Source organism: Balaenoptera acutorostrata, chromosome 20 (genome assembly GCF_949987535.1).
Source record: "Balaenoptera acutorostrata chromosome 20, mBalAcu1.1, whole genome shotgun sequence".
NCBI lineage: Eukaryota > Metazoa > Chordata > Mammalia > Artiodactyla > Balaenopteridae > Balaenoptera > Balaenoptera acutorostrata.
Window position 1 is genome coordinate 42,302,763 of NC_080083.1, and position 141,822 is coordinate 42,444,584.

Genomic DNA, 141,822 nt, shown 5'->3' on the forward strand with positions numbered 1-141,822 from the left:
CCTACAAAGTCCAGAACGTATCCAAAAGCACACAGCTAGTCAGTGATAGGGCCAAGACTGGTCTCAGTCCGGCTAGCTTCAAAAGCCACGCTCTTAACCACTGCATTCCTGGCTTCCAGCTCAGGCCTGGGCCCTGCACTTGTGGCTAAAGGGTCGCAAAGATACCCAGAGGCATTGGAGCAGGAAGTAAACACCATACAGGCAGCACCTGGCAACATTCACCTTTAATTCTGTAACAAGTTTCAGTGTTTGCCCTGGCCCCAGCCCACCATGGGTGCCACAGACGTGTGGGCAAGAGCGAGGATGGAACAACGCTAGGGGGCCTGCTCCCCCATGAGCCACATTCTCAGTGTTGGCCAGACACTGGCAAGCTGGGTAGGCTTCCTCTGTCCAGCAGGCCCAGCCCTGCCCTGCCCAGCTTAGCACAGAGCCCTCTAGGCCCAAGCTAGGGTGAGCTTCAAGGCCCCAATTCGCCGTCATCACTGGATCTCTTGTCAGCTCCAGGGGTCAGTTTGGCCCCACAGAGAACTCATTGTCAGTCATGGGCCTGATGGTGCCTCGGAGATGCGCTTCTGCAGGAGGGCCCAGGCTTTCTCCACCTTTGGACAGGCCAGAATGTTGGGAAGAAAAGAGGACAGGGTCATACAAGCATCCACTGGAGACTCCCTCCCCACAACCCAGCCTTTCCCTGGGCACCAACCTGGCGCTGGGTGACATGTGGCTCCCACAAGGTGCTCAGCACCACATGGCTCTGGTCCACAAGCTGCTGCCCACTCATCTGGCTCTGCAGCCGGCTTTGAGCCGCATCCTCACTCAGGCCATCCCTCTCCACAATGCGTCGTACAGCCTGGGCAGACAAGGCATTCATCAGCCCACTGGTTCAGAGCAGGATGCGGGCTACAATGGGGATAGAGTGGGGGGTGGGATCCAGATACCTCAGTCTCAGGGATGACAACGGTCCACACCTCATGGACCATGTTCTGCCAGCCTGCTTCAAGCAGCATGGCGGCATCAATCACGCACACATGCTTTCCTGTGGGGAGACCCCAGTCACTACCAGCAGCACCTTGCCACTTGCTACCAGTCAGAGAGTCAAGGAAACACAATCCCAGGGAAAGTGGATGGTCTGATTTAGGGTGGGGAAGCTCCCGGGGGAGATTCTGCTCAGCTGTTCCCTTGGGCTGCTCACTCACCCTCAGCCATAGCCTGCTCCATTTCCTCTCTGGCCAGCTTTGCGATAACTGGCCACATAATGTCCGTGAGTATCTTCAACTGCTTCTGAGAAAGGGAATGGAAGGGGTGGGCAGAGTTAACCCTCCCCCGGAGGAGATGGAGCCAGCCCGAGGGAGGAGGTAGTTAGGAACAGTTGAGTGGAAACTGGCATTCTGGGCCAGACCAGAGAGGTCCACTGGGTCCCAACCTCTGGGTCTAGTAGCAGCTGCAGAGCCCTTGGAGAGGTGTGTGTTTACCTTGTTCCCAAACACCCGGCTCCCTAGGACCTTCCTGTTGATAATGCCATCTTTATGGAGAATATCTGGATGACAGAGACAGAGGATTGGGCAAGGAGGCCAGGCCACCTCCTCACTTCAGGCCACCTCCAGCCCTCCCCAGTTATTACCTGTTCCGAAGGCTTCCACAACCGGCTGGTAGGCAGGACCGCCCGGGGCATAGGCCCGGTGGCCCAGGTGGTCACTGTCGATAACATATGCCCCCAGGCCCTTCAGCCGCTGAGCTACTGAGCTCTTCCCAGAGCCACTGATGCCCGTCAGCCCAATCACGTAGAAACCTGGGGGGAGCTCTGGCCTCTTCTACGGGTAGATAAGAGGGAACCTCACAGTTACTAGGGTCCCCAGACTCAGGTTTGAGGCTGAACCCTTCAGTCTCTCCTCTCCAGCATTCCCAGCCCACCCATGCCGGGGGAAGGGGTGGGAGGCGGGTGAGTTAGGCTTACGTGTGGAGGCCGGAGCAGGTTTCCCAGCATTTGTTGGCGGAAGCTGGAGGAGCTGACTTTGTCCTCTTCGTTTTCCTTGTGGTTTAGGTCCTTCAGCAGCTGGATCTGGTACAAGGTGAGCTCCTCCAGGTCCTGAGGCAAAGGAAGAGTGAGGAGAGAGAAGGAGGAGTGAGATGAGGACAGATCTATCGCCTTATCCTTCCCTGCCTACCCAGAGGTAAAGCTTGCCTCGGAGGGCAAGCTGGGAAGTTCCTCCTTGCCTCTTCCCGCCACCTTGAGCCCTCTCTTCCCTCCTCTGGGGTCATGTACTTCCAACAGCCCCCAGTGGCCTTCCCCATCCCCGTCCACTCCCTCTGCCAGTCTCCCTCAGGGGTTACATTCTCAAGGCGGAAGCGGTTGACGGCCATCCCCCCACGATAGGTCTCCTCGCTGACCACCAGGAACTCCAGAGAGGGGTCAGAGCCAGCGGGCCCATAGGGGTCCAGCAGGGGGATGATATCAAAAGTCAAGGAGGGCTTGATGTCCACCAGGAACTCACTCAGATGTTCCACGCGTTCTGCGTACGGTTGGAGCAGCTCAGGGAGCAACTTGCCTGGGGAAGGAGCCCAGAAGAACAGTGAGATCTTTTTACTGGGGAGGAAGAGTGTGGGCCAGTTTAGGGGAGAGTGTCCCTAAGCATCCTATCTCCAGAGGGGAGCTGGGAGCTATGAGGAGGCAGCAGGCAAGCACAATAGTGCTGCAAGGGCTGGCGCGTGTGCAGAGAACTAGCAGTGTCAGGAGGCATCAGAGTCAGATGGAGAATTCCAAGAGCCAGAGAATTCCGAGAGGCTCCTCTGACTGCCTATGGCACTGCTACCTACAACTTACTCATCCATTTATTCCCAGGGACTCAAACTTTAGGATTCATCACCCGGAGAATATGTTTAAAAGTTCAGGTTCCTTGGCTACATATTTGGGGGATCCTGATTGAATGGTGACTAGACCACACACCTAGAAAGCTGCATTTATTCATTTAACAAAATTCCCTCAGTGCTAACTGAGTGCCAGGCTCTGTGACATTTGGGAGGGGTGGGAAGTAACGGATGGCCCCACCCTTCCTCAGTCTTGGCCTGGGGGGAGGGTAAGACTGCCCTAACTCAGTCTCACTCACTCTTCAACAGGTCTTTGTCTGCTACTCCCACCACAAGCTGCTCCTGAGCCAGGAGGCATGCGACGCTGAGCAACACCTTGTGGGCATTGTGCAGGCGGTCAAAGGTGCCACCCACAGCACCGCGCTGGTGGCCACGCACTGGCTGCTTGGCAGACCTGCCCACGGGGGAGGCTGGGCTGATGGTGGAGGGTAAGGGGACGTCCAGGGACCCCACGGGCAGAACTCCAGGCCCATAATCGGGGTATAGCAGCACCGAAGACAGTTGCGGACAACAGCTGTAACAACTGGTAGCATAACGCTCTAGCTGTTGCTTGGCTGGGTTGTACTGGCTTCCATCCAGGGTCTGGAAGTCGGTCAGCACCACTTCCGGCGGGTGGGCCAGGTTCTGGACTGAGCTGGTCAGGGGAGGGAGAAAGCTCTTGGTTCGGATATTGGTCAGCAGAATTCTAACGTCCAGGTGCCTGTGGACGTCGGCGCCAGCGTAGAGGTGCGTGATGAAATCGATAACTTCAAACGTGGCCTGCACAGGGCTGGACTGGGGCTGAGCCGGGCCCCCCAGGCTCATGCCCGGTTGCAGGTGTACATAAAGCGTGTGATTCACCAACCGGGCCGCCGAGGTCAGGATGGGGGCCAGGCGAGGGGCCAGGGAGGTCAGCGGCGTTGTCAACACCAGGAGGCCCGACCGGAATACGGCCATGCTGCCCAGGCCTGCGGACAGTCAGGGAGACGAGGCGAGGGTGACTGAGTGGTATGTGTCTGAGGCCAAAGACTGTAGGGGGGACTCGGACCCCAGAGAGGGAGACCTGGAGCAGGGATGGCGTTCCCAGTGCGGATCGAGAGGAACCCGGGGGAGGGGACAGGACCTGGCAAACGGCGCCTCGGGCCTGTGCTCTAAATCTCGGTTTTATCATTTCTCAGAGGGAGCGGTGAATTCACTGAATTGCATCGAAATCCTGGGAGGGGAAAACTCGGCAGGAGCCCCTGAGTCATAAAGCTGGGGATCCAGAAATCCTGGGCGCTCTTGCTGAGCGGCACCAGGATCTTCAAAGAATCGGAGGAGGGTACTAAAGGGGGACGCTCAGGCTCGGGTCCTACTTACTGAGACCTCCTGGCCTTGGTTCCGCTTGCACCACCGCGAAGGCTTCCCCAGCCGCGACCAGTTAACATTAGTTCCGATGCTGCGACTCCGAGCTACGGAACCTGAGAAAGGCCAAACATCTCAACTTCGGTTCGGCTAGGGATTCTCGCGAGATTTCTCATGGTGTGGGGCGCCTGCATTGCTAAGGAGGAGAGCTCGGTGGCTTGGGAGATCCGCGGAAACTTATTTCCAAAACCGAGCGTCACGGGACCTGGGCCGAGTAGGGCAAGGCGGACTTGAAAGCCCGTTTCACGGGTGCCCTTCAGACTCTGAGAGAAGAGATTGGCTTCAGCCAGGTCCCTCAGGAGACAGCGGCAAAGGCGGAACTAACACCTGGCTTTCCTGCGTAAATCGCGGGGACGGAGGTGGGGGTCGTAGGGTAGCACTTAAATTAGGGCTCGGCGTCCCCAGAGCCCTCCTGGCGCCCTCCCAGTCTGAGGAGCCTCATGTGGGAGGTCACAGGACAATTCTGTCCAAGCCCCCATTTCATAGATGGAAAAATTGACGCCCTGTGTGTCCCAGGGACATCTGGGGAGGTAAGGACAGAGGCCATGTGTCGTGGCTCCCGTGCAGTGCTCTCCACATCACCCAGAACCAGTGATAGGACAGTTTTTTTTACGGAGAGAGAGGAGGAGGAGGAGAGCTCTGCGTGTGAGCTCAGTAGAGCTGCCAGAGAATGGTCCCTATGGACGGGAGAAAAGGGGGCGGCGGGGGTGGGGGGGAGAGGGGTGGGACTTAGTGCCGAGGGTTTAATGTGAAACTAACGAGTGCTGGAGAGGCTGTAATTGGTAGTCTCGGTGGGAGGACAAAGCCAGGTTGCCATCAGGAAACATTTCGGGTAAATTATCCAGGACGATCTCAAAAAGGAGGGAAACCAATGTCCAGGATTCCACTACAGTAATGTGCTGTAGTTTCTTTTCCCAAACTAAATAAATGCTCACTTTCATACTTAATTTTGTGGTTTTTGTATTCCTAAAGAGGTCTCCCAAAGCGTATAAGCCTCTGGCCCCACAGAACCTGCATTTGGTCCTGGAGTCACGGATGGAAGAGTTTTAGTGCCACAAAGGCCTTGAGACCAGGATTCTCGCAAAGACATCTTAAGTTGGGTTTTAAAGAGAGGACCAGTTGAAGAAGCAAACCGTGAAGACGGTCAGGAAATTCCCTGAAACATCTGGACACACAGTCTCGCATGCCTACGGAGACATTGTTGGAGGAGGTCATCTGGAGGACGTGACTGCCAGTTGACCCTTGAGCTGGACACAGGCAGTCAGAGGCTGCTCACCCCTTCCGTGTCCTTGGAATGTAGTCTGCCCACGATTCCCACAGTGGGAGCTGTTTCAAGGACACAGACTTGAGAGGGCAATGTGTTGTTGCTACCAACTGGGTGGTTTACGTGACTGAACCCAGTTAAGGCCTCTGTAGAAACTTGAAGATTCTGGTGGGCAGGTGCAGAGATCTACTCTTCTAGCACTGCCCAGGACAAGCCTCGTACGTAAGTTCCCTTGCTTATTAAACCTGCCACCTACCAATCTGGAGTGGCTATCTCTTTCTTCAGTCTCTCTTTGCCCTCCGTGTATGGGGCCAGTTTACAAATCAACATTGGCAAGGCTGCCAGGAGACCGAAGAAAGAAATGGGCCTTGGGAAAGAGGCACCTGCATGGGCGATCTTGGGAAACGCAGGCTGGTCTAATGTGCTTGTTTGAGGAACTGTGCAGGGCGAACCGCGGCGAAGACGGGAGATGAATGTCTGCAGGGTGGGCTGGCCACTGCTGTGGGCAGGTCGCTGGCCACTGATGCCCAACTAGAGGCTGAAACTCAAGTTGGAAACCTGGAAGAAGAGCTGAGGTTAGAGAAGGACGTGCAGTGTCCACTGTTCTGCTCACTTCGGGGCTGGCAGGCGGGGTGGGGCAGCGGGATGATAAATTGGAGACATTACTGTGCGGTTTACAAAGCTAGCAGCTCGAGAGCTGCCTCAAATTAAGGTCCAAACGCTTTTGACAAAGCCCGACTGGACGCTAAGCGGTGGAATCCCCAGGACAGTGAAGAGAGGGAAGGGGAGGGTGTTGTGGTGATTGACAGTAAAACACACGAAACACCCCACGCCACAGGACCCCTATGCAGAAGAAAACAAAAACCAGGCGATGACCAGCCCAGCCAGCGGGGCAGCCCCCATTCAGGAAACGTTCATGATGAGAGAATAAACGTCCACTGAGATTAGTGATACAGCTGCCAAATTCCAGCAAAAGGCCAGGGAAAGTATCCAAGCATGGTTAGTGTGGCTATGGGGTTGGGGGGCGTGGGGATGATTTCCCTGGCTGGGCAGGAGGCAGAGAAAATGAGCAACATCACCACACAGCCTGCCCTCCTGAAGCATCTGCATAGGACTTGGGGGCTCGAGGTCCTCACTTCCTTATAGATTGGATTATTCTAACCTGCAGGGAGACTTGTCCCAATATGGGGGGTCTCCCTGGGCATGTGGGACCCTGGAAATCTATAGAGGAGGTGCAACAACTCCTTAGGGAGTTGGGAATGAGACAGGCCATCTATGCTCCTATCTTTGAAGGGCCTGATCAGGCCACATTCACTGCAGGAATGAAAGCCAAGATACTCCAGTCCGCCCCCATCACCTGGTATGGGACACTAATATCCACGCTGAGCCCAGTTGCGGGACAAGACATTCGTGATGTTGGGCAATCCATTGCTTATCTAGAGGAAACCAACAAATCCCAGGAACAGTTACATACTGGCCTGCAGGAAAGACCCAAGACAGAGAGGGAGCTCGAAAAGCCAAAAGGCTATCCTGAAGGGCTGTAAAGGGTTTGCTAAAAGTAACCCGGAAACAAACGTGGTTTGACCTCATTGCTGCTGGGAACGCAACTGAAAAGATACATCGGCCATCCAGTGCTGTGTTGGTTGGCCTGTGGAAAGCCTTAAAACCTGCATAACATTTCAGAACTGCCCACTTGGCCCTACCATCCCTGATGCCCTGCCCGCTCCAGCAGAGGCCTCAGGGATTCTCCTGTTTGAGGTGGGTGCTTTCCACGTGCCCAGGTTATAGGATGCAGGGCAAGACTGCTTCCAGGTGAGGCCCACTGGAGGCAATCGGAGGCCTCCTGTGGAGCTCACTACTGGTTGACCTTCCAGAAATAAACAAAAGGTGACAGCTCTGGGGACTTCCCTGTGGTCCAGTGATTAAGACTCCACACTCCCAATGCAGGGGGCCCAGGTTCGATCCCTGGTCAGGGAGCTAGACCCTGCATACCACAACTAAGACCTGGTGCAGCCAAATAAATAAATAAATTTTTTTGTTTGTTTAAAAAGTACAGCTCTGGTGGATACTGGAGCCGGATGTACTCTAATTTCTTTTTTTTCTTCCTTCCTTTTTTTTTTTTGTCTGTGCCACACAGCTTGCTGGATCTTAGTTCCACACCCTCCCCTTCCCTCTCTTCACTTTCCTGGGGATTCCACCTCTTAGCGTCCAGTCGGGCTTTGTCAAAAGTGTTTGGACCTTAATTTGAAGCAGCTCTCGAGCTGCTAGCTTTGTAAACCGCACAGTAATGTCTCCAACTTATCATTGAACCCGGGCCACAGCAGTGAAAGCACCGAGTCCTAACCACCGGACCACCAGGGAATTTCCCCGGATGTACTGTAATACACGGTCACCCTCAGAAGTTTTCTGGCCCCCTCAGCGCCACTGAATTATAGAGCACAAATGGTTATAGTCAGGAAGGTCCTTTTCATACAGCAAATTGCGTGTTCCCCCTGCCCCTCCACACCCCGAGAATATGAGATTTTTTTAAAATTTTTATTTTGTTTTTTATACAGCAGGTTCTTTTTTTTTTTTTTTTTTTAGCAGGTTCTTATTAGTTATCCATTTTATACATATTAGTGTATATATGTCAATCCTAATCTCCCAATTCATCCCACCACCACCCTCCCCCCGCCACTTTCCCCCCTTGGTGTCCATATGTTTTTGCTCTACATCTGTGTCTCTAGTTCTGCCCTGCAGACCAGTTCATCTGCACCATTTTTCTAGGCAGAATATGAGAGTTTTATCACTCTAATACCAGAGAATATAGTGGGCATTGATATCCTACAAGGTCAAGCTCTGCAAACCTATGTCTGTGAATCTACCTCTGGGTTAGAGTAATCAAACCAGTGATGAGGGGAACACCACCTGGGAACGGTAAGCCTGCCACCCCCGGGGAAGAGTGGAAACTGTCAAACAATATAAATTGCCTGGGTGGGTGGGGCTTAAGGAAATAGAAGAAACTATTCCAGAACTGCACTGAGTGGGAATGGTACATTCTGCCCATAGTACATTCAACAGCCTGGTATGGCTGGTAAAAAAGCCAGATGGCTCATGGCGGATAACCGTGGACTATGGAGAGTTGAACAAGCCCCCATCCATGTGTCTGTGCCCAACAGTGCCACCGTCTTCGATACCTTGGCCGCCGTCCTAGGAACATACCATGCAGTACCTGACTTAGTGAATGCTTTTTTCAGTCTACACCTGGCCACTGAGTCACAACATCAGTTTGCCTTCATGTGGGAGGAGCAACAATGGACCTTTCAAGTGCTTCCTCAAGGCCACCTGCACAGCCCCACCACATGTCATGGGATGGTAGCCCAAGACCTGTCCCTATTCTCCTTCCCCACATCAGTAAAATGGGCTCATTACATTGATGAGATGATGTTAACATGTGAAGACTTGCCTCTGCTGCAGGACCTTCTGCAGACTTTGCTGGAACATTTGTGAGGACGAGGATGGGTGGTGAGCCCTCAGAAAATTCAAGGCCCAGGCACCCCCGTAAAGTTTTGGGGAGCTGTTTGGTGGGGTAAGACGCGCATTGTTCCAGAAGCTGTGATTGATAAGGTACAAGCCTATCCAACCCCTAAGAATATGAAAGAGGTGCAAGCGGGAGTTCCCTGGTGGCGCAGTGGTTAAGAGTCCGCCTGCCAATGCAGGGGACACGGGTTCGAGGCCTGGTCCGGGAAGATCCCACATGCCGCGGAGCAACTAAGCCCGTGTGCCACTACTACTGAGCCTGCGCTCTAGAGCCCGCGAGCCACAACTACTGAGCCTGCCTGCCACAACTACTGAAGCCTGCGCGCCTAGAGCTCATGCTCCACAACAAGAGAAGCCACCACAATGAGAAGCCTGCGCACTGCAACGAAGAGTAGCCCCCACTCTCCGCAACTAGAGAAAGCCCCCATGCAGCAACGAAGACCCAACGCAGCCAAAAATAAGTAAATAAATAAATAAATTTATATTTTAAAAAAAAGAAAGAGGTGCAAGCTTTTGCAGGGATTTTGGGGTTTGGGGGGACTTTTATTCCCCACACAGTGCCTCCATCCCTTATGCCGCCTGATGAAGAGAAGGCGCACGTGGAACTGGGGATCAGGGCAGCAAGCTGCCTTTGAGACGGAAAAAATACTAGTGAAGCAGATGGCAGCTCTGAGCGGGGGACAGAAACCCCAATGCACCCCTCATAGAGCAACAGCTCCTAGCAACGTACACAGAACACCCCACCAGCTATAGCCTCTCACGAAAGAACAGCATATCATGGTAAGAACGTCACTTCCTATCAAGGGCGGGGTTGAGACTACGTTCTATGGACCCACCTCTGCCATGGCTCAACCCCCACGTTGACTAAGTGGCCCATTTGCAACAGAGGGGCACCCTGCCTGCCAGCCCACTGTCTCTAGAAATTCAAGTGCTACTAGGCCCTGAAGAGTATGTAGATCCTCCAAATTCCCCTGCCTCTGTACCTGGGGTGGCCCCTGCAGCCTGTAGAGAGGCGGGGTGGGGTCAGGGATCCCCGCTGATGCCTGGTATACAGTTGGGTCTAGTCGGGGCAACCCACCCACATGGACTGCAGTTGCTATTCTGCCCAACACTGACACCATCTGGATGGAAACAGGAACGAACTGCAGCAGCCAATGGGCTGAACTCAGAACAGTTGGGCTGTTCTAGAGGGATTAACCCTATGGCTTGGACAAAGGAAAGCTGAGAGATGGATGATCCAGAAATCAGCCCTTGTACAAGATGTGTGAAAAGACATTTGAGTTCATCTGCAAGAGTCTGAGGCAGTCCTCACTGTCTTCCACATCCTGGCTCATAAGGCACTGACATCCCCTGGCAATCAGAAAGCTGATGCCCTAGCCAGGGTACAAGCCCTAGCAACTGACCCTTCAGTAGATACAGCAGATTGGGTGCATTGAAAAAGCAGCCACTGTAAAGCCTGGGTGGGATGGCATATTGCCAAGGATACCTGATTGCCCTTGAAATATGGTGACTTGGTTAATGCAGTAACATCATGACCTATGTGTTCTAAACAATGCCCGAAGCAACTGCCAAAGGAGTCTGGGGGTATGCATCGGAGTTCCCAACCAGTGAGGGATTGGCTGTTGAAACATGCTACACTTGGAATGGAACATGCACCATTAAAAGAGGGGAGAAGGTGGGAATTCCCTGGTGGTCCAGTGGTTAGGACTTTGAGCTTTCACTGCTGAGGGCATGGGTTCCATCCCTGGTTGAGGAATTAAGGTTCCGCAAGCCATGCGGCCAAAAAAAAAAAAAAAGAGGAGAGAAGGTGAAGGTCTGGCCTGGCATATCCCACCACGTGGCCCCCGCCCCCGCCCCCATCCTCACAACTGACAGTGTTGGCTCCCCAGCCAACATGTATGGTATGCACAACCAGGTCAAGTGCCTAAAGCTGCCACCTCCCTCTCCTCAAGGCCGGGTGGGCACGTTCTGTTTTCCACTGTTGCAGTCATTTGGCCGCTGTCTTGTTTCCCTCCATTGGCCTGGGGGATGTTACAGCACACACAGGTGCCCTTACTAACTAACTGCATCCAGCAAGCCTTAAATGATAACCAACAAAGCCCGTCCTTAGGTCTCTAATGAGAAAGCTGTCCTCCAAAACAGGATGCCTTCGGACATTATTACTGCCACGCAAGGAGGCACCTGTGCCATTATCCAGAGTGCTGTGTACCTGAAGAGTCCGCTAATGTATGTTCTTTACTAAGCCCCTCCTGCGGCACCCCTACTGCCTTCCTCTGCCTGCAGCCTCCTCACCTAGTCTCTATCTCCACCCCTCCTCCAGCACCCAACCTCAGAGGAAGTTAGAGGGAGATTGGCTCTGCAACCCTGCAGGCCCTTTAAGTGGCTGCTGCCACTCCAGCTCCTTCTGTTGGCTTCCGGAAGGAGGACGTGGACCGCAGGGCAGATCTGGAGCCTCAGCTTGACCCCCTGGTGAGAGGCAGCTTCTGGGCGAGTGGGGATCTCTCCTGCTGAGTGTTGTCTTAGGGCAGGGGGCAAGGAGGGGGGTGAGTGGGGCTGTCTCCTTTTGGCTCATTTAGCCTTGTTTCTTCCTTACACATCTGGCTTCCACATGGGAACACAATTACAATAGTAATACCACTAGTAGTAATAATAATAGTCAGGGCCTGCTATTAAGACTTCTATACCAGCACTTTTGGGCATTATCTCAATTAATTCTTATCACAATCCACGACATAGGTATTATACCCGTTTTGTAGGTAAGAAAACGGACTCGGAGAGGGTAGGACGTTGCCTAAGGTCCCATGACTCGTGGGAGCCAAGTCACAAGCCGACTCTCCCCGCACCCAAGTCCACCGAACTCCTACTGCTGCAGACACCCCTCGGGAATCCAGGGACCGCTCTCCCTGCCCTCAGGCGCACTTGAGGCGTGACCTTGGGCTAGCTCCTTTCCTTTCTGGACCTCGGTTTCCGTAGGTATAACCTAGGCTAACACCTTCTTTCCTGATTATCCACCCGCCGCGCTCGCCAGTGATCACACAAGTGCGGTGCAGTGAAAAGTCCCTTTTCATCCCCAAACCGCACACCCCGGGGCCGCAAAGGAGAGCGCGGGAGACAGCGGCGAACCAGGCCTTTATTTCGGGGCGGCAAGAGGAGCTCCGAGCTCAGGTGCCCCCAGTTCTCCGGCTCCGGCCTCCGCCCCGGCGCCGTCTGAGCCCTCGGCGGCCTGGTCGCCGAACACTGCTTGGTGCGCAGCAGCGACATAACTGCAGCCGCTGGGGTCGGAGAAGCGCAGCTGTATCAGGGGCAGGAAGCGCTCGGTGGTGAAGTAGCGCAGGGCCGGGCGCGGGGCGCGCAGCGCCTGGAGGAAGACCTGCAGCGGCGGGAGAGGCGCGCTGGCCGGGGCTGGGCTGGGGAACCGGAGCGCTGCCCCCGCTCCCGCAGTCCGGCCCGGCGCTCACCTCGGTCACGTCCTCCGGGTCCTGCCCCGCCTCAAAAAAGATCTGCTCGGAGTGGCTCAGGTAGCGGGAGAAGAGGTCGCGGGTCTCGGCGTCCGCGCGGTCCAGCACCCCGCCCAGGCCGCCCTCCAGCTTCTCGGGGAAGGCGGTGTGCACCGGGCCGCACTCGATGAGGCTCAAGCTGCCGGCGGGAGAGCGGCGAGTGGGCGGGGGCGAATGCGAGTCCGGGAGGGAGAGCCGGAGGGGGGCTGCGCCCGGCTGGCGGGCGCTTAGGGTAACCCGAGCGTTTGAAAGCGGTTTACTGCCGGAAAAGCGCCCCCACGTCCCATGGAGGGTGTGAGAGAGGCTCTGGCGTCATTATGCCACCCTGGCTGGGTCACTTACAGCTGTGTGACCTTGGGCCAGTCACCGAACCTCTCTGGGCCTGAGCTTCCCACTAACAATACCGACACCTCACCAGCTAGGTCGGCAGGTGGAGTGAGAGGGCGGGTGCCAAACGCCCAGTACTGTGCCTGGCACACAACAAACGGGAGCCGCACTAAGGAGGGGCCAGGCAGAACGCCTGAGAGCGGTTCCAAGAAAACAGGGTGCTGCGGTTCCCAAAGTCAGGGCTCAGAGGGTCCCGGGGGCGGGGCGGTGACTCACTGGACCCCGAAGGGCTGCAGCAGAATCGCCAGACTCTCGCACAAACCCTCGATTGCAAACTTGCTGGCGCAGTAAACGGCGTTGAAGGGAAGAGCTTGGAGGCGAGAGGAGGCTGCTGAGGCGCGTCGGGGAGGGGAGCCGCGGGGAGCGGGAGGGGCCCGGGGCAGTTTCACCAGGTCCCACCCCTTTTATTAGACCCCCGACTCTCCCGTTGAGCCCCGCCTCCTGCGCGCCTCTGGTTCTTCCCCGGCTTCCACTCACCCATCAAGCCTCCCATGCTCCCGGTCACCAATATGCGTCCCGAGCGTCGCCGCTTCATGTCCGGCAGGAAGGCCTGCAGCATCCGCACGGTCCCGGTCAGGTTCACGTCCAGCACGGAGCCCACGTTGCCCTCCTCGTGTGCCTCCAGCGGCCCCACCAGGCCCCGGCCTGCGTTACATACTGCGGGGAGAGAGACCGGACTCCGCCCGCCTCACGCACGGCCCTCCTCCCCGCCTGTCCCCTCGTGCTCCCTGGGCCTCGGGACGTCTTGGTTTGGACACAGGGTGAGGAAGGCTCCTGCACTAGTTTTGCAGGGAGACTCACCCAGCACGTCCACGCGGCCCTCGGTCACGCGTGCCCGGGCAGCGGCTATGGAATCTGCGTCCCTCACGTCCAGCTGCAACATCTCCAGGGAGCCGGGAGGGCACCCTCGGGACCGGGCGGCCTCCCAAAGTGGGCCCTGTGTCGTCAGGTCCCTCAGCGTGGCGTACACTGGAGGTTCAGGGAGAGGACAAGGCTCTGAATTTCGGGCTTACAATCCTACCTAGGCCCCCTTGGACCAGGAAGGAGCTGGTCTTTCCACCCCAGTCCCCTCATGTACCTTTGAAGCTCTGGGATGGGTCGGACGCCAGGCGCAGGGCCAGGTGTAGGCCAATGCCAGAGGAACAGCCAGTGATGAGCACCACGGTGCGGTCCATGGAGCTGTGCGTAGGGAGCAGCCCCGGGACTGCTGGGCGCTGGTCTCTGGGATGGATATCATCTGCTTCGCCCCGCCCCTGCCCGCCGGGGTCCCCACCCCTTGTTATGTCTGCAGCACAATCTCAAGGCTGAGACCTCCCGTGGGTCCCTGGCCTTCTCTCCCCAACCTACTCTAGGTCAAGGCAGAGATGAGGCCACTACTTAAAACACCCCTTCTTAAGTTGCTAGTCAGAGGGAGGGTGAAGCTTTGCAAACAGGAGGTGTGGGCTCCCATGTGGGCACTGAGCGCCCTGGGCAGATCTTTGCCTGGCAAGCCTCTGTCCCACAGGGACAATTATAGTTGCCAAAGTTTGTTGCTGAGGGTGTGAAAGTAAATGTTTTGGAAGGGGGTTCTCAGTTCAAAGGTCAGGGGTTAGTTTAAAACTGAGGGGGGCTTCCCTGGTGGCACAGTGGTTAAGAATCCGCCTGCCAATGCAGGGGACACGGGTTCGAGCCCTGGTCTGGGAAGATCCCACCTGCCGCGGAGCAACTAAGCCCGTGCGCCACAAGTACTGAGCCTGCGCTCTAGAGCCCATGTGCCACAACTACTGAAACCCGCACACCTAGAACCCATGCTCCGCAACAAGGGAAGCCACCGCAATGAGAAGCCCGCGCACCACAACGAGGAGTAGCCCCCACTTGCGGCGTGCCGCAAACAAATTAATTAATTAATTAAAAAAAAGAATACTGGATAATTGGAGCTGAGCACTCAGGAACTTGACTGCTGCCAGGCTCTTGGTTTTAACTCATGCTACATGAAAAGTAAGACAAGCTTTTGCTAACTGGACGTACATTTAGCGAATGCTAAATGTTTCCCCTGGGGAGGTGTCCTGTCTCTTCAGGGAAACATGGTCAGTATTCTGTGAAGTTACCCTGGCCTAAATGATTACTTGTTCTGACCAAGGTATTTATTAGGCTATTTCAAAGTCACAGCATCCGAAGAATGTCAAATAGTTCAGCTAGCCACAGAGTCTAAGATCCTGTATCTCCTGGCACTATGGAAACACCACACCACTGACCTAAGTGATTCACTTTTTTCAGTTTTTCAATATTTCATCAATATAAAACTACTGCCACATCCTTATACTTTCTTTTATGTCTTCTTCAACCTAGGAGAGACCTCAAATCTAAAAGTATTCTCTATTTCTCATCATTAGCAAATGTTTTAGCTTTCTAAATATTTGTATTTAACTCTTGTTTCTAGGGTTTTGTTTTTGCAGTTTAGAAACGTTTAGGAATATTAGGACTTTATGCCTTCTGCTTGATACAGCAGGGGTGAACTACTAGCCAGTCTAGCCTAAGAGAAAAGTGAAAAGATTCTTCACCAAGCACAGTGATTAACCCGATACAAGTCAGATTTAGAAGGAATGTTGTTTAAATTACTTCTTCTAGCCTGAATACATGAATTCTTTCAGATCAGGAAAGATTAGAAAAAGAAGCCTAAAAACTCTTAACAATGTGACTCTCAGTGGTAAATGAAAATGAGAAGCAGCAGCAGATTATAATTTGGTTTATGGGATGTGATGGATGTGCTATGATAGGAAACCTGAAATGATGGTTGAATTGGTAAAAAAACAACTGCATAAAATTTGCTGTAAGATATACAGAGACTTATTTTCTGTACTATTCTTTTTTAAAAACTTTTTATTTTATATTGGAGCATAGCCGATTAACAATGTTGTGATAGTTTCAGATGCATAGCAAAGCTACTCAGCCATATCTAGGCATGTATCCATTCTCCCTCAAACTCCCCTCCCATCCAGGCTGACACATAACATCGAGCAGAGTTCCCTGTGCTATATGGTAGGTCCTTGTTGGTTATCCATTTTAAATATAGCAGTGTTGTACTAAAGTATTCTTATAAGAAAAATAAGTATTTGTAAAAATGGTTTCCTGTGTCGAGTATTTGCGCAATCAGAGCTGAATTGTAGATATTCTTGTAATATCTAGTTATTTTGAAAGATTTATATAATGAATTCTGGATATATGACCAATAAAACTGATGAAATGAAACAAACAAACAAAACACCCGAGGAAGCTGAGGTAAGGGAGCAGGGAGACCTGACCTCACCAGTGTCCATGCTATAGCCCTGAGTCCTCCCCGGCATCATGGCATTGACATTCTGACACACAGGTCGAGGTGATTCGTCAGTTTATTAAGTTGTATTAAAACAGTACTTTGATCCCACATTTGGGATGGTGGAGGAAGGCGGCTCGGCTCCCTCCAAACCTTCCATGCTTGATTCCATCAGCATGAATTCCTTCACCCAGGCCTGGGGAACTCCTGTGATGCTTGCCTAGCCCCAGGCCCTGGGAACCTGCCCAGGCCTGGAGTTTGGGGAAAACGTGACCCAAGCGTGGTTAATCTGTCACAAGGCACCAGCCACCCACCGGGGGTAATATTTGAGGAACAGCTTCTTGGCCAGGTCCACTGTGTCTCCTTGGGGCTGGCTAGGATACCTCCTTGTGCTGAGGACGAAGGTCTGTTCCAGCTGGAAGGCGTTCTTGTCAAACTGGTGCTGTTGGAAGGGGATGCCTCGGACCAGGCTCTCAACCAGTGTCTCCATGAAGAGCCGCCAGCGGGGGGCGTAGTAGTCGGCCACCAGTCCCGCCAGCTGCTTGTTGGCATAGTCTAGGATGTTGCCCTCTGGCCCCCACAGGGTCAGCTGGCAGCGGCTGTTCTGCTCATAGAAGCGGGCCTCAGTCTCACTGACGGCAGCCACCCGGGCCCGCTCCAGCCAGCTGCCCAGCAGGAAGTGGCTGTCACTAGCCAGCACCTTGTCCAGCGCGGGCAGGAGCTCATAGGCCAGGACGCCTCCTGCCCTCATCAGTGGAACCAGCTCCTTGTTCAGATAGGCGGTCCTCGCCTCTTCGTAGTACAAGCTAACCAGCTCCTGGACTGCCTGGCGAGTGACATCCACCAGGTCGTGGCAGAAGGCCGGGCTGGTGGCCAGGGTGGGCGTGGCTGCCAGCAGCAGCCGCCACGCCTCCAGTACATCCGATCGGTTGTACCAGACAGCGGTAGCCATCTGTAGGGATGGCCGCCTGACCAGCGGGCTGCGATTGTGTCCACTGCAGCCCTCGCCAGAGCAGTTGTAGACACTCCTGAGAAGCAGCCTCCACGCTGCCTCTGCGGCCCCATGGGAGACCCCGTACCGCCGGGCTGCAAAGCCCGTCACCCAGGCCCCCAAATCTGCCACTGGGTCCTTCCGCCAGCCCAGCTCAGCCATGAGGGCGTAGACCACCTCGTTCTGGCCGATGCCCTCAGGGGCCATGCCCGTGCCTACCATGGTGGAGTTGGGGAAGAGGCGGGCGGCTGTGGGGCCTCGGTTCACAGACTCCAGGGCCCCAAACAAGCCGTGGTTGCCCCCGAAGTTATGCAGCATGCACCAGATAAAGGGCTGGCCCTGGAAGGAGGCTGTGCGGACGTACACGGGCTGGCTCTCAGCAAACAGGTCCAGAACCAGGAGGCGGCCACGGGGCACGGCCCCCAGCACGGCCCCGACCTGGGCGGGCCCCCAGAACTCGGGCTGGTGCTGGAAGAGCCAGCCTTGGAGCAGCCATATGGCGTCAGGGTCCACTGTGGTGGGACAGTGGGGACAGAAAAGAGGGTGGTAAGAGGAGAGGGGGCAGGAGAGCATTCACGCCATTGTACAGATGAGGAAACAGAGGTCCAGAGAAGTTAAATGACTCTATCACAGGACACTCCTTCCCCTGAAACCCACACCCCCCCCCCCGCCCCCCGCGGCCAGAAGGGCATTCCACAACACAAGTCCTTCCCATCTCCTCCTCCTCCCACTGGGAGTGCCAGGGTAGTGCTATAAAGCTTTACAGAGCATCAGAATTACCCAGAGGGCTGGGCCCCAGCCCCAGTCCTTCTGATTCAGGAGGTAGGGGAGGTGCTGGGATTTGCACATCCAGGGCTCCAGGGTGATTCTGAAGCTGCTGGTCCCGGGTCACACCTGGAGCATTGCTGCTCAAAGCCTGAGCCTATGCTCCTTCCTGGCTGACACAGAGGCCTCCCAAGCCATTCCTGACCTGGCCCCTCTCTGCCCTTCTCCTGTAAGTGGCGGGAAGGAGAGCTGGGTTCACATTTGTGCACCTAGAAGGGCACCTACCAGCTTGGGGCACATCCCCTAACCTCTGGCCTGTGTTACCTACTTCGGCATGGAGGTCGAGACCAAATTAAATATTTTCAATAGCTAGCACTTAATGACACTTTACTCTGGGCCAGGCATTATTCTACTTATAAGGTAGCCCATTTTGCAGATGCAGTAGCTGAGGCACTGGGAGGCACTGGGAGGGAGGTGAGTCGTCGCAAGTCTCACAGGCAGGCAGTGGCAGTGCCTGCGTTGGAGCAGGGTATCCGGCTCCAGAGCTCACCTCTCAACCACCGTGTGATTAAATGAGATGATGTGTGTGTGTAGAAGTGCTTGGTAAACTGTAAAGTGCTGTGTGTCACTGTGAGGTGTTATTATTCCCAGTCCCTCCTCCCACCCCCCACTGACCTCTGCCACCCCCATCTCCCTGAGGGTCTGGGGGGGCTCCCCTTTCCGACCTCCCCTGGCACCGAACCTGCAATCATGGCCTGGTAGACAGTGGCGGTGGCTGCAGCCAGGTAGGAGGGCTCCGAGGACGGTGGCTGCATCTCGTTGAAAGTATCGGCCCCATAGATGTGATCCGTGCCAAACTCTTTGGTCAGCTCCCGCAGGAAGAGGCTCCCCACGATGGGGAATAGGGGGTCTTCCGGAGCCAGGAGGAAGGAGCAGGAGTAGGAGCAGTTGAAATGTCCCCAACTGCCCATCTGGGTGATATTGATCTGAGGGAACACCCTAGTTGGGGGGGGGGGGATGTGTGTGTGACAGTTCAGACATTTACTGGAGGCTGACACAGTAGTCATCTCCAGCCTCACTAACTTCTGCAGTTCCTGGGTCGTTCATGCCTCTGTGCCTTTGCACATACTGTGCCCTGTGCCTGGAGCCCTTTCCTCCTCCCTCCCTGCTTATGCATCTGGCTTCTCCTCGACATCCTTTAAGTTTCACCTGTCTGGAAAGCTTTTGCTGTCTCTCCCCCTCCCACTGGCTGAAACAAATGACATCACCTCTGCTCTGAGCCCTTGCTGCACCCTCCCTTCCCCAAGCAGAAGTGACCTTGACAGAGAATTGGGCCCACATATATTCCTGCCCTTATCACTGTATTGTATCCCCCGGCAACGTATCTCCCGCTGGGGGCGGGGCCTCTGTGCACCTTTGTGGCTGCATCCCCAGGCCCCAGCACAGGGCCTGGTTGGGCAGCCCCGGAGAGCCTGACAAACGTTGGCTGAATGTACGAATGAGGTTCCTGCTGTCCAGTTGGGGAGGCCAAGGAGTGGCCAGTGAGGCCGGCCACGTGTGCTGAGCGCTGACAGTGGCAGGAACCAGGTGCTCATGTGCATGAGGGAGGTGGTAACTGATGCTGGGGGCCCCCCCGCAAGGCTTCCTGAAGGAGAGGAGGTCTCAGCTGGACCTTGAAGAATTTTGCCAGCCGCAGGAGAGGATGGGTGGGTAGCACAGAGGAACAGAGGGGCAGGAAGGACAGAGGAGACCAGTGCACCCCTACCATCACTAAGAGCTGCCATTTGCTAAGACTCCATGCCAAGCCATATATACATTTTACAAGTGAGGAAACTAAGGCACAGAGCAGTTACGTAATCTGTCCAAGGTCACATAGCTAGTCAGTAACAGAGCCAGGAATCAAGCCCAGGCCTACATCCAGAGCTTAAGTTTTTCTTTAAATCGTGTCTTGCAGGGGAACATAAATTCTCTAAGCTGAATGGAGGGTGAGGGGGGCATCACCTTGTGAGAGCCTTGGGGACATGCCCGGCGAACGCTGGCAACACGGGGATCATGCCAAACGAGCGCATCCGGTCAAGGATCCGATGCTGCGAGGAACGGGAGGGGCGGCGGTGAGCACGGCCCCCCTAGGCGGGAGGCCTTCACTCTCTCAGAGCACATGGAGTCCCCACCGTTCAGTTAAGAGCCCCGGGGTGGGCCAAACACCACCCCCGACCCCAGGCCTGTGACTGTCCAGCACCAATTCTGCTCCTTCCCTTCCCCATCCTTTTACCTGCAGGTAAAGCTGCTTGAGGTGCCAGGAGGGGGGCAGGGGGCCACTCCAGGTGTGCAGGTTGCCCATGCGCCCCCAGGCCAGGAAGGCAGGACCAGTGAAGTACTCATCGATCTCTGTCTGGGTCAGGCCCAAGGCCAGATACACCTGAGGAGGAGGCCAAGCCCCACACATGTAAATCGTTTATCTCTATTCATTGATCCATTCACTCAACAAACACACATTCATCTCTTCTCTGGGCTGCACCCTAGAGTTACTAAGACAAAATCCGATCCCTGCCTGCGAGGAGCCCAAAGTCCGGGAGAAACAGATCCGTGACCAGGTGAGTTTGCGAATATGTCACCCTTGTTGCATGGGTGAGGTGAGGCACAAAGGGGTTCTCCCCAAAATGTGGAAGGGGCCTTAGAAGGCTTCATGGAGCAAGGAGGGCTAGAATGATGGGTGAGGGCCGCTCTGCAGGGAGCTTAAGCAGCCCCAGGTGCAGCCAGAGCGCTCAGGTATGGAAGCTCGAGGCCGGCAAAAGCCTGAAGGCAATGGGGAGCTCTTGAGTGTGTTAGTAGTGGAAGGTCTCCACCAGATTTGCAATTCAGAAAAGACACTCTGGTGGAACTTGGAGAGTCAGGAGTCTTGTTTTGAAAGGAAAATATTGCTTAGAGAGGTCTTTAAGCTCTCATGGCCGGGAGGCCATTAAGGCAGTGTAACTTTGCGTGTCTCAGACTGGATGGAATCTGACCTTTTGATCTGATCAAGTTATACAAAGAGCCTACTAGAAATTCAAGATACTTATTGGACTCTTACCCTAAAATAACTCTCAATTCCTTATGAACAAATATTTTCCAGCTAACGTCAGAGTCAGTCACAATTCTCACGAGGCAGTTAATCTCATGGCTTTAAAAGAAAAATTAGCCCCTCTTTTACTTCCTCAGAACACTCTTTCAGGATTACCCGAGCCCGTGTTTCCCAAATTGCAATTAGTAAAGACCCCAGATAAACTCTTCTTATTTGCAGCCTCCTGCATTATTTTTTGGTTGATGCTGTTCAGAGGCTCTGGCAGACTGGGGTCCAGGCAGAGGGGATGAGAGCCTGAACTGGGGCCACGGATAAGGATGGAGAGAACAAGGCAGATCAAAAGCTGCTGAGACAGAATCCACAGAAGCAGCTGACTGACCCACGTGGGGGTGGGGAGAGAGGGGAGGCCGGCTTCTTAGAGTGTTTACAGTAGGGTGCTGGGGTCCAGCCCTGGGTAAGTGCTCCTGTGTGTTTGTCTCAACCATGGAAGCTGGGAGGCTGGAGCCATCACTCCTGCTACCAACGCTTCTGGAGCCCTAGTCTCTGTGTGCCAGGTACTGCGTTGATGTGGGGGAGGCGGGATGCCTGGGGTATGGTGGGCACGCACCCGCTGCCAGATGGCCTCCTGGCCGCTCCAGGCCAGCGCCAGGTTGATGCCGTTCAGCGCCATCCAGTCAATCTCCTGCTCCCAACGGGCCCAGTCCCACCACACGAAGGAGTAGCTTTGTGTGCACACGTTCTGGTAATAGCGGTACCTGCAGGCAGGGGCGTGAGCTGGGGCGTGGCCCTGGGGGCAAAGAGGATGTCCCTCACCCCTGAGGGTCCACAGCCTGGGGAAGAACTTGGAGGGCAGCCCGGTCCTGGAACAGCTCTCCACACCACCCAGATCTAACCCAGAAAGGAGTGGCTCCAGACGTGGCCTCTACTGCTTCACTCCAGGATCCACTCCAGGTGGAGCTTGAGCTTCTGAGGTGCCCACCCACCTGCGCCCAGCACTCAGCTCCCTAGCCTCCCAGATATTTGGAAGAACATATTCCGTTTTCATTCCTACTCTGTGTACAGTGTTTAAGTGCCATGTGGCAAAGTTGGCCCCTGTCCTGAAGGGGGGTATTCCTCTCCCCACAGTCTAATTGGGGAGGCAGCTGTGTGAATGCATCACCTCGGTGCAGTGGGGCAAACGCTAGAACAGAGGCCTGTGACAGGGCTGGGGGTCATTCCTCAGTAAGCATCTTCGAAGAGAGGGGTGGGGTAGGAAAGGAATGGCATTTACCGATCACCGATTATGCACCACAAATTCTACACCCCGCACCGTGCAAATCCTCACCATCAAAGCGGCACCACTGCACGGTAGATGACATTATTTCCATTTTTCAGATGAGCCAGCCGAGGCTCAGAGAGGCTAAGTGACTTGCTCAAAGATACAAGGCTTTTAGAATCAGACCTGGGGTCTGAAGCCAGGTCGTGCGACCCTAAGGCCAGCGCTTGCTGGCAGCCCGGCGCTGGGGGTGGGGAGGTGCGGGGACTTCAGCTTGGGCTGGCGCCCGGGGGAGTGGAGGCGGCGGGGAGCTGCACGGGAACCGAGGGGCGCGGTCCGGCCGCGGTACCTGTTGGGCGTGGCCTCGGTCAGTTCCTCCGGCACCGCGGGCAGCGGCTGCGGCAAGCGCAGCTGAGAGCCCGACCAGGCCACGTGGCAGCCGCAGAAGTCGCGCAGGTAGCGGTGCAGCCCCGCGGCGGCGGCCACGCCCGTGGAGCCGAGCACCCGCACCCGCGCCCCGACGCCGCCGCCGCTCAGGCGGTAGGTGTCCAGGCCGGACTCGGCCGCCAGGGCGCGCTCCACCGACACAGAGAAGGCGGCCGCCGGCCCGGGTCCCAGAAGCCGGGCCAGCAGCTCCTTCACGGCCGCCGCTTCCCGGGCCTCGTCCCCGGCCGAGCCCCCCGCCGCGGTCAGGAGCAGGAACCCCAGAGCCGCGGCCACCGCCACGGCCTCCATGGTACCGCGGTCTCAGCCCGCTGGGCACCAATGGCGACTCGGGATCAGGGGCGTGACGGCCGCGTCCAATCAGCTGCGGACCTCAAGTCACGCGGAACTGAAGGTAAAGCACCGGCCGGCGGCTGAGAGACCAGCTTCCGGGTTCCACACCAGCTCCTGAGGGTGTTTTCTGACCACGCGTGGTGCAAGAGCGCGTGACTCTGGTGAATTCAAAAGTCCGGGGCCGGATGTGACTCGTAGTCCTTCACAAATGCCTTCAGGTACAACGCGCTTTCACATGCAGATCACTTTCCTTCCGTCCATCCTACCATCCAATAAATATTTGAAGTTGATTTTGTACCAGGCACTGCCACCCCTCTTCCGGGGAGACCTACAAACCAAGTACTTATATAAACAAAAATTTACATTATGCAGTTGACCCTTAAACTTTGCATGTGTGTTAGGAGGGCCGACCCTCTGGCAGCCAAAATATAACTTTACAGTCAGCCCTCCTGTATCCAGGGTACCGCATCCGCGGACCATGTAGTACTGCAGCACGTATTTATGGAAAAAAATTCCCGTATAAGTGGACCCGGGCAGTTCAAACCCGTGTTGTTCAGGGGTCCACTGTACTTGTGATGCTGTGCATGGTTCCCAGCCAAAGGCTTCCAAAAGGAAGTGACATTTAATCTGAATTAAGTTGGGATTGACTAGGAGAAGAGGGAGGGGAATACCATTCCGTGAAGAAAAAAATGCATATATGAAGACCCAGGAAGGGTAAAGAAAGAGCTGAGCAGATCTGAGGAGCTGAAAGGTCGGGAAGTTGGAGGAGGGATGCGCCATGTGAGCCTGGACTGGCCATGGGGCAGGGCCTAGTGGCTGTGACAAGGGCTCTCATGTGATCTGTAAGCGGTAGCAGCAGCCGAACAGGATGGGAGTTATCTTCATTTTACATCCTGGGAAACTGAGGGCCAGAGATAGGAAGTGCCTCTGCGAAGATCAGTGACCAGTAAGACAGCAGGTCTGGGGGCTTCCCTGGTGGCGCAGTGGTTGAGAATCTGCCTGCCAATGCAGGGGACACGGGTTCGAGCCCTGGTCTGGGAAGATCCCACATGCCGCGAAGCAACTGGGCCCGTGAGCCACAATTACTGAGTCTGCGCGTCTGGAGCCTGTGCTCTGCAACAAGAGAGGCCGCGATAGTGAGAGGCCCGCGCACCGCAATGAAGAGTGGCCCCCGCTTGCCGCAACTAGAGAAAGCCCTCGCACAGAAATGAAGACCCAACACAGCCATAAATAAATAAATCAATAAAATTTTAAAAATTAAAAAAAAAAAAAAGACAGCAGGTCTGGGACTAGAAGCAGGAACTCTTAACTCTCAGATAAGTGTTTCTGCCACTATCCCCCAAGAGATGCAACTTTTCAGGCTGCTTACCAGCAGGGAGGGTTTGAGTGGGGCTGTGTGGTGGCCAGGAGTGGTGGGCCCTTTTATAAAGCATGCACTTTCTAAAGGGATTCTGAGTCCTTTTGGAGGCAGGTGTAGATTTTTCCAGATTGTCAGGCCTGAGTGCAGCTGCTTAGAGACAGGGAAGGGGTCAGAGGAGGGTTGCCAAGCCAGGAAATCCAGAGCCTGGACTGAAAGAGAACATGGGAGTCCACTGAGCTTGCTCTGTCCCTCCGCCCCCTGCCTCCAGCTGCAGACTCAAGCTGCAGTGCCCCCTGCCTTGTTCCCAGCTCAGCGAACAGCTAGTTCAGGAGGTGCAGCCCTGTTCCACCCAGTTCCTAATATCAGAAGGTTCTCAGCTTTTCCCAGAGAGCAGCTCCTAGACCTGCCCAGAGAGATGGGCCCGCATGGAGCTATAGCTTGTGGCCCCCCAGGCCTCTCTACACTCCCTCCAACACCCCCTTCCAAACACTTCTGGCTTCAGGTGAGATTTGTCGGACTCTCCTCCTCCCAGGACCTGTTTTACCAGCAATTTGGATCTTAGGGAACACATTGCTTGGGGGAATTGGGCTGCAGGTCCACCGTCAGGCTCAGGGTGCCTCTCTGTGGGGTCTGGATTCATCCAGAATGGCAGACGGCTGCTGGTAGGGGCAGCAGGTTGGGGACACCATCCCGGGGGGTTGGTAGCACATTCACAGCCTGAGCTCATGGATGCTTGGCAAGAGTGTCACCGATTACTCCGGGTGTGTCACACTGTCTTTCTCATCTTCCCCACCAAGCTGGGAACTCTTTGAGGACAATAGGGGGCTGGTTGAAGAAATTAAGTTGCATCAATAGGATGAAATACCAAGCATTTGCTAAAAAAAAAAAAGTGAGGAAGATGTGTTGGTGCTGATTCGGAATGTTCTGCAAAGTATATTTTTTAAAAAGAGGTCAAGGAATTCCCTGGTGGTCGAGTGGTTAAGACTCGGCGCTTTCACTGCCGAGGGCCCGGGGTTCAACCCCTGGTCGGGAAACTAAGATCTCACAAGCTGCACGGCCAAAAAAAAAAAAATTAAAAGATGTCAAATCAGGACTTCCCTGGTGGTCTAGTGGGTGAGACTCCACACTCCCAATGCAGGGTAGTTCGACCAGGTTCGATCCCTGGTCGGGGAGCTAGACCCTGCACGCATGCTGCAACTAAGAGTTCTCATGCGGCAACTAAGAGCCTGCATGCCGCAACTAAACATGCCGCAACAAAGATACCGCGTGTCGCAACTAAGACTCGATGCAGCCTAAATAAATAAATAAAATATTTTTAAAAACCAGCTAAATATTGAGTTTATAAAAAAAAAGATGTCAAATCACTGGGTATAGTACATCCCATTTGTTTTTTTTTTTTTTTTTTAAGGCTATGTAAATAGTGCTCGCTTCGGATGAGGTACTGGGACGCTGGAGCAGAAGACTTACTTTTATAATAGGGCCTTTTGTACTGTTTGATCCTTTTACCACGTGATATATTTTATTACTTTTTCTCTCCGCTCCTATCTCATCTCTTTCGTTCCTGCCAGCCTCCCCTCTGTCTAGGCACCCCAGAATCCCTCCAGATCCCTTGTCCCTCTGCCCTGCCAATCCAGTTGCCTGCCTGTCACAGCCCTGCTAGGATCCCACCCATCTTACCTGTGGGGAGGAATGAGTCCTTCCCTGTCTGGCCACCAGGGAGCAGCCTACGCCTTGCCTTGGGTAGGCTGGAGAGGGAAGGGCAGGCAAACAGGCTCAGATCTGAGGGGAGCTCCAATGCCCTTTCCACCCAGGGCTCCTGGGTAGAAAGAGGCACAGTACTACCCAGGTCCCCAGTGAGGGACAGGAAAGGGGGGAGGGGTTCGGAAGGTGGTGATGGAATTGTCCCCTGTCTTTATAATACTGAGCAGGCCCAAAGTCACCCTCTCCACATTGGTTCTAGGATGGGAAGAGTTTGCTGGTTGGGGGCACAGACTCACTAAGCAGATGCCTGGGGTCCAGGGATTCCACAGGAGGGGATCAGGGTAAAGGCCAAGACTCTTAAAAATAGGAGCAATGGAGCCATCCTGTTCCCCACCCCCACCCCAGGGCTCCTGGGAATTCCCACACCCTCCAGGGCTCAGTTCCCAGTTGGTCCCATCTTTAGCTGGCTGGGCTGGAAGCAGCCCAAGGCCCCAGATCCTGGAAGCTCAGCTTAGCCAATGACCCACTGGCCCAGGTCTTCTCATCCAGGCTAGGGAGGAATTTCTTCCCGGGGAGGTCCTAGTCCTCCCTCCCCAGCCCCATTTTATTGATCTATACCAGAAAGTTTACCAGTTTAAAGTGTACAACTCAGTAGTTTTTTAGTATGGCCACAGAGTTGTGCAACTGCCACCATAATCTAATTTTACATTTCATCATCCCCCAAAAGAAACCCTGCCCCCAACCCCATCCAGCAGCTGGTCCTAGGCAACCACCCATCTACTTTCTGTCTCTACACATATGCCCATTCTAGACATTTCACATAAATGGAATTATACATTATGTGGCCTTGTGTCTGAGGTCCATTCTTGTTGCAGCATGTATCAGTACGTCATTCCTTTTTATTGTAGAATAATACCCATTGTATGGATATACTGCCTTTTGTTTACCCATTCATCAGCTGATAAACATTTGGGTTGTTTCCATTTAGGGCTATTATGAATAATGCCCCTATGAACACTTGTGCACAAGTTTGTGTGCACATTTTTTCATTTTTCTTGAGTAGAAATCTAGAAGTCAAGTTGCTGGGTCCTAAGTTAATCCTACATTTAACATTTTGAGAAACTGCCAGGCTGCTTTCCAAAGCTGCTGCACCATTTTACAGTCCCACCAGCAGTGGATGGGGGTTCCAGTTTCTCCACATTCTTGTCAACACTTGTAATTTTTTTTTTTTTTTTTTTAATCTTTGGCTGCGTTGGGTCTTTGTTGCTGTGCACGGGCTTTCTCTAGTTGTGGTGCATGGGCTTCTCATTGTGGTGGCTTCTCTTGTTGCGGAGCACGGGCTCTAGGCATACTGGCTTCAGTAGTTGTGGCACATGGGCTCAGTAGTTGTGCCTCGTGGGCTCTAGAGCGCAGGCTCAGTAGTTGTGGTGCATGGGCTTAGTTGCTCTGCGGCATGTGGGATCTTCCCGGACCAGGGCTTGAACCCATGTCCCCTGCATTGGCAGGCGGATTCTTAACCACTGCGCCACCAGGAAAGTCCCTAAACTTAATTGTCTTTTTAAAATTATTGCCTTTTTAGTGGGTGTGATGTGGTGTCTCCTCGTGGTTTTGATTTGCGTTTTCCTAATGACTAATGATACTGAGTACCTTTTCATGGGCTTATTGGCTATTCGTGTTTTCTTTGGAGAAATGCCTGTTCAGATCCTTTGTCCTTTTAAAAACTGAGGTATTTGTCTTTATTACTGAGTTGTAAAAGTTCTGTATATATTCCAGATACAAGTTCCTTATGAGATACATGCTTTGCAAATATTTTCTTCCAGTGTGAGGGTTGTCTTGATCCTGTCCTTCGAAGCACAAAAGTTTTTAACTTTGCTAACCGAACTTATCTTTCATCTTCTTTTTTTATCACTCGTGCTTCTGACGTCATATCTAAAAACCACTGCCTAACCCAGGGTCAGGAAGATGTACTCCTATGATTTCCTCTAAGACTTCTCTTATGTTTAGGTCAATGATCCATTTTGAGTTAATTTTTGTATACAGTGGATAGCAGTCCAAATTTGTTCGTTTCCATGTGGGTACCCAGTTGTACTAACACCATCTGTTGAAAAGACTGTTTTTTCCCCAGTGAATTATCTTGGCCCGTGTGGAAAACCAGTGGACTATACACGTTAGGGTTTGTTTCTGAACTCTCAATTCTAGTCCATTGATTCCTAGTTATCTATCTGAGTCAGTAACAGAGAAGAGGTTAAAAGGGCTCATTTTCCTGAATGTCTACCCGCAACTTTTTGAGGAGTGGATGCTGGGTGTTGTACCCAGGGCTGCTCCAGGGCAGGTGGCCCATCAGGGGGGAGAGGGTTTGCGGAGCATGGAATGAACGGGGTGTTCCCGCCCCTCCTGGAGCAGCAGTTGGTGGCCTGCTGCTCACATTCCTGGGCAGCCCCTGCCCTGGAGGCCCCAAGAGGGAGGAATGGAGAGGGAGGGCTGAGAAAGAATGCGGTCACCTTACATGGCAGTAAGGAGGGAGAAGGCGCCCGCCCTGCCCACCCCGCCTGCCAGGACATCCCGTTGGGCTCTTGGGCTGCCTGCCTCAGCACCTCGAATTTTCCAGCTGCCCTGAGGAACCAACCCTACGCTGAGCCTCTGCCTACACCAAGGCCAAAGGCAATCAGCGCTCAAAATAGCCAGGCTGCTGAGCCTTGGAGAGCACGCTCGCAGAAGAGGGAGAGGAGGGTGGGCAGACGTCCAGGTCCCTGCTTCCCCCGGCTGTTTGGGTGTGTGGTGCAGAAAGCGGGACGGAGATGGGTCCCCAAGTCCCCTCCCCCACATGGGTAGTGTCTGAAAAGCTGCCTTGGCTCAGGGAGTGGGAAGGCCCCTGGGAAACTTGAGATAAGGTGAGAATTTCACAAACTAACTGCCTGGCCAGGGCCACTGCAACTGCGGTCTTTGATCAGAGGAAAAAGCAGAAATGCTGACAGAGGGAAGTGGCAGGTGTAAGGATACTAGGTGGGCTCAGGAGGGCTGAGCCTTGAGTGACGCAGGGGCTAGGGGCTGTGGGCACGCAGACAAGCAGCCTCCCCGATAGAGTCAAACACACTTTATTCCGCACGGGAATGTCTGAACAGAAGGGCCTTGGGCAGGATTCCTGATAAAGAACTCTGCTTCAAACTCCTGCCGCTGTAAACAGAGCAAAGATCATCATGTAAACCACAGGGAGGGAGGGACCGGATGGGAGGGGGCTCTGCACAAGGGCTGGGTCGGGTCACACTGGCTACTGCGCGGTGAAGCTGGGGCAGTGGCCCAGCTTGGGAGAGTCCAGTGAGCAGTGCTCAGCAGCTCCCAGACAAGCAGGGGGTAGGGGTGGGGTGGGGTGGGAAGGGGCCGACCAATTGAGGGGGTCCTCTCGCCCACTGAAGGCACGGGGATCAATTTAGCTGAAGCAGCCAGAGCTGCTGTGCCAACGCATGATTAAAAGGCCCCAAGATCCACATCCTGGTGTGGGGGTGACGGGGCGGCGGCCCTTTGGGGGCGCTCCCCACCAGCCCACAGGGCAGGGCCACGCAGCTCTCACAACTGCACGCACTGGCGGCCCTGCCAGCGGCCTCCAATCAGCAAATGGTAAATGACGTTGACTTTCCCTGCCCAGGACCCACTTGCTCCACTTGGGGTCGGTGTGGAAGTGGGGAGGGGCACCGGTGGGCAGAGCAAGATTGGTCTGCAGGCAGAACCACCCCTAATGACTACAGTTCTGCACTCAAGACTCGTGACTGGGGCTGGGGAAAGGTCTCCGGGTCTGCACCAGGAAAGAGCGTGGACTTGGACCCTCTGCCCCGAGGGCGTGCTTGCGGCCCACGCACGGCCTGAGAAGCAGCCACCAGAGGAGCCAGCCAGGACCTCTGCTTTGGGTCCTCCCCGCTGTGCATGTTATGCTGGGTGCTAAAAGGGCATTCTGGGAAGGAGGAGGAGAGGGTGTGAGTTTAGGGTGGGGGTCAGGAAGGCGGTGCAGGGTATCCAGGGACCCTTGGGGCTGCCAGGGAGAAGCCACGCACGCTGGCACAGTTGGGTCCAGCTGAATTCCTGATTAACGAGCGCACTGAAGACCAGAGGGGGTGGGCAGAGGACAGAAACACCATCTTCCTGGACCCACCCCTGCTAATCCAAGAGTGGGGAGTGTTAAAGAGCACCCCATCCCCCACCGGGAAGGAGAGTGGCAGGAGCGGGGGGCCTCAGAGTCTGGGTGTGGACGGTGAAGGCGCTCCCTCCAAGCGCTCTGCGCTCCTGTGTAAATGCACAAACTGCTTCACCACCAGGGGGCACAGGAAGGGCTGGACAGAGGCTGGGAGGGCAAGGAGGGTGCCCAGCGGGAGTGGGTTTGAGTGACGGCTCGGGCCCGCTTCTCTCCAGAAAATCACTGCACTACAACACACAAAGCTGGAGGTGGCGGGGGACCCAGGAAGGGCTGGGTCTGTCTAAATGACTCACAGGTGGCTGGGGGAAGGGTGGCAGGGATGACTCAGATGCCCTGATACCCAGGGCTCACAACCAACAGGAAAGCGGAGCACAGCTAATCACCGTGGAGGGAGCGGGGAGGGCAGAGGGCGCACAGCACCCCTGAGGGAGGGGCTCATTCGTCAAACTTCCCTTCTCGGATGTGCTCGAAGGAGAAGGGTAGGAACTTGAAACCTGTCCCGCTGTAGAATTTATTCTGGAATTCCACCCTGGAGAAAGAGAAGAGGAGAGTCATCATTCCACAGAAACCTTCTGGGACTCCACAGTTGGGCCAGAAAGATGACCCAACCCCAAGCTCCCCGAGCCTCCTGCCACCCACAAAGCCCAGACCTCGGCCTGCTCATGGCGCACACGACCCTAATCCTAACACAACCTCCCACTCGTTACGCCCAGGGCCTGCCCGCGGCAAGAGTGCACACCAGTGCAACGGTTTGGCCTCAGTTCCTGCTCTGTCCTGCTCAGCAGAGAGTGTGTTTATGCAAAACTCTCTGCAGAGGCCCACGTGCAAAAAACGTTCAGTTGGCCTGAGTCTCTAACGATGAAGAAGAGTCCCCCCAACACCCCCTTCCTGGCAGGGCCCGCAGCGGACCTCCAAGGGAAGCCTGAGTAGCCACCAGCTCAGCGCAAGGAACCCTGGCAGGCGCCACTGTTTTCTTGTTTATTTCTCTTCTCGGGGGAGGAAGGAGAAGGGAGGGTTGCTAGTGAATGGTGGAGGCTTTCGACTTAGGGAGGAAATTCCCAGGAAAGGGGGAAGTTAGGAGGGGAAGTCTTCTCAAAGCAACGGCAAAAATATTCTCCAACTACAAAAACATCTAAGAAAGAATTCTTCTCTTGGGGACTGAAAGGAAAAACAGCTTTAGCTCCCTTCCCCGGCAGCCCAGCATCCATCCCTGATGGTCTCTCTGGGCCCTTCAAACTCTGAGGGGGCAGGAAGGAGTCCACGCCTGTATGCACAGCCAGGCTGCGAGTTCGCCCTGGATGTCTGCCCAGCAACCAAATCACCACCAAATATGGGCAGAAAAATGCATGATTCAGAGGATAAAAAAGCCAAGGAGAGCTGCCCTGAGGAATAGTTTCCACTCAGTGCTGTGTGACCCTGGGGGCCCGAGATCCCTGCGATAGCAGGCTGCACTGGGCCCGGGGCAGGCTGCAGGGCAGGCTGCAGGCAGCGGTTTGACTGCACAGCAGGGCGCCAAGACGCTCTCCACCTTCATGCCCCTCACTCAGCCTTCAGCCTTCAGCCAGGGCGGCCTCCCTCCAAGATAAGGGAGGAATCAGTGAAAAGGGAGTGGGAAGAGGACTGTCTGCTGGTGGCCCCGAGAGGTCCTCAGAGGCCCCTTCAGCCCTGGGGTGCTGGCTGAGGACCCTGACTGCAGAGCTGCCAGCTCCACCCGCTGGGGAGAAGAGGGGAACAGAAGTTTCTGTGCGGCCGTAAGAGCAGGCAGCCTTCTCCCCGACCCCGCAATCCGGGGGCCGCACCACGGCCCCCAAAGCCTCCCGGCCCCTGGAGGATTCCCATCAGTGTCTCGGCCAAGCCTCCCTCAGAGAAAATGGGATCCAGGAGGGGGTATTTCAAACTGCAGTCGGTCACAGGACTCAGCCCTGTGTCCCAACACCTGGAGAAGAGGGCCCAGCTCCTGAGGCCTCCTCTGGGGGAATGCGGTGGGGATGGGGGCAGGTTCCTGCTTCCTGCCCTCTGTGGTGATGACTGAATCCTCCATGCTGGGTAGGCTGTGTCTGCACGCGGCAATGGTATTTCACTTTGTTCAACAGTGTACGGCCAGCCGGTGGGCAGCTCACCTTGGGGTCTGTGAGGTATCCGGAACTCTGACCTCTGGCTGGCTCATCACACAAACAATGCTAACTCCAGACTGGGTGAATGGAGAAGCTGCAGACGTTCTCAGACGCCTGAGGGATCACCACCCTTCTCTTGGCATCACCCTGCCTGCCTCATCTACATCAGGGGGCACGCGCCTGGGATGGGGGCACTTAAATTCTGCTGTGTGAGCAGATGGGCGGTCCCTCTGACACACCACCTGACACCACCTCGCCCACCAGCTGCTGCTCGAGGTTAGGGACTTAGGGTGGCCCCCACCAGGGACATCTTGGGTATCTCAGCGTCAGCCTGACTTCGCCTCCCTTCTCAGCCGTGCTCACCCTAACCTCCCAGCACAAAGCTGGAAAGCAGTTTCCCTGTTGGTCTCCCCGCCCTCGCCTCCCTCCCAGCCAGGGAACTGTGTGCTTCCTGAGAAAGTATAAACATGAAGTTCTCTGTGCCCGGGCACAGCGGGGCCCCGCTGGCTGCCCTGCAAGTTCTTCCTTCTTGAGGGGCTCTGCTCGGGGCGCCTCCATGGACCCTGCCACGCCCCAGGCCACTAAAACGCATCTCAGGATTCAGCAGATGTGAGGAGAGCCTCAGGCAGTCAGATGGGGTTCTCTGTCACCCCTGCCAGCTCCCGCACCTGGAAAAGGCAACCCAGTGGCCCAGAAGGACTAACTGGAAGTCCAGAGAGAGAGTTCTCCTGCTACGTGACAGAAGCCATGTCTTCTCAAGTGAAGGAAGGGGGAAAGCCTGGGCCTCTTCCCTTGCCGGTGGGGATGTGACCGAGGGGAGGCAGTTTTAGAAAGATGGCTCTGTCCCTCTCTGCGCAGTGCCGGGGCCATGAGGTCACATTTCAGGTGTTCTCGTGCTCCTGAGCGGCCACTCCTTCAGCCACCCCGCGGGGTCCTGCTGTGGTGCCACTGAGTTCCTTACACCACACTGGCCCCCAAATCTGTCCCGTTAGCCCCCAGTCTGTGAGTGTTCACGTGGAATCTGTTAGCTAGGAAGGGATGAGCTTCCTGTGAAGGCAGGCCATGGGGCAGCAGTCTTTCTGCTAATAGCACTCTGGTGTCCACAGTGAAAACCACAACTCACACCCCTGCCTTTGCCTTTTCTGAGGAAGAAAAGATATCTCATTATGGTAGCCAAGAAGACCAAGCCCAGTACACACAGTTGGTGGGAGGAAAAGAGACGGACGTAACTCAGGAAGAGACAGAATTAGCAGGCGGGTGCATGAACCCGCTCACTGCTGTTTCCAGATGTCACTTGCCTCCTCATGACCCTACATGAACCTCAGACCTGTGGTTTATCCTTGCTTTCAAATCACATGTTTTTCTTCTTGTCCCCACCAAAGAGACCCAGAACTTGTGTAACGGGGCAGCCCTTGCATCAGAATCAAGAAACCCCAGCTGAACACCAGGGGTAAAGTGACAGGTACGAAGATGCCCAGGCTGGACGCCAGGAAAAATCGCAGCAATGTCCCTGCAGCCATTTTCAGTGGGCCCAGCTGTTCCCACCCCCAAGAGGATGGCCTCAACTCGGAATTCCTGCAGTCCTGCTGGACTAAGACCCAGGAATCCTCAAGGCATGTCCACACTTGGCCAGGAGGGGGTGCATGAGCACCAATTTCATTCACCCCTTTCTGGTGGTGGGGGAGATGCTCCAAACATGCCCCCAGTGACGGGATTCTGAAAGCTGCACAAAGGAGTTTTCACTGTTTTTTCTCTCCTACCCAGTATTTCCACTACCAAACAACAGCAACCACCCACCACCTTGCAAGTACAGTATGTCGGACCAGCCTACTCCTTGCAAACTGCATCTGCGAGGCATTCAAGTGGTATCACGTGCATCCCCCTGGGGTCTCCCTTCTCTCTAACGGACCGGAAGCAGATCGCTACAGGGGCCACAGCCCTCTCCGCAGGGCAGCCGCGTCTGCAACTGAACACAGGTTACGGTGTGCCAGGGCACCGCGGCAGTCACTTGGTCTGTGCATTATTTCCTACTTAATCACAGCAACCTTGTCACGTGGACGTTATCCTCTCTTTTCACACGAGAGCAAGTGAGGTTCAGAGAGGTTAAGTGCTTTCCTCAGGGTCACCCAGCCAGCACGGGCAGAGCTGGAATTTAAACTCGGGTCACCCGATTCTGAAGCCTGCTCTCTCGCCACCTGTCACTTCCCTGGGCTCGTTCACGAGGACGTGGGAAGACACCTTCACTCGAAGGCCGCAGGTGAGCCCGGGGAAGAAGTAATCCTGCAGGCAGCAAAGCATGACCTCCCAATCGCCTCAGCTCATTCTGGACAACAGGCCTGAGCGCAGGCGGCCCTCCGTGCTCCGCGGTGTGCCTGGCTCACTGCTCTGACAGGTCTGTTCCAGCTCCTTGGCTGCTCCCACCACCCAGGGAGGATGCGACAGGCTCTCCACTTGGGCTGCAGTCAAGGTGGCGTGGTAACTGCTCCCTCAAGCCCAGGGCTCAGGAGACGGGAATGGAACAGGAAAGGAAGCCGAGGGGGCAAGAAAAAGTGAGTCACCCCAGGGTGGCAGCACAGACGTCCCCTTGCACCGAGTGGTAGGAAGTGTGCCCGGGTGAGCGTGCGCTGATAAGCTGAGAGCCGGTGGCGTGGCCAGCCTCCCGGCTCCCAGTAAACAGCAGCTGGGCGGGGAGGGGACGGGAGGCGGGAGGAGAGGGCCAGGCCTGAGAAAGCACCGTGTACTGACGCAGCAGGACAGAGTCTTCTAGAGGAGCTTTTGAGGGAAGGGTAAGTCCCGGCCACGGCTCACCCTTACATGCCTCACGTCCCACCTCTGTAATTCAGAACAACAAACGGTGGAATCTTTGAGCAGGCTCAGCTGTAACCAAGCCAGGAGAAAAATCAAAGATAAAGGGAGTGGGGAAGAGGTTTCTCAGCTTCAGATTTTGGTTTTCTTCAGGTTTCCAGAAGTGATGGAAAGAGACAGTCACGGCCCTCTTCTGACCTTGAGGTCATTAACACCACAGATCATCTCATCTAGGGAGTCCTAAGGTAGGGTCAGTGAGTTTGTGAGCCCCTAAACTGGTAAAACTGTGTGTGCACACATTGAGGGGGTGTTTCTCTGAGGAGAGGGTCTGGAGCTTCCAGAGCCACTGGACCCCAAAAGAGAGGGAGAATCATAATGTGAAGGCGGAAGTGGAGACTCGAAGATGTAGGGTTTGAGGTAGGGTAGCCAGATAAAGTACGGGATGCCCAGTTTTTAGTATAAGTATGTCCCACGGACATTCGGGAAATACAGTAAAAAAAATATTCATCGTTTACCTGAAATCTAAACGTAACTGAGTGCTCTGTAATTTTATTTGCTAAACCTGGCAACCTTACTTTGAGGTCATGGAGTCACGGTCCAGACCAGACCCCAGATCTCCCGCTGCCTGGGGCTGAGCTATCTCCATGCAGAGCCATTAAGAGCCAAAAACGACATTAAAGAAAACTAACAAATCCAAAACCTGCCCCTCCGAAGAAGCTGCTTCAGTGTACTGAGCTAGCGTGCTATGGAGCCAAGAATCCCCCTGCTCACAGAGAGCTGCCAGGGGTCCTACCCAAAGACACTGGCACGATGACAGAATAAGGGGGACGAAATGAGGGCACAGTGTGCTCTGGCACTTTCCTGGACGTAGAATCTATTCCAGAGCTGCTTTCATTCCTCTGAAGACAGGAGAGAGCTATATGCCAGTGCGAAAAACCCCCAAACAAACAAAAAACCCCCAGCAGATCTTTTAAGCCATCATCAAGAGCGCTGAAGAAGGCTGGAGACAGGGAGAGCAACTGTGACAGCACTCACCAGAGGGTCCTCCCTGGCTGCTGTGAGAGTGAGCTGTGCTTTTCTGTGGACATTTCCTGAGGCTCGCTACCAAGTACGTCCTGGGGTATGAGGATGTGAAAGCAGATACTTCCTAGTGCCTCTGGATTCTGGACAGGAGTAAGACTGCCCTCAGTGCCGCTAAGGACACGTCCCCACCCTCGACCCCGCGCTGTCCCTCACCAGTGTAACCGCAGCGCGTGGAGGAAGGCTGAGAGGCCCTCCATGATCAGGAGGATGGCCACAGTCAGGGTGGCGAAGGCGGCGAAGATGAAGAACAGCGCCAAACCTCCCGCCAAGCTCTTCACGCTTAGGCCGATGTGGATCACCATGGTCCAAAGCACCTCCGACAGCTCTGCGGAACGGGGAGAGACATGACATCCAGTTCAGTTGGGCCAGGGGTGCTGCAGGCCTTGCGTTTTGCTCTGCCATCCCTCAACCGCAGTCTTCCTTGCCCCCTGGCTTTCTGCGACCTCACCAGCTAACCTGGCAGAAGCACTGATCCTCCCATCTGGACATCGTTCTCTCTGGATTCAGGAGTCAATAATTCCAGAGGCTTTTACATAATGTCCACTCTCTTTAAGCCCCCACCTGAGGGAGTGCCCGGAGAAGGGGAGAAACGTAGTTTTTGACCTGAGAGAAGCACACTCACGTGCATGAGCGAGGCTGAGGGCCCAGAGCCGCAGGTAGGAGGCCGTGTTGGAGATGCAGCCCAGGCAGTACTCAATGGTGTGGATGGCCTGGTGGACCATGGTGTCCCCAAAATCAAACTGTCATGGGAGGAAACCAGAAAGAAGATGTAAGGCTGGGAGGGGAGCGTGCAGGGCTCTGAGCGCTGGCACGAACGGCTACATGGGCCTGGAGCCCCCGCTGCTGAACTCCTGGTGGGGATTTCAGCTGTGCCGTCCCCAGAAATCCTGCCTGGCCGAGCCCCCGACTGGGACACCCCATGCCCCTCAACACATCACATTTTAATGAACTACGTCTTCATGAGACTCTTCTCAACACATCTGCTCTCTCTCCCCACTAGGCTGTCAGCTCCAGAGTGGGCTGCACGTCGAGCTAAGGGCTGTCTGGGAGCACCCGCTCTGGCTGACTTCCACCTCACGGACGGAGCCTGAGAGCGGAGCACCCTCCTCCGAATGAGCCAGGAGGGCAGGAAGGGCTCTGCCCCGGGTCGTACGTCAGGGGACAGGCCACCAGGCTGGAAACCGCCTGGAGAAGACTAAACCTCTGCAGCCACTTCTTATTTTCACGACACGTTGGCGGCAAGATAACCTCCTTTTACTTTTGAGACTTCTGAAAAGATCACACAGGGACGTTTTGGCAAAAGTTTTACAAATTCCTACTTGGACACATGATGAAGACTGAACAGAACGTGTATTGTTGTTTCTGTTTTCCTCACGCTCCCTTTCTTCCAGTTTTTGTCTCAACATCAGAAATTATCTGCAGCATAAAGCGGAGGGGCTGGAGCGAGCTTCCGGGAGCTCCCTGTTAGGGCTGCTCCAAGCCAGGCTGCCTGAGAAGCCGCAGGCACGCTTCCGGCCCTCACCCTCCTGGGTGGGGCCACAGCCACTGAAGGCCAGGAGGTGGGCCATTCCCCTCCCGGGGGCCTCCCCGCCCCTCCCCACGTGGTCCAGACCAGACTCCAGGAGCACAGGGCCACTGCCCAGTGGGCCTCCCCAGCTTGCCCTGCCCACAGGTCAGAGTCTATTTTTCACCAGTTTCTTTGCAGACTCACATGACTTCACCCCCAAAAGATACAAGAACTGTCTTGAGAAATCACATGGGGCCAGGAGAGGAGGGCTGGCTGGTAAGGCGCTAACAGCCCAGGCCTCACAGGCATGGCCAGCGGGGAGAGGGCCCAGCTCCAACTCGCCATCTCTGGGCGACCGCCTCATTTTCTCTCACCTCTGACTATCTACACCCAGAGTACTTCTGGGCTTTTCTTCTGAAACAGGCTCTTCCAAGTCTCCTAGTTACCCTGAAAACTAGGGTAATCACAGTCACCGGAACCCCAATGTGCTGTTAAGAGCTCTCTGCCACCACTGCTGGCCGTCGCACCAAAGCCCACGTTCTGAGGAAGGACGAGCCCCCAGCTCCAAGGAGCGCAGGGCTTTAACTAAGAGCTCTGAGAGAGAAGCGAGTGCGGGGCTCCCTCAGAACCAGCCCCTTTCAGCATTTTTATTCCACCTTGAGTTTCTCCCATGAACAGCTTCCCTGCCAGGCATTGCTCTCGCTTTTTCCTCTCCTCCATTCCCAACTTCCTGCTTTGCAACCTTGGGTAACTTTTCTTATCTACGTATTGGAGGGAGATATTAAGTGGGACGAGAAGTAAGTGAGAAACCCAGGCAAGCGCTTAGAAGTCTGTCACTGCCCCGTGTGAGTCAGCTACGACTGACCGGGAACTGCCGCTGCCGCCCTAACTCTCTACCCACCTCCCCGCCGCCGCACCACGCCTGCTCCTCACCTCCGGCGCCCTCGGCTCCACACACCTCCTTCGCACGCTCCCCTTACCGCCCAGCCAGGAGGTCTAACAGACATCCTGTGACCTGAGCCTCTGCAGTGTCCGTCACTACTGCCTTGTCCGCCTCCCTCTTGAGGACGCTCACCTCCTCTTGGTTCTCCTCCTACCTCTGGATGTGCCTTCTCGGCCTCCTTCCTGGTTCCTCCTTAAGTGCTGGAGTTCCTGCCTCAGCCCTTACGTCTCTCCTGTAGCACTGCCACTCGGGCCTTCAGCGGCCACCCCGGGAGGGGCTTACAAATGGACACCTCTATTTCCGTGTTGCCTGTTTCCAACCAGCTGTGCCACATCTCCTCCTGCTGCAGCACAGGTGCTTCAAACTCGACGCCACCCAAACTAAACTCATTGATTGCTCTCCTCTGACCCACCAAGACCTACTTCTACTCCTCGTCCCATGTCTAACAGGGGGTCACTACTAGTGCCCCAGGCACCCAAGCCTGGAAGTCGAGCTTGACTTTTCACTCACTCTCACTGCCTACATTCATGAAGGCACTGGGGCCCGCAGCTTTTACTGCCTTCATCTCATATTGGTCCCTTCCTTTCCAACTCCCACTGCAAATGCCTTCAGGCCTCCCAGTTCTTTCCTGACTCCTCTCAGACTGTGCCCCTCCCCCATCCAATACACCCCCTACCCTCCACTAGGGTATTTCAGCAATGGCATGCGCTGTGTCACTTCCAGCTTCACTGCCCTGACGCTTCTTCTTACCTAAACACTCTACTATGGCTGGTGTCTGCCAACCTCTAGCCTCACTTCTCACCAGTCCCTCAACTCCTGACTTCGAGCTCCAGCCAAGCTGAATACTTGTTTATCCCCAAAATCTGTCTTTATGACGCAGGCCTCTTGTATCTTTATGATAACTATATATACTGATGCATCCGCATTCCCTCCCTCTCTCCCTCCACAGAGACGCCGGCTTGACCAAACTAACCTCAGCAATAATTTCCTTAGGGAATCCTTTCTGGGTCTCCTCTTCCCTACCCCCACCCCAGTGTTTGTCAGGTGCTCTCTTCCTGTGTTCCCACAGCATCCTGGGCACACCCTGATCACTGCATCTGTCACCCAGACTGTGTCCTAAATTTGGGAGTTCCTTGAAGGCAAGGACTTGTTTTTCTTCTCTCAGTTCCTGCAGCTTTAAACAGAGTGCTTGGCACATGGAGGGTGAATGAATGGATGGGTTGGATGAATGTACCTGGCGAGATGACACAGTGGGGAGAGGTCCCACTGACCCTTGCTGAGTGGTTACAGCCTTCAAAGATTTCCCAGACAATTGACGAGCCTGGCTCTGGTTTGCAGCTGGACTGTTCATCCCCCAGGGAGCGGGACTGCTGCTTCCACCTGTGACGTATTTAGGTAACTGAGACAGTTATCTAAATCTGGCTGTAGAGAACTAGACTGTGTATGTACCTGATGATGGTAAAATGTCCTCACTACTTAGGACGCTGTGGGAAACTGAACCTCTGAGGGAGCTGGGGGGCCAGAGACTGGGGAGGCGGAATTCCAGTCCATCTTGTTTGGATGTCAACTCCCCTGGGACGTGGCTGCAAGTGAGGTCTATGCTGACAGGGACCTTCCAGGCAGCTCAGCCTGTGGCTCTGCACAGATGAGTGGTCCAGAGGAACACGGAAGCTCCTAGATGCCAGCAAAGGAGCCTCTCCGGCCTTCTGGAAGACCGACAACTGTCTGCTTTCACACAGAACAGCAAAGGTTTTTCCCATTCCCATCCCACTGCCCCCTTTGAGAGGACCAGGAAAGCCAGGAAAGGGAAAGGTTCACAGGTCTGGGTATGTTAGAGAGAAATTTGGGGGGAAGATGCAAACAGTGCAGCAAGGCCTATTAAAAACCCAATTCAAAACTTGTATGTTGCTAAATGAACTACTGCTGAGCTAGAAGGCCTTCTACTCGGGCTGTGGCCAGAATATTTAGCCAACTTTCTTTCTACTCTCTGTTGTCCTCTATGTGTGACTGGTATCACATGAACTCCTTTCACACAGATGGATTGTTTTTTCTGGGATGCATCTGAGAGGCAAAGCCTCCTTTTGAAAACTGTCTACCTCCCAACTGGGTCACGTGGAGGTAAAGCTGACCCCAAGCGAACGTCCAGCATTCTCACTCCAAGCATCATCAAGCCGATGAGGGCAGCAGGAAGAGGTTGGCTGCATCTCAGACAGGGAGGAAGGGCGAGCTTTCCCATAAGCACTCAGAGGAGCAGGGAGGAAACAGTTATTCCCAGGGGGCAGAGCGACCATACATAACAACACAGGAGAGGAAGGCAGGGGCCAATGGGATTTAACTCCCAAGGGGAGTCACTTCAAGAATGCCAATGCAGACATTACTTGTAGCTCCTTTAAAGCCATTCTCAAGGCATTAGATCAGCAAAGTCAATGAAACAAAGACAGAGGTGACTGACATGAGATGCAGTTAATGGAGATGAGCTTTCTCAGAACACAGGTTCACAAACTGGTTAGAAATGGCCAGTGAGATGCCGAATACATGGGTGTCATGTGTGGCCCCAGGATGCAGCAGGGACAGCAGAGTGATCACAAGGACGGGAAGAGAAGCCCCAGATAAACATGAAGCTAAAGCCAGCTTGTTTCTTACCACTTCATCCTCGGTAGGCTTGAAAACACAAATTTACACTTAGTGGGAAGCCATGCCACACACAAGGTCACAAGTCATGAGCACAAAGCTACTGGTTGCTTCTTGGGGGCGGGGGCGTGGGGACTGTGAATGTTAAATGGTCTGACATTGGAGGCAAGCCTCCTCAGCATAAACGGAGAGCAAAGTCAGCAGGGCCAAGAGTGTTGATACTTAATCTTTAAAAGGCATCCCAGGCCTTGCAATTTTTTTTTTAAAGTCATACACATAGCAGACGCGGTCAGTCAGAATGCAAAGTCCAGTCCCCTGGGTCCTCAACTCCTTTTCTGTTTGTTTTAAAAATAATATACTGAATAGATGAGGTTCAAAAGTTCAGCTCAGAGGCTTTGTGGTACGAACGGTCAGGCAAGGAGATTGGATTTTTAAAAATCCAATGGTGGTTTAAGGAAAAGTCTAGCTTGGCTAAACTAGACTAAACTTGGCTAAAAAGTAGGCAAGTCACATTTTTTAAAGGCTCAATAAAATGTCTGCAACAAGAGCACATTAGTGGAACAGGACTTCAAAAGTCCCAGTGATTAAAGTTCCAACGGGAACCATTCTGGGGAGGGGCAAGGGATGAAGGAGCCGCCGTAAGAGGCCTGGGTTTCTGGTAGTAAGAGCTGGGGCGCTGAGGCCAGCTCTGCCTCGGCCCCGAGGAGAGCAGTCAATAACTGAGATCTGCGTGCAGGGTACTGTGGGCCGCTTGGAACTCAGGAAGCCGGACAACAGAACAAAACTGCTGCGGGCTCTGCAGGCAACACCTGGAGTTTAGAGCAGGGACCACTGGAAAAAGCTGTAGTGCCCTAAGAGGTCCAGAAAGCAAGCTGATCCTCAGTATTAGTCTTTTCATTTTTTTCGAGGAGCGGACAGGAGTGAAGCCACTTAGGGACACAAGACTAGGGCTGACCCGAGGTGGGAGGAGAGGAAGCCCGCACCACTGATCTTACCTCCTCTGCGTCCTCTGAATGGGTGGAGAGCTGGTCATGCTGAATAATCTCAGCATCCTCCTCTGTCGGTCCGTTGCCCACCCTGATCCCACCAAAGTTGAGAGTTCCCTACACAGATGAACAGAAAGAGTAGAATTTGCCTGGGCTTTAATGTGACATTCTGTGACGTGGGGAAGGGCGATGGTTAGTACATACAAACCTCAGAAAAGCATATATTCTAAAAACAAAAACAAAACCCACTGATCGAACAGCTAAGTAAAACCAAGCCACTGTTCCCATCCCAACTACCACCGCCCAGGCCCAGCCCGAACTACATTTACCACCTCATCCTGATCAGAGGCAACAGGCAGTTCCTGCTGCACCAAGAGACACCAACCTTGCCTTGGCCAACGCCGACAGAGTCCTGCTTGAGTGAAAAGCTTAATACGGACAAAGTCTCCTAACAAGCGCAGCTCTACCTGTAAAGAGTTCAATGGCCTAAGTTTTTCTGGAACTAAAGATTAGACTTTCTAAGAGGGAGGAGAGCCAAATGACATGGTGATTGCAACCCAGTCTGTTAAGATTTCAACAGGAGCCCGAGACTTCCAGCAACCTCTCCCTGAAACGTACCGGGTCCCTGCCCAGGAACAAAGGACTTCCCAGGTCACAGAAGGAAAAAAAGCTTAATGTACATTAGCTTGTAGCTAGAGAATACTGACTTAAAACAAAACAAAACCAAACCAAAAAAAACCTGATCCTATCCTTCCGTGGAGGATTCTGGAGTGTTAACACAACTCTTCTACAGGCAGGTGGGCGGGTGCTGACTGCGTGCTTGCTGCCTCTTACTCCCCAGGCAGTTTTCAGCAGGGTCCCTAGGACCAGGATTTCTAAGTCAACCTGATTTGGAAAAGTTTGGGTTTACTGAGGCAAAAGGACTTTTTGGGTACGAAAACTAGGCAGAACTGGGGTTAAGTCTGACGGATACCACTTAGTGCTAACCTGCCACAGGGTGAAAAGGAGCTGAAGAAACATCTCCAAGACCCACTTCATGTGGTTTCTGTCAGGGGAGTCAAACAAGGCAAGAGTTCAAAGACCGCTCTCCTGCAAAATGGCCCCTGAGCAGCAGCACACAGAACGTGCACGCAGCTTCGGTCAATTGCCTCAAGGTCCCTACTCGCAGCTTCACCTCTGGTGTGCACCTATGGCCACAGCCTGCGACCATCAACCCTCAGGGTTTGGGCAGATTCTCTCTCTTCTTCTAGCAGTGGTCAGAGAATCAGCTGCATCAGAATCACGTTGAAAGTTGCATTTCATTAAGCAGAGATTCTCAAATACCACCCCCAGAAGTTGTAAATTTAGTAGGTCTGGGGTGGGGCCTAGAAAATCTGTATTTTAAAAAATATTTCCCCAAGTACAAACTGTATGATCATTTCGAGGGTCTATCAAAATGGAAAAGGCATGCACAGTTCTTTGGTCTCGGCCGCCGACACGCCACCCAGACTAAGGAAGACCCGGAAACTTAGGGGCCACGTTAGCCACGGCCACGGCCGCAATGGCAAACACTGGAAGCACCCGGGAGGCCGTGGTAATGCTGGTGGCATGCATCACCACAGGATCAACTTCGACAAATATCACCCAGGATACTTTGGGAAAGTTGGTATGAGGCATTACCACTTAAAGAGGGACCAGAGCTTCTGCCCAGCTGTCAACCTTGATAAATTGTGGACCTTGGTCAGTGAGCAGACACGGGTAAATGCCGCCAAGAACAAGACTGGAGCTGCTCCTATCACTGATGTGGTGCGATCAGGCTACTACAAAGTTCTGAGGAAGGGAAAGCTCCCAAAGCAGGCTGTCATCGTGAAGGCCAAATTCTTCAGCAGAAGAGCTGAGGAGAAGATTAAGGGTGTCGGTGGGGCTTGTGTCCTGGTAGCTTGAAGCCACATGGTGGGAGATTCATTAAATGATAACAAGTGGAAAAAAAAAAAAAAGGCACGCACAAAAAAATGCATGCACCCTTTGAGACAGCAAGTCCACTGCTGGGAACATCTTTGCCTGTGAAGTTTTATCAAGATACAAGGACAAGGACGTGCCCTGTGTTATTTGGAATAGCAAAGAACTGGGAACAACCAACAGAGCCATCAACAAGAGAACAATTACATGATTTAAGCACATCCAACAGAACGTTCTATGGAATGCTAGGCAACTATAAGAGTATCACTACGAAACAATCTCTAAGGACACTAAATTTTAAAAAACCTAATCAAGGGACAGCAGAGTGCTACAATTTAATATACAATTGCTAATGTGTTTTAAATATATATGTACATACACATATACATATTTTTATCAATAGATGATAGATATATGTTGATATCTGCAGAAAAAATTTTTAAGGCAAACTTCCCCACCTGTTAACAATACCCTGGAGGAGAAGGTGGGGGAGAAGGGCTGGGGATGGGGAGGCTTTCACTGCCAGTACTATTTGCATCTCTAACCAAGTGCACCTATTGCTTTGATTTTAGTTTTTAATGTCAGTAGGGGGTTGTCTGGATCATGGCATTACAGGCAATCTTTATGTCTTCCTCCACTTGTCTGTTCTGTCTTAATGCCCTAGGAAACAAATTTAAAGTTCACCAGGTGATTCTGATGTGTAGTCAGATCTGGGAACCACTGAAGCGCCTGGCACCTCCAGGTCATGCAAATATTACACCTGACAACCCACAAAAGGTGGACTAAAGGTGCAACACAGGTGCACTTTTCTGCAGCGCTTTCTGCACCACACTGGTGACAGGAGAGGACTCCAGAGTATCTTGGGATGGATCCCAGGGTCGAGGAGGCAGGCTTTAGGCTTTAAGGCCTAAAGCAGAAAGCCATTTCTGAAGCTTTCCCCAACCAGCAGATGAAGTGAGGGGCAGACAGGTTAAACCTCCCAGCCAGACACGAATAAGTGTCCCTTCGGAACAGAGGGGATGTGAGTTACAGGAAGGCGGATGAGACACACATCAGCAGAAAGAAGAAAAGAAAATATTAAATTGTGATACACTGCTTACAGACAACCAAGAGGACAGAGAACAGAACAAAAACAGATCAGTGTTCATGTCCTCAGCCCTTGGGGTCAGGAATCTAGGACCCCCGTGGTAGAATGATCATCCTGATGCCTTCGGGCTGCCCTCCAGAAACAGATGTTTGGCTAAAGAACCAGGGCGCTAAGAAGTCCCTCTGAATGTGCAGGTTTCCAGACCAGGGACTTTTAACTTGGATAGTATCATAAAAGAGGATGCCAGACTTAAAAGCATCAAGACTGATGCAGCAGAAACACATCTTAAATAAACTAAGACTAGCAGAAAGAAGAGCACATGGAAAGAACGCCAATATGTGGACAGTATGTGCTTTAAGGGTTTTTTTTTTTTCTCTCATTAGAAAGAAGAGAGTAAGTCCCCACTTGAAAATAATTTTAAGTAGCAACATTTAAGTATCTTCTGATCCAAAATATCAGCCTTTTTAGACTAGTCCTAGAAGGATAATTATAGCAATTTTCTGAGTTAAAATGATCAGGAACACCTAATGAAGGAAATAGTCATCATCTAAACATTTCATTTATCTAAAGGAGTATGATGCTACCAGAACACAATAGTATATGAGTAATCACTACTGGTGAGATTTAAAAAATTTCATAGATTCATTACCTAGAATAGATTGGGCTAATCTGATATTAGTGCATTATAAGATTTTGGTTAAGAGATGTTTTAAGGACAAATATTGAAATGCTTAACATTCAAAGTGCTGTTACCGAATCATGAGCTAGTACTGGAAGAAGGAAAGATCAAAACAGAAGATGACTTTGGTTATTACACCAGATGCAGAGTACACACGAGACACATGGCAGGGTGGAGGTCTCAATGAACAGCTGAGGACATGAGGGCTTCTGAGTCTCTCACAAAAAAGTAGACACACATAAGCTTCCACTGGAAAGAGAGTAAATTACAGCTAAAATGGACCAAATGTCCAAGCATCACTCTGAAGCAGAACTTTAAAGTGCAGGGAAATCAATTCAAGAATCACAGAGATGTTCTCACTCCATGCTAAAAAAACCCATCCAATACATGGTCACAAAATACAGACATGAAAGTGGATGAGTCCAAGAGCTGCCCTCTTGGATTAAGATGATGGGACTTGGAGAGGGTATAACAACCGCCCTGCTTCCATAGACAGGCCTGTACTTACATACTGAATGGAAACTTAGTGGACCAATGGTAAAGATGATATCAGAATCTATTCCTAAGAGGTGGAAATCTTTTCTGTCATCCTCTCAATGAGTAACAAGGACATACTTCCCAAGAGCACACATGTCCCATGCTCTCGATACAGTTAAAAAGAATTCTGCTGCACTGTTTGCCACCTCTTCAAACAAAACGTGACGGTTTGTTGGTTTTAATTCACTCACTGTTGCAGCCGCTGCTGCCACTAGTCCCCGTTGGCTTGGGGTTGGGCTGACTGGGGCCTCCACAGGTTGCCCTTCCTGATAGTGAATGGAAGAAAAGAGGAAGGGAGAAGGAAACAAAGGAGGGAGGGAGTGAAAGGGGAGACTGAATGAGGGCACATGGAAGGATGAAGATGGTCAGAAAAGGGAGAAGGCAGGTCTTGTAACTCAGCTGCTCTCCAACAGGAGTAACAATCTAACAGCCGCATGAGTCATGCAACAAGATCTTTTGGTCTTTACCAGGCAATGTAATAAGTAAGCATTATTGCATAGCCAAAAATGGACATCTGGCATCTTAAGTGTGTGTGTGTATGTGTGTGTGTGTAATTCAGATGCACACATACATACATAAAGTAAACACAAGTATGTATGCTGTTTCTTAAAAAGAAAAAAAGTTAATGTGCTTTAAACCAAATCTTTCCCCGCCCCGGATGTTTTGGTTGGTGAAAGTATCACGGTCTCCTTTTAAAAGAAAATGTCTCAGCGTCAGCCCTGTGGTTGCCTAGGCAAACCACATGAGTGGGTTCACCTGTCTGCAGCTCTTGCAGCCTTGCTTTGGCTGATGCTGCATCGAGACAGGCCCAGACCTGGATTTTGCTGAGCACAGCATGAGCAAAGCGTGATCAGGAAAGGTAAAAACTTATGACTTGTTCTCGCTACCTGGGCTACTCAAAGCTGAATCTGGATGTCTGAGCAGCAATTACATGTTTGTTTTTGGTTTTTTTCATTTCAGCAGGTCTAGTGCTCATGCTGGGATACAACACAAATGCATTTTAAGAGAATACAGGCTATGCACAACTCATTATATCCAACGAGGAATTGCCTTGATCTTAAAAAAAAAATCTAGTAACTTTCAGCAACAGAAATACACCCACCAAATGCTTCCTCCTCAAATATTGATGGCGAAGGACCAGTGGTTTAAACAGCAGCATCCAAGGGACACACAGCAGTGCAACCACTACCAGGAAACACTGAATTCCTTTCTGCAAAGTAAGAAGGACAAGGCACATCACATTAATCAAATGTGCAGTTTCCAACTCCGGCACAAATTCCCTCTAAAATAGTACTTTCCTGCCAATTTATGAATAAATAACACAATCCAGTTCCTCAAAATAATTAGCAGATGTTGTGGCAAAGCCCAGGACCGTCCCATAGGATGAGAGTCATAAATTCTACCCTTTCTACATACACAAGTTACAGTTCACCCTCCCAAAGGAGGAGGATGGGCTGAATTTAGATTTGGATGTGTGGGCTGATGGGGATTTTTTTCAAGGCTTTTTTTTTTTAAGATTTTTTTTTTTTTTGATGTGGACAATTTTTTCTTTTTTTAATACATTTTTTTGGCTGATTGTCATTCTGAGGTGCAATTTTTTAATTATTTATTTATTATTTATTTTTGGCCGTGTTGGGTCTTCGTTTCTGTGCGAGGGCTTTCTCTAGTTGTGGCAAGCGGGGGCCACTCTTCATCGCGATGCGCGGGCCTCTCACTATCGTGGCCTCTCTTGTTGCGGAGCACAGGCTCCAGACACGCAGGCTCAGTAGTTGTGGTTCACGGGCCTAGCTGCTCTGCGGCATGTGGGATCTTCCCAGACCAGGGCTCGAACCCGTGTCCCCTGCATCGGCAGGCAGATTCTCAACCACTGCGCCACCAGGGAAGCCCTGATGTGGACAATTTTTAAAGTCTTTATTGAATTTGTTACAATATTGCTTCTGTTTTATGTTTTGGTTTTTTGGCCGTGAGGCATGTGGGATCTCAGCTCCCCGACCAGGCGTCAAACCCACAACCCCCCTGCACTGGAAGGCAAAGTCTTAACCACTGGACCGCCAGGGAAGTCCCTAAGGCTTTTTCAGGGTCACAGAAACATCTGGCTTCCTGACCTAGGAAAACCACCTAAGACAGTCTACCTCTGGGTTGACGCACCTGTCCAGAATACAGCATCGAATTACCAGAGTCCCCGTAGGAAAAGAGGAACATGTTTATGAAATGGATCAGAAGGCTTGGCGCTTTCTCAGATGTGTGAGCGTCATAGGCCGTCCACTTGTAAAAAATAAGGATGACCAAGTAGCCAAACAAAGAGGTCATGAAGATTATTTCCGGAATAAATCCAAAGTAGATATTCAGGGGCTTCTTGAAATAGCTAAAAAGTAAGAGAGAAAAAAATGTTAAAGGTGAACAGACCCAGGGTCACCCCTATACCGAGTATACTAGATTTTCTACCTAATGCGCCCTCAACTCTAAGTTTATCATGCGAAGAAGCAAAAGCCAGAAGAACTGGAGGCAACAGAAACAAGCAGGATTAACTATGACTACCAAACTTTTGGACCGTGAACAGCTCCCCTATCAATCTCTCATGAGGAAGAGATGGGAAAATCTAATACATTCTGAGACCACAGTTCATAAGTTTATGTGAGTTACACGTCAAGGGAAAAGAACATAACTCTCATTTTGATGAAAATTACACAAGGTTTTTTTAAAGATCTTGAGTACGACTGTACATTGTTAAGGGACTAATATTAAGCAAGCTTCATTCAAACAAATGAGATTTTTATAAAAGCATTTCTTTAACACAGAACAGTGTTTTGAGTTATTAATCCCTCCTTAGAGGTGTTATGATTTCTTTAGGCAAAACACTGTCTGAACTAAGTGCATTCTTATGATGAAACAGATGACTCACGTATGGTTGAAAAGGCTCAGGCTGACTCCAAACATCATGTGGATGATACCAAGGATAACAGACATCTTCATCTTAAAGGAGTTGAGGAAGGTCAGTTTATTGGTAGCAATGTTCCAAATCTGTCACAACCCAAGAAAACAAAAAGGCATTACAAAGAGTTCTCAAATGGAAAAATATTCACCTATTCTAAAAAATAGTTGTGTTATTTTTAATTACGGAAAATTCTAAACATATACGTAAGCAGAGAGAATAACATAACAAACTCCCATGTGCCTATGGCCCAGCTTCAACGATTATTTGTTGACTCCTCGTCAATCGTGTTCATCATATCCCCAACCCACTCCCCACCTCCATATTATTTTGAGGCAAAGTCCAGATACTATGTCATTTTACCTGTAAATATTTCAGTATGGATCTCTAAAAGGTAAGAACTCATTTTTAAAACATGACCACAATACTGTTATCATACCCCAAAGCATTAACAATGTTTCTGTAATACCATGGAATCGTTAGTATTCAAATTTCCCCAATTGTATCCATACTTTTTAAAATAATTCATTTATTCAAAGTGGGGTCCAGACAAGGTCTATACACCATGATTGCTTGATACAGCTTTTAAGTCTCTATAGGTTCTCCCTCCAGCTCTCCTTTTTTATTCATTACAAAAGATTTGTTGAAGAAATTGGGACGTTTATCTTGTAGATGCTCCCAAATTTCTGTATTTTGCTGACTGAAACCCAGTGGTGCTGTCCTTCCATCTATTTTTAAACATTAATTGCCTTATGCTTTGTCACCTAAGGCTTGGATGCCTGTAAAATTTTCCTGACAGTTCTGCCTCCACTTGGCCATCAGATTATGTTTCCTAAATCGTGACTCCAAGGCAGTCATTCCCTGTGCTAACACCTCCCAGAACCCCTACTGTCATCTCTGTGATAAAGTGCAAACTCTGTACCCTGATAAGCCAGATCTTCCACCATCTAGCCCGGCATCTTTTTTTCTGAACTGGCCTCCTCATGAAGAGCTCATCCTCGGTGACCTCTAACCTGACAACTTGTGGCTGGTTCTCTCTGCAGCCCCAGTCTTGCCTGACGTTCTGCAACTCCAACTGCCTGATGGACATTTATACCCGGGTGTCTCACAGGCACTTTAAACTCAGTATCTACCCTGTAAGCACCAAATGAGATGTCTGCAAAAAAACCTCTGTAACTACAGAACACTGCATGTGAGATAATATTATTATTAGATTCCAAGTTACTTGAGGGCAGGGGCTGTGTGTTAGAATTATGTGTTTCCCCCAGCAGGCGCTATGCCTTGCAGACAATAGGGATTCAGTAAACATCTGTTAAATGCACATATGAAATCTTATTAAGTATCTCCAAGCCTTAGTTTCCTTATCTGTATAATACAGATAGCAGTACCTACCTGATAGAATTGTTTGGGTATAAATCAGACATGCTGAGGGCTCAGTACAGTCTCTGAGCCACAGTAAGCATTTCAGTAACATTAATTTCTATAATAATTAAAATAATTAACTTTGTATCTCCCTATGTCTATGCTTTTGCACACACTTCTCTTCACCTATAACAATCTGAAATATTTTTCAAAGGCCAGATTAATTCCCATTTTTTTAGAAGAAACTTTAATCTTTCTGGTCCATAATGATCTGCTTTTCCTCTGGAATTTTATAATCCTTACAATCTAACGTTTAGGCTTAAATTCCACACACACCCCCGCCCCCTCCTCCCCTGTTTAAGCACATAACACAGAAGACTTGATCACACTTTACTTGCCTAAGTATTTGAAAAACAATAAAATTCTGGGATAAGTTTTTGTCTAAGTATGTAAAGATAAGAATGGAAATCTAAAATCCATAGAAAAGAGCTATTTTTCTTTGTTAAAACATCTGCTAAAAATAAAAAACAAACTAAGTTAAACAAAAATAAACTGGGAAGGAGTCTTGAAAATCAATCTTCCCAGAGTCAGTATTATTAGCCACCTCTAAAATAAGTAGTGCAGGAAAAATTACTTGGCTCCCCAAGGCATCTGGATCTCTTGCGGCTTCAAAGTGCTCTGGACAGATACACTGAGGCTTTCTAAAAATATGTTAACTAAAACCCAAATAACTATTTATCTTCATTTTCATTCTCTCACTTTTGGGTTTCAGTTAAAACATTTGGTGTCAGACACACAGAAAAGAAGTGCTCTTACTGGATCGATGCCAAAAGGATAGGGTCCACCGAAAACTCCACGGACAGCTGGGTTCAGCTGGAGGACAGGGTTCCCCCGAACCGTCTCTTCCCTACCACGTTAGGAGAAAAGCTGCATTTAGTTTTTATTCAAGAGAGGGAAATTACTGGGCTCCAGAAAGTGATCCCCAAAGAAACCATTGATACTATAGCTATTTTGTCTCTTCAATAAAAGAGGAGGGATTAGCATCAGAGAGTGAGAAGGGATCAGAGATAACAAAAAGAAAAATTAAACACACATACAGGGCTTCCCTGGTGGCGCAGTGGTTGAGAATCTGCCTGCCAATGCAGGGGACACGGGTTCGAGCCCTGGTCTGGGAAGATCCCACATGCCGCGGAGCAGCTGGGCCTGTGAGCCACCATTACTGAGCCTGCGTGTCTGGAGCCTGTGCTCCGCAACAAGAGAGGCCGCGATAGTGAGAGGCCCGCGCACCGCGATGAAGAGTGGCCCCCGCTCGCCGCAACTAGAGAAAGCCCTTGCACAGAAACGAAGACCCAACACGGCCATAAATAAATAAATAAAATTTAAAAAAAAAAAACAAAACACACATACAAGACCAGATAGGGAAATCGGGGAACCCGCTTTTAACTTACAAAAAGAATCAATGTGCCTAATTTACAGTTTCAGTTCCTTAACACTGCTGAACAAATCACAAAGCACTTCCCAGGCTGCAGCATAAATAAGAGGAGACACTACATTCTTTTGGAATAGAGACAGTATCAACCGCTTCCTAAAGAAGTGTTAGTTTATCACTTGTCTGGAAAACCAGAGCTGAACACGAAAGGAATAAGCTTTGACTTTCAGCTTCTTTGCAACTTACGTCCAATTGTATAAAGTAAACATTGGCCGCACACTCCAGGATGACCCGAAGATATTAAGAGACTTGGAAAAGCAATCATTGTAGATGAGGCCAGTGTAGATGGAGAACACTCCCATCAGAAGAATAATGTACCGTCCGCTGAACACAGTGCTAAACATCTGAGAGCCAGGAGAAAGAGGTCAGTGAAATGTACTCATTAGCTGCAGCTAATGTCGTGACGGTGTTATTTAGAACATACTAGACCCTTCCTCTCACACCACTCTTACCCCATTCTGGGTCAGAGAGCTTGAAGTAAAGACCAAAATACAACGCTAACAAGAAATTTACTTTCACAGCACGTGACCTCTTTAGTGTTAAAATGAAAATAACTTCTCTATTCTCTAAATAGTCTCTATAACTTCTCTATAAATTCATGGATCAAAGATTTCCAGATCATAATTTTCATAATGAATGCTTGAGAAATTATAAAGTTTCAGACCAACACAGATGTAACTTAAACATTACCTCGTTCTTGAATTAACTAGTGGTCACCAGTGGGGGGAGGCAAGGGGGGAGGGACACGATAGGGGTAAGGGATTAAGAGGTACAAACTATTATGTATAAAATAAATAAGCTACAAGGATATATTGTACAGCACAGGGAACAGAGCCAATATTTTATAATAATTATAAGTGGAGTATAATCTATAAAATTTTTAAATCACTATGTTATACACCTGAAACTAATATAATATTGCAAATCAACTATATCTCAATAAATAAAAAATAAAAATATAATAAATACACTTCCATCAATCATGCTAGAGGAAAGACTGAATTATCCTTCTGTCTGTACAAAATTATTATAAATGTGTTGCCCTAGGAAGAGATGATGATAGTAAGCAGCCAAAGATTATAGGAGAAAAATATTAGAAATATGTCAAGAAAATAATAAAATTATCTTATGTTTCTGAGTTTCTATCAAAAATAAACAAAACATTACCTCATTCTCATTCTTCTGGGAGAGGATCCGGCTCTCCCTTAACACCATCCATACAGCAAAAAGGGTCATCAAAATGCCGTGGCCAAAGTCCCCAAACATCACAGCAAATAGGAAAGGGAAAGTGATGATGGTATATGGAGCTATAAAGAAACCAAAGAAGGAAAAAGACCAAGTACAGAAAACCGCAGCAATTCCGAACATATCACATCCCTCTCCATCATCTAAGATCAATATAAGGTGACTTATTCCCAAGCTGCTGGTCAGAGGGACTCGCAGGGGATAACTTTCATGGCAGGATCTGCACAGCCTCACAAAGCAGCTCTGGTGGCATCCCAGCTACTGCCAGCATTTTCAACAAAGAACCACACAGGAAATGAAAGTTTTGTCTCTAGCCTTGGCACCAGTGTGGTTTGTTCTTTGATTCCTTTCTCTCACCCCTGGGACACTGCTCCTGGGGCAGGCCAGCTTTCCTCCCTTGTATAGTAACCAGCTGAAAAAAGCCACTGGGTGAGTGGGAGAAAGCCCAGAACCTGGAGCAAAGCAGGTCCTGCAGAAGTCTCCCACTGAAAATGAATTCTCAGACTCTGGATTTAATCATTAGCTCTCTGAACGGAGGAGAAATCTGCCTTGTGCCTAAAATGGTCAACAACTGCTATATTTTCTCTGTCTAACCCGGAACAGGGAAGCTATTTTAAAATGTCAATTACCTTGGAAAAAACTTTTTGCTTAAAGCAGTTCCAGCAAATGGTGTGCAAGAGAAAGCCAGGTGCTGTACAGCCGCGAGGGCAAAGAGAGGAACCCAGTCCATGGAGCTCATTCCTATAAAACTCCTATAAAACCACCTCCTAAAGGGGTGCCACCCAGCGATAAACCTCACTCCCTGCATCCAAACAGGCACCTCCTCACAGGAAATACACAACCGCTGAGGCCTTGACAACATCTTTAGTTTTAAGCCAATTGTGTTCAGTTGCATTCAGAGTGAGGCACTGAAAGAAATAACAAAGGATAAAACCTCTAAGAGGGAAAAGAGTCAAGCTTTCTTACCTGGATTTATCTCTCGGTAAGTTCCAATTCCATAAGCATCCACTATGTTCTGAAAGCCACACGTGAACTTGTTGGTTTTGTTGTAGGTTGGGGGAGTCTGGTTTGTCTGCATCCTGTTCAGGATGGAGGGCACGGTGGAGCCACTGTGTTCCTGGGAAGCATAAAGCACATATTTCAGAATCAGGTCACCCTCCTAACTGTGACGGTGGTTACACAGGCGTATGTATTTACCAAAACTCATCGAACAGTACACATAAAAAAATATGTGTATTTTCTTTTATGTAAATTACATCTCAAGCTTTCTGGTCTTTGGGGAAACTGGAACTAGCTATAACATTTACAATGAAAGGGCTTCCCGGGTGGCGCAGTGGTTGAGAATCTGCCTGCCAATGCAGGGGACACGGGTTCGAGCCCTGGTCCGGGAAGATCCCACATGCCGCGGAGCAGCTGGGCCCGTGAGCCACAGCTACTGAGCCTGCGCGTCTGGAGCCTGTGCTCCGCAACAAGAGAGGCCGCGACAGTGAGAGGCCCGTGCACCGCGATGAAGAGTGGCCCCCGCTCGCCGCAACTAGAGAAAGCCCTCGCACAGAAACGAAGACCCAACACAGCCATAAATAAATAAATAATAAAATTTAAAAAAAAAAAAAAAAAGAAAAAAAAATTTACAATGAAGGATTTAAATGAAGTCTCGGGAAAACTATCCTCACCATGAAAAAAAAAATTAATTCTAAAATATGTAACCAAAGAAAATGTGGTACCTCCTCTGGAGACATCCTTACCTGCCTGTCTACAAGTGTCATTGTTCTCTTCTCCTTTTATGGAGGAAGCAAAGTTATTCTCTGACTTTCTTCCTTCGCCACCTACTCTTAACTCCCTAATCCTTGTAGTCTAGCAGAGCACGCTTAGCCAAAGTGGCTGGCTCATCACCGGATCCAAAGGTCTTTTCTCTTATATGCAAGCCCCTGACACTGGAGAGCTACCTCTTCTGCTTACCAACCATGCCTTTCCTGTCTCTTTGCTGGCTCTTCCTCCCCTGCCTGTAACACTGCAGGGCCCCCAACCTTCTATTATTAGCTCCTTATTTTCTCTCTTGGAGGTCTCATGCCCTTCCAACCTCATGCATCCCATTTCTTTCATGTTGCCCTTTCTTTTGAGAACCTATCCCATTTTCTGCCTGAGATTTCCATGTGGATTTCTGTCCAACCCCTCAATGTGACTGAAACTGAACTTATCATCTTTCTCCTATCAATAAGTTTCTCTTGCTGAACTTTTACTTCCATCAATGAAAGTATTATTCTACCAGCCACCCAGCTTTGATGCCTCAGAAACATTTTTAATTTTTTCTCCTTGTATTTCTCCTGCATATTGCTAAATACCAAATATACCAATTGATACCTCCTTCAGAGTATCTCACAAATTCATCATTATTTGCTTTGCCCATTGCCAAGTCTTACTGCAGGGGTCATTATCACTTACTGCTCTGTGTTTACAATAACCTCCTAACTGAACCCCCACTTGTAGACTCCCTCTACTCCCCAATCCAACCCAGATGCTATCAATGGATTACTCATTTTATTTTATTTATTTATTTATTTGGCCATGCCTCGAGGCATGTGGGATATGGGATCTTAGTTCCCTGACCAGGAATCAAACCTGGGCCCCCTGCAGTGGAAGCATAGAGTCCTAACCACTGGACCGCCAGGGAAGTCCCTGGATTACTCTTTTAAAACCGTTTTGATCATGTCCCTTCACTGCTAAATAACTTCCAATGTCTCTCCACTCCCTCTGGGATAAAATTTAAACCCACTAACCTGGTATTAAAAACCCTTCATGGGACTTCCCTGGTGGCGCAGTGGTTAAGAATCCGCCTGCCAATGCAGGGGACACGGATTCGAGCCCTGGTCCGGGAAGATCCCACATGCCGCGGAGCAACTAAGCCTGTGCGCCACAACTACTGAGCCTGCGCTCTAGAGCCCGCGAGCCACAACTACTGAGCCTGTGTGCCACAAGTACTGAAGCCCACGCGCCTAGAGCCCATGCTCCGCAACAAGAGAAGCCACCGCGGTGAGAAGCCCGCGCACCACACGAAGAGTAGACCCCGCTCGCCGCAACTAGAGAAAAGCCCGCGCGCAGCAACGAAGACTCGACAGAGCCAAAAAATAAATGAATAAATAAATAAATTTACTAAAAAAACAAAACAGAAAAAAACAACCCTTGACAATTAGGTTCCAGTCTCCCTGACCTAGGTTTGCCTCCTGCTCTTTCGGCTCACCCATTACGATCCCTGTTCTGGCCCAACCACACATGGTCACACTGTATTTCCTGCCTTTGTCCATACTGTTTTCTTCTCATTGTTGCCAGTCGACATCTTACCCATTCTTCAAAGTCCTGAGTAGATGCCACCTTCTTGAAGCTTTTTCTGATCATCCTAGTTGGAAAAGCTAGCGCCTTCCTTCCCTCCACACACATAAACTACTCTTAGCACAGACTGTGTTGTATGCACATCAGCCTCTTCGAATAAGTCTTAAGATACTTAAGATACTATTTTTTACATCTCTGTACCTCCTGGACCCTAGATCAGTGCTTTGGATAGGGCAGTAGCTCTAATTAACTACTAAATGGAACTGCGAGGGGTCTATTACGGAACTAGTCTAATGGACAGAGAGAGTGGATCAGGAAATTGATGTTCTGATGTTGAGCCACCCTGAAGGATCATGGGTATATGACCAAATCATTTAATCTCTTTTTCAACTGCAATTTCTACATTTGAAAAATAAGCATATACGAAATGTATTGTCAGGATACAAGATGAGTATATTAAAGAACTCTGAGACTAAAAATGTAATTGGTTCGTGTTACTATGGACGGGAACCGCTCTTCCTGGCTGTAGGCTGCACTGCTAGCTGTGGGGGACTCACCGTGCCCCTTCTGAGCGCAAACTGGATGGAGTCAAGGTCAGTGACAGGGCACCAGACCTCCGCAATCAGGCACTTCTGGGTCACATCTATATTGCACAGGTTCAAAGTGTGGTAGATGGCCTTCATCTTCCGCACTTTGATGAACCAGACGCGGATGTTCTTAGCAGCTGCCTGCAGAACCCTCTGGCGGTGATCCTCCGTTTGATTCAGAACCTTTTGGGAGAGAAAGGAGCAGACAGGGATCCGTCTAACACCAGTCTTAGATTTCAGGATATGAAGGCAAAGAGGCACAGCTTTCTGAGAAGGGCAGGTGGGGATCTGGGTTTTTTCTTCCTCTGGCTAGAATTTTCTCTTTTTTTTTTTTTTTTTTTTGCCAGATTATAAGAAATTAGAGTTCCAATGACTAACATTCATATTCATTTAGCTTCAAGCTGAAGCGAAACCTGAGAAAATGCTTTTTAGCTTTTCTCTCTAAATTTAATCTGACCACGAAATCCACAGCAGAACAATGTAGGTCACCGGCTTTTATCTGGCTCACTGAAGAGCAATGACCTTCCATGTGGAGCCTGTCAAAGAAGTCAGCATCACAGGCCCAGGAGCTGACCAAGCTGTCAAATCCCTACTTAAGAACAGCAAGCTGCAGAACGCCCTGAACATGAGCCAGCCTCAGGGACTGGGGGGACAGAGGCACTGCTGAACACCAGCATTTGCCTCTGCCAAGAGAGGCTGCCTGCCGGGGGGAGGGGACACCACGGCCTTTAGAGGGGATTTACACCGCCACGTACCACGGTCGGCACGGAGCAGATAAGGCTTGATTCTTCTGTCAGGCTTCTGTTCCCCCCAAGAAGCCTGATCCTTTGGAAACCAGTACAGAGTTCCCTCGAGAGTTCCCACATTGCCAAGAATAGAGCGGGAGGAAGGGCCAGGAACACTTTACATTCCACTGCCTTGTTTATCACCAAATATTTAAGATTTCTATAGCAGAAGAGGGGCTAAGCCAAAATTGGGCAAGCACCCCACCATTCACACTTGCGCATGAGAATCTACCTTGAATCTCCACATTTATTTGAAGAGGAAAAAACTATACGTTAATCATTTTAGCTCAAGTCTCCATCATAGCTGGCTTTTCAAGTCACTATGGGAAAGAAGTCATCACTGCTCCCTGAGAAACTGTCTTGGGCAGGAGAAAGTAACTTCCAGGAGAGGTTTAAAAAAAAAAAAAAAAAAGCCATGGCATGCTAGGGAAACTCTTGTATCACTTGAGAATAAAGGAACAAAGCTACTTTCTTTCCTGGTTGTTGACAATTTCACAATTACTATTTAAACTTCTGGAAGGATGCTAAATAGACTTGCAAGCAATGTTCTATTTGCTTTTCTCTTTCCCCACCAGCCCACGCCCACACATCGCATTCCTTGGTATTCAATCCCTTTTAAAATTTTACTTCGCACAGTTTGGTGTTTTAAAAATCAGATTCTAGTCATTTATAACCACTATTGCACATGCTCTTCAAAATCTACCACAAGCCTACCTCATAAGGAGGGGGTAGAACAGTCCTAGAACCCAGAATGTACTAGTATGGCTTATCACCCACCAGCAGTTCTAAAATAACTCTTCCCTTGGTTAAACAGGTAAGTGTATCTGAAAGGAGCTGGCAACAGGTCAAGTCAGTGGGTCATGTACAAAGGGGGTTGGAGGGAAAGATGAGAAAGGATGCTGAAATGGGAGTTACAACGTATCTCTTGACAATTTGCCACTGCTGGAAAGAACTGCCTTTGGGATTAAGTATGTTTACTAATGTTTCAAGGGGGCAATCATCACGTCCTTTCAATAGGGAACAAAGTTCCAACTGGGCACCCTTTTCCTTCCATGTGTGCATAAATCATGACTCCCTACTTAGAACCCCGTGACAACCATGGTGTGTGCAAACCACACACACTGCAATTTGGTAAACGTTTCTTCTTGGGTACAAGAGTTACACCAGGACTCACTGGCTAGACTCTGTGGTTCAGATTCAAGGTGACCAGAAGGATACCAAGCTGTTAAGAGTGGCTTCTCTGGAGACAGTGTGTGTGAGGCAGAATTGACTTGATATGTACTCCTATGTTATTTGATTTTTTTCTTAACTAAGCATACTTTACTATAGAAATATCTCAGACTCATGAGGAGGGGGACTGAATACTCTAGGCAACGATTTCAGATGCATAGCATCCCTGTCTTATTTGAAGATGATTCATGCCATTTTTAAGTCATTCCCCATGGGAGCTGGGGAAAAGTTTCAGGGAATGAATTAAAAATAGCAAAAAAAGAAATGTATCCTGGGCTGCTGCAGGTGCCTAAAAAACTAACTGTTCGTGTTTCAAGGAAGAAGAATGGTCTTCTACTGTAGTATTTCACAAAAACAAATTCCCTCCAGGCCTCTGTGTACCATTTGGAGATCGTCAATCCTGGTATTAACTCCAGAAGCCATCTCCTTCCTCTCCTGTGGCGTCTCAGGACAGGGATAGAGTGAGGCCCGGAACCTGGAATGTGCAGACACAGCCTGAGAAACACTGAAATTCCTTAACATAGCCAATTTAAGTAATCTCAGAAAGTAATGTTAACTTACTAGAAGGACCCAAACAGGATTAGTTCAGACTGATGCACTAATCAATAATAGTTATTTATGGGAAGGAGCCTACAGATAGAGCAGCAACATTTGAACTGTTTTGACATTCTGTGTAGCTATTAAATTCCTTTAGATTAAAAAAGAAAAAAGAAAAAGAAACAGTGATAAAAATTACATTATAAATTGCTGGAGAAAAATGGCATGGAAAAAAGATCTCATGGGCAGAATTTCAGAAGAGTTTAAGGGCACAGTGCCTATGGTACACTGCTAGGTATGAAGACCCATTGTCCCAGAACAATGTAGAATTTATAAATCATGAGTCCTAATTACTTTTTCTAAGAAAAGGAAATTGTGATTTTGACAGTCTAAAAAAATAAACTTAGGCCATTTCTCATTGTTTAAAATAACCTTAACATTATTAAAAGATATATTCACCGTGTCAAGGTGGACTAACAGGGTTTGTGTTTCTCTATTCTCTAGGCTTAATAATAGTTAGGTGGCTTGGATGCACCCTCGGGGGAGGCACCTTCTTCTTACCCTTCACAGATTTTCTTGACTCTGTTTTTCAGCTGATCGCCTTGGAAGAAAATGATGAACACAGACTTGTGCACGTAGTCTCCCTAGGCCCCAAACCAAAAACCAAGAATTCAGACTTATAATCCAGAAGAAAACTTCTTAAGTAACTTACTGTCTTGGTTATATAGAAACAACTGGAATCTTTTAAGGGTATGGTAACTGTGTATTTTAACCATTATCCTCAATCCATTTCTTAAGCTCCACTACGAGAACATTTGCCCTGTAATCTCTGATTCGCAAAAATCTTTCTGTACTTGTTTTTCAACTCAACCAGGAGACTGACACGGATGCAAAGATGATTCTCTTCTTAGCAGAATTTAGCCCTATTTACCAATTCAACTTTAAACTGAATAAATCTTATATTGCCTAAATGACATAAGTACAGAGAAGAGGAAAGAGAAGGAAGCCATTCCTGCCTATTCCCATGCTTAGAAACTCCAGATAAAGGGAACTGAATAACTACAAGGAACTGAGTAGTTGGGAAGAATGTTGATGTAGAATCTCATGGTTCATGCCAATTTACACCTTAGGGGGCAGGGAGGAAGGCAATCCATTCCAAATACCAAGTTTATACCTGAAGTATGAGGCAAAGGCTAGAAGGAAAGATCAGGGAAATAAGCTATAGTGGGTGTCAGCCAGGATTGTCTCTGGTTGCCTGTATTTTCTCCTATTCCTATAGAGCTTTTATTACAGGAAAACAAACAAAATTATAGAAGGATAAAGAGGGAAGAAGAGTGAAGGAGTGAAGAAAGTAAGGCTCAAGAGTCTGAAATTCCTAAGTTCTCTAGGAATAAACTGGAGCACATTCTTTGTGCAGCTGCTCTGCTGTAGATATCCAGACCCTCCCTTACTCGATTTATTGATAAAATAATGTTTCTGTTGCCCAGGAACTTGGCTGAATATTCCTGAGAACAGCTCCACACTAGGTATGATTGCTGACTACAATGTCTCTACAACCCAAGGACAGCCTTCAGTAAGACTATAACACTGCTCCTCAGTGTAAGGAGACACTCACCGTAACCTAAGTGTCACCACACTCCTACTCGGTACCGAGGAGAAGATCCATTTACCAGGATCATTTCTAGTTGTATGACCCACCGACTCTGAGAAGCCTCATAATTCAACCTCTCTTCTTAGGTAGAAAAAAGAATACTAATTTAAGAAACCCAAAAGACACTTGAGAACATAAAAACCAACTCCAGGTTTCTAAATAATACTAATACCAAAGTGAAATAAATTTTTTGCAGAACATTTAATCTTCTTTGCTTGTCACCCCTGAAATTAGGACTCACCATTCTAAATGTAGGTTTATGCTAAGAACTCTGTCCCATTATGTCAAATGCCAAGATGCTAAGCTATTCCTACTTTCGAAAGCATTGGGTGGGGAAGATCATCCCATCTTGTACAATATAAATCTTTAAACTAAGTTCCTAAAACTCCCAACAAACAAGACTACAAAAAACTTTACCAATTAAAGTTTCATCAACTTATAAAGATCACAGTTTAGGAAATCTCTCCTCTTTTTACATACAGATGTTACCAGACTTGGAACTAGATGTCTTGCTTTAAGTTAATTTTCATAGAAAGTTAAATTTCTTTTGGTCCCAGATAAGTAACAGAAAACATATAAAGCTGAAGTTTAAAATAACTGGAAAAAACATACTTCTAATCAAAATAATACCTAGACGGGTAAAGCTTGAAAATATATATGTACACGTCACATATACATTGTATGTACACATATGATGGAGGTAAAGAGGAAAAGAGCAGTCCTTCAAATTCATAGATCAAAGCAGAGTAAACCTAAGGGCTCCTCCATGGGAGGGTCAGATTCAGATGGCACCTGCTGCGTTACTACTCTGAGCTCCCTTTACAAGACCTACTCCATGAGATGCAATTTCCTTGTCTTACAGTCACAGGATCCTCCAGGGGGTTCTCGATTTCAGCCTGCCGCAGGAACACATTCCCCCGGCACACCCGCCAAAGCATGCGCTCAAAAGTAGGGATGCGCTCCCGGTTAATCACACCAGCCACGAAGCTGTGGGGAGAAGAGCCAGATTGGGAACTATTCCACGCCACGGTATGGGAGGAAAGTGAGAGCAGGGGGGCAAAGACGCCAAACAGGAGGATATGCATTGTTATGTCAAAAGGGCTGCCAAAGTCTGATTCCTGGACTCAGCAGAGGGTTCACAGAACAACTCAGGAACCGAATCCAAAGCGACTCAGCAACTTTTCGCAATGGGCTCAGAAGAGAGGGCATCCTGGAAGCAGTGAATGCCCAGCCTCACCGCTCTTTTGAAACGCAAAAATGAACATGACCCCACTGAGTACAGAGGGTTGAAGTGGTACATACCCAAGTCTTAAAGGCGTGCCTCTTCCCATCTCACTTGGCTCCAAAAGGGAGGAGGATTCTTCCAACAGGTCTGGATCCGCCATCTGCTGATGATGCAATTCAGCCTGAATTCACAAATCAATTAATATCTAATGAAAATAGTTAGTGGCATGCAGGGAACGAGGAACCAGGAGATAAGTTCAGAAAATAAAGATGAAAAAAAAAAAAAAAAAAACACCAAAAGAGAAGACATACCTACAAAAATAAGACAAAAAGAACAGGGGAAGAAAACAAAGGAAAGAAACAAGAGGTAAAGGAAGCAGAATTGCCCCAGTAAAGCATCTGGGGAAATGGTTTTAGAAATAAGGAATAAAGGAAAAAACATTAAATGATGGTAACAACTGTATAAATCTGTTACTTGGTGGAAACCATTTTTTCTCTTATGTTTCCCTGAATGAGCCATAAAAGTACCAAGAAATACCTTTGCATATGGATAGGAGCTGAAGTGTTTCTTCCTTTTGAGCAAAAACAAGGCAGCTCTGCAGATACATTCAACACCAACTTTCCAGGCAGCTACAAGCTAGAATTTTCTCTGGGTAAGAATGCAAAAGATGGAGACTCTCTTTCTAAGGAAGAAAGCAAGGCGTTGTCACCGTCTTGAACAGGAGAAAGATAGAAGGGGCATCTCCAGATTTCTAAGTTTTCCATGCTCTTAAAAATTCAGAACATGAGAACTTTCAGCATGACCACTGTAAAAAATGCTCCAAACCATGGGATTTAAAGAGTATTTCTTTGTCCAAAACGTAAGAAGCACAACAGCTGGGCAGGCATGAGCCTCCATTGCATCAGTAAAGGGAAGGAAAAGTGAAAACATATCTGAATGTCCTAGTTTCTGACCAGGAATCTAGGAATATTAAAAAGTTCACGTAGGCTTTACAGTTTAAGGATTCTTGAGAACATAGCTTAAGCCAACAATCTAAATCAAGTGAAGTGAAGAAAAAGTGACAGATAATAAGCCAATATAGAGCATGTGGACTAGTTTGATTGTTTAGATTTAAAATGATTTCCACCATGACAGTTTATACAATAAAATGAAGGAGGAGCAGGACCTTCTCAGATGTAGGTCTACATTTCCTAGCCTCTCTCTTCATAATACATCTTACCAGCTTTCCTCTCATCAGGAAGGAGAAGCTACCCTAAAAAATGAAGGCCAACTGACTTCACTGACTGACCTCCCCAACTTCAATATCCATGCACTACGTGTTTGACCAAAGACTAGAAGTAAGCCAGAATAATCTTCCTTTTCTAAAGCAAAACTAAACAAAAAATCAGGAGAATTTTTCTCTATCATTTTCACTCTAAATTTCAATTTGATTCTATTTCTGTCAACCCCACTATCAAAAAAAATGCCACGTGGGAACCCCTCTTGATGAAGTCATAGGACCATAAATGTAAAGTCAAAGGGTGGGGGGTGGGGAACTGAGTATAAACCAGATGATAAGTCTGAAAGTCTAAACAAGTGAAAGCAATTGTCTGGGAAGTAAATTCTAGAAGCAGGATCTACTCTCAACAACCAAAAGGAAAAAAAAAAAAAAAGGAAGGATAGGCACTGGGTACACCAGAAGTGCAGAGAAATACTGTCATGAGATTTGGAAAACTTTAAGATGAGATAATGGGGGCACAGGTTACCACTTGCTCTCAAATGGAAGCTTAGGGGGCTCTTTTTGCTTCTACTTAAAATCAGATCAGCTGACTGCAAGCCACAGGCAACTTGTTTTGAGGAACCAGGTGACTACTGCATTTCAACTTGCTCTTAGGATGTCCCTTGCCAAAAACCAGTGAAACTGACTACTACCCACAAGCCTCCTGTCTACTTCCCTACATGGTTCACAAGACCTGGTTTACGTAAACCATAAAGATCAGACTCGGTGCAAACATATGTGCTCTAAAGGGGAAAACTGATGGAACAGCAAGTAGTGTTTAGCAACTAGACTACTCCAAAGAGTATATCCAGAATTCTCTGGGAATTAAAAAAACAAAAAAAACCCCAGCAGAATTAAAATTAAATAGAAATTTGCAATAATATTCTAATTAATAATTTCACTATTTCATACTTAAGAATCCTAAGTCTTAGAGAGGAAAGTTAAAAATTTTCAAATGAAATAATTGTGCCTGATGAGAAACTAGATGTCCACAACCACTAACTGAGGGCCTTTAAAGCAATATTGAAAACCATGTTATCAAGTATCTAAATACTAAATACTAAATATCTAAATACTAATCTGGGTTCTCTACTATGGTTACTTGCTATGCCCTCTGATTTACCCCTTCCCCCAATCAGAATACTAAAACCATGCCTTGAAAAAGGAAGTAGCAGAACTTCAGTAGTTCTATTTCTACACTTCAGTATAAGCAGCACATCCAGTTCAAGCTACATTACCAAGAGCAAACACTTCCGTTTCCATCTACATTGAGAAAGAAATTACATTTCTTCACCTAAGGTATTCACTCAAGCCCCAAAGGAGATGGCAGATGGGAAAGAAAAGTAAAGAAAGCAGATGGATGGAAAACTCAGAAGGAAAGGAAGGCAGGGATCTGCATGCCATTAACCATTACTTTTCCAGTCTTCTTTACGCTCTCATATGTTATGGTGCTTATGGTAAAAGATGCAGAGAAATCTCTCCAGCTCTTACAGTTCTTCATAAGCAAGAAGACTGAGAAAAGGATAATCATTAACAAGTCATTTTAAATGCTCTGGATAAGAAATGGCTAAATCAAATTTGTAATCATCGTAAATCATAAGAATATTCAATATATGTTTACTTCTCCCTTTCTACACACTTGGCCAATCATAACCCCTATGCCTGGAGATGCAAAGAATCATCTTCTGATTTAGCCATTTTCTGCTAACTCATTATTGTAAATTACTGATCATATTCACCAATACATTAAAAAGAAGGGTTTAAAATTGGTAGTGTTTCAGGCCATTTGCAAACATTATAATCTCAGGCATGGAAGAAAGTCTCATGAAATTCTACATCTCTGAGATTTGAGGGTCCCAAGTTTCCTTATCTCTTGCATTAAGTAAAGCGTGCACTCGCATGTGCAGACGCGCTTAACTCTGTGAGGCCTTGTCTCCTATCATGGCAGTGACACCTGAGACTGCTGTATGGCCACAGCAGGGCAGGGGCTAGTGAAAGGGACCTGGCTGAGACTAAGAGCTAATGGTAAGAGCGGGCAAGACACTGACTGGGCACTAGTAGAGAAGAGGAGGAGTGGTGCTTGCCAGAAGACTCCTCACAGGGGAGTGGCAGGGACTGATGACGAAAGCAACAGAAGAACCGCTCACAGCCAAGGCCTCGTGCTCAAAAGTACTTCCAGAGATTAAAAACAAATGTTCTGCATGAGTAGGAGGGGGAAAACAATGCAAAATGGATAGGGCGTGAAGGTCATGTCTGCCTTCTCAGGATGGGTATTTCATGTTTAGACCTATTAATCACAAAGAAAATTCCTAAACCCATAGCTACAATTTAAAAATCTTATATCATCTTTCCAAGTGGTTCCTCTTATTTTTTAAAAAAATTTTTATTGGAGTATAGTTGATTTACAATGTTGTGTTAGTTTCTGCTGTACAGCAAAGTGTATCAGTTATACATATACATGTATCCACTCTTTTTAAGATTCTTTTCCCATACAGGTCATTATAGAGTACTGAGAAGAGTTCCCTGTGCAATACAGTAGGTCCTTATTAGTTATCTATTTTATATATCCTCTTATTTTGTCTTTACTATTTTTTTAATTATAAAATAAACAGTTTAAAAAACTATTTCCATTAAGGGAGTCCATTTGTCAGTCTTTATTCAGAATTTCTACCAGAATGAACTAGACTAGGAAGCCTATCCCAGTCCTTAAACTCAGGAGGTTATGAAAAACATTTTCATATATCTCAGCAAAAACCCGGCGGTAAACTAAAGGCTATATCAAAAGGGAAAGAAAGAGGGGAGAGGGTAAAAGAATTAAGTCCCAAATAATGATAAAAGTAACTGAGCTTTGACCTTGAGGCCAGATTTACTTTGGATCTGTGGGCAGCAGCTCGGACATGTATAGAAAAGCACACATCTGTGAGCATAGGGAGGCACTGTGTTCAGGGATGTTTCCTGATACGGTAAGTGACATATTCCTTGAACACAGGGACCATGTCTTACCCATCTTATGCTTTACAAACAGTAGGTGCTCCTCAAATGCTCTGTGAATTAATGAGTATAAACACAATAATGTTTTCACAGTGAGTACACTGGAATTCCAGATTATTTGTTCATCAAAACCATTGGGCATAAGTGGCCATGCCTGTTGCAAAAGACCTGAAACACCTGGAAAGAGTTAATCACACTGTCCCACACCCTTTAATGTGATATCGGGGACTGGTGAAAGAAGTTACCATCAGTCTCAAAATTCTCAACTCAGTGAGCAAACTGAATATTCACACCAACCCTCTCCTGGTATGTAGCCAGATCCTGATTCTCAGGAAGACTGGGCAATTAAATTCCTATGAGCTTTTCTCCTTTCCCTGGCTCCAACAGAGCCTTTTAATTAGCATGGCTTCTCTGAGTCAAATCCTTAGTTACTAAGGAATGTATCACATTTCAGCTGACTTTCTCTAGCCCCGTGGTTCTCACACTAGCATGCTTCAGAATCACCTTGTGAAAACAGACTGCTGGGCTGGGCACCACCCTCAGAGTTTCTGATTGAAAAAGTCTCATGTGAGGACTGAAAATTTGCATTCTGACAAGTTCCCAGGTGAGGCTGACGTTGCTAGTTGGCAACCCCCTGCTCCAGGCTAGAGAACTAGTGAGAGTTATTCTTTCCTCAAAAGACAGAAATTAAAAGTAAAACTGAGGACATATAAGATGCTAACTAAAATGGGCCTTCTATTTTTCAAAAGCTTTGCTAATTTTTGTTGTTGTTGAGCAAAGGAAATAAAGAACTTAGGGGAAGGTACACTGAAGAGTGACTGCGACAATCTCTGAAATGTCTGATGTTGTTAATCTGGTGGCAAAGACGCCTACTGAAAAGAGAGTTACCCTTATTTTAGGCCATCAGAAAAAGCATGTCCAGGCTGAAAGCTAAGACTCCTCCCCAGGTTTAATTAGGAGAAGGAAGCCTTCTGAAAGCCTTATTCCAATCCTTTCCATGGGATCACCTCAGCAAGCTGTCACTTGGCAACTTAGTCACCTACATTTTTAATCCAGGAACTTATTAACATTTTTTCCCTACAAGGTAATAAAGTTGAGTTTATATGAAAATCCAGGAATTTCAAACAGGCATCCTACCAATTTTCCAAACAACATAAAGAAAAGCTCTTGAAAAATTAAGTGTGATGTGCAATCTGGAGTACTTAAAAATGTGCTCAAAGGCTGGCAAGCAAACAGAGGATAAAAATTAAAATTTAACGATAAAAGGTTTGGAGATTAAACCTTTGTTATAATTTCATGTTTAACTGTTTCCTGTTGCTTCAACTTTAAGCATATACTTACCTTAAAATGTAAAAATTTCATCTAACTATGTTTATACAACTACTTTAGGGTTCCTCTCCCCATCTTGAGATGAAAAATTGCTGAAAATGCGAAAATATACAAAACCATGGCTGGCTGTGTACTGCATGAAAAATGGAACATAATCTGACATTTCTTCAACTAAAACAGGGTGTAGAAATGGTATTGCTTTCAAACTAGCAAATTAAAATAATTATTGGAATAAAAATATGGCCCACTTGTGCTGGTGTAATATCAGCTGCTCAAATATTAAAAGAAACAATAGTCTGACCTCATCGAAAAACTGCTGAGTTTTGCGAAGTATAAATTTTAATTCAGTCAGTTCCAGGAAGTTTCTCTTCAGAGCTTCCTGGTTTGTGTTGATTTCCTTCAGTTCGTTTTCAATCTTCTCAAAATTGGCCTACAGAAACAACAACAACAACAAAAAAACCAACTTACTCAAAGGAAGCTCAAAATGCTTGCTCTGAAAGACAGATGAATTCATCCATCCCAGGGAACGCTCGCCACCCAGACGGTTCAAAGGTATCTTTGAACAACACGGCAAGTACAGTCAGCCCTCCGTATCCTTGGGTTCCATACCTGCGGATTCAACTAACCATGGTTCGAAAATATTTGGGGAAAAACATTTTCCAGAAAGTTCCAAAGAGCAAAACTTGAATCTGCTGCCCACCAGCAACTATTTACCCAGCATCTACATTGTATTTACAACTACTTACATAGCATTTACATTGTATTAGGTATTATAAGTAATCCAGAGATGATTTAAAGTATACGGGAGGATGTGCATAGGTTATAAGCAAATACTACAGCTATTTTATATAAGGGACTTGAGCATCGGCAGATTTTGGTATCCGAGGGAAGGCCTGGAACCAATCCCCCTCAGATACTGAGGGACAACTGTATTGTGTTTTTACCAGGGCAATTTTCTTTATGAAAACTTTTTTGCTTAAAACCGTCTTTCTTTGTCTATAGATTCTGTTGTACACTTGGTTAAATTCCTCAGGAGACTTCAGATAGATAAAATAATTATTGAAAAGTTAATGAAAGGCTATTCATTTAGTCTATGAGATTAATAAATTACTGGATATATTAACATTGATCCAATAAAGTTTCAATAAGCCAATAAACATTTACTTAGTCGCATGCGATAGTATTTGAGATACCACAGTGTTTTTTATACCATAAAAAAGCAAATTCATTTTAATCCCATCCACAAGAAACTTGCAATCAATAGACAATGCTGTTGCAATCAACAGACAAGGACAGCAAGAATTATTCTACTCTCCAACTACTCAGGAAATTACTTTATGCATTTAAATAGAAAGAAACTTATCTGGCTTCCTCAGAAGAATTGTTTACCTCTAAGTCAATCATGTCCCGGGGGAAGGGCACCTCTGGGTTTTCGCCAGTGTCCATAATTGGGATATTGGCTTTCCTTATCTCTTTCTCAACAAATCCTAGAACGACAGAATCAAAACATTCATGTCTAGCTGCACGTCTGGAACTGCCAATACTTGAGGAAAACAATAATAAGACCCCAAACCTGGCTAAAAAGAGCTTCGTTCTAAGAAAGTCACTTTTACATAAAAAAGGCAGATCGTGTAAATCCTTTTTTCTCCACATTCCTCTTCCTCCTACCCTACGGTTCTCTAAAGCATAGCTACCCCAAACAGGCTTATCATCCCACTACTGTCTTCTTTCCCTCTTCTGATATTAAAACTGGTCCTCATCTGTGTCAGCTCTCTACCCTTTGTGACTTCTACTGTATGACGGTTCTGGTCACAGATACTGTTGGCAGAGAAGAGCTACAGAAGAGTGCGATTCAGTAGAATATTTGAGGCTTAGCACACTAGTGAGACAACTCCAGCCTACATGGGTTTCATTAAATGTGAAAACAGGTCAGTTTTGACTTAAAAAATACAAAAAACAACGCACAGAATAAGGCCCCAAAACACCAGAAGAGAAAAGTGTTTCAGGTGATAACTACTGACTTAGTTTTTAGCACAGGGACTAAATTCACCTAACAGCTAACTGAAAGCTGGCATAGTATAGCAGCAAGATCTTGGATTTTGAAGACAGACAACCTGGATTCAAACACTGATCCCATCATGACAGCTTACGTTCTTGGGCAAGTCACTTAACCTCTCTGATCTTTGGTTTCTTCGTTTACTAAATATGGGTACTAAATCACCCATCTTGAAGGAATGTTGTGGGGAATGAACAAAATAAAGTATATGAACACCCTAACGCTCAACAGGACCTTAATAAATGTTAGATTCTTCCCTCATAAATAGCTCAAATTAAAAGGTGGCTATGCTGAGATCTAAAATTGATGGTGTTCTGGGTCCTACCTCTCAGAATTCTACAGTGTAGTACTGCCATAAAACCCTTCCCATAAAAAAACAACCAGTATTTTTCAGCTTGCAGCCTTGTCATCTCAAACAAAGTTTCTATTAAGCACCACCTAGCCCAAACACCACACGTCTACTCATGCACAAGAAATTCATCTTTACATCAGATTGCAAGATTTTTCCTCTCTTCTTTTCCTCCTGTAGTATTTTCTTCCTTTATTAAGAGGACTCTAATTTAAGACAAATGGCTCACTAGAGGAACATCAGACAAGGCCAAAATGCACATACGAAGCTTTCGATCCATTTCTTCACATCTTCTAACTTCATTCACAAATTTCCGCTGGAAAACGTTCACATCTGGATTTAACTGCAAAATAAGAACAGAATACCAAATATTCAAATACTACATTTCCCCTCTTTCATAAGCAACACATCCTGCAAAGTGAAAACCTAATTTACTGTCAATGTATGATGCGATACTAATAAAAACTTTCTACTGATCCACACAACCTGCTTTGGGACCAGTCACACCAATGAAAAGTAAAATCCCCTCCCTCACTGCTGCAACATATTCCTGGAATGGAGGCAAATTAGACAAAGCACAGTGGCACAAAATGTTCTTCCCAGGTCAAAAGTCTCAGTGAGCACAACCACCACCCACATTTGGGCAATGGATATAATAGAAGCTCTGCCTGGTTCTCCTTCTCTCCTTCTTCCCAATCAGAAGAGACAGAAGGCAAACTTCTCTTGTTCTTTTGCCCCAGGGTCTTCACCTTCTAGGTGATAGGCTGGTTTATTCAATCATACATCACAAGTAATTTTCAAAGCAATGTGATAGATTTTCTGGGAAATGCAAATAAGAATAAAACAAGTTCCTACTCATTAAGAAGCCTGCAAACTAATAGAGAAGAAAGATGAATACAACCAATAAGAGAGCATGTGATAAATTCCATAAAAGCAATACAAAGAAAGAATTATAGTTACTCAACATTTGTGGAGCACCAAATATGTCCCAGACACTGTATTAGGCACTGGCATAAATATAAAGAATACGAGATATCCTAGCTTTGAAGAGCTATCAGCCCCACAGAAGAGAGACACAAACCAATCAATACAACTTTTGTGATAAACGTTATTAAAGAGTAAGCAAAATATTGTTGGCAGTTTCCTATACAGTTAAACATATATCTACCTACCTCATGACTGAGCATTCTACTGCTAGGCACCCGCTTAAGAGGAATGAAAACATGTCCACAGAAATTTGTAAAAGAATGTTTACAGCAGCTTTATTCATAATCGACCCAAACTGGCAATGATCCAAATGCCATCAACAGGAGACTGGATAAAGATACTGTGATATGTTCGTACCATAGAATGCTATTCAGTAATAAAAAAGAATCAACAACAGATATGCACAAAATGAGATTAAATCTCAAAAATACAAGGTTGAGTGAAAGAAGTCAGACATAAGAGTCTGTAATGTATCATTCATTTACATAAAGTTCAAAAACAGGCAAAACTAATCTATGATGGTAGAAATCAAAACAGTGGTTACCTATGATGGGTAGGGACTGACCAGAAGTGTGTTCGAGATAACTTTCTGGGCTGCTGGAAATATTCTATATCTTGACTGGGGTGGTGGTTATAAGGGTATATAAATTTACCAAAATCATCAACCTGTACTCCTAAGATCTATGTATTTCACTGAATATAAAGTTTACCTCCATAAAAAAGAAGAGGGGGGCTTCCCTGGTGGCGCAGTGGTTAAGAACCTGCCTGCCAATGCAGGAGACATGGGTTCAAGCCCTGGTCTGGGAAGATCCCACATGCTGCAGAGCAACTAAGCCTATGAGCCACAACTACTGAGCCTGCGCTCTTGAGCCTGTGCTCTGCAGCAAGAGAAGCCACCACAATGAGGAGCCCACGCACAGCAACAAAGAGTAGCCCCCGCTCACTGCAACTAGAGAAAGCTGAGCGCAGCAATGAAGAATTAGAATTAGAATTAGAATTACCATATGACCCAGCAATCCCACTACTGGGCATATACCCAGAGAAAACCATAATTCAAAAAGACACATGCACCCCAATGCTCATTGCAGCACTATTTACAATAGCCAGGTCATGGAGCAACCTAAATGCCCATCGACACACAAATGGATAAAGAAGATGTGGTACATATATACAATGGAATATTACCCAGCCATAAAAAGGAACGAAATTGGGTCATTTGTAGAGACATGGATGAGTCTAGAGACTGTCATACAGAATGAAGTAAGTCAGAAAGAGAAAAACAAATATCGCATATTAACGCATATATGTGGAACCTAGAAAAATGGTACAGATGAACTGGTTTGCAGGGCAGAAATTGAGACACAGAAGTAGAGAACAAACATATGGACACCAAGGGGGATAAGCAGCAGCGGGTGATGGTGGTGGTGGTGGGATGAATTGGGAGATTGGGATTGACATGTATACACTGATGTGTATAAAATGGATGACTAATAAGAACCTGCTGTATAAAAAAATAAATAGGGCTTCCCCGGTGGCGCAGTGGTGGAGAGTCCACCTGCCAATGCAGGGGACACAGGTTCAAGCCCTGGTCCAGGAGGATCCCACATGTCGCGGAGCAGCTGAGCCCGTGTGCCACAACTACTGAGCCTGCGCTCTAGAGCCCGTGAGCCACAGCTGCTGAGCCCATGTGCCACAACTACTGAGCCCACACGCCTAGAGCCCGTGCTCTGCAACGGGAGAGGCCACCGCAGTGGGAGGCCCACACACCGCGGTGAGGAGTGGCCCCCGCTCGCCGCAGCTGGGGAGAACCCATGAGCAGCAACAAGGACCCAACACAGCCAAAAATAAATAAATAAAATAAATAAATTTTTTAAAAAGTAAATAAAATAAAATTTAAAAATTCAAAAAAAAACACAATGCAGCCATAAATTAATTAATTAATTAATTAATTATTTTAAAAAGAATGAACTGTAAGAGAGAGAGACTGGTAACAGAGAACCTAGTAAGGAAATTATTGGTATTATGTATTACATTAATATTAGACAGATGGAATCTATGGTAAAAACCATTATTAGAGATTAAGAGAATCACTACATAATGATAATAAGAACAATTCCCAGGAAAATGAAACAATTCCAAACTTGTGTGTCCCTAATAAAATGCTTATTTGTTTTTGTTTTGTTTTGTTTTTTTTTCACTGAGCAGGCAGTACTCAGCCTCTCATTCAGAAATTTCCACTTCAATAAACAAGACATTCTGAAGTGAAAGTAGCCACAAGACTCATGGTAACTTTACTGGTTTCATAATCAGGAGTCAAGGTTCAACTGCAGCCACACCATGGCCTGCTTTGGGTAAGGAGTCCTGAAATATGTGGGCAAGGCATTCTCAAAATATTTCAAACAAACATTAACAGAACTACAAGAAAAAACTGACCAATCTGTCTACGTAGTGGGAAATTTTAATATAATTTTAAAACTATTGATACATCAAGTCCACCAAATATTATAAAGGACAGAGAACATTTGAACAACATAATCAGCTTAATCTAACACTCACACACATTTTCTAACACTGCATCCAATAGTTCTCTCTTCAAGAGTTCATTTATAAAAACTGACCACAAAATAGGTCACACAGCAAGTCTCAGTACAGAATTGGTACCATAAAATGTTCTCTATCATGCAATTAAGTTAGAAATCCATATCAAAAATACAACTTAACATATTTGGAAATTCTAAAATAGCCCTAAGTAATTCACAGCACAAAGAAAAAGTCATAATGAAAATCTCTCTCTCTTTTTTTTTTTCCTGTGGCCATGCCACGTGGCTTGCGGGAGCTCAGTTCCCCAGCCGGGGATCAAACCCAGGCCCTCGGCAGTGAGAGCACACAGTCCTAATCACTGGACTGCCAGGGAATTCCCTGAAATATCTTAAAATATTTAGAATGGAATGATAATGAAAATGCTAAAGATCAAACTTTGTAGGATGCTGTTAAAGTGGTATTTAAAGGGAACTTTATAGACTTAAATGCAAATAGAAAAGACTAAAAAATTAATGTGTCAAGTGTTCAAGAAGTTAAAAAAAAGATAACAGGAAGTAGAAAACAACAAAGAGCAGAAATTGGGACTTCCCTGGTGATCCAGTGGTTAAGACTCCACCTTCCAATGCAGGGAGTGCAGATTTGATCCCTGGTTAGGGAGCTAAGATCCCACATGCCTTGGGCCAAAAAACCAAAAAACATAAAACAGAAGCAATATTGTAACAAATTCAATAGAAAGACTTAAAAAAAAAAAAAAAAAAAAGAGCAGAAATGAATAAAAGTTCCTGAATAAAACAAAGTCAAAAGCTGATTTTTTTCTTTTATTCTTCTTTATCATTTTATTTGTTATCATTTTTTCTTAAAAGCTGGTTATTTGAAAAGACAAAATGGCCCAAATTTTTATAAGACTGAGAGAAGGCATAAATAAACATAAGAATAAAAAAAGTTCACTACAGATAGAAATTTCAACAGTTAAAATATACCCATCTAGAAACACCAGGCCTAGAAGGTTTAAAGATAGGTTCTTTCAAAGACTAGATAAGCCCAAAGCTTAGAAAAACTATTCCAATGAGGAGACAAATGAAAGGAACATTCCTCAACCAATAAGTGAGATTGGCCAGTATAATCTTTATACCAAAATAAGATAGGAATAGTTTGAGAAAGGACAATTACAGACCAATATCATTTATAAATATAAATGAAAAAATCCTAATAAAATTATTAGGAAATTGAACCCTAAAATTCTTTTGAATACACCTCATGACCGAGTTTCCCAGGCTTACAAGGATGATTTTACGTTTAATAAAAAAATCTATACAAATGGTCTGTAAGGATATGAAAAAGACTCCACATCATTAGCCATGAGGGAAATGCAAATCAAAACCACTGTGAGATACCACTTCACACCCATTAGGATGGCTGTAATAAAAAATTTAAAAAAAAGGAAAATAACAAGTGTTGGTGAGGATGTGAAGGAACTGGAACCCTCATACATTGCTGGTAGGAATGTAAAGCGGTGTGGCTGCTGTGGAAAGCAGTATGGAGGTTTTTCAAAGTGTCAGAATTACCACATGACCCAGCAAATCCGGGTACATACTCCTGGGTACCGGAGTATATATACTCCGGTATACTCCGGTATATACTTCTTTGGGTATATACCCAAAAGAAGTGAAAATAGGCACTCAAACAAATACTTGTACACGAATGTTTATATAGCAACATTATTCACAAGAGCCAAAATGTGAAAACAACTCAAATATGTTCAGCAACTAATGAATGAATAAACAAAAGGTGGTATATACATACAATGGAAAATATTCAGCCATAAAATGGAGTGAGTACTGATACATGCTACAACAGGATGAATCCTGAAAACAATATGCTAAGCAAAAGAAGCAAGATACAAAAGGCAATGTATCATATGATTCCATTCATATAAAATGTCCATCCAGAATAGGGAAATCCAGAAAGACAGCGGTAGATTAAGTGATCGTCAAGGGCTGGGGCGAGGGAGAGATGGGGAGTGACTGCTATGGGTACAGGGTTTCTTTGCAGGGGTGATTAAATGTTCCGGAATTAGATGGTGGTGATGGTTACACAACCATGTGAATGCACTAAATACCACTGAACTGTACACTGTAAAAGGGTGACTTTTTTGGTATATCTCAATTGAAAAAAACATAGGCAGTGGAATCAGACAATCCTGGATACAAATCTGTGTGTCCCTGGGGTATTTTCATCTGTGCTGCAGGTTCCTAAACTGTAAAATGACAGTGGTAGGTTCCACTATTCAAAAGGAGGTTCTACTTCTCAGGTTGCTATAGGAATGACTGCAGTAATAATGTAAAATGTTCAACATGACATCTATTCAAAAAATGTAAATTGTCCTTATGATCCTACGTGTTAGACAGTAAGGGACTGAAGAATAGACAAGAAGTATGTCAAAGAGAAGAATGAATGAGGGGACAGATAAGCCACAGAAGATTTTGAACAAGTCGAGCAACGAAACATGTCTTGTCTCTCTAAAACCCAGGGCAATATCTTTTGTATAGAAGATAAGTAACAGCTAGCTCTATACTGAAACCACTTCTTATACTGAAACCACTCATTTTAATATGCTGCATATTTTCGTACTTAAAAAAAGATAGAAAGCAAAGTACAGATACATGCTACAATATAGATGAACCTTGAAAACATTGTTAAATGAAAGAAGCCAGACACAAAAGACTACATATTGTATGACTCCACTCACATGAAATGTCCAAGAATAGGCAAATCCACAGAAACAACAATGAAGATTAGTGGTTACCAGGGGCTGGGGGTGGGGAGTGGGGTTGGGAGGGAATGGGGAGTGACTGTTAATGGCTACAGGGTTTCTTACTGGGGTGATGAAAATGTTCTAAAATTGATTGTGGTGATGGTTGTACAATTCTGTGAATATACTCTAAGTCATTAAATTGTACACTTTAAATGGATAAATTGTACAGTATGTGAATTATATCTCAGTAAAGCTGTTAAAAAAATTAGTAGGAAAATATATGACTATGTAATTCACCAAATTAACGGATTAAAGGAGAAAAAAACATGGCAACCTCAATAAGGAAAGACATTCAATAGAATTCCACAACCATTTGTGACAGTAACTTCAGAAAATCAGAAATTGAAAGGAATCTGCATAATCTAATAGAATTTTCCAAAAAATTAAGAATAAACATCTTATTTAAATTATAAAAAATTTAAAAGATTCCCCTTAAAGTTAGAAGTAAGACAGGCATACTACATGATAGATACAAAGCATTTTGCCCTATTTCCTTATTAACAATAATCCCAATTTTGTTTAGGGAAGCAACTGCTCAGCTGAAAAAAAAAGAAAACCACCACATTTCCCAGACTCCCTTGCAGCTAGAGTATGCCATAATTTTGGCCAATGATAAATTAGCAAAGTCTGCTGAGGGTTTCTGGGAAAGCTGTTTTCCTCCATATGTAAGTACTTCCCCCTCCTCCTTGCACTTCTTTCTTCCTGCCTAGAATATGGAAGAAATGCTGAGAGCTGTGGTGGTCGTCTATAAGGACAAAAGCCAAATGGTCAAGGATGGCCAAAAAGAAACACAGAATGATCTTAGGACACTGATGACAGTGTGAAGCTGGGCTTCATGTTACATGAGAAAACTACACCCCTAACATTTGGGTTTTCAGTTACATACAGCTAAACACAATCCTAACCAGTATTAGCTTGCTCTTACTCTTCATCAACACGTTATGTTACTGGGACTTCTCTGGTGGTCTAGTGGGTAGGACTCCGAGCTCCCAATGCAGGGGGCCCAGGTTCAATCCCTGGTCGGGGAACTGGATCCCACATGCGTGCCACAACTAAGAGTCTGCATGCCGCAACTAAGAAGGCTGCATGCTGCAACTATGAGCCTACATGTCACAACTAAAACTCCCGCATGCCACAAGGAAGATCCCGCTGCATGCCACAACTGAGACCTGGTGCAGACAAAATAAACAAATAAATAAATATTAAAAAATAAATTTAAAAAAAGTTATGTTATTAAAGGTCCCAATGGATACAGTAAAATAAGAGAAAGAAAAGGAAAAGGATTTGAAAGAAACAGTTCACTCTCTTGACAGTGCAGTAAAAAAGATTATATCAAATGTAGCAAAATGTTAACAACTGGTGAATCTACATTAGAGTATTCAGGCTTGAAATTTTTCAAGATAAAAATTTAGGAGGGACTTCCCTGGTGGCACAGTGGTTAAGAATCCACCTGCCAATGCAGGGGACGTGGGTTCGAACCACAGCAATCAGAGAAGACAAAGAAATAAAAGGAATCCAAATCGGAAAAGAAGAAGTAAAGCTGTCACTATTTGCAGATGACAATGATACTATACATAGAGAATCCTAAAGATGCTACCAGAAAACTCCTAGAGCTAATCAATGAATTTGGTAAAGTAGCAGGATACAAAATTAATGCACAGAAATCTCTTGCATTTCTATACACTAATGATGAAAAATCTGAAAGTGAAATTAAGAAAACACTCCCATTTACCATTGCAACAAAAAGAATAAAATATCTAGGAATAAACCTACCTAAGGAGACAGAAGACCTGTATGCAGAAAATTATAAGACACTGATGAAAGAAATTAAAGATGATACAAATAGATGGAGAGATATACCATGTTCCTGGATTGGAAGAATCAACATTGTGAAAATGACTCTACTACCCAAAGCAATCTACAGATTCAATGCAATCCCTATCAAACTACCACTGGCATTTTTCACAGAACTAGAACAAAAAATTTCACAATTTGTATGGAAACACAAAAGACCCCGAATAGCCAAAGCAATCTTGAGAACGAAAAATGGAGCTGGGGGAATCAGGCTCCCTGACTTCAGACTATATTACAAAGCTTCAGTAATCAAGACAGTTTGGTACTGGCACAAAAACAGAAATATAGATCAATGGAACAGGATAGAAAGCCCAGAGATAAACCCACACACATATGGTCACCTTACCTTTGATAAAGGAGGCAAGCATATACAGTGGAGAAAAGACAGCCTCTTCAATAAGTGGTGCTGGGAAAACTGGACAGTTACATGTAAAAGTATGAAATTAGAACACTCCCTGACACCATGCACAAAAATAAACTCAAAATGGATTAAAGACCTAAGTGTAAGGGCAGACACTATCAAACTCTTAGAGGAAAACATAGGCAGAACACTCTATGACATACATCACAGCAAGATTCTTTTTGACCCAGCTCCCAGAGAAATGGAAATAAGAACACAAATAAACAAATGGGACCTAATGAAACTTAAAAGCTTTTGCACAGCAAAGGAAACCATAAACAAGACCAAGAGACAACCATCAGAATGGGAGAAAATATTTGCAAACAAAGCAACTGACAAAGGATTAATCTCCAAGATTTACAAGCAGCTCATGCAGCTCAATAACAAAAAAACGAACAACCCAATCCAAAAATGGGCAGAAGACCTGAACAGACATTTCTCCAAAGAAGATATACAGATGGCCTACAGACACATGAAAGAATGCTCAACATCATTAATCATTAGAGAAATGCAAATCAAAACTACAATGAGATATCATCTCACACCAGTCAGAATGGCCATCATCAAAAAATCTAGAAACAATAAATGCTGGAGAGGGTGTGGAGGAAAGGGAACACTCTTGCACTGTTGGTGGGAATGTAAATTGATGCAGTCGCTATGGAGAACAGTGTGGAGGTTCCTTAAAAAACTACAAATAGAACTACCATACGACCCAGCAATCCCACTACTGGGCATATACCCTGAGAAAACCATAGGTCAAAAAGAGTCATGTACCAAAATGTTCATTGCAGCTCTATTTACAATAGCCAGGACATGGAAGCAACCTAAATGTCCATCGACAGATGAATGGATAAAGAAGATGTGGCACATATATACAATGGAATATTACTCAGCCATAAAAAGAAATGAAATGGAGGTATTTGTAATGAGGTGGATGGAGTTAGAGTCTGTCATACAGAGCGAAGTAAGTCAGAAAGAGAAAAACAGGGCTTCCCAGGTGGCGCCGTGGTTAAGAATCCGCCTGCCAATGCAGGGGACATGGGTTCAAGCCCTGGTCCGGGAAGATCCCACATGCTGCAGAGCAGCTAAGCCCGTGCACCACAACTACTGAGCCCACGAGCCACAACCACTGAGCCCACGTGCCACAACTACAGAAGCCCGCGTGCCTAGAGCCCGTGCTCCGCAACAAGAGAAGCCACCGCAGTGAGAGGCCCACGCACTGCACCGCAATGAAGAGTAGCCCCCGCTCACCGCAACTAGAGAAAGCCCACATGCAGCAACGAAGATCCAACTCAGCCAAAAATAAATAAATAAATAAAATAAATTTATTAAAAAAAAAAAAAAGAAAGAGAAAAACAAATACAGTATGCTAACACATATATAAGGAATCTAAGGGAAAAAAAATTAAAAAAAAAATTAGGAAAACAGAAAATACTGATAACAAAAAAAGAAAAATAAACTTTATATATATGACAAAATATACCAAAAACAGAGGGAAAAGACAAGCCACAGCCTGGAAGAAGTTATCAGTAGAGGATTAGAAAAAAGATTAGCTTCCAGAGTACATGAAGAACTTGAAAAAAAAATCCTACAAGTCAATACAGAAGACATGCAAACCCAACAGAAAAACAGGCAGATAATATGGACAGACATTCATGGAAAATGAAACCCATTATGTCCGATAAACAAATAAGAAGATACTAAATGTACTAATCTAGAAAATGCAAATTAAAACAACAAGATACCACTTGGCAACCATCAGACTGGCAAATTTCTTTCTGGCTGAGCACAGAGGCGTTGACACAATTGTGGAACGACAGGTACTCTCAACCAGCGATGGGAGCACGAACAGGTGCGTTCACTCTGAAGTTCACTCAGATAACATCTAACAGTTAGGGATGCACACGATGCTCAGCAACGCGCCTCCTGGTTATAATCCCTGGAGCAGCAGCAGGTCCATTAGATCAATACCATTTTCTTGTAACACTAGGACATCATTTGCCTTTTTCATTCTCATTCTCTCATGAGTGTTCAGTGAAGCTTTCCAGAGGCTCATGAGATACATCACAGCAGACTGACTGCAGAAGCAAATGAGAATCCAGCTTTCTGCTAATTCAGACACTAAAAGATTTTCAAAAGTGTAAAAGCAATATCCCTCTTCTCGAAACTATTTTTTTGTTTTGGAAAACATAGCTATTTTTCATAAAAATGTTATGATAACACGTAGTGGGTTTATTATTATAATTTTTAAATGATTTAATATGTAAATACTTCAAACATTTCTCAGTTTTAATTTCCAGTACAATAATATCGCTAACTGTAACTCTTATAAAAGCCCTCTGGGGTCCTCAATTTTTTAAGAGTCTAAAGAGGTCCTTAGACCAAAAAGTTTGAGAACCACTGCCCTGGAGAAACTATCACACATGTATACCACAAGACGTATATATGAATCTTCCTTGCACCACTGTAGAGCAAAGAATTGCAATCAACCAAAATGTTCATCAAAAGGAAAAAATGATAAACTGTATATTCTTACAATAACTATATAGCAATTTAAAGGAATGAACTAGCACTATCTGTACCAACATGGTTAAATCTTACAAACATTAAATTTAAAAAGTACTTGCTGAAGGATACACACAATATGAAACCATATACATAGTTTTAAAACATATAAAATTATACTATATATTATTTAGTGATACATACATACATACACAGCAAAAGTGGAAAAAAAACCCCAAGGGAATGATAAAAGCAAAGATCATTGTAGAGATTACCTTTGTGGGGGAGGAGAGAGAAATGAATGGCAGGGAAGAAGGATACACAGGAGCTTTCAATTATTTGTGGAATGTTTCTCTTAATTAGATAGTAGAAACATAGTTACAGGCATAACTCATTTTACTGTATTTCACATTATTGCACTTTGCAGATATCACTTTGTTTTACAAATTGAAGGTTTGTGGCAACCCTGCACTGAGGAAGGGTTGATCAGCACCATTATTCCAACAGCATTTGCTCACTTTGTGTCTCTGTGTCACATCTTGGTAATTCTCTGAGTATTTCAAACTTTTCCAGTATTATATCTGTTACGGTGATCAGTGATCTTTTTATTGCAAAAAGATTACGACTTGCTGAAGTCTCAGATGATGGTTAGCATTTTTTAGCAACAAACTATTTTTTAATTAATACATGTACATTTTTTTTTAGACATAATGCTACTGCACACTTAATAGACTATAGTATAGTCTATAGCCTACAGTATAAACATAACTTGTGGGAATCTTAGTTCCCCGACCAGGGATTGAACCTGTGCCCTCGGCAGTGAAAGCGTGGAGTCCTAACCACTGCACCACCAGGGAATTCCCAACATAACTTTTATATGCACTGGAAACCAAAAAATTTGTGTGACTCGCTTTATTGAGATACTCACTTTACTGTAGTGGTCTGGAACTAAAATAAATATTCATTGTATTAGTCCCTATAATGTTTTGTATGATTGAAATACAACATAAGTAAAAGTTAAGAACACTGAATAGACACAATGGGTGTTAGGTAGGGAGACACCATAGTACCAGATAAAGGATTGCAAATTAAGGATGACTTCGGTTTGATTTAGGTTTCAAGTCTAGAAAACTGGAAGAATATTGATGCATTAGCTCATCTTTAGAAAGTCAGGATGAAGAAATAGTTTGTTAAAAAGGCAAGGTGCTGGGATTTAGACATAACCAGCTTGAGAAGCAGAGATGACAAAAATCTCTTTCGGGGGGAGGTGGGATGGGGGGACAAAGGCCTTCTGAGCTGTTTTATTTTATTTTTTTAAATTGAAGTACAGTTAATTTACAATGTAGTGTTAGACAGAAATCTTAGAGAGTTGTTAATTCAGGGATGGTGTTTGGGAGGTCAGGACCAGAGACACAGATTTGGGACTCACTGAGTAAAGATGGAAGATTTGAGGACAGATGAGATCACCAAAAGAAAAAAAAAAAAGTGATAGGGAAGATATGGGTACGGAGAAGCTTAGCCAGAGAGAGCAAAGAAAAGAGTTTCCGGAACACTGCCACCTATGGCAGGAGTAAGGAACATAAGAGAGAGGTTGGTGGAAGATAACAATGAGTTTTCAGAAAGGTAAGAAAAGGAACCAGAGTCAGGGAGGAGGACATTTGAAGAGAGTTGATATAAAAGAGTTCAAAGAGAATAAGGGATAAGACCACATCACTGGATTATATTTGTGCAATTTCGGCTCAGACTGAGAACTTCCTGAAAGCTTGCCAATTCCAGGAAGCTAAAAGTGATTAATTCCACCTCTTTCTGACCACTCCTCTTTCATCCATCCATTCATTCCAACAAATATTGATTATCTTTTATGTGGGCACTAAGGATATAATAACGAATGTCTCTGTCTTCCTGGTGCTTAGATCACAGTAGAAGAGCGATTCTTTAATCAGCCAGTCACACTGATGAATGGAAAATCACAACTATGATGAATGCTATAAATGAGAGGTACATGGAGCTTTGAGACTGCATAACAAGGAATTGTTACCTGCTCCCTCCTTTCAGCAGCGTAGACTGTGACTTCAGATTGCAAGCCCCATAGGTCATACTTTTTTTATATTCTTAGACTGGCCATTTTCTTTTGATATCTCCTCCAAGTGCCCAGCATAATGCTTCAGAACAATGGGTATTCAGTAATATGCTTACTTATATACTATGTATCTGTAACTGGATGCTTCAGATTTTGTAATAAATATGTCCTATTGTGTGAAAGAGCTATGACACTTTCTTTTAATACCGTACTATGGGTGTTAAGGAGCCCAAAAGCAAAGTGCAAGCCTTGAACAGGTTAGTTTGATGTCCTCCACCTGCATCCCAAGCAATTACCTTGAGAATGCTTAAGATTATTCTCAAAGCGGTAGCTAGTTAAAGTATGGAAGGACTGGCACAAAACATTCTCATCTCTACAAAGACAACTTGAAATGTACACTCTTCCAATAGTAAGCCAGTGCTATAATGTTATTTTTGCAAATAAAAAGCAAAACATTCGTCTTAAGGCAAACTGGCCATGACAGGAAAAATAGAGTTCAGCGGTAATCAAGAAGCAGCCCCAGGGCTTCCCTGGTGGCGCAGTGGTTGAGAATCTTCCTGCTAATGCAGGGGACACGGGTTCGAGCCCTGGTCTGGGAAGATCCCACATGCCGCGGAGCAACTTGGCCCGTGAGCCACAACTACTGAGCCTGTGCGTCTGGAGCCTGTGCTCTGCAACAAGAGCAGCCACGATAGTGAGAGCCCTGCGCACCGCGATGAAGAGTGGCCCCCGCTTGCCGAAACTAGAGAAAGCCATCGCACAGAAACGAAGACCCAACACAGCCAAAAATAAATAAAAAACAAAACAAAACAAAAAAAAAGCAGCCCCATAACTACTTACATCACGAAACTGAACCTTTCCGAGTTCTCCTAACTCACTGACACAACAATAAGCAGCTTCTGACTGTAGAAAAAGCTGGGCCAGTGTCATCTCCTCACTCCGGAAAAGCTCCCCCATGGCAGCAGAAAGGACCGGTCAACTGAGTACCTGGATTTCTCTCCAACCTAAGGCAAAAAGAGAAAATTATATGACCTTGGAATTATCAAGAGGACTGAGAGCAAACAACACCCCAGGAAGCCTCTTCCGTTTTGCATTTCATTTCTTCCACTCCATGCTGACAGGTCTTTAACAACTGTTTTGACATCCTTCTTAGAAAGACAGAAAGGAGAAATTGCAACTGCTGTTACGGAATCTTCTCCCAAAGACTGTCTGATGAACAGTCACTTCCTTTGCAGTCGACGTCAGGATTGAATGACAATAATTTGGGACATCTCAATACATAAGAACGTATTCAGATTAAAAACAGGAACTGGGAGTCCGAAACAGCTCTTTAAATACCTTGGACACAATATTATGAGGCAGCTGACATTTTTTTTTTTTCCTGTGTCAGGAAACAAACAGAAGAGACCTCGGTTACCCTGTCATAAAGCATGTCTCCGTTGCATCTAGTTTTCTATCCTCTACTGCTAATTTCTAACAGCCAGCACTGCCCTAAAGGTACGGCTACCTTAAAGGGTTTAACTGTCCAAACTCCTCAGAAAACACCATTTTCTCCCAAAAGAATCTAAACACATAAGCATTAACTTAAAAAACAAAAACAGACAAACACAGAAACAGCTTACACATTAAGCTCAATTTCAAGTCAAGCATGACAGGAATACATGGTAATGACAAAGCAATTTTAAGTCACAGAGGATAAGCTTTGGACCTCCGCAGCTTTCTGTTTCTTATCCCCACCTTGAAGATTAACTACATTCTTCCATCTGTTAAAGCTTCGCATGAATGAGCCAATAAAGATTTCCTTTTCAGTCGGTCTTACCGTTACCGGGTAGGAAAGACAATTGGCGCTATCAGTGGTCCTGAAACTGCAATTATTTATTCTCAATCAGCTATTGTAAGGCACAGGCTGTACAGAATCTAAACTCAACAAAATGTACGGTATTTTTAGTATCATGAGGGCATCCCTAATGATAGGTGAAACTGGCATCAAAGGAAGAGTTATTCTTCCGGAAGCCTGGGAGACATTTTGAGAAATCTGAATGACAAAAACCTTTGTGCATTTGACGTTCAAGGCAGCAAAACCACGCATTCAGATATAAGCAAGAATTTCTCAAGAGATCATGTAGTTTGACTTTAAGACTGCCTACACCTGAATCATCCAAAACAGCTGTTATCAGATCCCACACTACCCTCAACAAGAATAGATTCCACAACCTCTAAACACATAAAATTATGCCAGATCAGCATAGTTCACAGGCTGCCGATAATGACAGCCTCCAATGAGTTGCCTCCCTGTTTCTGTTCTTTAATGATTACAAGTCTCCCTAGAACATCTCTATCCCACTGGAACCAAAGAGAATACTAAAAAGGCCACAGCAATTCGGGCGCGTGGGGGTCGCAAAAAAAATATGAAGAAACAGTAATCCTGCGCAAGAGGAGTCCAAATAAGGTGCTACCGAGCCCTGCCTCACGACTGTCATCCAGTCCTCGCCTCCTAACGAGGTGTTCAAATTCCCCTGCCTCATTTCCTGTCTACCTAGTGAGAAGGAGGAATTCTCTGAGCCCAGGCACACCTACCTCCTGGAGTGGGGAATAAAAGGGGATAATCCTCAAATGGAGAGCCCCTTTAAGAAGCCCCCCAATTCTTCAGCCTACCCAATAACCTTCAGTTCCTCCTCCTTCCACTTAAATGGGGGAAGGGATCGGGACCTCCAAAAGGGAGTGAACCTTCTGTTTCTCTGCCCAGAGGAGGGGTGCCCGAAGAGGGGTGAACCCCCATTTCCTCTGAGACCTGAAGCCCCTGCTAATTCCTTTGACAACCGAGAGGGCCGTTAGAAGGGTTTGCTATGCCCCTCGGAGGCCGCTCCCTGCCGCGCTGTACCTACAGCCCCAGCTCACCTCCAGACGCGGGCGGGCCAGCCGCAGCCAACGCAGCCGCCGCAGACCAACCCCGCAGCCTCCGAAGCTCAAACCCGCAGCCTCCGCAGCTCCCGGCAGCAGCACCTCGACGTGCGTGCGTCCGCAAAGCCCCGCCCCCGCGCCGCCGCCGGCCTCCGCCCCCACGATGACCTCATTGCCGTTGGCCAATGGGGTGAGGCCTCGGCCGGAGGCCGCATTGCGGAGTCGCGGGGGCGTGGGCGAGACCCTGCGTGCTGACGCCATCTTGTTCCCGCAGCCTCGGCTGCCGGCCCCGGGAGGGCGGGTGTGTGGGGCGGGCGGCGCAGGTGCTCGAGGCCTTAAGTCCTTGAGCCCTTCAGAATCCCTTCTCACGAATATGTATCCTTGAGGCCAGGCTGCCTGCTTTCCTTATTTTCATACCCAAGGAATTAATTCACAACTTCTTCCTCCTCGAGGGAAGTAGCATGAAGGAGAGATTATCATGAAATGACTGGAGAGCTCGAGCGGAGCTTTAAAGGGCTTCCAGCCCCAGTCTATTCTGCGCGCACGCACACACACATCCTTTTTCCTTATTCTGCAGGGGAAAAAATTTGAGCCCTAGAGTGGGGAGCGACTTGCTAAAAGTGCTAGACCCTGTAGAGGAGTCTTGATCAGGGGGCTCATTCATTTAAGAATAGAGAACCCCTCTTTAAAAAGGTATTTGCTTCAGTCCTTCCAGCAACTGTCCAGGTTCTATTTTTCTCCAGTTAACAGTGGGAGAAACTGTGGTGCTTCAAAGACAAAGAACGACCCTGCCTGAAAATGTTTCAGTGTTACACTCCCTACCGGACTCCTAATCGCCCTCCCCACCATGTTGCGATGGTTACGAAATTTGTGAGACCACCTGGGCGATGCCCACCTGGGCAACAGGACCTGTTCCACTCCCACCCTAAGAAGGAAGGTATATGTGCCTTGACCAATCAGTAAAGGAAATTTTCACCTCGGACCATTTCCTTTGTTTTCTGGCTATAAAAACTGATCAATAGCACATGTTCGGGCTTGATTCTCCCAGGCCATTAGGAAGTTGGCCCGCTGTTCTGGCAGTGACCCTTCCCTCTAATAAATTCTATCTTCTTTACAGTCTGCCTTGTGTCTGGAAATTCTTTTCCAACCCGCGTTCGGACCTCGACAGAAACCTTATTAGACCAGGTGTTGTGAAAGTTAATTTCGAATCTTGTTTGATGGATTCCTGTGTGCCCATTTGACCACTTAAAAGTTTTCTATTCCTCAAAATTTGTAAAAGAATAAATTTTAAAAAACGCGTTAAGTGACGTCTACCTATTATTTATAAAAACGCCTTTCTCAACTATTGATGTCGATTCCCTTTTCTTGCCCTTCTTTTAAGGAAGAGTGGGGATCCCAAGTTGTTTGTCATAACCAGAACCGTATCTAGAAAACTCAGAAAACTGGTTATTCATACTTCGTGGGTGGTGGAACCCTATTGAGATTCAAATGTAATGACGGAGATAATGTCTACCTGGCAAAAACATCATTAATCTTGCTTTACCAGCCTAAAGGAAATAATGAAGGGCAAATACCAACGTTTAATTTGCATTTTTCATCTCACATTGTGAATGAAGATATAACGACTTCGTTACGATTTTGTTGAGAAGTAGCACCTTGGAGAGCCCCAGGCCCTCCCTTTCCCTGTGAGCTTAATTGCTCCCTAGTTCTCTCAACTCTCCCCGCAAGGCGGATAAGGACCCACATTTGAAAGCCTGCCAAGTTTTATAAACTATTACGCAATGACTCATTTCCTTCCTTTGAGACTTAAAAAAAAGTTATTTTTTTAACCTCAGGGTCAGCTGCTCGCTAACCACAAATTTTCATACTCTTACCTTTAAGACAGCCTTTCATCTGGACTCATATCAATTCCCTTGAATTACCTTTTTTTCACAGCTTCCTTGAAAGTATATTCTCTCGGAGCTCCTTTTCTGTCTCCTTTCATCTCCTGCCATCAATCTTTCTCCAGTGTTCTATTTCTTTTCCCTCCATGCTCTCTTCCTTGGAAGTCTTGCCTATTGTTAGGCTTAAATGTCTATGTGTAAGACATACCTATTTTTCCAACCACCTCATTCTTCCAAGGCTCAGAAATGGAATTTCAAGCTGCCTGAATAATGCTATTCAGGCAATCAACGTTTGCTGAGGCAGTCTGCTATATCGGAGACATGGTGCTAGGTGCTGGAGACAGTAAAATGAAACAGACACTCTTCCTATCCTAGAGGAGCTCACAGATCAGTGAGAAATAAAGTTCCAACAATTATGAGAGAGAGAGAGAGAGAAAGGTGAGATGAGATTAATACTTCCCATGTGCCAGGCACTTTTCTAAGTGCTTTATAAATATGAACTCATTTAAACCTCACAACGATACTAGGAGGCAGACACTATTATTGTCTTCATTTAACAGATGTTATGGTGAAATTGAGGTACAATAATTTGCCAAAAGTCACTCAGCTAATAAATAGCAGAGCAGGATTCAAACTCAGCCAGTTTGGCCCCCTTTCTTGTGCTCTTGAGTGTTGCACTGTTCTGACTCTGTTAAGAGTGCTGTCTCTGAGTCCAACCTGAATTCAAATCTTGATCTGTCATTTAATATCTCTCACTTTACGACTCTCTAAGCCCTAGTTTCCTCCTCTATAAAATAGGGTTAATAATAGTACTTGCCTTTATATGTTTATTGTAAGGAAGAAAAGGAACTTAGTACATGCTTGGCACTCAGTCTGCATTCAAAAACTGTTAGCCATCATCATCATCATTATTATTGTTGAGATACGAAATACTATATCTCAGTATTGGACCTGAGGATGTCCGAAAAGTTTACATTGAGGTGGTGACACGAGTTTTGAAGACTTAGAGCTCTCACTGAACAAAAACTGTCTCTTCCTCTGAGATCCTTAATCCTGCTAATGGCATCATTATTTTCCTAGTTACCCAGGCTCCAAGCTTAAGCCATCCTTTTTTTTCTTTTTTTCTATCTAACATTGTTTACTTAACAAAAGCTAAATTAACACAAGTTGGATATTAAAATATCTCTGAGAACAATTTCTACTATTTATATTGTGAAAAATCAAGCAACCACTCTATAATTTGTAAAAATTTCACTTTCAGTTTAATGTTTTCTTCTAATAATTGTCTAAGAATGTCTAATTGGTCAACATTATGTATTGAGTTTTCTCTTTTTTTAAAAAAAAATTTATTTATTTTATTTATTTATTTTTGGCTGCGTTGGGTCTTCGTTGCTGCGCGCCGCTTTCTATAGCTGCGGCGAGCGGGGGCTACTCTTCGTTGCGGTGCGCAGGCTTCTCATTGCGGTGGCTTCTCTTGTTGCGGAGCACGGACTCTAGGCACGCGGGCTCAGAAGTTGTGGCTTGCGACGTCTAGAGCACAGGCTCAGTAGTTGTGGCACACAGGCTTAGTTGCTCCGCGGAATGTGGGATCTTCCTGGACCAGGGCTCAAAACTGTGTCCCCTGCATTGGCAGGTGGATTCTTAAGCACTGTGCCACAGGGAACCCCTTGAGTTTTCTCTTGAACAGAATTTGTATAGAGAGTATAAAACTTTAAATAAGTATGAATAGATATTAAGCTTAAAAATAAATCTGCCCTAGGGCTTCCCTGGTGGCGCAGTGGTTGAGAGTCTGCCTGCCAATTCAGGGGACACGGGTTCGAGCCCTGGTCTGGGAAGATCCCACATGCCGCGGAGCAAGTAAGCCCGTGCGCCACAACTACTGAGCCTGCGCGTCTGGAGCCTGTGCTCCGCAACAAGAGAGGCCGCGACAGTGGGAGGCCCGCGCACCGCGGTGAAGAGTGGCCCCCACTTGCCGCAAATGGAGAAAGCCCTCGCACAGAAACGAAGACCCAGCACAGCCATAAATATAAAAATAAATAAATAAAAATTTTAATAAATAAATAAATAAATAAATAAATAAATCTGCCCTGAGTCTGTCTTCTGAGGTTTGTACAGAGGCCTAGAAGGTTTGTACAGGGTCAGTAGTGGGGTCCTCGTGGCAGTGTGTTCTCCTTTTTTTTTTTTAAATTGGAGTATAGTTGCTTTACACTGCTGTGTCAGTTTCTGCTGTACAGCAAAGTGAATCAGCCATATGTATACATATACCCCCTCTGTTTGGGGTTTGCTTCCCTTTAGGTCACTACAGAGCACTGAGCTTTTTTGGTTTTGTTTTGTTTTGGCCGTGCCCTGCAACATGCAGGATCTTAATTCCCCACCCAGGGATCGAACCCGTGCCCCCTGCAGTAGAAGCGCAGAGTCCTAACCACTGGACTGCCAGGGGATTCCCCCAAACACAGTAGTTTCTACCTGATTTTTCTCCCCTAGCACTGAGCCTACTCATTCAATGGTAAGTACCATTTCTTGAATGAATGGGTGAATGGGTAGATGATCCTGAAAGAAACAGGGACCTCCTAATAGAAATCTACTATCAACAAAAGAACACAGCTGGGCTTCCCTGGTGGCGCAGTGGTTAGGAATCTGCCTGCCAATGCAGGGGACACGGGTTCGAGCCCTGGTCTGGGAAGATCCCACATGCCGCGGAGCAACTAGGCCCGCGAGCCACAGCTACTGAGCCTGCGCGTCTGGAGCCTGTGCTCCCAACAAGAGAGGCCGCGATAGTGAGAGAGGCCCGCGCACCGCGATGAAGAGTGGCCCATGAAGAGTGGCCCCCGCTTGACGCAACTAGAGAAAGCCCTCGCACAGAAACGAAGACCCAACACAGCCTAAATAAATAAATAAATAAATTTAAAAAAAAAAAAAAAAAAAAAAAGAACACAGCTATCAGACAAAAAGGAATATGATCACATCCTGCCTTTTTTCTGTCCCCTTCGTTTTATGGACTTCATTATCTGTGGGGAAGAGAGTTCGTGACAGATGCTTGTATTCTTGTAACAGAGATATGAGGGAAAGGTTCCAAGCAGAAGCTAGAATCAGAAACTGTGTGTGAAGTCAGTGAAAACTTTGCAGAGTCATCAAGTTCAGTACACTAATAGTGCCAATGCTTGTATTCCATGTACAGTTCTCAAAGTTATTCTACATTGGAACATTCCTATAAGGAAAATACTCTAACTTCAATGATGAGTACTTTTTTTGGGGGGGGGGGCCTCACCCTGTGGCATGCGGGATCTTAGTTCCCCGATCAGGGATCTTACCCAGATCCACGGCAGTGAAAGTGCCGAGTCTTAACCACTGGACCACCAGGGAATTCCCCAATGATGGGTACTTTAATAAATAGCTTTTAGTCATCAAAAATCCATCATTCCTTCAGCAAATATCTATTAAGTGCACACTTTATACCAGGCATAATGTTAGAAACCGGAAATGCAAAGAGGAGCAAGGAGCTCACAGTCTATCAGGAGAGAGAGACAAACAGCTAACTGTGATATAACATACATGATACAGCAGCAATTGAAGTAGAAGTCTATGTAAGCCCAGAGAAAAGAGTTATTAATCCTGTTTGGCCTTGCAGGAGGCTTTAAGAAGACATGACATTTGCGATGGGTATTAAAGGATTAATAGAAGTTTGGTCGGAGGAGGAGGCAAAGGCTAACAGAACAGAAATAGTACTAATATCAAACTAAATTCAGATTTTGTTTTCATCACAGTCAGCAAATACAACAACTTAGCCCAAAACTGACTAAAATATTTTGATACAGAATAATCAGGCATTTATGTTGATTTTATCTAGAGTTACCTGTTTGCTCCTCTAGGGAAGAAATAAGTTGTGCTTATGCCTTTCTGTAATTTGAACAAGTACAGCATATGTCCAACAAGATCCAGTATAAACAGGTTGTTACCACACAGCCTTAGAAGACGTGAGAAATTCCATATGAGGCGTAGCCACTAATGCAATTCTGGGTGTCTAAACTGAGCTATCTCTTAGCATCTGTGAAAATGTCTAAACAATAGTTACAAAAATCAGTTCTACTACCAAGACAAAAGAGAGAACAGAGGCAATGATCTAACCGAGTCTCAAAAAGTTACAAGAATTGTCACTGTAGTGAAATGACTAAAACAAATGGTTTTTTCTCCTTTTTCTTCCTTCCTTTTTTAGTTCGAATGAATGCACAGCAATTGTCTAAATTTCCACCCGTGAAAGGTCAGCTCATGGTGGCTCATCCAACTTAGATTCCTACATGGGAGTGTTAAAGTTAAACAAAGTGTGTTGAAAAACATATTTGCTTGTGTCTCTTTCTGCCATATGCTTAATTAATTAATTAATTAATTAATTAATTTCCTAGAACTGCCATACAAATTACCACAAACCGAGTGGCCTAAAACAGCAGAAATTTATTCTCTCATAGTTCTGGAGGACAGCAGTCTGAAATCAAGGTGTCCACAGGGCCATGATATTTCTAAAGGCTCTAGGGAAGAATCCTTCATTCCCTCTATCTAGCTTCTGGTGGTTGTCCAAAATTCCCGGCATTCTTTGGCTTAGGGATACATCACTCCAATGGCTGCCTTCATCTTCACATGGCATTTTTCCTTCTGTGTGTCTGTATCTGCATCCACATTTCCCTCTTCTGATAAGGACACCAGTCATTGGATCAGTGCCCACCTTAATCCAGTATGACTTCATCTTAACTTGGCCACATCTGCAAATATACTGTTTTCAAATAAGGACATATTCACCTGTTCCAGGTGGACATAAATTTGGGGGGAGCACTATTCAACCCAGTACACTTCCCTTACCAATTTGGGGAAGGAAATTTTGCTCTGCATAATAGTGCAAGCAGTTAGCAGCTAAAATTTTTTTTTTTTTTTTTTTTAAGGATTTTCTTATTTATTTATTTATTTATTTATTTATTTATTTATTTATTTATTTATTTTTGGCTGTGTTGGGTCTTCGGTTCGTGCGAGGGCTTTCTCCAGTTGCGGCAAGCGGGGGCCACTCTTCATCGCGGTGCGCGGGCCTTTCTCTATCGCGGCCCCTCCCGTCACGGGGCACAGGCTCCAGACGCGCAGGCTCAGCAATTGTGGCTCACGGGCCCAGCTGCTCCGTGGCATGTGGGATCTTCCCAGACCAGGGCTCGAACCCGTGTCCCCTGCATTAGCAGGCAGATTCTCAACCACTGCGCCACCAGGGAAGCCCTAGCAGCTAAAATTTTGATTTAAAAGTTAATTCTGGGCTTCCCTGGTGGCGCAGTGGTTAACAGTCCGCCTGCCATTGCAGGAGACATAGGTTCGACCCCTGGTCCGGGAAGATCCCACATGCCGAGGAGCAACGAAGCCCATGTGCCACAACTACTGAGCCTGTGCTCTAGAGCCTGCGAGCCACAGCTACTGAAGCCCGCGTGCCTAGAGCCCATGCTCCACAACAAGAGAAGCCACTGCAATGAGAAGCCTGCGCACCGCAACAAAGAGTAGCCCCCATTTGCTGCAACTAGAGAAAGCCCGCGCGCAGCAATGAAGACCCAACACAGCCAAAAATAAATAAATAAAATTAATTTATTTAAAAAATTAAAAATAAAAATAAATAAATAAAAGTTAATTCTGCTTGTCTGTATTTATTGAGGTGACAGCAGTGCAGTGTAATGATTGTATGTGTCCAGTCAAATAATTTTTTTGTTTTTCCCTTTTACATAAAAATGAACTCTAATTCTTAAACTATTCTACCAAAGATCTGATTTGAGTGTTGGATGAGAGATTTCTCCTGCACAACCTTTAGTTGACCTGGCATGACCTTGACCATTGTTCTTGAAATACTGATTAGCATTTTGTCTCCACAGAAACATGTAATTACTTTTGCAGTTTCACTCTGAGTTCCTCAACATAACACTATGCTTTTACTTGCAAAGCCTGTCAATGTTTCAAATAAAAGTCTTTAAGTAAAAATCTATTCATAGTAGATCTTGAGGCTCCCTTTGAAGCTCAGGCAATGTCGGCTTCCTTTAGCTCTGGTAATGATTACATCCACAAGGGGATATGAATGAGCCTAAGGCATGTGACATTTTATGCAACCCTTAAGACTCTTGTGACCAACACGAGGCAAAAAGCTTCTTAACTTGTGGGAGTTAAGAATGCCATGGAAAGAGGCTTCTTAAAGAAATCAAATTGAGAAAACTGGAGATGGGAAGGAGGGGAAGGATTGAGTGACAGAGAGTAGAGACACCTCTCTGTGACATTAGACCTGAAGTATTTGCCCAGGTAAACAAGAAACTAGCTCAAGATTTCTGAAGTGGAGAATCTAGCAAATGCTTCTGTATTGAGTTTCTAGTGATTCGGAGATAGGAGGTGAGATCTGTAGTAAAGAAATACATGGGAAAATTCCAGTAGGTTCATTGAATCTGGTTGATTTAATGGTCAAGGGATAGATTCACCTTGAACTTTTGTATTCCCACTGCTTATCTTGGTGCATGGCATTCAATATACACTTAATATATTTTTTTATAAATGAGATTTTTAAAAATAAATTTATTTATTTATTTATTTATTTTTGGCTGCGTTGGGTCTTCGTTGCTGCACGTGGGCTTTCTCTAGTTGTGCCTCACGGGGGCTACTGTTCCTTGGGGTGCACGGGCTTCATTGCGGTGGCTTCTCCTGTTGCAGAGCACGGGCTCTAGGCACACTGGCTTCAGTAGTTGTGGCACGCTGGTTCAGCAGTTGTGGCCGTGGGCTCTAGAGAGCAGGCTCAGTAGTTGTGGCACACAGGCTTAGCTGCTCCGTGGCATGTGGGATCTTCCCGGACCAGGGCTCGAACCCGAGTCCCCTGCATTGGCAGGCGGGGTCTTAACCACTGCCCCACCAGGAAGCCCCTACACTTAATATTTTTATTTTTATTTATTTATTTTTTTTTAAAGGATTTTCTTATTTATTTATTTATTTATTTATTTATTTATTTTTGGCTGTGTTGGGTCTTCGGTTCGTGCGAGGGCTTTCTCCAGTTGCGGCAAGCGGGGGCCACTCTTCATCGCGGTGCGGGGACCGCTCTTCATCGCGGTGCGCGGGCCTTTCTCTATCGCGGCCCCTCCCGTCGCGGGGCACAGGCTCCAGACGCGCAGGCTCAGCAATTGTGGCTCACGGGCCCAGCTGCTCCGTGGCATGTGGGATCTTCCCAGACCAGGGCTCGAACCCGTGTCCCCTGCATTAGCAGGCAGATTCTCAACCACTGCCCCACCAGGAAGCCCCTACACTTAATATTTTTAAAAGAAAGCAAAACTGGGAATTTCTTCTCTATTCATTTATTTATTTATTTTTAATTTATTTTTTTAACATCTTTATTGGAGTATAATTGCTTTACAATGGTGTGTTAGTTTCTGCTGCATAACAAAGTGAATCAGCTATACGTATACATATATCCCCATATCTCCTCCCTCTTGCGTCTCCCTCCCACCCTCCCTCTCCCACCCCTCTAGATGGTCACAAAGCACCAAGCTGGTCTCCCTGTGCTATGTGGCTGCTTCCCACTAGCTATCTATTTTACATTTGGTAGTGTATATATGTCCATGCCACTCTCTCAGTTCGTCCCAGTTTACCCTTCCCCCTTCCCATGTCCTCAAGTCCATTCTCTACATCTGCGTCTTTATTCCTGTCCTGCCCCTAGGTTCTTCAGAACCTTTTTTTTTTTTTTTTTAGATTCCATATATATGTGTTAGCATACGGTATTTGTCTTTCTCTTTCTGACTTATTTCACTCTATATGACAGACTCTAGTTCCATCCACCTCACTACAAATAACTCAATTTCTTTTCTTTTTATGGCTGAGTAATATTCCATTGTATATATGTGCTACATCTTCTTTGTCCATTCATCTGTCGATGGACACAGGTTGCTTCCATGTCCTGGCTATTGTAAATAGAGCTGCAATGAACATTGTGGTACATGACTCTTTTTGAATTATGGTTTTCTCAGGGTATATGCCCAGTAGTGGGATTGCTGGGTCGTATGGTAGTTCTACTTTTAGTTTTTTAAGGAACCTCCATACTGTGGAATTTCTTAACTTGTGACAAACTGGTGTAGGTTATTTGCAATCACGCACTTATTTAAGGCTGGAGATTGATATGCTTTACCTTTCAGTTGTTTTTGTATTATAAAAGCAGCTTACCAGGCTTTTGTGGTATTTTCAAGGAGGGAGAATGGTGGGGAAGGGAGCCTGCAGGAAACTTGTAGGGAGGATGTATAAGGGAGTCATCTTCAGAGGAGAAAGTTTTTTTAGGGGAAGCAGAAAGTTATCCAAGAGGGAACCTTCAGTTGGATATTGCCTTGAGCTGTATTTTCATTACAAGTTTCTTTTTGCTTAGAGCTTTAGAGATTCTGAATACAAATGAACAATTATTCCTGTTTAAAAAAATATACTTTGGGCCCTTAAAATTTTCTGGCAATATGAATAGCTATTGACAACACTGCATTTGAGTAAAATCTGCGAGGTAAGTGAAGTTTAGGAGCTTTCCAGTCAACTTCTATATGCCTCTCTTCTATTCTTTCATCCAGTACAAGGTTTTGTGCTTGATATGAACCAGGCCTAGATATAGGAAATTGGACAAGGGCCCTAACCTGAAGGAGCTCATAATCTATAATACAATACGGATTTTATTAGTAATATATAGATAGTCCTATGGATGCACTGATAAAGGTATCACTAAGTATGCTTTGAAACCTTTACAGAGGAGATGAAATTTGAGTTGTCTTAAAGGATGAGCAGGTGTTTGCCTGTGAACAGACTATGAACCTGGTCTGTTCTCTGCCTGCATTGGGAGTGATTCCACCACTTCTCTGCAAATCGTTTCCTTCAAGACTGAGTTAAAGATCAATCTTTCAATAATGACAACACTACATATGAAATTGCATGAGATATCACTAAAGTTGCACTCAGAGAACGAGAAAAATAATTATAGCTTTAAGCGTGCTTATTAAACAAGAACAAATTAAAGTAAATTAAATAAGCATAACTCAACATGCTTTTTCCTTACAGTTTTATTGAGATATAATTGACATACAGCACTGTATAACTTTAAGGTATACAGCATGATGATTTGATTTACATACACCATGAAATGATTATCACAATAAGTTTAGTGAATATCTCATATAGATACAAAATTAAAGAAATAGAAAAAAATTTTTTCCTTGTGATGAGAACTCAGGATATACTCTCAACAACTTTCATATATAGCATACAGCAGTGTTAACTATATTTATCCTGTTGTACATTACATCCCTAGCACTTATTTATCTTATAACTGAAAGTTTATACTTTTGACTGCCTTCATCCAATTCCCCCTCCTTTCACCCCCCACCTCTGGTAACCACAAATTATTTTTGTGGTTCTATAAGTTTGTTTGTTTTTGAAATATAACTGACCTACAACACTATGTTAGTTCCTGTTACATAACATAATGGTTCAATAGTTTAGTACATTTCAAAATGATCACCACGATAAGTCTAGTTAGGATCTGTCACCATACAAAGATATCACATCATTATTGACTATATTCCCCACACTACATTTCATACCCGTGACTCATTTATTTTGCAACTGAAAGTTTGTTCCTCTTAATCTCCCTCACCTATTTCTTTCCTCCCCATACCCTCCTCCCCTCTGGAAACCACCTGTTTGTTCTCTGTATCTGTGACTCTGCTTCCATTATATTATGTTTGTTCATTTGTTTTGTTTTTCAGATTCCACATATCAGTGAAATCATACAGTATTTGTCTTTCTCTGTCTGACTTATTTCACTTGCATAATACCCTCTATGTCCATCCATGCTGTGGCAAACTGGCAAGGTTTCATTCTTTTTTATGGCTGAGCTATGTATCTATATATATCTATATAGATATAACATATATGATTGACATATACATATATCTCACATCTTCTTTATCCATTCATCTATTGATGGGCACTTCCATATCTTGGCTATTGTAAATAATGCTACAATGGATGTAGGGGGTGTGATCTTTGCTAATTAGTGTTTTCATTTTTTTCAGATAAATATCCAGGAGAGGAATTGCTGGATTGTGTGGTAATCCTTTTTTTTTTTTTTTTTTTTTTTTGGCCACACCGCGCGGCATGTGGGATCTTATTTCCCTGACCAGAGATTGAACCTGTGCCCCCTGCAGTGGAAGCGTGGAGTCTTAACAACTGGACGGCCAGGGAAGTCCCTATTTTTTAACTTTTTGAGGAATCTCCATACTGTTTTCCATAGTGGTTGCATTTACATTTACATTTCCACCAGCAGTGCATGAGGGTTCTCTTTTCTTCACATCCTCACCAACACTTGTTATCTGTTGCCTTTTTGATAACAGCCATTCTCACAGGTGTGACATGATATTTCATTGTGGTTTTGCTTTGCATTTCCCTGATGATTAGTAACGTTGAACAAATATGTTCTCTGACCCTTTCTCTCTCTCTTCTCTTTCTGGGACCCCTATAATGTGAATGTTAGTAGGCTTGCTATGGTCCCAGAGATCTCTTAATCTGCCCTCATTTATTAAAAATTCTTTTTTCTGTTCAGTTTAAGTGACTTCCAGCACTCTGTCTTCCAGTTCACTGATTCATTCCTCTGTATCATCTAATCTACTGTTGATTCCTTCTGGCGTATTTTTAAAATTTCAGTTATTGTTTTCTTCATCTCTATTTGGTTCTTCTTTATATTTTCTAACTCTTTGTTAAAAATTTCTAACTTCTCACTCTGTTCATCCTTACTTCTCCTGAGTTTGTTTTGTTTTGTTTTATTTATTTGGCTGTGCGAGGTCTTAGCTGCAGCACGTGGGATCTTTGTTGCTGAGTGTGGGATCTTTAGTTGTGGCATGTGAACTCTTAGTTACGGCATGTAACTTAGTACGGCATGTGGGATCTAGTTCCCTGACCCAGGATCAAACCCGGGCCCCCTGCATTGGGAGCTCGGAGTCTTAGCCACTGGACCATCAGGGAAGTCCCCCTCCTGAGTTATTTGAACATCTTTGAGCATCAGCCCAGGGGTACTGGGCTACTACCAGCCTGCTGGTGTGTGGAGCTGGTCCTGGGGTCTCTGACTGCAGGGTCCTGTGGGTCCCAGAGTTGGTGTTGGCCCACTCGTGGGTGGGACCAGGCCCCAGGGGTCCTGGGGCTGGTGCCTGCTCATTGGTGGATGAGGCTGGTCCTGGGGCTAGTGCCGGCCCACCAGGGTCAGGGCTGGGTTCTGGGGCATCTGGGGGTCAGAGGGTCTTAAGGAAGCTGGCCTGCTGGTGGGTGGGTCTATGTCTTCTTCTGGCTAGCTGTTTGGTCTGAGTTGTCCCAGTACTGGTGCAGACACACTGATGGGTGGGTCGAGGTTTTAGTGCTAATAAGCTAGAGAGAGGATTCCAAAATGGATCTTGCCAGCACTGGGGTCCTCATGGGAGAATGAGTTCCCAAAATGGCTGCCGCCAGTGTCTATGTCCATGGGGTGAGTTACAGCTGCCTCCTGCTTCTCTGGGAGGCTCTCCAGGATCAGTAGGTGGTTCTGACCCAGGCTCCTTTCAAATTACTGCTTCTTCCCTATGTCTTGGAGGGTGTGAGATTTTGTGTGCACCCTTTAAGAGTGGCGACTCTATTTCCTACAGTCCTCTGGCTCTCCCAAAAGTAAGTCCCGTTGGTCTTCAAAGCGAAAAGTTCCAGGGGCTCATCTTACCAGTGCAGGAACCCTGGACTGGGGAGCACAATGTGGGGCCTGGACCCCTCGCTCCTTGGAGAGAACCTCTGCAATTGTAACTGTCCTCCCGTTTGTGGGTCACCCACCCAGGTGTATGGGTCTTGACTATACTGTGTCTCTGCCCCTCCTACCGGTCTCACTGTGATTCTTTCTTTATATCTTTAATTGTAGAAGATCTTTTCTACTAGTCTTCTGGTCTTTCTCATCAATAGTTGTTCTGTAAATCGTTATAATTTTGGTCCACCCATGAGAAGAGGTGAACTCAGGGTCTTCCTACTCTGCCATCTTGGCCACTCCCCTCTCAGCATGTTTTTTAATTAATTTATTTATTGGCTGTGTTGGGTCTTCGTTGCTGCACGCGGGCTTTCTCTAGTTGCGGCGAGCGTGGGCTACTCTTCATTGTGGAGCGTGGGTTTCTCTCTAGTTGTGGCGTGCGGGCTTGGCTACCCCACGGCATGTGGGATCTTTTTCCCCGACCAGGGATTGAACTCGCGTCCCCTGCATTGGAAGGGGGATTCTTAACCACTGGACCACCAGGGAAGTCCCTGTCTGGTTTTCTATATCAGCGTTACACTGGTCTCATAAAATGGGTTGGGAAGGATTCTCTTCTACTTTCTGGGAAAGATTATGTAGAATTGGTGTTAATTCTTCTTTATATGTTTGGTAGAGTCTCCACTAAAACCATCTGGACCTGGATATTACCTTTTTTTTTTTTTTTTTAGACTTTTAAATTACAAAATAAATTTCTTTACAGTTACAGAGCTATCCAAACTATCTATTTCATATTGGGTGAGTTCTGGTAGTTGGTACTATTTGAGAAATTGGAGTATGGAATATTTACTTAATCTCAAAATACCACACTACAAAATACGCATGACAAAGAAGAAAAGAGTAACTTCTTTATACTGGAAAAGTCTGAACGACATCACCTTAACTGATCAAAGTTAACAGTACTAGCAAAAGGCAAATCAAAATTGTGTACCACCTGATAGGATACAATGAAAAGAACACAGCCTCTCTTTCATGCTATTCCTGCCAAAGATAAAATCCTAAATCCAGTCATGAAAAAAAAATCAGAAAGCCCAAATTGAATAATCTTGTACAAAATAATTGTCCTGTAATCTTCAAAAACATCAATGTTATGAAAGTCAAGGAGAAGATGAGGAACTATTCTCGTGATTGAAGGAGACAAAAGAGATGTGACAACTAAATTCAAAGTGTGATCTTAGATTGGATCATTAAGCTATAAAGGACACTACTGGGACAAATGATGAAATTTGATAGGTTGCTGAAAACAAGATGGTGGTATGTATCAATATCAATTTCCGAATTTTGATGGTTGTACTGTGGTTATGTATCAGAATGTCCTTGTTTGTAGAAAATTCACACTAAAGTATTTGGGGGGTGATGGAACATCAGGCTGCCAATTTACTCTCAAATGGTTCAGAAAAAAATAATCTTTTTGTACTTAAAAGAAACTTTTCTGTAAATTTTAAATAATTTAAAAAATTTTTAGGACTTCCCTGGTGGTGCAGTGGTTAAGAATCCGCCTGCCAATGCAAGGTACACGGGTTCGAGCCCTGGTCAGGGAAGATTCCACATGCCGCGGGGCAACTAAGCCCGTGTGCCACAGCTACTGAGCCTGCGCTCTAGAGCCCGCGAGCCACAACTGCTGAAGCCTGAGCGCCTAGAGCCCGTGCTCCACAACAGGAGAAACCACCGCAATGAGAAGCCCGTGCACCACAACAAAGAGTAGCCCTCGCTTGTCGCAACTAGAGAAAAGTCTGCGTGCAGCAATGAAGACCCAGTGCAGCCAAAAATAAATAAATAAATTTATTTATTTTTAAAAAATTTTTTGTAAATTACAGAAAAAAAGTTTCCAGATAGCCTCTTTCCATTTTGATCACTCTATTATTCTAGGGCTCCTAAACATTGATGGATATATTTTACATACACTTGTGCTGGATATCATCTACTCATTTGTAAATCTTTATACTTCTTGTGCATCTATTTCCTTGATCAGATTATTAAACACCCAAAGGACATAATTTTGCCTCTGTTTCCTTTATATTTCCTTGTGGTATCAAGTAGCTGCTCTTAATAACCACTTGTAAACACTAAAGGTTTTGGAGTATGAATTATCTGAATAGTTGAATTGCCTCTTTCAATTTAAGCCCATGCAAAAAAACTAAATCATATCTCTTAAGTCATATGATGGATCCAGGAACCAAGTCTGTGCTGACTGCTCTTTCACACCAATCAATGGCCCCTAGGATTCAAAGAAATATGCATCTTGGTGGAAAAATGAGTCATTCCACCAACGCACAGCTGGACTCTCACACCAGACCATAATGGAAATGTGGAAATCTGAGTGGAGCACAAGGAATCTACATGTAACAAGAGTTCACACTCTTCCTGTTCTGTTACATTGTGAAATGGAAACATTGTTTTCTGGGAAAAGAGCCAGATTCCACAAACGAAATGGTTTTGCCTAAATGTGCACAGCTGCTAAACACTTACTGTGCTTATTGAGAGTGTCTTGTTTTATAGATTTAGACTTTATTCCAACTGCAAAGTTTAAAGGAAAAGGGGTCCTATCGTGTGCAACAGAATGGGTTTTTTTTTTAAATTTTTTTTAAATTTTTGTCTGCGTTGGGTCTTCGTTGCTGCGTGTGGGCTTTCTCCAGTTGCAGCGAGTGGGGGCTACTCCTCGTTGCGGAGCGCAGGCTTCTCATTGTGGTGGCTTCTCTTGTTGTGGAGCATGGGCTCTAGGCGAGCAGGCTTCAGTAGCTGTGGCTCGTGGGCTCAGTAGTTGTGGTTTGCAGGCTCTACAGCGCAGGCTCACTAGCTGTGGCCCGCGACCTTAGTTGCTCTGCGGCATGTGGGATCTTCCTGGACCAGGGCTCGGACCCGTGTCCCCTGCATTGGTAGGCGAATTCTTAACCACTGCGACACCAGGGAAGTCCCTAAATCTGGACTTTTGATCAGATTCAAGTTTAACTGTTTTGCTGTCTTTTTTTTTTTGCTTGTTCGGCATCATTGTGAATTCATGGATTTAAACATATTTGATATATATTATCTGGAATCAAATAACTGGAAAAATAAATTAACAATGCTTTTCCACACATTCTTTGCTATTATATAAAGAAAGGGATTAATTATAAAGAAATAATTTAACATCAGGAATTTCTTTTTAAAAGCATTTCCAGGAGCAACCTAAGTATCCATCAACAGATGAATGGATAAAGAAGACGTGGTACATATATACAATGGAATATTACTCAGCCATAAACAGAATGAAGTTGTGCCATTTGCAACAACATGGATGGACTTGGAGGGTATTATGCTAAGTAAAATAAGTCAGACAGAGAAAGACAAATACTGTATGATATCACTTATGTGTGGAATCTAAAAAATACAACAAACTACTGAATTTAACAAAAAAGAAACAGACTCACAGATACAGAGAACAAACTAGTGGTTATCACTGGGGAGGGACAAGAATAGGGGTAGGGGATTAAGAGGTACAAACTACTATGTATAAATAAATAAACTACAAGGATATATTGTAACACAGGGAATATAGCCAATGTTTTCTGTGGTTTTTTTTCCCCCAAAGTGTTACTTTATTTTCTTATTTATTTATTTAATTTTATTTTATTAATTTATTTTTGGCTGCATTGGGTCTTTGTTGCTGCGCGCCGACTGGGCTTTCCCTAGCTGCGGCGAGCGGGGGCTACTCTTCGTTGCGGTGCGCTTGCTTCTCATTGCGGTGGCTTCTCTTGTTGCGGAGCACGGGCTCTAGGCGCACGGGCTTCAGTAGTTGTGGCACACGGGCTCAGTAGTTGTGGCTCACAGGCTTAGCTGCTCTGCGATATGGGATCTTCCCGGACCAGGGCTTGAACCCGTGTCTGCTGCATTGGCAGGCGGATTCTTAACCACTGCGCCACCAGGGAAGTCTTATTATTTATTTTTTTAACATCTTTGTTGAAGTATAATTGCTTTACATTGTTGTGTTAGTTTCTGTTGTATAACAAAGTGAATCAGCTATACGTATACATATATCCCCATATCTCCTCCCTCTTGTGTCTCCCTCCCACCCTCCATATCCCACCCCTCTAGGCGGTCACAAAGCACCGAGATGGTCTCCCTGTGCTATGTGGCTGCTTCCCACTAGCTATCTCTTTTACATTTGGTAGTGTATATATGTCCATGCCACTCTCTCACTTCGTCCCAGCTTACCCTTCCCCCTCCCTGTGTCCTCAAGTCCATTCTCTATGTCTGCGTCTTTATTCCTGTCCTGCCCCTAGGTTCTTCAGAACCTTTTTTTTTTTAGATTCCATATATATGTGTTAGCATACGGTATTTGTTTTTCTGTTTCTGACTTACTTCACTCTGTATGACAGACTCTAGGTCCATCCACCTCACTATAAATAACTCAATTTCGTTTCTTTTTATGGCTGAGTAATATTCCATTGTATATATGTGCCACAACTTCTTTATCCATTCGTCTGTCGATGGGCATTTAGGTTGCTTCCATGACCTGGCTATTGTAAATAGTGCAGCAATGAGGATTGGGGTGCATGTGTCTTTTTGAATTATGGTTTTCTCAGGGTATATGCCCAGTAGTGGGATTGCTGGGTCGTATGGTAGTTCTATTTTTAGTTTTTTAAGGGACCTCCATACTGTTCTCCATAGTGGCTGTACCAATTTACATTCCCACCAACAGTGCAAGAGGGTTCCCTTTTCTCCACACCCTCTCCAACATTTTAGCCAATGTTTTATAATTACTATACATGGAATATAACCTTTAAAAATTGTGAATCACTGTGTTGTACACCTGAAACTTATATAATATTGTACATCAACTATACCTCAATAAAAAAAAAATTCCACGGAATAGCGCAGGCTTAATACATATATAATCCAATCTTCTATAGTTTCTACATCTGTACTCCTAAATAATGAAAATTGTAATATTTTAGACTTCTCCCTTTCTCTCATTCTCTACATGTAATCAGTCACCAAGCCCTATTGATTTTCCCTCCTATAGAGTTACCCCATCAGATCTCTTCCCTCTATGTACATTGTACTGCTTTAGTTCAAATGATCGTCTTCTCTTATTGGGACTATTGCAGTAGCCTCCTGATAGATCTCCCTGCTTCTAGTCTCAGCCCCTTCCAAACTATCACTTACATTTCCTCAAATCAATTTTCTTCCTAAAATGCAATCAGTTCCTCTCCCTCTTTAGGTTAAAGTCCTTAAATTGTGCCTTATAACCTTCAGGATAAAGTCCAGACCTCTAAGCGTGATTTCAGGATGCTCTGTGATTGGACAACATTTCCTGTTCAGCCTCACCTTTAGCCTCTCTGCCTCCAAATACCTCATGCTCCAGCTTCAATAAGCTATTTTCCATAGGCTCAGACGTCCTCATGCCTTTACCAAGATCTTTCCTCTGCTTAGAATCCCAACCCCCAGCTCCCTTTTTCTGCTTAGCAAATGCCTATTCATTCTTCAAGCCACAGCTCAACTCCTCTGAAATGTCTCCTGTATCCCTTATGCAAACGTAATCACTCTTTCCCCTGACTGGTGCGAGGTGATACAATGGGCGCTTAATATGAAATTAAGCTCCCATTGCTCCTTGTATATGTTGCCTTTTATGGCAGTTATCCCATTAAATTGTAATAGTTGAGCTACATATCTAGCTCCCATGTTACACTATAAGCTCCTGATGGCGAAGACCATGTCTTTCCATCTTTGAGTCCCCAACTCGTAGCACTAGAACTAGCAATTTACAGGTACTTGGTAACTAGTTGCTAAATGTTTGCTTGAATTAATGATGTTCAAAATGAACTTTTTCTAAAGTACTATAAGATCCCAAAGGGCTTTCTGAGTTATCAGAGATTAGAATCATAGAGTCATAGAATGTCAGAACTGGAAGGAATCTTAGAACTCCTATACAGATATCCTATATGGTATTCTAATAGATACTCCTATTTTTTTCATTTGTAGATGAAAAAACTAAGAACCAAGAGAGAGGTGAAAAGCTAACAGAAGGAAAGTCATTCGCTTGAAATCACACCAATTTGGAGACAGAGGTGAATAAATATTCTGTTCATCAGATGTGTAGTGTAAAATGGATTTCTCCTAGTCTAATAGATTATGTACAATTTATTCTAATCAGATTATACATTCAATTAACCAATTATTAAATCAACAAGAGCCCTCCTCTATCTTTTTTGGATAAGTGGACTGTTTATTATAATTCAGTTTGAACTGGAATAAAGTTTTGCTGTTATCATGGTCAGGGAGGCTTATTTTCTTTAACTTGCTGGTAGCTCAGATTAAACTCGAGCAAGTCATTATCTCCAGTGTCTAGGAGATACTCATACTATGTGTTAATTAAATTTGTTAAACTCTCAAAGGATAGCTATATTTCCAAGTTATTTAGGAGAAACTCATTATTACCATCAGTTCTGCCTATAAGTGACACTGGGCGCATTAAAAAAATTAAACCTGGGCAGAAGACCTAAATAGACATTTCTCCAAAGAAGACATACAGATGGCCAAGAGGCACATGAAAAGATGCTCAACAATGCTAATTATTAGAGAAATGCAAATCAAAACTACAATGAGATATCACCTCGCACCAGTCAGAATGGCCATCATCAAAAAGTCTACAAACAATAAATGCTGGAGAGAGTGTGGAGAAAAGGCAACCCTCCCAAACTGTTGGTGGGAATGTAAATTGGTACAGCCACTATGGAGAACAATATGGAGGTTCCTTAAAAAACTAAAAATAGATCTATATAATCCAGCAATCCCACTCCTGGGCATATATCTGGAAAAAAACATGGTTCGAAAGGATACATGCATCTCGGTGTTCATCTCAGCACTGTTTACAATAGCCAGAACATGGAAGCAGCCTAAATGTTCATCAACAGACGATGGATAAAGAAGATGTGGTACATATATACAGTGGAATATTACTCAGCCATTAAAAAGAATGAAATAATGCCATTTGCAACAACATGGATGGACCTGGAGATTATCATACTAAGTGAAGTAAGACAGACAGAGAAAGACAAATATCATATGATATCACTTACATGCGGAATCTAAAAAAAAAATGATACAAATGAACTTATCTACAAAACAGAAACAGACAGACTTAGAGAACAAATTTATGGTTACTGGGGGGAAGGGTGGGGGGAGGGATAGCTTGGGCGCTTGGGATTGACATGTACATATTGCTATATTTAAAATAGATAACCAACAAGGACCTACTGTATAGCACAGGGAACTCTGCTCAATATTGTGTAATAACCTAAATGGAAAAAGAATTTGAAAAAGAATAGATACATGTAAATATTTGTATAACTGAATCACTCCACTGTACACCTGAAACTAACACAACATTGTCAATCAGTGATACTCCAATATAAAATAAAAATTAAAAAAAAACCCTTTTTATAGAAGGATTTGTGCTAAGTATTGCTGTTATGCAAATAGATAGTTCTAATTTCAAATTCCATCTATTTGTTTATCACAGAAGGGTTAAGCATAATCTCTACTAGGAAAACTTCCACGATCAGAGTAATTATACACAGCAGGAAATAATAAAGTTGAATTTCTTTTCAAAATTGTGTACTATTCCATAATTTAAACTCTACTAATTCATTTTCTAAAATGATTCACATTGAATCAAGTTTCCATTTAAGTACCCCACATTTTCAGACCTTAGTTTCCTCACCTGAAAAACATTTAGTCAGATGATCCCTAAGGTAATTCATGATCCTGAAAGAACATTGTACTACTAAGATCGCTTACTGAGCCAACATTCCATGATTCACTGATTTCAAGCCATAATTCTAAACTGAGTGCCTTCTGAATATATCAAAATGTGCTAGGTGCTGCATAGATTTCAGAAAAGTCCAAGCCTATAAGAATTTAGTTGAAGAGAGCAAACAAACACAGAAAGAAATACTAATGCAAGAGATGTCTAAGGGGGTGTTGCTCATGGCATGTCTTTGGAATAGGGTCTATCAGGCAAACTGGAATAGCAGGAAGTTAATGTAAATGAATAGAAGGAATTAACAATAATAATCCACTTATATTAAATCGTACAAAATCTGGCAGCCAAAAACAAATAAATCTCCACTATACTGAGTGGAGCCATAGAAGGTGATTGTTTTTTTGCCGTGCCACAGGGCTTGCGGGTTCTTAGTTCCCGGCCAGGGATTGAACCTGGCCCCAACAGTGAAAGGTCCAACTCCTAACCACTGGACTGCCAGGGAATTCCCCATAAGGCTTTTTTTTTTTTTTTTTTTGCAGAGGGAAGACAACAATCAAAGTAACTTTTTAGGGAGATTAATAGGCAGCGCTGTGCATGCTGGGTGAATTGGAGGGAAGAGATTAGAGACAAAGAAATGGAAATGACATGGACTTCGCTGGTGGCACAGTGGTTAGGAATCTGCCTGTCAATGCAGGGGAAACGGGTTTGACCCCTGGTCTGGGAAGATCCCACATGCCGCGGAGCAACTAAACCCATGCACTACAAATACTGAGCCTGCGCTCTAAAGCCCGTGAGCCACAACTACTGAAGCCCACGCACCTAGAGGCCATGCTCTGTAACAAGAGACGCCACGGCAATGAGAAGCCCGCGCACCGCAACAAAGAGTAGCCCCCGCTCGCTGCAACTAGAGAAAGCCCGCACACAGCAACGAAGACCCAACACAGCCATAAATAAATAAATAAATAAAATGAATTAAAAAAAAAAAAAAAAAAAGAATCCACCTGCCAATGCAGGGGACATGGTTTGATCCCTGGTCCGGGAAGATCCCATATGCCGCGGAGCGACTAAGCCTGTGCGCCACAACTACTGAGCCTGCTCTGTAGAGCCCGCAAGCCACAACTACTGAGCCCTCCTGCCACAACTACTGAAGCCCACATGCCTAGAGCCCATGCTCTGCAGCAAGAGAAGCCACTGCAATGAGAAGCCTGTGCACCGCAACGAAGAGTAGCCCATACTCGCTGCAACTAGAGAAAGACTGCACGCAGCAACGAAGACCCAACGCAGCCAAAAAAATAAATAAAATTAAGAAAAAAGAAAATAGCATGATGAATAAAAATAGAAAAGAAAATAGCATGAATGTTCATAGAATTTTTCATAATAGCCAAAAAAAAAAAAAAAAAGGAAACACTCCAACTGTCCATACAGACATGTAGCATGACTATACAACAGGATTTCATGCAGCCATTGTGTACCGATACACACTGCTTGTCCCCACGGATCACTCGGAACACAATGCTTATTATCAAAACTTTGCTTAAACTTATCTCCTTCCAGGCCCCTGACCTTTGGCCCACTCTTAGCCTGAGCCAACACACAACCCATCCTGAGGATAGGCTGGCTTCAGGGAAAAGCGTTCTCTGCTCTGCTCTCTCATCATGCCACCCTTTCATCCCATTCCCTGATCCTCGTTCTTTCTAGCCTTGTTTACTCCTCTCTATAAAAGAAGACCCATTTTTGCCTACCCTTTGAGACACCTGCAGATCTTACGGTCACAGCATTCTCTTTATTACATTAGACCCCCTCCCCTGACTGCCATAGTCCCTTTCCTCCCCCGCAATAATCCTTTCTAATAAAGTCTCTCTTTACTAACTCTGGATTTGTTCTTTATTTGACAGGTTGTTTATTTTGGGGGTTATGAAACTGTTCTAAAATCGATTATGATTGCCACCTCTTCGTACTAAAAACCGTGGAACTGTACACTTTACCTAGGTGAATTGTATGGTATGTGAGCTATATGTCAATAAAGCTAGTGGTTGTTGTTTTTATTTTTATTTTTTGAGCGGTTTCAGAAGCTGGGTTTTTTTAAGACTATGAAAGAAAGAAAAAAAATGTTAGCAAACGGGACGAGAAATACTGTAAATAAAAATAATAGAGCCTCACAAAGGCCAAGAGGGGGAGTCTGAAGGGCAAATTGGTCAGCAGTGCTAAATCCTGTGGAGAGTTCAAGTAACGTTAGAAAAGGAGAGATAATTGGTAGAATATGGAGTTTATTGGTGATTTTTAAGTGCTCTTTTAGTAGAAAGGAAGCCACCTTTTTGGATTAACTGCAGAAATTTAAGGACTGAATTGAGGGTAAGGGATATGTAGCAGCAGTTCTAGAAAACAATGAATCTGAACAGGAGAAAACGGATGGATCCAGCCTTGGGAAGGCAGGAAGGTAAAACCAATTAAGACTGTAGTTTTGGTTTGTTTATGTTTGTTTTTTATTTTTAGGATAAGAGACCAGTGCATGCTGAAGGCAGAGGAGGAAAAGAGATTTTATGGCATTTCCATTCACTTATTTTCTTGACTTTTCCGTTTATCAGCCAGACTCACTGCTTCCCTGAGACTAAAATTCTCACCCCGCAGCAAATTCCCTGTGTTCCAAACACCACACTATGCATAAATTAGCACTTAATAAATAATTCTGATTGCTTTCTGGTTCAGGAAAGCTACCCTATATATTAATGTTTGAAGGAGAAGAAAGGAAGGGATTTTTGAGGAAGAGAAATATATAAATATTATAGGCACTTTTCCTATATGTCAGAGAAGCAAGAATAGTGCTTATAAATCTGGGGAGAAAAACATCTCTGCTGTCTTTGGCAGCTGTAAGCCAGCTGCTGAAGACTGGTTTTCCATTCGGGATGGTTTCTCTGATGTGATGACACATCATTCATCCCAATCATTTATTGTTAACAAAACACACTGGCTCCCTAGGATCTCTTCCAGCACGATCCAAAACTGAATGGAACATACTGCACGCTGCACCCCTCACACCTTGTTGGAGCTCCCTCAGTGTAAGCTGGTAAGATTTAAGGCAGAACCCCGATAAGAGATGAGAATGCCTGTCTGCTCTCCCACCCACCTGGCCTGTACTTTCACACCTCAGGTCGCTGCAGGAAGGGTAGGGGGTGGGGTGGGGAGGAAGGCTGTACCCTGTGAACCCTTCCCTATTCTCCCAGGAAGTAGTGGGAACCTTCCCAGAGCACCTTCCACTTTGTATCAGAAACTATTTATGCATCTGTCTCCCCCTGCTACGCTATGAGCTTCTCAACAGGAGGGACTGGGCTTTATTGAAGTCCCCAGCCCAGTAGCTGGCTCCTGGTAAATAGTCACACTTTGCTGAACAAATGGATGGATAGAGGAACACGATAGAGAGCTGTGAGATTCCAGCTGCTGACACGGTTGCATCCTGGTGTTCTTTTTCTGGGCCAAAGGGTTGTTTGTTTCCATCTCTCTATCCCTTTTACAGACCCTGCCTCACCAGCTGAAAGCACACAATGGAACACTGTGCCTTTCAGCAAATAGAGTGAGCAATGGAAAATGCAAAGCATCAACCCTGAATACAAGCTATGGCATGCTGAACACAATTCCAAATGAAGAGAAACTGCTTATTTTCACTGAAATGGAGTGAAGTCCTCTGGGAAGGATTGTTTGGCTCCAGTTCTGGGTGTCGGTGTTGATAAAGCTGGTGCACCATAAGGCTCAGCACGCCCCCTGTTGGATTTAGCTGGCATTTAGTAAGAAGAGGAACAGGAGAGAAACTTGTCTGGTGCAAATACTTCTCTTGGACATAGGCAAACAGGGAGGGTAGGGCTCTTTCTGCGAAATTCTTTGTTAAAGAGGCATCAAATGAGTCAGAGGCTCCACAAATACGGACATTCCTTTTTGAAGAATAGAAATACTTTCCTGATGGGAAAATCAGATGGCATGGACTTGATTCCTTTTAGCAAGCATGCAACCACAAAAACAAATCAACCACTAAAACTCCTCTTCAGGACCCCTCCCCCACCAAGTGAGGTTTAAATTGTAATGTGTATATGTCCATTGATAGAGAACTGGTTAAGTAAGTATAGTATCAATTCATCCCTACATTGGAAAACAAGGCAGCTCTGCATGCACTGATATGGAACAATCACCAAGATATATTAGTAACTGACAAAAAACAAAGTGCTGATATATATATATATGGTGTGCAGAGACTTTCTATAGACGATTCCACAAGAAAATATAACAATTGTTGTCTCCTTGGCCAGAAATTAGTTTGCTGCTGGCAGGGATAGAAAGAAAACTTCTTTTCACTATATTTCTTTGTGTGCTATTTGCAATTTGTACCTTATGTGGCACCTATGAAAATAATCTAATCAATTTTAAAAAGAACCTTATGAAGGTCCAGTAAGGTTCTCTACTGTCACTCTTCTTCCTCTCTAGAAGTCTTATCAGTCTTCAGTGGAAGGAACTTAAACTGCTAAAACACATTTTCTCTCAAATTCTAAAATAAATTGGCAATCTGTCAGTTCTAGTATATAAATACATGTGATTTTATATACCAGTTCATTCTATTTGAATCTCAGACAAGAAAGCCACTTGTTTCTGTGGAAACAGCTATTGAAGTGTCAGGGGAAATATTTTGTTCAATAGCTGTTGGGACTATTCCGGATGATCCCACGCTATCCCAGGCAGTGAGCTCTTCAGCACCTTTCTGGGTTGGTGGCTTCTCTGACTGGATTAATAGGGCCCAGGGTCCCCACCAAGCAGTTTTTCACTCTGCCTAATGATAATGCATGCCAGACTAGAACTGACCTTTTGCCAAGACCATCATCTATCCAGCTGGGGAAACCCAAGTTTGGTTTCCTAACCAGGGAAAAGGTTTGCAGCTTTTCTGGGGGAAAGGGAGCTGGTGCTGCTTCAGGGAACTCACAGCTCCAGTGCTGTGGGAGAGAGCAAAATGGGGGAGAATAGGCACTCTCTCTCCCCCGGACTTCTGAGCTAAGGGCCCTTCTTGATCCTGCTCAGAACTGCCTGCTCCTCGGTACCCATCATGGTTGAAAATATGTTTGTAGCTAAGCCTTAGGTCCACAGGCTGGCGGCACTTACGGGTGAGCGTCTGCTCCTCTCTGTCCCAGTGAAAGATACAGCCTGCTAAGGTGGAAAGTGCAAGAGAGGAGTCCTGACACCTGGTTTGAGTGCCAAGCCAACGCTAACTTGCTGGTAACCTCCTGGCAAGTCACTTGCCCTCTCCAGGCCCTCCGTTTCTGGTCCGTCAAGTGAGCAGGTGGCGTTTGATAGCTCAGATTGCTGAGCGCGAGTCTCTGGGCTCCAGAGAGATGGGTGACCCCCAATCCTGCTCTCTGAGGTTAGTGTCAGCCAGGTCTCTGGGGCAGGCGGAAACACAGGGAAAGGTGATTTTTAGTGAGTAAAAAGCTTTAGTTTTTACTTTATTGCCCATCTTAATCCTCCTCTGTTAGAATAATTCTAAGAGAAACCTAGAGGAGCTTGGCGGCCCCTTACCACCGCCGTGACTCTAACTTAAGTTCTCCCTTCCCTTCCGCAAACGACCCCCAACCTTTTAGAACAGTGGCGGGTAACTTCGTGGGGTAGGTAGTTAGAGGCCCCTTCGAAAAGATTGTGGAAGCCATGGATCCTTTCCCTCTCAAAAACTGGGCACAGGCAAATACTACAATATTTTGCACGTAACTTCAGGATATCCTGTCCCACCTGATGACCTAATCTAGAACTTAAAAAGGGGGAGGTGGGTTAGCCGGTGAGCGAAAAGAGCGAGAGGGAAAAGTAGAGCAACACTCTAGGACCTGTTTCCCTAACGCAGCTCACATTCCTCCGCCCCAGTCCCGCTCCCGCCGCCTCCGCTACCAGCGGAGGCCCTAGTCTCCCGCTCCAACTATTCCAACCATCCTGGGAAGGGTGGGGCGCTCGGCTCTTGGGTCCCCCTGGGTCGCCCCCCCTTCCCCAGCATCGGTCTCCCCTTCTGCCCCGGTCCCTCCCTTTCTGGGGCCGAGCCAGCCAATGGGCGACGAGACTCCGGGGTTTGGCCTGGGAGCCGGGCAACTCACCGATCCCCCGACCCACAGTTCTGGCCGCCATCCCGGTGCGCACGGACGCGGCTCGAATTTCCTCCGCTATCCGCTCTCTCTCTCTCTCTCTGCCCCCTCCCGCTCTTCCTCTTCTCCGGGTCTCCCGCTTCAGCTCCAGCTCCACCCGGCCGGCCCCGCACGGCTCCGGGCAGCCATGGAGGACACCCAGCTCCACATCATCGAGCAGCCGCTTCCCGGGTACCCCGACGCCGGGGACCAGGGGTCCTCCACCATGGGGGCTCCGGCGGCGGAGGAGCCGTCGGGGGCCGGCTCTGAGGAGCTGATCAAATCGGACCAGGTGAACGGCGTGATGGTACTGAGCCTTCTGGACAAAATCATCGGCGCCGTCGACCAGATCCAGCTGACCCAAGCCCAGCTGGAGGAGCGGCAGGCGGAGATGGAGGGCGCCGTGCAGAGCATACAGGGGGAGTTGAGCAAGCTGGGCAAGGCACACGCCACCACCAGCAACACCGTGAGCAAGTTGCTAGAGAAGGTGCGCAAGGTCAGCGTCAACGTGAAGACCGTGCGCGGCAGCCTGGAACGCCAGGCCGGCCAGATCAAGAAGCTGGAGGTCAACGAGGCCGAGCTGCTGCGGCGCCGCAACTTTAAAGTCATGATCTACCAGGTGAGCTGGCGGGCGGACCGCGCCCAGAGGCCCGCCGTCCCCCGCCTGGGGCTTGGGGTCGGGGGACCTACCCGAGGCGCGGCTCTCCCGCCAGCCTGGCCCGGCTCGGGGGACCCGCCCTCCTTCCAGCGAGCGTTCCTGGGGTGGAGTGGGGTGGGCGGCGGGCTCCTGGAGCGTACAGAGGGGCGCGCTCTGCATCCTGCTCTCCCTCACCCAGCCCCTCCCTCCGGTGTCAAACGCGTAGCGGAACCGAGTTAGGGGGTTGGACTCGGGGACACTGCCCCTCGCAGATCGCTCCCGACATGGCTCTGTCAAAAGTTTTCCTACTTGGAGGAAGTTTTGGGGAGAGCCGGGGTGCCTGGCGGCCGTTAGGGCCCGCTGTAAGCAGACACTGGCGGCGCGGCCCGTGTTTGGGGCCTCCGACTCTGCTCGCCCGATATAGCGGGTGATTCAGGGCTCAGGCACGCACCGCGGGGGCTGCGCCAGGCGAGGGACGCGACTGCCAGCACGCCCCCGCGGACCCCGCATCAGCCTAGGCCGCCTACGCCACCCCCTCACTGTGATCTGCTCCCGCCTTGCGGCACTTTCGGCCCTTGGGGACACCCTAGCCCGCGGCGTGCCTGTACCCTCAGCCTGTTGGAAGCAGCCGGCGGGAGGGTGGTGGCCCGCGGCCTGAGGAGTGCTAGAGAGGCTGGTGGAGGGGAGGGGACAGCCCCCCACACCCGGGGCCCCGCGATCTGGGCGCGGTGAGTCACCCCGCATGCCTGCGGGGGCGGCCGAGGAGCTGGAGGACAGGCGGCGGGAGGCTGGCGCGCCCCAGGCTCCGCCCAGACAGCTTGTTGCTTCCTTTACACCTCTCCCCATTCCTCCCGCCTGGATGAAAATGGAGTTTTTGTATCCTAACCCCACGTAAACCTGGGAATCTCAGCACTGCTGCTCCTCTCCACTCTGCCTCCCCAATCCCATTAGGGGTGGGTCTGAGCCGAGCACTCCGTGATCTTTGATGGCGTGGGAATGTGCCCAGCCTCGCCTCCTCTCTGCTTCCCGCGGGCCTGGTTGATGTTCCCACCCAAGGAGGTGAGATCGTGGAGGTGGAAGGGTTAGTCTATGTCCCCTCTTCCCCTTCCTGCCCCTCCCGAAGGGAATGGAAAGAAAAGAAGGCCAGATTTCCCACATCCCCCCAGGGAGAGGACCTCTATCAGGAAGCTGTGGTTTCACTGACTGCTCAGAGGCCCTGGTACGCTGGGTTCTGAGTGACCATCAGGGATGCGGTGAGGTCCTTGGCTTGGTCAGTGTGGTGGAGCTAAGAGAAATGCAGACTGGGACAAGTTTGGGGGCAGTAGACACACGTGAGCTGACACTTATCTGAGGAGGTGGTGGTGGGACAGAGGCTGAAGTGGCGCTCCCCCAACCCGCTGGCCCCCAGGGACTCCTGAGAGGTACTTGGCCTTTAAGCAGTTTGCTTCCCTCATATAGCACTATCTGATAGAAAATATTTGCCCAGAATTGTTTCTACTTAGTTTAACTGCTCCGAGGAAGTAGGATGGGGTGTGTGTGTGTGTGTGTGTGTGTGACTTTTAAAGAGAACTGCCTAGTGCTGGGGTACATCAAAGGAAGGAGAACAGGGCAGGGGTGTGGGGCAGCAAGCCAGCTCTGTCTTTTCTCTAGAGCCTGGTGTGGTAGAGAGGAGCCATGTAGGGCTTGGATGGGTGACCCTTCTCACTTGAAATGTCCCAGACTGCAGAACCTGGGAAAATTCTCAGCCTGGAGGTAAACCTCATGTCAAAGATGGAGATTCTGAGAGGACAGATATGGAGAGAGACTTCTGTGCAGAGGCCAATGGCGTGTCTCTGTTACTGCCTCTGGCAGTTGGCACGGATTGTGTGTCTGTATATTGTGTATCTGCCGTGGGGAGGGGGTCTAATCACAGGGTGGCTTTGACTGCATCAAGGCCAGTGGGGGACAGAGAGTTGAGGGAGAAGGAATGGCTCAAGCTGGGGACCCTGAGCCCCCAAACTACAGGAGAAATAACTAATACCTAAAGTGGTCCCAACCCACAGAGGAGCTCAGAGGTAAGGAGAAGATTCCAGCAACAGGGAATCTTCCCTGAGTTGCAGAGCAGATGTTCCAGGTGGGGGCGAGGGGGTGGGGTATTCAGCTGCTGGAGGAAGTTGGAGGCTGCTCCTGCCTGAGATCTGCAGGCCTGGGAAGAGAATGAGGTAAAAATAGCTCTGGGCCTTGGCAGACCTAATAGGGAAGATTGGGGGCAGCAACATTTACGATAAACTCAGGCTGAGGGGGTAGGATGTTTGGGTGGCCAGGCAGAGAGATCTGGAAAAAGGCCTCCTGGGATGATGTGAGTTTTCCAGTGTGGGAGCAGGGGAGGTGGTACGGTATTCCCCACTGCAGATGTGGGAGGTGGTGATGTGGCAAAGGGGGGTGAGGTGGAGGGAGCATGAAAGGGTGGGAAGGCCCCAGCTGTGGGATCAAGCCATCTGGCCTCCCACACCTTCTTCCTGCGGGATAAAGGAAGGAATCCCTCGTGTGACCCCACCCAGATTCAGGGAACTGCTAGACATAATGATTTCACGGGTTAAGTTTGCATTTGACACCTCCCTACACAGACACACAGACACACACACATACACACACACACACACATGAAATTCAGCCGTTCCCATCACAGGCTATCAGGGCCCTCACCTTGAACCCACTTCTGAGTCATTACTGTCCTTCTTTGGCATTTCCCTTCCTGTCTCCTAAACGAAAACTAGCAGTTTGGCATCCCATCCTGTCAGGCGACACCTCATTAGGCAACAGCTAGTGAACGAGAGAAGTGAATTCTACTAGTAGCTAGGGGTAGTGGACTGAGAACTGCTGGGAAGATCAGGCCGACTGTGGGCACCATGCAAATAGGAGGAGCTGTGGTCATTAAGGAGCCAATTCTCCCAGATGACGGCTAATTTGGATATTGTTAGGGTTCTTTTAGAATCCAGAAAGGGAGGCTAAACATTTTCAGAAGTAGTTTTGATGAGGCAGTTTTGATGAGGCATGGGTCCTACCCATGGACCCATCAGACCTGCTCCAAGTGCTTGAGGACAGGACCAGGAAGCATTTAAGGGCTTAGGTGGCTCATGGGCATTAAAAGGGAGGATACCAGGACTGGAATGAGGGCCTGCTGGCTTCTCCTCCTCAAATCCTAACCCAACCTATAGCTCCTTCCTGGACTCAAAGCAAATCAGCGCTATCTGGTTCCAGAAGACCCCCACACTTTTGTCCAAAATTCTTCCCAACTTGGGGCTCTGGTCCCTCTCACCCCCTACCCCGGTGGCCTAGCAGAGAGAGTGTTTATCATACCCTTCCTCCAAAGAGCTAGCTTTGGGTTGTTTTTCCTGGTCACTGGATCCAAAGCAGGGAGCATGGGAGCATATTCTTAGGCGTATTCCTAAGACCAAAGGAAATCATACTCTTCCTTCTGATTTTTTTTTTTAAAGCAAATAAAGTCTGACTATTGTAAAGGTCAAAATCAAAAAGGGAGGAGATGGCACAGAGTGGGCAACTGATAGGGAAAGGGAATATTGTTGCTAGGCAACCAACTGCAGAGATGAGTGGTGGTTTGTTCTATTGTTTTGAACCATACCATTGTGAATATTTCATCATTCTGTCACTGTAGACTTTTTGAGCTGGACGATGCCTTGGAGATAATCACCTTCAGCTCTTTTATTTTGTAGTGGAGGAAACTGAGGCCCAGAGAGGGGAAGTCACTTGCCTGTCATTCAAGTGATTGGGGGTCAAAGCTGGGGCAAGAGCCCAGGTGTACCCCTTCTTCTGCTACACTTTCTGTTCCCGGCCTCCCCCTTCTGTTCCCGGGCTGTGCAGCAGAAATCAGGGAGGAGGCTAGCCCTAAGCTAGTTCTGGCTCCTTCATTCTCTGAGGGAGATAGTTGCACAGTCCTGGCACTGGGGCTGCTGTGTGTGTGTGAGCGCACGCGTGCGCAGTGTTAGCTGAGTGGCTAAGGTTGGTGGCCGTTAGCTGCTCAGCCTCATAGTGCTGAAGCAGAGGCAATGTGTGGTCACCAATGGCAGTGGAGGAGAGGGGTGCAGGGTATAAGGAGTGGAGCTCCCTGGCCAGCAGGGGTGTCCCCTGGCTAAGAGCGGACCACATTGGCTCCTTTCTCCTCAGCCTCCCTGCCACTCCCCCCTTCTCCCTGTATCCTACAGGGAAGGCGGGCACCTGCTGCTTTGGGTGTTTGTGGCTACACGCCTTACTCAACACTGTTGTCGCTGGAGTCTGGTAGTGCCCCTAAATATCCCTCTCCCCTGACTTCTCCTGATTGTCCAAAGCAACAGTGGCAGCTCAGCCACTCAGGAGGGAGAGTTGGGAGCTGCTGCTGGGTGCCTCAGGACATAGGCCCACTGGTTGTAAAAGCAGCTTGGTTTTGGGGTTTTTTTTTGGCCGTACCGCGCGGCATGCAGGATCTTAATTCCCCAACCAGGGATCGAACCCATGCCCCCTGCAATGGAAGTGCAGAGCCCTAATTACTGGACCGCCAGGGAATTCCCAAAAATATCAATAGCTTGGTTTTTTTTTGTTGTTTTTTTGTTTTTTTTTAATTTTTAAACGTTTCTTTAATTAATTAATTTATTTTATATTTTATTTTTGGCTGTGTTGGGTCTTCGTTTCTGTGCGAGGGCTTTCTCTAGCTGTGGCAAGCGGGCGGCCACTCTTCATCGCGGTGCGCGGGCCTCCCACCATCGCGGCCTCTCGTTGCGGAGCACAGGCTCCAGACGCACAGGCTCAGCAGTTGTGGCTCACGGGCCCAGCTGCTCCGCGGCATGTGGGATCCTCCCAGACCAGGGCTCGAACCCGCGTCCCCTGCACTGGCAGGCGGACCCCCAACCACTGCCCCACCAGGGAAGCCCCCAATAGCTTGGTTTTTGATCCTGATTTCTCTGTGCATCTGGGTGTCTGATGGCCTATAAGTGGGTGGGGGGATGGGTGGCAAGGGAGGCAGGAGGTGGGGATGTGGCCAAAGGGAAGTAGCCAGGATGTCCCTCTTCCATGCCTCTCCCTCTCCTTATCCGGGGCGGCACCCGTGCCCACCCTGCCCTGGGGAATAACTGGGATCAGCAGCATCTGACTCAAGACAGTGAAGCTGTCTGCCTTCTCTTTTACTCCTTGGAGACTCCCCAGTTGGAGTCTAACAAGTGGCCTCTTAGAAAACTCCTTCCCCGCCCCCAGCAGCTTCTTTCCCCCATCACTGCAACCTCCAACAGCATCATCCCACGACCACAGCTGGGTCGGGGTAGAAGGTAGGAGGCCAAGGATGGGACTGGGGAAGATTCTAGAGGGAGGCAGGGAGGGGGTTCTGATTAAATTGTGGTTATTAATTCATGGGCCTGGGTTTGTCCCTCCCCTTTCGGCTCTTGTTGAAGCATTTAAACTGTGGTGTCTTTCCATCCTAATCCTTGTGTGCTCCCCTGCCCTCTACTCACCAGCCCCAACTCTGCATGCCAACCAAGGCCTCCTCCTCCCAACTCTGTCTGCACCCATCCCAAGCCCCACTTAAACCCCTTTTCCTCATCTTAGCCCAAGAAGAAGCTGAATGTACCCTCAGACCTGGCCACACCCAAGATCGTGCCTTTTGACCTTCTGCCTGAGACTGAGCCTTTTGACCTGAAGCCTGAGACAGTGCCTGAGCTCCCACCCTTTGACCAGACACCTAGGACCCTGCCCTATTACCCACAGCCTGGGCCTCTGCCCACCCCAGAGGAGCCAACAGCCGGTGGGGGCACTTAGGGTCTCCTGGGTCACATGGGGCCATGGGCATGGGGTGTCACACCCCCAGTCCACCACCAGCTCACTGCTTAGCAGTGGCCAGTCCGGGGTGGCTGGTCTCTTCCAAGCCACTGCCCCTTGTGACTGGGTGATGGGTATTGTGAAAACACTCTCTCATTATGGGGAGTTCAGGCGATGGGGTGGGAGGTGATGGGAAGGGCCATTCCCTACGTCTTGGTTTCTGTCTTAACAGTAGACGCTCCAGACACCACACCTGAGCTGCACCCACTGCTGCCTGCATGAGATAGCCTGCAACTGCCCACACTTCTGATTCCCCCTCCCCTCCCCCTCTGCCTTTGCCTCAGGGACAGACCAGTTTGGCCCCAAGCCTCTTTGCAGAGGGCCCTCATGAAGCCCAGGCCTGGGGTCTGTTCTGTGCCCTCTCCACCCCCTCTCTATAGTTCGGGAAAATATTGACACTTATTCTTTTCCAGTTTTTTTTTAGAAAATGTTTTGCAAAGAGATCCCTTATGTTTGCCAGATCCTGCCTTGGGTGGGGCACCCAAAAGCTGCCAACTCAGAGAGGCCAGAAGGGGGGACATTTTCACTGGCTCTGGCCTCCCTATGGCACAGTGTTTCTCAACCTTTTTTTTGTTTGTTTAATATGATCATTCTCCTAAGGAGTCCTTTTAGACATTTTTTTCCCCTAATTGTCCTCTCCCCCATGAAATTTTTTTTTATTTGCATTTTATTTTATTTTATTTATTTTATACAACAGGTTCTTATTACTTATCTATTTCCCATGAAATTTTAACACTACAGATATACGACATATCAGGACTCTTTGGAGCACCACAAACTATTGCAATATCTAAGATTCGTGCCCTCCCCCGCAAGAACCAATTTCCGCCCACTTGGGGGCAGCATGCCTCCTGTGGAGAATCATGCTATAGCAGAAAAGAAGGACCCTTCTACCTTTAGTGTCTTTCACCCCCTTGTCCTAGCAACGTAAAGTGGAGGTCCTGAGTTTTTAAGACTGCCCCTCTCTTTCACCTCTCTCCATCTGCACTCTCCTCTAACATGGTCTCCGAGCAGATCCAGATCCTGGGTCTCTGAATGACCTCTCCAATGTCTTCTCTGGCCATTCGCAGGCAGTGGTTGGAGACAGAACTAAGTCAAGAGAGGCTCTACCCAGAGCCATATGACACTTGTCCCTTCTCCCTGACAAACGTGAAGTGCCTGGCCAAGGACCAGGCAAATAGTAGGTGCTCAATTAAATTATAATTATATAAAAATCTTCCTAAGCCAGAGAATCTTAAGTTTATATAGCGGGGTTAGGGAGTGGAGAGGAAGCGGCTGGGAGCCATCCTGGGGCTCCTCTAAAATTCATCCTGGACTGGTGCTTTCCTGGGTCGGGGAGCTGTGTGTGCTTGGTGGGGGGCAGGGGAAGCTGTGCATGCTTTTGTTCAGACCTGGTCATTAAAGGTAACTCTGGAAACCAAGCCTGTTGGGACTGGTGGTTTTGTTTAATAAAAATGTAGAAACAGAACAAACAGAGCTCTCCCTCCTTGCCACCCTGAGGCCCCTCCTTTAGCTTAGGAGCTCTGCCAGGGAAGTAGGGGTGGCACAGGGGTGCCCGGCCTCTGTGCCCAGGGTTGGGGGAGGTGCTTTGGGATTGTGTTGCTGGTTGTTGTAGCAACAGGCCAACTGGGTGGGCCCAAGACAGCACTCCAAAGCTGTGAGTCATAGGGGAAACCTGGCTTGGAAATGGGGAGAAAAGACAAAATCCATTAATGGAGGCGAAAAGCTAAAGTCATGGTGGTATACCCTCTCCAGTGCCAATCCACTGGATATTATCCGGGACTTAGGTCAAACAGTTTCTTCCCCTATCCCCTGACCTTCCACCAAGAAGGCAGCTCCTCTGGTGTAAGCCATCACTCTGGAGGAAGCCTACAATGAATGGCTTCCAAGTACCTTTCTGGACTGGGGGGAGACAACCCCAGATCCAGGAATAAACCTCCCCTCACTGGGATTGCTCCCTGATGTTGTATTTGAGACCTTTCACCAGGCACTAGGAAGACACGATTGGCTACAAGAAGTCTGGAACTCTCTCCCCAGCCTTGTTCACATTCAAATTCAGCTGGCAGAGACCTTTATCTAGGAAGCCAGAGGCCAGGAAAACCAGCCAGCTCAGCCTTTAGGGGTTGCAGTGGAGCAGAGGGGAGAATCAGGGGTGCTGGGGTGGGGCAGGGAGACAATGTGGATCTGTTTTCCAGCAGCAGGGACTGTTTCCTGACTATTTCCCACCCATCACACTTAATCCTTCCCTTAATTCATCCACATAGTCTGAGCTTAGTGAAAGGAGGCATTCTCCTTCAAACGTCGGGGAGCGTGGGTGGGTTTTTAGACTAGGAGGCTGTGAAGGAGAGATCAGAGCTGACATTTTTTGATACTAGGGCTGCCGGTAAATTCTGGGTGGAGATGGATGAAGAAGTAGCCAGGAGTTTAGATAATAGAGAGTCCTAAAATGGTGTGTAAGAGAGAGCGCTCGGGTAGCAGGCAGGGAGAAGTGATTGCAAAAGGGAGACCCAAAGGGTACAACTGGGAATCAGAGGGACTGCTAAGAGAGATTGGGACCCTCCTACACTCAGAGCAAGGAAAACACCCGTTCAATGCCTCCATGAGTGATAAGAAGCAGAGGATGGACGGACTGCCACAGGATGCCCATGATAGTACCCAGCCAGCTGTGGCAGGTGGAGACTACAAGTCCCAGCATGCCCTGAGCCCTGGTCACCTTGCCTGCTGGGAGATGTAGTTGAGTAACGAGAGCTTGAGGTGGCTTGGTGCCCAGCAGAGCCGGTGCCCAGTTTGGGAGAAGAGGTGGAGCCAGCATTCCCTCTTTGTCCCTGCTAATAATATTGACAGGGAGGGAAGGAAGTTGGGAGGAGGTGTTCCTAGTTTTCAATGTAAACCAGGAAACTCTGTGGGGATGTGGATGGGAGGGAAGAGGAAAGAGGTTGGGGGCTGGGGAAGGAATTTCTGTAGCAGGTGGTACAGAGATACCAAGCAGCCAACGTATACGTGTATGTGCGTGCGCGTGTGTGTGTTTATGGAACGGGTCAGCTCGTGTTGCCTCATTTTTCTCAGATGCGGTTTTCTTACAATTCTGCGAAACAATCTTCAGAAAACCCTTTAGAAAAACTACTGCCTATCATTCCTTTGTATGAAGTCCCTAAAGAGAGTCTGGGCCAAAGAGGAGAGCCTGTTTACATTCTGGGTTATGTCCCCTTTTCCTGTCTGTGCTCAATCTCCCCTACCTTCTGGTGGGAGGTGATCCTGAGATTCTGAAATGTTGGTCCAGAGTCAGGATCTTGGAAAATCTTCCCGGAATGGAAAACAGCGCTGGTGCTAGGCGTTCCCAGGGGAAGAGGGAAGAACTGGCTCTGAGCTCCAGGATCTCTTGCCCTCCTACTCCTGGTCCCTTGAGCTCCTGTTTAGGGGGAAAAGAGCAAGAATGGAAAAGCAATCTCTCCCTTCCATTCCAAGGCAGGGACGTCAGAACCAGAAGAAACGTCCAGGTTGGGAAGAAAACATGTCCTTGGCTCCCAGCCAGCTTCTTCCTCTTTCCTCAATTTCTACATGAGGGTGGAGAATGTCCACTGGTGGAGCCAAACAGTATGAGGCGGGGGAGGGAGAGAGGGCCACAGCTCTGCTTCCCTAATACTGGTTCTTCTGAAATGACACGAAGTCTGGGAAACGCACTCCCTTTATGGTAAACTTGCCTTCAAGTTACCCTACTTGGGGGCCGCCTGAGATTGGCTGTGAGCTCATCCCCCTACCCGTACCCCTCAACCTAAACAGACTCTGCCCTTTGGTTTTTGGCCTGGCTTGGGCAGTGTGGGGCCCAGTGCACCAGAGGGCGCTCTGCCCATTTCCAAAGTTAAGTTGTGGTCCCTGGGACGCAAAGGGTAAGGACTGGTTTAAAATGGGTGGTCGCAGGGCTCAAGGAGACGGCTGGAGGGCCGCAGAGATACTTAAGTGCGAAAACACAGGCCAGACTCCGATCCGAAGCTCGGTTCCCTCCTCGCCCTGTCTGTATAGTTACTATTCATTCAATACATATTTCTTGAGCGCCCACGAGGTGTCCAGCTCTGTGCCACGCGCTGGGGATACAACGGCGAGCAAGTCCAGGCCGATTTCACGGGTACCACGCACTCCGCAGGATCACGGGTGCCACCGTCCAGCCCCGGGTTCTTCGCCCGGCGTCCCCCCAAGTCCCCGCCCAGTTCTCTGGCTCTGCCCCCTCATCTGTTCGCTCTTATCTCCCTTTAGGATGAAGTGAAACTGCCGGCCAAAGTGAGCATCGGCAAGTCCCTGAAAGAGTCGGAGGCGCTGCCCGAGAAGGAAGGCGACGAGCTGGCCGAGGGCGAGCAGCCCGAGGAGGACGCAGCGGTGCTCGAGCTGTCGTCGGACGAGGCGGTGGAGGTGGAGGAGGTCATCGAGGAGTCGCGCGCCGAGCGCATCAAGCGCAGCGGCCTGCGGCGCGTGGACGACTTCAAGAAAGCCTTCTCCAAGGAGAAGATGGAGAAGACCAAGGTGCGCACCCGCGAGAACCTGGAGAGGACCCGCCTCAAGACCAAGGAGAACCTGGAGAAGACGCGGCACACTCTGGAGAAGCGCATGAACAAGCTCGGCACGCGCCTCGTCCCCGCCGAACGGCGGGAGAAGCTTAAGACCTCGCGAGACAAGCTGCGGAAGTCCTTCACGCCCGATCACGTGGTCTACGCGCGCTCCAAGACGGCGGTCTACAGGGTGCCGCCATTTACCTTCCACGTCAAGAAGATCCGCGGGGGCGAGGTAGAGGTGCTGAAGGCCACCGAGATGGTGGAGGTAGGCGCCGACGAAGAGGAGGGTGGCGCGGAGCGCGGCGAGGCGGCCGACCTGCTGCGCGGGAGCAGCCCCGACGTGCACACGCTGCTGGAGATCACCGAGGAGTCGGACGCCGTGCTGGTGGACAAGAGCGACAGCGACTGAGCGGGGCGCCGGGCTGTGCCCGGGAGGCCGCGCCGCCCCGCCTCTCCCCGCCCCCGCCCCGATTCCTTTCTCTCTCTGAACTTTCTCTGTCGCATTCTCTCTCGGCCCCAAACGGGCTGGGATATTTCTAAATTGAGAACACCTCCCCTCAGGTAGCACCCTTCCGAGTCTTACGGCTGTTAAGACGGGAGGGGGAGGCAGCCTGCACCATGGACAGCCCCAGTTTAGGCATATGCTGGGTGGAAATGCAGAAGGCGGTGATGCACGTCCTGGGGATCCAAGTCGGGGATCCTAGAGGAACTTGCTGTCGTTTCCATGATTGGGCCCCCCTTGGGCAAGCTGCCTTCCCCCCACTTCTCCGTAACACTCACACCCAGCTGCTGTCATTCCTGCTCACTGAGCTCTTCTTTCTCATCCTGATCCCTGGCGGCTTCAAAGCCAAAATTACCATGAAAGGGAAGAGTGAGTCTTGAAGAGGCCCCTTGCTCACATGGGAGACCCCATACTGGAAGGATGTGAAAGCAGCTTTGGGGAGCATCTGGGGCAGTGTCGGGGGAGAGAGGGCAGAGTGAGTTGTGACCCTGGATGAGGGTCTAGTACAGGCTGTATCTGCAAAAGGTCCCAATAAGGAAGGCTGGAGCCAGGCAGAGCCCTTGGGGAGCGGGTGGCGGGGGCGGGGGGGGGCACTTACGGTTTATGCATCTGCACCCAGGAGCACATGGCTATGGTTTTGAAAGAGAACAGGAAATAGTAGAAGGTGGAAATGGGTGAAAAGAGAATGTCCATTAGCAGCGTGAGAAACACAGCACAAGAATCCCATCTTACTGGGGTTCTCCGAGGACAGCAGGACCATTTTCAGGATAAGAAGGGAGGGCAATGTGAGAAATCCGAGATCCAAAGAAGAGAGAGGTAAGCCTCACCCCATGCCTCCACTGGGCATGGTGCTCCAGGGGCAGCCCATTTCTCAAAGCCCAGAAAATTAGGGTCCCAGAAGAGGGCAGCACCAGGCTGCGGAGAGCTGGTAGTTAGGAGGGAGATGGACGGGGGGGAAAAGAACTAGGTGCTAAAGGCCAGGCCACCAAGCTGAGAGCTGGAGAGGAGGGGAGGAGAGTGTAGAATTCCTGTGTGTAGAGCAGCCCAGACTTGGCTCACTCCTGGCAGTTTCTTCTCAAGTTCCTTCCCTAGAGCTAGTTATAATAAAGCTGCAGAACTTGCCAAGACTTACTTGGCCTTGTGGGTTCCTCTCCTGACTCTTTGTGGTGAGAGGGGTGCTGCTTCCAGTCCAAAAGCCTGATTCCTGATCAGGTTCTCCTCAGGACACTTTAGTCCCCCTGTTCCTCCCCAGTAACGGCGGCTTGTCAGAAGCAAGGACAGACCCCCTCACCCCCAAGTCACAGCCGGAAGAGGAGGGCTGAAGCCTCCCTCGTTCGCCCCCTACCTCCTCTGCTTTATCTTCTCTGCTCTGCATTATAGAATTGCAGCTAATTGTTTTTAAGGGGTGGAGGGAGGGAGCCTGGGGACACATCTTTTTTACAATACAAAGCTTTGCTTTTTTTTTTCCTCTTGGTTCCCTTCTCTCTTCTGGATGGTTGGAGACACGTTGGCTGAGGGAGGATGGGGATTGTGGGACGAGGTCCCTTGGTGCTGATGGGCTGAAGGGGCCTGAGTTGTGGGCAGATACAGTTTCCTGTGGGCTCTGGGGAGCCTCTCGTGTTGCTGTGTTCTGGTGAGCAGCCCGACCAATAAACCTGCTTTTCTAAAAGGATCTGTGTTGGACTGTATTCTCCGAAGGCAGTTACATAGGATGAGTTCCAGAGGACAGGAGGGAACCAGGGAGGGAAAGAGACAGAGAGAGGACCTTGGGTTTAAATGGGCCTCACTTGCCTGGGTGGGGAGTGGGGGTGGGGTATTGTTATCATCCCCATTTAGAAATGGAAAAACACACACACAGTGACTGGTCTAAGGTCACGTAGTTGGTAAATTGTGGAGCTGGGATTCTAAGTCAGGCAGCCTGGCTTCAGTCTGTTTAACTCTGTCTGTAATCTTGTACTGTCTAGATCCGCTTCTCGCTGTCGTTCCAGACCCACCCAGTTAACTCTACTCAGCCTGAGCTTCCCCCAGATTCACGCTGCCAAATCAGACCTAGAGGAGGCAGTCCAGGGGAGAGGAAAAGTCAGAGGCCCTGACTCAGAGGCCTGAATGTCATAGAGAAAGGATTCCAGTGCATGGTATAGATGCCAGTCATAAGCACACAGCATATTTAATTCTCCCCACAGCCCTGGGATGGGCACCTCTTTTTTTTTTTAAGATATAGTGTATTATTTATTTATTTATTTTTGGCTGTGTTGGGTCTTAGTTGTGGCACACGGGATCTTTGTTGAGGCATGCAGGATCTTTTTCGTTGTGGCGCACGGGCTCGTTGTTGTGGTGCGTGGGCTTCTTTCTAGTTGTGGCGTGCGGGTTTTTTCTCTTCTCTAGTTGTGGCGTGTAGGCTCCAGGGCGCGTGGGCTCAGTAGTTGTGGCGTGCTGGCTTAGTTGTCCTGCGACATGTAGGATCTTAATTCCCTGAGCAATGATCAAACCTGTGTCGCCTGCATTGTAAGGCGGATTCTTTACCACTGGACCACCCTGGAAGTCCCTGGGCACCTCTTTCATTGTCTGTACCGTCTCTCTTCCCCATGAGCAGCCTGCCCTACCTGCCCACAAGTTATGGATTTCCTAGAGCAATGGACACAAATCATCATGTGGGTTCCGCCAGCATCAGAATCACCTGGGGAGTGGTGTCCCTAATAAAAACAATGTCATTTCTGGGGCTGTATCCCAGCCTCCTGCTACTACCTCAAACAAGCTGAGTCCTTCCTCAGGAGCCATACATTCCCTTGGACTCCCCTGCTGCCGCCCCCAGCAGCAAGCACAGCAGTCTTGAGTTCTAAATCCCCCAGAAAGGGTTGGCTTTCCTCCAAAAAAAATGAAAACTAACACAACATTGTAAAGTAACTATACTCTGATAAAAATTAATTAAAAAAAAGAAATGAAATTCTACTATACTATACTCTGATAAAAATTAATTAAAGAAATGAAAATTGAGGCTGAAAATTCAGAGCCTGGGAGCCAGGAAAGCCAGGAGAAACCCACTAAGGATCCTCCTTCCTCTGGGATGTAGAGGTGCAGCTGTGAGAAGCAGGGAATGACGTCAGGACCCCAGCAGTGGAGTGATAAGCCTGAGGGAAATGAGGAAGGGCCCTGGGATAGCAAGCCGTTGTTTACTTCTCTTACCCACAGCAACAAGGCTCCTGGCCCCTCCCCCTTTGTTTCTACAAGCTTCCCCCCTCACTGGTCCACCACACTTTCAATACCAGCTGAGTTACTTTGCTGTAACTTCCCTACCCAGTTCTATTCTGGGCACTACTTTGTTAGAAGCGACCCTAATTCTCTGAATAGCCACTTTTCTGCTGGCCCCTGCACCATGGCATTCCTCCTTTACGTCACAGCGTGGGGCCGCAGCCCCAGAAGCTCTCCCCACATCAAAAATTATTCGTTTTCTTCTCTTGCGACTGAAGGGAGTAGGAGGCTTTAAAGAAACAGCTGCCTACCGATGAACGTTCCAAGGTCGCACTCCCACGAAGCATCTTTTTTACCAACCGGTCATGAACTTGCCCATCCATCATTAACACTATTTCCATGGGTTAGAATCAGACAATAAACTAGGGGTATTTTCTCTCAAAGGATCCCATCAAATGCTACCTGTTTTGACCAAAAAAAAAAGGACAACCTAAAAGTTGAGTTATGTTTTATTCGGCAGACATACTGAGGGCTTCAAGCCTGGGATACAGCATCTCAGATAACACTGAGAAACTGTTCCGAAGAGGCGAGAGGGGGAGCCAGGATGTATAGGAGTGTTGCAAAAAGGCCAGGTAGTCAGAACATCAAAAGATGATTGTTAATTAAAGAAATCCAGTCATCTCAAGTTAATGAAATTAGCGCTGTTTTACGTGTGGGAAGATGCAAAATCTGGGCTCATTAAAATCATTCCTTTGATATGCACCTCAGCTACTAGGACCAGTATCCTGTGTTTTCTCATCCTGAGTCTCCTCAGGGTGCACCATTGGGGGTGGCTGCAGCAGTTGACTGCAGGATGGCTGGCATTCTTTGTTTCTATCCTGAGTTCCCTCAGGGCTCACTGTTGGAGCAGCTGTAATATGGTGGCTTGATGGCTGCAACATCCTTTGTTTACTGATAATGGCAGGCAGCGTTCTTAGATCACACCTGGGATCTAAGGAAGTTCCTCTACAGCCTCAGATTGAGTTATCAGGTCTCTAAATGGTTCCTCCAAAGTCCTTATCCCTAAGAGGTAACTTTCCATTGGGGTCAGGAGAAGACAGCTGCAACCAATCTTGGACTGGTCCAGACCTCATTTGCTCTCACCTGGAGTATTTGAAATGACTTTAGATTCTCTTTCCAATCCTATTCCCCACATTACTGCTAGTTAGAGATGGAGATAGAGATAGATACAGATATAAATATAAATAGATATTTATGTAGATTTTTTAAATGCATTTTATTTATTTTTATTTATTTTTGGCTGTGTTCGATATATAGATTTTTTTTTTTAATGAAAACATACTTTACAGTTTAAATGTCTTCCTTTGACCAAAGGGTTAAACTCCTTGGCATGGCTCACAGGACCCCTTGACAGTTTGGTCCCTGCCTTACTGTTCTTCAATATAGTCTTTAGGAGTCTGCTGGTCAGAAATGGACCACAGGGACTTCCCTGGCCCTCCAGTGGTTAGGACTCCACACTTTCACTGCCGAGGGCCTGGGTTCAATCCCTGGTTGGGGAACTAAGATCCCATAAGCCACGTGGTGTGGGCAAAAAGAAAAGAAAAGAAAGAAGGAAATGGACCACACACTTTGAGGCCCGTGGGCCTTTGCTCAGGTTGTTACCGCTCTCTGGAATGGCCTCCCTCCTTCCACCTCCCCTCGTAAACCAACCTCTTCCCCAGCTCCACCCAAGCCATGCTGATCATTCCCTCCTCAGGGCTTCCATAGAACTCTATGTCAATAAACCTTTGTTGAATGAATTATAAGACTTTATTGCAAGTGTCATAAACTCACCTCAAACTGGCTTCAGCAGAAAAAACAAAATGAAACAAAACAAACGGCACATATGGTCACCTTATTTTTGATAAAGGAGGCAAGAATATACAATGGAGAAAAGACAGCCTCTTCAATAAGTGGTGCTGGGAAAATTGGACAGCTACATGTAAAAGAATGAAATTAGAACACTCCCTAACACCATACACAAAAATAAACTCAAAATGGATTAAAGACCTAAATGTAAGGCCAGACACTATAAATCTCTTAGAGGCAAACATAGGCAGAACACTCTATGACATAAATCACAGCAAGATCCTTTTTGACCCACCTCTTAGAGAAATGGAAATAAAAACAAAAATAAACAAATGGGACCTAATGAAACTTAAAAGCTTTTGCACAGCAAAGGAAAACATAAACAAGAGGAAAAGACAACCCTCAGAATGGAAGAAAATATTTGCAAATGAAGCAACTGACAAAGGATTAATCTCCAAAATTTACAAGCAGCTCATGCAGCTCAATATCAAAAAAACAAACAACCCAATCCAAAAATGGGCAGAAGACCTAAATAGACATTTCTCCAAAGAAGATATACAGATTGCCAGCAAACACATGAACGGATGCTTAACATCACTAATCATTAGAGAAATGCAAATCAAAACTACAATGAGGTATCGCCTCACACCAGTCAGAATGGCCATCATCAAAAAATTTACAAACAATAAGTGCTGGAGAGGGTGTGAAGAAAAGGGAACCCTCTTGCACTGTTGGTGGGAATGTAAATTGGTACAGCCACTATGGAGAACAGTATGGAGTTTCCTTTAAAAACTAAAAATAGAACTACCATACGACCCAGCAATCCCACTACTGGGCATATACCCTGAGAAAACCATAATTCAAAAAGAGTCATGTACCACAATGCTCAATGCAGCTCTATTTACAATAGCCAGGACATGGAAGTGACCTAAGTGTCCATCGATAGATGAATAGATAAAGAATATGTGGCACATATATACAATGGAATATTACTCAGCCATAAAAAGAAATGAAATTGAGTTATTTGTAGTGAGGTGGATGGACCTAGAATCTGTCATACAGAGTGAAGTAAGTCAGAAAGAGAAAAACAAATACCGTATGCTAACACATATATATGGAATCTAAAAAAAAAAATCGTTCTGAAGAACCTAGGGGAGGGGCAGGAATAAAGATGCAGACATAGAAAATGGACTTGAGGACACGGGGAGAGGGAAGGGTAAGCTGGGATGAAGTGAGAGAGTGTCATGGACATATATACACTACCAAATGTAAAATAGATAGCTAGTGGGAAGCAGTCACATAGCACCAGAGAGATCAGCTCTGTGCTTTGTGACCACCTAGAGGGGTGGGATAGGGAGGGTGGGAGGGAGACACAAGAGGGAGGGGCTATGGGGATACATGTATATGTATAGGTGATTCACTTTGTTATGAAGCAGAAACTAACACAACATTGTAAAGAAATTATACTCCAATAAAGATGTTAAAACAAAACAAACAAACAAAAAAAACCAACCAAAGCTGGAAACAAACATAGAGGGAATTAATGTAATTGGAAAAGTTCCCAGTGATAGGTCCCGGGGTGTCTGGTTGCAAGTTCTGATGTAACGTCATGAGGAATTTCTCTCTCTTCCTGCCTCCTCTTCTCTGCTGTGTTTGTTTGATTAACAGTCAGATTTTCCCCATGTGTTGGCAAAGATGACCATTCATAGCTGCAGGCTTATGGCTTAACAGCTCAACAACCTCAGTTAAGAGGGTTTCTTTCCAAATCTTTTCAGAATCTCAGATATGGGCCTGATAGGTCACATATTCAAATCACTGTGCCTCTGACCAAATCTAGGTCATATACCATTTCTAGAACCCACCTGCAAGGTGGAACCGAGAGTGGAGGAAGGCTGATTTCCCAAAAGAAAATTGGGTTGCTGTCAGAGGAAGAAGAGAGGCTAAGGGGCCGACAAAGCGACAGGTGTTCTTTCCGGATGATCTGTTTGTGATGCTGTGCTAGAAGCTGAGAGACTACGAAGACGACATATCTAGCTCTTGATCTGAAACAGTTTGCAATTAGTGGGAGAGGCAGATATTTAAAATAACTCCAAGTGATGACTGTAAGAGAGGTAAAACAAAATGCAACATCAATACACTGAAGACAGATTCATCCCGCTTGGGGCATATGGGGAAACTTAAGGAGGAAGGGGGCTTTTGAGTTACAATCCTTAACAAAGGGTAGGATTTCAAATACTTGTTGCTGAAGGGCAGAGACCATATTTTACTTGATTTTTGTGTCACCAGAGCCTAACAGTGTCTCATATACGATTGCACTGGTTAATGTTATTTGGTTGAAAGCATAAGAAAAGAACATTGGCCAAAAGAGCAGAAAGGAACTTACATGGGAAGGCTGCCAATTATCCCATGGACTCCAAGGCTGGGAAGAGTAGGAATCAGGGGATCTCCAGGGACTTCTGAGAGGGAGTTGATGGATGGCCCTCTTGAAAGTGCTGACATTAATGGAACTCAGCTCTAAGGGCTCCCAGGCTCTGTGTCTCTCAGTTTCAAATTCCAAATTCCTGGCATAGAGAATCTGATTAAGCCAGTAAACATGTGTTCACCCCGGATTTAATAATCTATGGCCAGGAGGACAGGACCATGGAATACAGACATGGCTGAAGGGACCCATTCCAGCATATGACTGGGGAGTGGAGGGGGCAATTCCCAGGAAAGGAGGACTTATTGTGAGCCAGGAAGGACCCAAGAAGTATCTATTGACATAGTAGATACTCAATACATGTTAATTAAATATAAGTAGTGATGTGGGACAGGGAAAGTCCTCCAAGCAAAGGGAACAGTGTGTGGAAAGGCAAAGAGGCAGGAACGCTGAAGGCATGATTGAGGAACAGTTAAGAGAATTATGGAATGTTAGAACAAAACGGGTTTTGTTTTATTTTTTATTTATTTTTTGGCTGTGTGGCTTGCGGGATCTTAATTCCCTGACCAGGGATCGAACCCAGGCACTCGGCAGTGAAAGCACAGAGCCCTAACCATTGGACCGCCGGGGAATTCCCAAAAGGTCTTGTTTTATAGATAAGGAAAAGTAGGAGTTGTTTTATAGAGGAAGTTGCTGTGGACCTGAGAAAGCAGTTTATCTGTACCTTATAAGACTCAGCATAAAAGAGTTATCAGAAGAGGGGTGGTCTTTGAAGTGCTAGGAATAAATGAGTTTGCCAAGGGAGGGAGGAAGTTAGGGAGAGAAGAGGATGGATTTTATTTTATTTATTTATCTTTGTTTTTAAAATATTTTTGAGGATGGATTTTAGAATTAAAGCAGGAGCGCCCACCTTTAGAGGATGGAGGGGGCTGGGGGAACAGCAAAGTAGACTGTGGGATGGTTGGAGAGGGAGAAGGACATCTTACTGAGTGCAGGGCACTTTCATAAACATTATCTCACCTAATTCAGATGTGTATTGGATGTCCCTGTGCTTGGAAAACCCCTGCCCCCTCCCTCCAGGGCTTTGGCTCTGCTGGGTGACCAGGTCCCCTGCCCCTGTCCATAGCTGCTTTGTAAAGGATGCCTGTCTGGGCCAATGCAATCCTCTCTGTCAGCAATTTAGAATATTGAGCCTACACTTACCAGGAAATTGGATATTTAATTTTAATCAGATGAATCAAATGAAAAAGAATGCTTGAAGTGGTAGCATAAAAACACAAGTGATTAAAAACATTTGGAACCTTTGCTTACCCTTCAAAGGCATTTGTTGCCATAGTTAGAGACTGAACATTTCAGTAGGAGCCTCAAGTCAAGTCATGACAAGGGAAGGGCAGAGTTTAGTGGGACTTCCACTAACTCCTTCTGGTGAGGTTCCTGGAATTGTCCTTTATAAGGTGTGGTTGTTCAAGTCTTTATTGGAATTTGAGAGAGATCTCAGATTCTTTCAAATAGTTTCTCCCACACTGCCCTTGTTTTTTTAGTGGGTTTTTTTTTTGCATAAGATAATAATAGCTAACACTGTATCAAATACTTTGCAGGTTACCTCCTTTAATCTTCACAACAACCTATGAGGTAGGTGCTCTCATATTCTCTGTTCTGTCGATGAGGAAACTGAGGCTCAGAGAGGTTAAGCAACTGGCCCAGGGTCACACTGCTGTGTAGGTGGGCTGCCTGAGCAGTGGACGCTGCCATGACCTGGCTCTTATTTGCCATGTTGCACACTTAATTTGAGAGTATCATCCAATCAAGAACCCTTTAATGCAAACTTACCAAGGTCAGAATTAGGTTCTCGATTTGAAGATGAGGGTGCTGATTGCCCAGGGTTGCACTATTTATTCTGTGTCAGAGCCAGGATTCAAACTCTGTGTGTCTCACTTCAGCTTCCATCAGCTTTCTAGTTAATGCAATTGCTTCTATTAACCATTGTGATGGCTGAGGGAGGAAAGAATGTCTAGGAGGGAGGAAGGGGGATGATCGGCAGTACCAGATTCTACAGCAAAGTTAGATAAAATGACCAAGAAGAAGACATCAGCTTTGGTGAGGAGGAGGTCCCTAGTGGCCTTTGAGAGCCCTGTCCTATGGCGAGGAGAGGGCAGAAGCCACCTTGGTGCACCAAGTAGGGGTGAGGACATGGGGGCCATGATGGGAAAGGGGGGGTAACTTGAGGGTCAAGATGGGAAAGAAGGAGCATCTTCAGAGACAGAGAGAGGGAATAAGTGGAAAAGGTCCGGAGGGAGAGGAGAACGGATAAAGCTCAGAGGGGGAGGGGTGGGACCAAGAGGACTTCCATTTAGTCCATGTGTTTATTGAGTACCTACTATGTGCCCTGCACTGGAGAGATAAGGGAGCAGTAAACAGTCAAGATCCATCTTCCTGGAACTGACAGTATAATGAGGAAGACAGATGAGAAACTCTTAACAGGGACTTCCTTGGTGGCGCAGTGGTTAAGATTCCATGCTCCCAATGCAGGCAGCCCAGGTTCAATCCGTGGTCCAGGAACTAGATCCCACATGCATGCTGCAACTAAGAGTTCACAAGCTGCAACTAAGGAGCCGGTGAGCCACAACCAAGGAGCCTGCCTGCCACAACTAAGGAGCTGGCGAGCTGCAACTAAGGATCCCGTGAGCTGCAACTAGGGAGCCTGTCTGCCACAACTAAGACCCAACGCAACCAAATGAATAAATAATTTTAAAAAAGAAACTGTAAACAGATAAATAAAATGAGAATTATGATAAGAGTTCCACAAGAAACAGCACATAGAGATAGAGACTAAAGTTCCTAGGAGTAACCTTAGGCGGAGGTAGTTAGACAAGGTCTCTCTGAGCAGGTGAGACCAGAAGGGTGAGAAGGAACTAGCCATGCCAGAGCTAGAGAAGGAACAAGAAGGGCATGTGCAAAGGCCCTGAGGTGGAGATGGACTGGCTGGAATTTAGTAAGCAGGAGGGAGTTTGGTGGGGTAGGCAGGGCCTTGAAGGGGATGAGAAAGGAGAACTCCTTTTTCCTAAGCCCCATGGGAATGACATGGTAAGAATGATGTTTTAAGCAGCATAGGAAAAGCGCTTAGCCTTGAAAAATAGTGAGTAGGGAGGACTGTTCTTCAGACAAGAGGGAAGAGAGCTGCTTGCATGATGATGCTTGAGAGCATTTTTGCAGAGAGAAAGTAGAAGTCCAAGGAATTCATGTTGCACAGACCTGCTCTTCCCTGTGATTTTAGTGAAGGTGAGTCGGGCAGCCCTGTGTGAGCCTTTCTATTGCTGAGTCCCATGGGGGTCTCATCATCCACACAAGTTGCCCATTGCCCCCTTTGCCACCCCTGAGGGTCTTCTCTAAAACTTCTCTTCCTTTCCGGGTCTTCTTCTTCTTTTTTGTTTTAATTTAATTTAATTTATGTATTTTTGGCTACATTGGGTCTTTGTTGCTCTGCGCAGGCTTTCTCTAGTTGCAGCGAGTGGGGGCTACTCTTTGTTGCGGTGCACGGTCTTCTCATTGTGGTGGCTTCTCTTGTTGTGGAGCACAGGCTCTAGGCATATGGGCTTCAGTAGTTGTGGCATGCGAGCTCAGTAGCTGTGGCTCGCAGGCTCTAGAGCGCAGGCTCAGTAGTTGTGGCGCACGGGCTTAGTTGCTCCATGGCATGTGGGATCTTCCCAGACCAGGGCTCGAACCTGTGTCCCCTGCATTGGCAGGCGGATTTTTAACCACTGCGCCACCAGGGAAGACCCAGGCTGCCTTCTTGATTTAGAGTTTTACTGCTAATTCATCAGTCTCAGTTCCTAATCTAGATTGTAGTTCTTAAGTCTCTCTGAAGTGATAAATGTACACTTATCAGTTACCTATTGCTGTGTAACAAACCATCCCAAAACTTAGTGGCTTAACAATCCTGAGGAAAAAAATAACAAAGCTGGAGGTATCACACTTCCTGATTTCAAACTATATTACAAAGCCATAGTAATCAAAATAGCGTGGTACTGGGGACTTCCCTGGTGGGCCAGTGGTTAAGACTCTGTGCTCCCAATGCAGGGGGCCCAGGTGCGATCCCTGGTCAGGGAACTAGATCCCGCATACCACAACTAAGTGTTTGCATGCCGCAACTAAAGATCACACATGCTGCAACTAAAAGATCCTGCATGCCACAATGATCCCGTGTGCTGCAACTAAAACCTGGTGTAGCCAAATAAATAAATAATAAATAAATAAATAAATAAATAATTTAAAAAATAGCATGGTACTGGCAGTAAAACAGATACATAGATCAGTGGAATAGAATTGAGAGCCCAGAAATAAATCTACACATATATGGACAAATAATATTCAACAAAGGAGTAAGGACATAACATGGAGAAAGGACAGTCTCTTCAATAGATGATGTTGGGAAAACTGCACAGCCACATGCAAAAGAATGAAACTAAACCACTATCTCACGCCATACACAAAAATCAACTCAAAATGGATTAAAGACTTGAATGTAAGACCTGAAACTGTAAAACTCCTAGAAGAAAACATAGGCAGTATGCTCTTTGACATTGGTCTTGGCAATATCTTTCTAGATATAACTCCTCAGGCAAGGGAAACAAAAGCAAAAATTAGCAAATGAGGGATTTCCCTGGTGGTCCAGTGGTTAGGGCTTGGCACTTTCACTGCCAGGCTGGGTTCGATCCCTGGTTGGAAAACTAAGATCCCACAAGCTGCATGGCATGGACAAAAAAAGAAAAAAAGAAAAAAGAAAAGAAAAACAAATGAGACTACATCAAACTAAAAACTTCTGCACAGCAAAGGAAACCATCAACAAAATGAAAAGACAAACTACAGAATGGGAGAAGATATTTGCAAATGATATATCCAAGGGATTAATATCCAAAACATAGAAAGAACTCATACAGCCTTGTTGTACAACAGAAACTAGGACAGCATTGTGAAGCAATTATACTCTAATAAAGATGTATAAAAGAAAAGAATTATGGAATCACAGAACATTGTAAATCAACTATATTTCAATAAAATTATATATTTATATACATACATATAAAAAAAATAAAAATAAAAATGGGCAGAGAAGATGAATAGACATTTTTCCAAAGAAGACATACCTGTTGATGGCCAATAGGCACATGAAAAGATGTTCAACATCACTAATTATTAGGGAAATGCAAATCAAAACCACGATGAAATATCACCTCATGCCTGTTAGCATGGTTATTATCAAAAAGGCAAAAAATAACATGTGTTGGCAAGGATGTGGAGAAAAGGGAACCCTCATACACTGTTGGTGGGAATGTAAATTGGTGCAGCCACTATGGGAAAAAGTATGGCGGTTCCTCAAAAAATTAAGAACAGAACTAACATATAATCCAGCAATCCCACTTCTGGGTATTTATCCAAAGAATACAAAAAGACTAATTTGAAAAGGTATATGCACCACTATGTTAATTGTGGCATTATATGCAATAGCCAGGATGTGGAAGCAAACTAACTGCCCATCAATGGATGAATGGATAAAGAAGATGTGGTATACACACACACACACACATGCACACACACACACACTCACACACACACTCTATGGAATATTACTCAGCCATAAAAAGATTAATTCTTGCCATTTGCAACAACATGGGTGGACCTTGAGAGTATTATGCTAAGTGAAATAAGCCAGACAGAGAAAGACAAGTACTAAATGATTTCCCTCATATGTGGAATATAATAAACAAAGAAAGAAACAGAATAAATGAACAAACCAAATGAGAACAAACAGGCAGATACAGAGAACAGAGTATGACTACCAGAGGGGAAGGGCAAAATGGGTAAAGGGGATCAACTGTATGATGATGGATGGAAACTAAATTTTTGGTGGTAAGTAGGCTATAGGGTATATAGAAGTAGAAATATAATGTACACGTGAAACTTATATAGAGTTATAAACTAGTGTTACCTCAATTAAAGAAAAAAACCAAACAAACAACTTGGTGGCTTAAAACAATGACAACATTCATTTTGCTTATGAATTTGTAATTTGGGTAAGGCTCAGCAAAAATGGCTCATTTCTGCTCTGTTTGGCCTCCACTGGGGTGGCTTGAAAACTGGGGGCTGGAATCATCTGGATTCTGGCTGACTCACAGTGGATGCTTGCTGTCAGCTAGGCCTTAGCTGGACTGTTGGCCAGAACACCTTCACATGGTCACTACATATAGCTTGGGCTTCCTTACAACATGGTGGCTAAGTTCCAAGGGTGAGTTCCAAGAGAAAGAGTCAGGTGGACACTGTATCGCCTTTTATGACCTAAGCTCAGAAGTCATGTAGCATCATATCCGTTGTATTCTATTTATTAGAAGGGAGTCACTCCTGATGTGGAATGAGAGTCTACCTTTAGATGGGAGAAGTGTCAAATGATATGCAGACATGTTTATAAACCACCATGGGCTTGAATGGGCTGGGCTTCTGCACTCTGCCTTTATTCACTTGATGAGTAGAGGGTGGGGGCATCATCTTTTCCCCTCCTTTAGACCCTTCCTTCCTTGGGGATCCAAAAGGAAGTTTGAGTCTGGAGATGAAGTCAAGGAAGAGCAGCTATTCAGGCTCTCCAATGAAACACACTTGGGGGCTTCCCTGGTGGTGCAGTGGTTAAGAATCCGCCTGCCAATGCAGAGGACATGGGTTTGAGCCCTGGTCCGGGAAGATCCCACGTGCCGCGGAGCAACTAAGCCTGTGCGCCACAACTACTGAAGCCTGTGCGCCTAGAGCCCATGCTCTGCAACAAGAGAAGCCACCGCAATGAGAAGCCCGCGCACCGCAACGAAGAGTAGCCCCCGATCGCTGCAACTAGAGGAAGCCTGAACGCAGCAACGAAGACGCAACACAGCCAAAAATAAGTAAATAAAAAAAAAAAAAAAAAAAACACTCTTGGATTTGAACCCTGACTGTCATTTACCAGCTCTGTGTTCTTGGGTAAGTCACTTAACTTTGGATAAGCCTCATTTTCTTCATCTGTAAAATCAGAGTATCCTCCTCATGGAGTTATTTTAAGGATTAAATGAGTTAATAGATGAGTTACATAATACATGCTCAGAAGCAGGGACGTGTGCATGGTAAACACTCCATGTGTTAGGTGTTGCTAATATGATTATTCAACACATGTTTATTAATATTTCATTAACTCAGGCTTAGGTGAGCTCTGGGCTAGATGCTGGGATTACGAAAGTGAGCATGAAAGGGTTTAGGCTTCCAGGAACCAGAAGCTTAGGGGAAGTGTTTTCAAGCATATGTGGGCAAAGAGTCCAGGCTTTGGAGGCAGCCAGACCTGATTCTCATTCTGAGTTTGCCTGTAGTTTCTATCTGTGGGACCTTGGACCGGTCTTTCAACTTTCTCGGCCATAGTTTCCTAGTGGAAAATGAGAATTATAACAGTACCTACCTCACTGGGTTTTGGTGAGGATCAAACAAGATAATCTATGTAAAAAAGCTTAGCACAGTTCCTGGAAAGTGGTGATTGTTTTATGAATGTTAATCATTAATTTTATTTATCAGGAAGTAGGCTAACAAGTGGATTCATTAGAGTCCAATGTGGAGAATGCCAAACTGGATGGGGAAACAACTTGCTAAAGGAGTCCAGCAGAAGAGATTAATTTTGTTAGGAAGAATCTCAGAAAGCCCGGAGGCAGTGATGTGGGAACCCAGCTTTGAAGACTGAGTAAGAGTTTTCAGGTAGGGAATGAGGAAAGAGAAGATATTCCGGGTGGAAGCAAGGAGATTTGCAAAGGCATGAAGTTACAGAAGGTGTTGACATGTTTGGAGGAAGGTGATAAATTCAGTGCGGGAGCTTCAGGTGTGTGGGATGGAGGGGATGAGACTGGAAAAGGGAGTTCAGATCAAAGCATTGGCTCAAGTGAGAGAAACTGCTGACTTTAAGCCAAGGGTAGCCTTGGTGGTATGGAGAAAGGCCAGTGGCTGGGCTGGAGGGAGGTTTTGTAGGTGGAACAGGTAGATTCAGGGCTAGATGTTCCATGTGAATTGAGCGGAGGGCAGTGAGGGAAACAAAGGCCAGCTGCAGAGGAGTCAGGGAGGAGGGCAGGGTTTGGGTGGATGGAACAAAGTTATGAGATGTGGACTCTCAAATCCACTGCACCACCAGGGAAGTCCCAGACCCTATATTGTTAAGGA

The 141,822-nt window shown here is 46.7% G+C and overlaps 6 protein-coding genes across 10 annotated transcripts; 2 read left to right on the forward strand and 4 right to left on the reverse strand.

Annotated features, from left to right (window-relative positions):
• Positions 1 to 206: 206 nt before the first annotated feature.
• Positions 207 to 4,339, reverse strand: COASY (Coenzyme A synthase). Of its 2 annotated transcripts, XM_007177690.3 has the most exons (10): positions 4,201 to 4,339; positions 3,102 to 3,809; positions 2,329 to 2,543; positions 1,952 to 2,083; positions 1,619 to 1,808; positions 1,470 to 1,534; positions 1,194 to 1,278; positions 936 to 1,033; positions 701 to 847; positions 207 to 599 (listed from the first exon to the last, which is right to left on the reverse strand). In XM_007177690.3, the coding sequence occupies exons 2-10, from the start codon at positions 3,796 to 3,798 to the stop codon at positions 540 to 542; spliced, it is 1,689 nt and encodes a 562-aa protein (XP_007177752.2). In that variant the 5' UTR covers positions 3,799 to 3,809; positions 4,201 to 4,339; the 3' UTR covers positions 207 to 539. The 2 variants fall into 2 exon arrangements, with proteins under 2 accessions (XP_007177752.2, XP_007177753.2); XM_007177691.2 differs by lacking the exons at positions 207 to 599; positions 936 to 1,033 and having other exon boundaries at positions 773 to 897.
• Positions 4,340 to 12,158: 7,819 nt separating this feature from the next.
• Positions 12,159 to 14,087, reverse strand: HSD17B1 (hydroxysteroid 17-beta dehydrogenase 1). The gene is made up of 6 exons (XM_007177783.2): positions 13,991 to 14,087; positions 13,714 to 13,881; positions 13,390 to 13,569; positions 13,129 to 13,222; positions 12,487 to 12,664; positions 12,159 to 12,398 (listed from the first exon to the last, which is right to left on the reverse strand). The coding sequence occupies exons 1-6, from the start codon at positions 14,085 to 14,087 to the stop codon at positions 12,159 to 12,161; spliced, it is 957 nt and encodes a 318-aa protein (XP_007177845.2).
• Positions 14,088 to 16,262: 2,175 nt separating this feature from the next.
• On the reverse strand, positions 16,263 to 23,071 carry NAGLU (N-acetyl-alpha-glucosaminidase). Its single transcript, XM_028165368.2, has 6 exons — positions 22,626 to 23,071; positions 21,629 to 21,776; positions 20,233 to 20,379; positions 19,962 to 20,047; positions 18,703 to 18,959; positions 16,263 to 17,707 (listed from the first exon to the last, which is right to left on the reverse strand). The coding sequence occupies exons 1-6, from the start codon at positions 23,009 to 23,011 to the stop codon at positions 16,497 to 16,499; spliced, it is 2,235 nt and encodes a 744-aa protein (XP_028021169.2). The 5' UTR covers positions 23,012 to 23,071; the 3' UTR covers positions 16,263 to 16,496.
• A 6,122-nt stretch (positions 23,072 to 29,193) lies between these two features.
• ATP6V0A1 (ATPase H+ transporting V0 subunit a1) lies at positions 29,194 to 87,176 on the reverse strand. Of its 4 annotated transcripts, none has more exons than XM_007177786.2 (22): positions 87,044 to 87,176; positions 84,986 to 85,149; positions 71,228 to 71,306; positions 69,948 to 70,045; positions 68,860 to 68,988; positions 63,058 to 63,140; positions 62,616 to 62,742; positions 60,666 to 60,748; positions 59,949 to 60,042; positions 57,523 to 57,735; positions 54,605 to 54,755; positions 53,561 to 53,700; positions 52,580 to 52,737; positions 51,721 to 51,811; positions 49,513 to 49,631; positions 48,759 to 48,975; positions 47,713 to 47,820; positions 42,379 to 42,486; positions 41,396 to 41,413; positions 36,925 to 37,042; positions 36,456 to 36,627; positions 29,194 to 30,829 (listed from the first exon to the last, which is right to left on the reverse strand). In XM_007177786.2, the coding sequence occupies exons 2-22, from the start codon at positions 85,100 to 85,102 to the stop codon at positions 30,736 to 30,738; spliced, it is 2,517 nt and encodes an 838-aa protein (XP_007177848.1). In that variant the 5' UTR covers positions 85,103 to 85,149; positions 87,044 to 87,176; the 3' UTR covers positions 29,194 to 30,735. The 4 variants fall into 4 exon arrangements, with proteins under 4 accessions (XP_007177848.1, XP_007177846.1, XP_007177849.1 ...); XM_007177784.2 differs by having other exon boundaries at positions 63,058 to 63,161; XM_007177787.2 differs by lacking the exon at positions 41,396 to 41,413.
• LOC103007558 (60S ribosomal protein L27a-like) lies at positions 43,816 to 44,300 on the forward strand. The gene has a single exon (XM_057536131.1). The coding sequence runs from the start codon at positions 43,816 to 43,818 to the stop codon at positions 44,290 to 44,292; it is 477 nt and encodes a 158-aa protein (XP_057392114.1). The 3' UTR covers positions 44,293 to 44,300.
• Positions 87,177 to 114,603: 27,427 nt separating the features above from the next.
• CAVIN1 (caveolae associated protein 1) lies at positions 114,604 to 127,827 on the forward strand. Its single transcript, XM_007177683.2, has 2 exons — positions 114,604 to 115,250; positions 125,361 to 127,827. The coding sequence occupies exons 1-2, from the start codon at positions 114,780 to 114,782 to the stop codon at positions 126,060 to 126,062; spliced, it is 1,173 nt and encodes a 390-aa protein (XP_007177745.1). The 5' UTR covers positions 114,604 to 114,779; the 3' UTR covers positions 126,063 to 127,827.
• The last annotated feature ends 13,995 nt before the right edge of the window (positions 127,828 to 141,822 follow it).

Excerpts from the sequence above, each read along its gene's own strand:
- CAVIN1 (XM_007177683.2), top strand. The coding sequence starts at position 114,780 with ATGGAGGACACCCAGCTCCACATCATCGAGCAGCCGCTTCCCGGGTAC. Across the intron at positions 115,251-125,360 it reads TTAAAGTCATGATCTACCAG|GATGAAGTGAAACTGCCGGC; the intron begins GTGAGCTGGCGG and ends ATCTCCCTTTAG.
- NAGLU (XM_028165368.2), bottom strand. The coding sequence starts at position 23,011 with ATGGAGGCCGTGGCGGTGGCCGCGGCTCTGGGGTTCCTGCTCCTGACC. Across the intron at positions 20,380-21,628 it reads AGGAGGCCATCTGGCAGCGG|GTGTATCTGGCCTTGGGCCT; the intron begins GTGCGTGCCCAC and ends CCTCCTCCTCAG. Across the intron at positions 20,048-20,232 it reads TCAAGCAGCTTTACCTGCAG|CATCGGATCCTTGACCGGAT; the intron begins GTAAAAGGATGG and ends CGTTCCTCGCAG.
- COASY (XM_007177690.3), bottom strand. The coding sequence starts at position 3,798 with ATGGCCGTATTCCGGTCGGGCCTCCTGGTGTTGACAACGCCGCTGACC. Across the intron at positions 2,084-2,328 it reads ACCGCTTCCGCCTTGAGAAT|GACCTGGAGGAGCTCACCTT; the intron begins GTAACCCCTGAG and ends CCTTTGCCTCAG. Across the intron at positions 1,279-1,469 it reads GCCGGGTGTTTGGGAACAAG|AAGCAGTTGAAGATACTCAC; the intron begins GTAAACACACAC and ends TCCCTTTCTCAG.
- HSD17B1 (XM_007177783.2), bottom strand. The coding sequence starts at position 14,087 with ATGGACCGCACCGTGGTGCTCATCACTGGCTGTTCCTCTGGCATTGGC. Across the intron at positions 13,223-13,389 it reads GAGCATGGGAGGCTTGATGG|CTCTTCCCTTCAACGCCGTT; the intron begins GTGAGTGGAAGC and ends CTCGCCTCCAAG. Across the intron at positions 12,399-12,486 it reads ACCCGGAGGACGTGACCGAG|GTCTTCCTCCAGGCGCTGCG; the intron begins GTGAGCGCCGGG and ends CCGCCGCTGCAG.
- LOC103007558 (XM_057536131.1), top strand. The coding sequence starts at position 43,816 with ATGCACAGTTCTTTGGTCTCGGCCGCCGACACGCCACCCAGACTAAGG.
- ATP6V0A1 (XM_007177784.2), bottom strand. The coding sequence starts at position 85,102 with ATGGGGGAGCTTTTCCGGAGTGAGGAGATGACACTGGCCCAGCTTTTT. Across the intron at positions 68,989-69,947 it reads GGGACATGATTGACTTAGAG|GCCAATTTTGAGAAGATTGA; the intron begins GTAAACAATTCT and ends TTGTTTCTGTAG. Across the intron at positions 51,812-52,579 it reads TTTACTTTATACAATTGGAC|GGAAGAGACGGTTCGGGGGA; the intron begins GTAAGTTGCAAA and ends CTAACGTGGTAG.